We start from the raw sequence: 144,179 nt of genomic DNA on the forward strand, positions 1-144,179 counted from the left end.
TTTTATCTTTCTGTAAAGAAAAGAAAGGCTTAGCACAGCCAGTGTTCCGGATTTCTTCAATCAATTATCTTTTATGGCTTTTTCAGCACATCACATCTTTTCAGCTGATGAAGAAAACAGGATCAAAGCAGGAACCATCCATCTACCCAGTGGTTTAAAAAACTACCTGACATATTGCATGGTCCATTGTTTTTGTTCCCATGCATAAGGAAGGTGGAATTGTGTAAGCAAACTGCACATAAAATGTCAGTGGTAACATTTCTGCTCTGACCATTAGCACTTTGCCTATTTGTGTTCAGATGCAGAATCAGACTAATGTGTGTACAACAATACATATCAAACATAAAATACACATATAGTTACACATTTCTATATATATGTATTACATATATACAAATACATATCATTTACATATAATTACAACTGCTGGTGTTAAAGTAGTTGAACAAAAAAGATAGATAATGATTTTTTTTAGCATGATGCTATATCCTAGATCGGAATGGCCTTCACAGTTTTTGCCTCACTGTGCATGGATTCCTTTCTGGGGTTTTCACTATGCCTCTCCAAGAGCATCAGTGGAGAAATCTAGACTTACCCTCAATGCAACATGTTTGTGAGCTGCCACACACATTTCTATAGGTTTGCAGAGACATTAATTTTTTTCTTTTTCAGTAAATATTTATCTTTCTCCTGTTTGGTATTTTTTCTTCTTGTTGCTTAAAAAAATAAGAAGGGCAGGAAAGACCACAATAAACATGATGTTTAAACACCTCATTATTGTGCTTTTGTAGGGCTCTCGTACTTTCCTTGTAGTTCTAAAGTTGAAGCTCCTTCTTTTAGAAAACACCAATTCCCCTCTAATTTTTTTGTAATGACACCTGGATGCTTTTGAGCTACTGCACTGCTCACCATTATTAAAATATTTAAAATGGCAATGAAGTATTGATGCATTCCATGAGTCCAGCCCTTTTCATTGCCCAGAATGTTTGCCTCCAAAAGAGTAGCCCCACTGAAAAATCTGGCTGAGCATTTCACGGTGCCTTGTTTCTCCATTTCTATTTAAAATGACCCCCATGAAGCAGCAGAGAGGGAGGAGGAGTAGCCAGGACACCCATTCTGAAGAATGTAACTGGTGCTCTGAGGGCCAGCAAAGGCAGAACCGAAGCAATCCCAAGCACCTCTCTTCTGTTTGCTGTCGAGCCCAGCACACAACTTACTCCATTTACAAGAACTGCAAATCCATGCACAAACACACCAAAATGCAAAGCTGGCACCTCGTCTGTAAGGTGCTGGCCTATTGTTTTTGACATTTGCTTCCCACTCTAGAAGGCAGATGTGAATTAATCTTCACCTTGCCTACCTCTGGCATCACTCTCCATCTAAATCTGCTCCTGATCATTTTCCAGAAGGTGTCTGTGGCTGATTAAATCTCTGTACTGACAGGGCACGTTAATCAGATGAAACAAATAGCTGATGAGAGACATTTCAGAAGTTAAAATATGTAACATTTATCTGCTGTTATTCTGTGTGCTCTGTCAAAATAGGAATTTCAGCAATTATGAACATGAAGGCACATATCCTTATTTAAGACAGGCTGTTCCTAGTTCATTAAATCAATCAGGTCTCACATTCAGGGCCAAAAAGTTACAACTCTGATGTTATTCCAGAAGGATCCCAGTAAGCAACATCCAACAAATTAGCATCCATCCTCTGCTTAGGTATGTTTTCCCATTAATGCTAGTCTGTGATTAGAAGCCTTTACAAACATAAGCATTCACATCTGAATTTCCCACCTGAAAGGAAAAATTTTCATACCTGAATACAGACATTCACCATTTCCATAAAACTTTATTCCAGTGGCAAGAGGTTTTCCTTCTACCTGCATGTAATAAAAAATTTAAAAAATAATAAATGATTAAACTTTTTTTCCCCAGGATATGAAGTTGTTCATATCAGTTCAGTTCAGCTCTCAGTTCAGGGCAGAGATTCAGTAAGCTTTCATATTTGTCATTTTGAAACACTTACCCTTCATTCTTAGTCTAATTTTGGGGTGACCTCAAGACCAAACAGTTTGATATGATACATTTTTTTCTTGGTCAGTAGGAAATTACATACTCTTTAATACATCTTACTTTTCAAGTCTTCTGTCTCTGGTAAATCAAACTTACCATCTCTGCCATATTACTGTATGTTCATATTTCTGTGATGATTCCCAACTGAGCTGAGGCACTCACTACAACTTCATTTTAAAATACAAGATTATGATGTCTGACTTGCAAACATCTGAATTCAAAGCCGTATTTTCTTTGATACATAAGACATCCAAATAGGTAAAAAGTGATAGGAAATGGTTCATTGTTTTATGCAAGATATTATCAGCTACTATGGGAAAAAATAAAAGAACTACTTCTGAATGAAAAAAAATTAAAATTAAAATTAAAATTGCAGTTTAGCAGTCCCAAGTATCCACCAAGTCTATGTTACAGGGAGTGCCACTTACTAGTACACAGTAGTGTCAGTCACCACCAGGACTTCTAAAATCTTTTCTCAGTGCTATGTAAGCAATGTACACACATTACAATTTGTTACAATGTATCTTATAACACCATATTTTAAAAATATGTGTCTATTTTATCTATTTAAATTTAGAAACACTTACATGTGCTGCAAAATTTTTGTGCATTCCTATCCCTCCACAAAAGTCCTCAGCACTGAATTTGCTAGATACTCCCAGGGTCAAATATAAGTATATGGTGAATCCAGATCAATGTAAAAAAAGTGTGCAGAGAAGAAGTTAAAATATTCTCTATAAGGTAACAATTTCCTCCCAATTTTCAATGTAAACCAGCAAAGATTCTCATACTGACAATGAATAATCTATACTAATCTTGTTCCATAAAACACTGGCCTCTTGAACTGCCCCCCCTCTTACAAAATGTTCTTCTGAACAGCAATGGAAGCGTGGGGGTAAAGGGCTCCTAAATCAATCACAGATTAATTCTTCTCTCAGGTCTTCTTGAAAACATCGCTGCTGCTGTGCGGTGACAGATGACAATGAGCTCTGTTACCTTTACTTTGGATTTCTTGAAAGCAGCACATGAAGAAGTGACACCAACACAACTTGAGGGATAGTTTCAACATTTTAATTAGTGCTGTTTTACAAGTATAAAAGAAAACCCATGTGTCAGATCTTGTATACTCTTATACACACAAATAACCCTTGCTGAGCCATCCTTTGTGTGACTCAGGACTACTCAAAAGAGTAGAGTTTTCAGCAGTAGCCCTAAACCCTAAACACACAGAGGAGAACATTCATAGAGGAGAACAAAAGCACAGTGAACTTGCAGCAAGAGATCACTCATTCCTACACAGACACACTCTGTACTCACTGTCCTCTCCATGCAGCCACTGTGTGCACTGATAACAACACCCTCCAGATTGCCATTCTCTGGAGAAAAACTGCCTCTCCCAGCTTTACAGCACACTTCAGAAAAACCAGCTGCTCCCTTCAAACCCTGGTCTAAGATAGCATCGTGTCTCCGACTCCCTCCTGCACCTTTCCACCAGCAGTGGCAGCACAGCTGGATAAACCACCCCACGCCATGGTGACAGCAGGCACTGCACAGGCAACAGCCCCTCGTGCTGGTGGAGTGCTTGAACTGTATTTGGTTATTCTGCACAACTAAGGCAAAACCATAGGACAGTAATAGAATACATATAAACTATTTTTGTCCTCTCATAACAGTGATTTAAACATTCAGCTCCCTATGCATGCACTTCAGGAAACTGGTATAAAAATAAGAAGTAATATGACACACACTCTAAATATGCATATACAGTCTTCTGTGAGGTTTAATGGCACTCACTGTGTATTCATCCTGGGCTCCTGGCTCTGTAACTCTCCTACATTTGCCTTCACTGCAGCACGTACCTGGCTGAGGTTTGTGAAGCTTTCACTGTTTCCAAATGGCACAATCACAACTGCGCCACCACTTACAGTCTCCAAACTCTGCTTTAGGCTCTCTCCTTAGATATGAAGTACTACTACATATGAAGTTACTTTTTAAATTTTCTCCCAAAGACTAATGTTTCTGACCTGGGTACATCTGTAGATAGGCAGCCACTGTAATTCCCTGATTATTGATATTCATGAGTGTCCAGCTATAATGACAGATACTCAGTTTTGGCTAAGAACACCAGAAAATTTGAGCCTGTGGGCTGAACTCCACAAGGTTGGAAGAAAAGGTTACATTCTCCCTTGCTCCTTTAACTCACTACTGAAAACCAAGAAGCAATAGTCTTTTACAACTAGAAAAGCACAGAGAAATTCTATACTGTAGTTTTACATACAAAGGTACAGAGAAACACAGTCGTGTCTTCAAGGAGTCACTTCACTATTCTATTCTCCTCAGAGAAATTAGAATAGAGGTGTTTGGTGTCTTCCCCAGATATGAGGCACATTCCCATGGCAAAATCACGCCAAAAATCCCATTACCACCCACCAATAATTTAATGACATCTACATACACATACCATACATAGACACACATTAATCAAAATGAAAACATAATACCATAATAAAACTGAAATATGAAGACATTCATTTACACTGTAGTAAAGAAAAAAATAGAAACAGGTTATGTCTTTGCAGCACTGCAGGTGACATATTTCATTAAAAATGACCCCAGACCTGAGTTTGAGACACTTCTAAAGCAATTATGCTGATGTCATCCCTACTAGGAGCTTCACATCCTGCATGAGGACAGAATGGAGGCTAAGCTTCAAGCACTGGGAGACGCTTTGGTCATCAGTTATTTGTTTCCACGAGCAGCCATAATGTGAAACACTCAAAAGAAATGTTAGGAAGGTGCTAAGCAAACAAAGTGCAAAATGCTTTCACTTAATTTGTGAAAATACATATGGGTCTGTGTATTTTCACTAAATTCTTGTGTGTTCATCTGCTGAAGCTTTCTCAGAAATTTGGAAAATACAGAAACACTTTTATTTGCGGTGATGTACTGCTGAGAACAAAAAGTCAATGTCTTCAATTTTCTCTTTCAGACTTCATTACCAGGGTTGTGATACTTCTGAGGTAAAGTCAGAGGGTTTTGAATTAATGATATTAAACTAATCATAACAAATCACAGCTCAAAAATAAGGAATCAGTGTCTTTTATCCAGTCCAAAAGGTCAATGAGCTGCCTACATGGTGCACTACCAAGCCCCCGACGATCAGGGTAGTGCTCATCTCTCTAACTTCAGCCATCTAAAATCAGATAGTCAGAACTAATTGTGAAGGCATCTGGTTAACACTGGGTAACAGGTCACCAGAGAGTGATTCTTTTCACCTACATTTTGAGATGGGGTGAGTCACTCCCTGCATATGTGCACTGGAGAGCACCTACGTGGCTGGTACACATTGTCTGCCCAGCCTCTAGATATTTATATAAAGTGATCACGACCCTGACAACAAAACATCACAAAGTATTAAAGAAATAATAATGAAAGAAAAATAAGCTATTCCAGAACATCACAATTAATGTGTTCAATTTAATTCCCTTACTAACAAGCAGTAAACATGAAGGGTGAAACAGTGCAAAGCCAATAACCCCTCTGTCCCTCCTCAGTAACAGTCCCATTTCTGTTTCAGTGCTGGCTAATTGGCTGTTTCATGGCAACCCAGACTACAGTGCGTTGTGCAAGTCCAATTCTTCTACCACTGAGAGAAGTATTATCTTATTACACTGATTAGCGTGTAAAATAGTCTGCAATTTGATCAAAGCAGACCACAGCTACAATCCATACATAGTCCAGGTCTAAGCTCTGTTTCCATGCTAGGGTGACATGCCGTGGGACTTCCTATCTGAAATAAAAGTCACTGCCTTCCATCCTCAGACTTCCTGAGTAAGGTGAGCATCAGGACAGTTTCTGAATGATGTCTCCAATAATGACTTAAAATAAGTATGTGACAATAAACCTATGTGCAAAAATGCTCTGAAATAGAAATCTACAAACAACGATTGCTCTCCTTACACAAACACGAATACTCATACACTGCTGTCCACAAAAACAGGCATGTCAGCCATCATGCAGTGCTACATGTGCAAGAAAGAAATCCTACCCACAAGACACAATGTCTAAGATACACGTTGCTCCCAGCAGGTGATCTGCCACCTTCCAAAGGCACCTACTTGCTTCCAGTTGTACTAGGCATTGGAAGAAACACTTTGATGAATACTCCTGTTTTGAGAATCTATTGTCTTGCTACTGCCCCGTGCTTCATCAGTATTTTCAGGAGATTTCATCGCCACCTTGCCTGTCAGTAGAGTGGATTTGTGATGCTGACAAATAAAGTGGAGGATCTGGAAACAGGACAGCAAAGCTTCGGTAATGCTGGAGGAGAAAAGTTTTTTGCAGGGGTGACAGAACTGGTAGAACACCAACATGAAGAAGATGCCCATGCAGTAACCTATCAGGAGCTGCAGGAACAACATTGGGGCACAGACATAGAGGTAGAAGTCTGTTCTGTAAATGTACCACATCAGCAGGAGGAAGGCGTTCTCCGTCAGCCGCACGATGTAGTACACGGTCATGCGGTACCAGTTCTGGGATTTGCTAATCAAGTCAGGGTCACTGAGCTCCACCTGTGCTGCCGACCAGCAGAACATGTTAATGCCAGCATACAGGAACGTGAGCAGGCACAGGACGATGGTTGTGCCCACTCTGCTCAATTCCTTCTCTATGTTCTCAGGAAATGGTGACTTGCTAAGCCAGAAGAGAATCCAGGGGTAGAAGAAGAAACCTAAGAAGTTCAGTAGCACGACGACGAAAACCCAGATTTGAAGGACTGAACCAAAAAGCACCAGCACCGTGACCCGTGTGGCGATCTCAAAGCTCCTCCACAGGAATATGCAGAGGTAGGCAGCAGGTTTCACACGGACATTGTAATCATCATACTTTATCTTAATGGCCAGGATGTTGCAGCGTAAGGCGCCGTAAACGATCGACAGGAGAGAAAGCACCATAAAAATACCTACAAAGAGAAAAGACAAAGCAGGACCTTCAGCTTAGCAGCAGACATTGCATCAGGGGAGTGCAGGTGCAGTCATTGTCACTGCGCTCCTGGGGATTCCCAGCAGGATGTAATGCCACGGGAGCCATTCCCAGCCCATATCTGTGTGAAGGAAATGAACTCTACCCCAGTCAAACCCAGCACATTACCCTAATCCTACCTCCTATTTTGGTCCCTGTTGGATATTTATTCAGGAAGCTGGTAAGAAAAAGAAGGCACTTAGCAGTCATAAGTGTCTGTCCCTCCTCCCCGTGCCCAGGGCTGTTCATACACAGGCAGGCCTTGGTAATTTCACAGCTCAGACATTACAGTATCCAACTTGCTCCCAAACTCCTACAGTACTCCATAAGGCACAGGGTGCTACTCTCTTTCCATACAGATGAAAAACTGCAAAATAGAAGCTGAAACTTTGGAGTAACTTGGACATGCAGATAACTTGGTGCTTATGAAGTTCTGTGTCAAAGCAAATCACAAAAAAGGTATGTGATGCAGCTCAAAATTGAAAGCTGAAGGAATTTAAACCCAGCACTGTCCACATATCTCTGTGTAGAGAGATATTTACTCACCTGCCTGTACTGTGTTTCCCTATACATCAATTTTCTTTATACACCCATCTGTATCATGCATTTAAAAAAACATTCCTATTAAAAATGTCTTTAAATTCAGATCAATTTTCAGTACCTCCTATCTACCCAGAATCCCTGAAAGGAAGGTTTCACATTTAAATTCTGCAGAAAGTGAAGGCAGAGACCAGATGTTACCTGGCACTGCAGGAGGGTGTCCTGTCTTGCCGTATTAAGTAGGTACAAATGTACATGAATACTGAACACAGAGAACAAACAAAGTGCTAACTGCCCACAGGTTTTTTTTTTGTATTTGCATACACAATTATATAAATATTTATTCACAGTTTTTACTAACCTGTTGAATAGCTGATATTGCCTCAGATAAAATAATTAGAGTTCGGAATTCTTAATTATGTCAATTACACTTGCAATGCTTAGCAACCAGTGTTTTCTGCAGCCTTCAATTAGTTTGTGTGCCAATATTCTACAAATAAACATTTGTATCCTACAAATAAACTGGATTCTCTGTTTTGCTGTAGCTATATGGCCAAAATTATCAGGGTTTCAGCTTTTTTCTAATTATAAGTCACTAATTTCTAAGCAATCCTTTGGAAGAAACAAGTATATTTTAAGACCTCTAACAACTTTCTAAGAGAATTTTCTCTATCATTTCAGCTAATCTCTTTTCCATTATGACCCAAAAACACCTCTGAATTACTTTGGAAAAGAATTAAGTCTTTATATCTAATTTTCCAAGGCATTCAGTAAGATGAAAAGCATTTATCATTTTATAATGTAATTTTGTACCTGCCAGTTTGGTGGTGCATATATTCTCTGAAAATGTTTATGTTGAAATTGTTAGTAGGTAGTCAGTAGCTTTTACATCTTTCTTACAACACTGAATAATGTCTCCGAAAATGACTTAAAATAAGCATGTGACAATAAACCTATGTGCAAAAGAGCTGGGCATTTTTAATTGTTATGTCTTGGAAAAACATCAGCTGAAAGCAGAAGAGCAGATGAGTTCAGTCAAGAATGTTGCTTGATGTCCTATGGCTTTTTACAGTCTTTCCTGTAGTTTTAAGCTGTGCAAGAACATAAATTCCAGCAGCTAATGAAGCAAAAGAATGTTCTCAGAGTTAAAGGAACATAAAGATGTACCCACTGGGGACTGAGTGCTGCTGTGCTGGAACTCTGCTTGCTTTCTGCTTTGACAAGCTGAAATATTGATCTTATTCCCCATTTTCACTTTAGGGAATCTATATTAATCTCAAACCTATCTTACAAATTCAAGCCTTCAAAAGAGGCATTTTTCCATTGATAGAACACAAGTCATGCTGACTCTGATTTAATACACTAATCCAGTCCTACTCCTTTCCTAAAAGCTCATTGTCACCAAACCTTCAGTTCAAACATAATTTTTAACTCTGTGAGAAAGATGGTTTGAAACAATCACAAAGAGAAATAGCAGAGGGTGACACTGTTGCTTTTACTTATCCTGAGCAGGCAACGAAATGTAAATTTAAAAGGCAAAGTATTTTCCCCTGGAACATTTCCAAGTCCTCCAACAGTCCTTATAAAGGTGGCTCTTCTCTTCTTCCTCTTCCCAAAAGGCTTTTTCTTACAAATCAGAGGTGGACACTCACAGAATCATCCAGGGAGGCACTGATTTGTTGTGTTTTGTTATTACATCTCAAGTCCTTTCAAGACCTGGTCCTTCCCACTTCAGAAGCTGCTAAGACGGCAAATGATGCTCTAGATGAGCTACCTCACAAGTACCAATGAAATCTATTCTAGATAATATAGTGACATGTGTACAAAATAGAACTAGGACCCAGATTAGGCTAATACATGTGGGTTTCCAATGTTATATTACATCCAAAACTTCTACACTTTTCATGATAAGCAGTCACCAAAGTGTATGTTGCTCATCACTAACCTCAAGAGTTGGTCCTGCTTTTGCAGCTCTCTGGTTGTCTTGATCTTACATTCTTGGCAGACTATGAAATGACAATTTTGAAAAATGCCAGACACTGGCAAGACCCCAATAATCCAGAAGAAAGCATTCAGAGAAATTCATGAACGCCATGAAATACACAAGAAATTTGCAGCTTGGCTCTGACTGACCAAGGGCTGGGCAAGGATGCATGCTCTTTTCAGAAGTGTTCAAGCCAACACTGGAAGTAATAAGGAGTTTCAAACAGATTTGAAAGGGACATGCCATGCCCCCAGCATGATTGTAAACAGCTTCAGGTTCTCAAGTCATACTGATCTCATTACCCTGAACAAGCAGAATTTACACAGAATGACAGGGTGCATAGAATCCAGAAAAATAACAGACTGATGAGGAGACAAGACAAAACACGTGGAAATCAAAATACAAGACACTAAGAATTATAGCAGGTGCAAATGGAAGAGAGCCTGAAATTTGAAGGACCAGTGTCAAAGAACAGGGAAGCTGAAGACATCTGAAGTGTGGAATAAGAACTGGGCTGGCTGGATGAAGAGATTGCAGGAAGTTTCAGTGTATCAGCAGCTAGGATACACACAACAAGAATATGGCTAGGACTCTTATTTTTCTGATGAATGAGCTGTAGCAGACATTGACACCATTCCTAACACCTTTTTTTTCTTTGCATTTCTGTATTTTAGAATTACATCTGTATGGAGATGCTCCTGGGAAGCATGAAATAACTGCTGCATTTGAAAGTGGGTTCACCAAACTCTCCGGTGAGCCAGCTTATCTTTGGTCATTTCACTCAGGGAGTGTCAGTTATAAGTTTGTGATTACAACTTATCTCAGCAGAGACTGAAAAAGCTAGAAGCAATAGAGCCTTACAAATGATTATTAAATACGCAATTATCTGATCGTCTAGAACACAGAACTTTTCTTTGGAAATCATGACCAGTAAGGTCAAAATCAGTAATAAAAGAAAGACAAATAAAAAGGTGACCTTTCTTAAGTAAATGCCACCTACAGCAAAGTGACTGGAGATTTTTCTAATTGCACCATTCAGCAAAGGATTCAACCATGCTGTCCCCAACCCACATCACAAATGCCATGGTTATTTGAAAGACCTACCTTAGTTATGAAGAACTCAGGGACTTGAAGGAGTAATGTCTAACTCAGGAACTGGAAGGCGTAATGTGTTCCAAGAAACTACAGCTACGATGTTCTGGTTTTGGCTGGGGTAGAGTTAATTGTTTTTTTCTAGTAGCTGATACAGCACTGAGTTTGGATTCAGTATGAGAATAATGTTGATAACACACTGTTTTAGCTGTTGCTCAGCAGTGCTTTAAGTCAAGGACTCTTCAGTTCCCCATGCTCTGCCAGTGAAGAAGTACACAAGAAGCTGTGAAGAAGCACAGCCAGAACAGATGACCCAAACTATCCAGAGGGATATTGCATACCATTGGTATCATGCTCAGTGTATGAACTGGGGAGAGTTGTCTGGGAGGAGCCAATCGATGCTGCGGGGTGGTTTGTGCATCACTTGTCTTTCTTGGGCTTTATTCTTTTTCCTCTCTCTCCCTCCACCCCTCTCACCCCTCTCTCTCCCCTTCTACTACTGTTATTATTGTTATTATTATTATTATTATTATTATTATTATTATTATTATATTACTTTATTTCCATTATTAACTTGTCACCTCAGCCTCAGCCTCCCTAGCTGTGAAGCTGGTAAAGATCCTCTCAGGGCTTTAGAGATACAAGAGCTATTTAGTGTTTCAGTGTAAATGCACCTTCCACTTCCTTCAAGTTCACACAGGTGCCAAAGTCCTTTCTCACACTGAAAAGCTCTGTGTCCCGTGACCAGCTGGAGATGGTTCTCCATTCAACAGTGAGCCAGAAAACCAAGAGCATATCATGGAAGTAAGATGCAGAGTTCCACAGCAAGGCAGATGAGTCCTGGTAAGCCCATGTTGGTGAAGGCTTAACAGCTTGGGTCCAGAGATGAGATGACCACAGTTGCACAGCAGCTTACTGAGTCCTGCCTTTCGACTCCAGAATCAGAGTGTGGCACAAGTAAAGACAGTTCATGTTCTCAGCTCATATTTAAAACTGCATTCCTGAAAGTATGTCTTCCCTGAGGCAGCATGACAAAACATGCTCTGCAGTGTACCCCAAAGAATTTTCCAGAAAGTTTTGCTCAAAAACCAAAATGGAACAGAGGTAATTCTTCATGAAAACAGCTTGGTCCCTCCAGCTGCCTCCCTCTCATACCATAATGGTCACTTTATCAAATCAATGTTTTTACACCAATCCAAGTGTGCTACAGAAGGTGTCATAGTCTAAAACATGACGATATAAACTCAAAAACAACATCACCATCAAAAGCTATCAGGGAGACAAAACCCATTACAGAATGCTTGGTTCTTGTGCAGGAGACGATATAAACTCAAAAACAACATCACCATCAAAAGCTATCAGGGAGACGAAACCCATCGAAACCCATTGCAGAATTCTTGGTTCTTGTGCAGGGCAGCTACAACTGACTTCCCTCCCACCCAAAGACCAAAAAGCAACAGCTCCACCTACTTCTGGCAACCGTGATCTCCTGCTGCAGGACACAGATGTAGAGCTGGAGCGTGAGCTGGGGCGCTGAGCCGAGGAACGCCTGGATCACCGAGGCCCTGCTGAACGCAGACCTGTGTGTGCACAGCTTGCCTTCAGCCTGTCCCACTTCCTTCTCTATTTCTTCTGAGTACCCATCCTTGGGCATCTGCCTCTTCTTTGTGATGCTGACATAGGGATCTTCAACTCTGCCAGCACGGAAGTAAATATAAAGGGCTTCCACACACCTACAAGCAAACAAGTGGATAGAGTAACAGGGAAAAATGAAAGAAGGAAAGGTATCTCCACTTCCTGGTATTCTAAGCAATAACATACTAAGTCCTAAGCTATTTTTTCATAGAGCAAAGCCTGTAGGTTTTCTCCTCCTGGTGAACTTGGAATATGACAGATTTCATTATTTGAAATAGGAATTACATGTTATTAGAGGGCAGGAACCTGGCAGGGCCCTTTGGGCTGCTTGTGGTACTTAGACTTGGGAGGAGGTTTAATTATTTTCTATGAGCTGCTCTTGTTCTCTGCTGTCCCATTAAAGTCCTTAAACTGCTCATCCACTATAAGGATGTCAAACCCAGGACCCAAATTGGAAGTGTGTTTCTTCAGATTCTCATGTTTTTTTCTTTATACTGATACATCTGTGACATGCTAATGGGACGTGGCAATGAACCCACTTTTCACACCTTTGCCTTAAAACATCTGAAGGGAGAAGCTCGGGGTACAAGCAGGTGCACACACCTCCAAACTTAACCAAGCAATGGTTCAAAACACCAGTAAAATGCCAGACCAGTGAAAAGAAGCAGCTTTGAGCCTCACAACCCTTGAAGTCAACATCATTTTTCTAAAAACGCACAAGAATAGGAGCTTTAGTTCTTAAGAGGGTTTATGTTTACTGTACTGTTAAAGAAATATTAAATATAATCTGGCAAAAAAGATTCTAACAAAGAAGATGCAGTCTTTCCAGTTGCTGCAGCTCTTCATACTTTAAACACAGTGGGAGCCAAACCCTCTTGTTTATCAAGGTCTAACTTACTGCCAACTAACTCCCAAGGAACAATCTGGTACCAGCACATACGCTTCTACTCATAAATTACATATTGTTACACTATTTGCTGCATTCACCCACACGCAGAGACAAATCCATACATTCTGGAGAGAACAGAAAAGGTTGTCTCCAGAAAATGCTGCAGCAACAACAACAATCTGGCTCCTGGAGTGTATAAGAAGATAACAGCCCCAGAGAGATATCTGCAAGGAAAGAGCAGCATCTTCCGCAACCTCCTTCCAATGATTGTTTTTTAACTGGCTAAAAATTTATGAAAACTAGTTCAGAGTTTTCATGAAGTTTACTCATGAAGAGTAGTTGTCTTCTAAGAGAACTACTTGGGTATGAAGGTGTGAGGGGCAGGCTTGGGCATCACGCAGGACCCAAAACACACCGGGAAATATTCACCCTTGTCTAGGAAGTAACAACAAGGAAGGAACAGGTGAAATCACAAGATGAAGGGGAAGGAAGAAGAAAAAACAAGTTTACTTCTGTTTATTTTAATAAACTTTACTTCATTTTTTCCTCTAACTGGACCACTAGGAAGTTTCAACCACTCTAGATGAAGAGCAGTTTTGGGATTGTGTAGTACTATTCCTAATTCACTAGGCTTCAGCTCTCATTATGACTAAAGCTATTCAACATTCCTGCTGCTCTGGATGCTCCATTCACAGAGGTGACTTTCTGTCTTCCCCTCATTAATCTTTTCACTCCCTGTCAATCTTGTTCCACATGAAAGAACCCATACAGGCAGAAATACAGTGTGAAAAATTAATAAAGCACTGTGGCTTTATGAAGCCAGCACAGATTCTGAAACCAACAAATCGATTTATTCCAAAAAGAAAGATCCCAGACCATTTTTGTCTCATTTAGTATTCACAGCCATGCATTCACCCTGAGCTGAGGGCAAGTCTGAGTATATTATGGAAAACTGGATCTCACCATCAGGCTCTGAACTCTTGCCATGTGTGATTAGAAGCAGATATAGTCTAGGGACCCATCTAAAAAATATGCAGTGATCCCATTAAAGAGATCAGATTTATAAGACTACTGACAATAGCAAGCATTATAACCAACCAAACCCTGAGTTTTGGAGCAAGCATTTGATTTTTATTTATTAGCTGGGTATTAAGTAGCAGTATATTGTTTGTGATGGGGATTTTTTGTCCATACAGAAAAGCAAACATAAATGGTCTGATGAGCAAACCTTAGAGCTAAATGGGCCTTTTACCACTACAACAGAGTAATAAAAAATGCTACATGCAAGCTTTCAGATTACATTGATAATGATGCCCATTTTCTCCCAGGCCCTGCCAGGCCCATGCAAGAGTGTTTCTGGAAGTCAAGCCATCTGGGACAAATAACAAATGCACTCAGGATCCAGCTGGTGCCACTGCCCAAGCAACTGCTTCCAGCAGGAGCAGACTGGCAGCTGACAGAGAGAACAAGCATCAATCTAAAAGTTTAAGGAATAGAGTGTGGGAGGGGCACAGGCATTTGAATGACCATGCAGGTGAGAAGGGTCCAGAACTGTGATGAAGAATCAACGCAGATCATGTTGCTGGACAGAGAGAACAAGCATCAATCTAAAAGTTTAAGGAATAGTGTGGGAGGGGCACAGGCACTTGAATGACCATGCAGGTGAGAAAGGTCCAGAACTGTGATGAAGAATCAATGCAGATCATGTTGCTATGTCAGACTGTGACTTTGCCTATGAAGTACATGCTGAGGGGGTTGGGCATCTTGTCTTTAAATGAACTACCTGGCTTGCTCTTTTTTAGCATGAAACACAACTAAGAGACAATGCAGAAGAAGGGGATTGCTTCATGGCAGCTTTCCCCCACAGTTACAAGCTCCTGCAGCATGGTGAATTCCACAGAAGCCATCATTGCTGCTCTGCTCCAGAGGGACAGGAGTGAGAGATCCCAACTTCTGCACAATCCATCTCCTGCAATGATGTTTAGGGCCACTTCAAGAGCTCTTCATATGATGTCAAGAGCAGAAGGCAAGCAGCTGGCTGTGTCCTCTGCATGTAAGCACTGACCACAGCACAGGCTCTGAAGGAATTAAAATTGCTCTGAGGAAAGCCAGATCTACTTTCTACAGTGAAAGTTAAGAGGTAAGAAAAGGATGGTGCTTTCTCCTCTGCTGCCATATCCTGGCAGAAAGAAGAGCCATACTTTTCCAGAGATCCTTACAGTGCCCACAAAAAGTGATTCAGCCCCAACACATTTGTCTTCTACACAGTAAGTAGGAGGAATAATCCTACCCTTATATACTTGCTGAGAGTGAGCACCTCATTCCCTCTTTTAATCATGGATGCGTGGGATTGGAACACAGGCAAAATAATGGTGGTGTGAAGAGGGAGAAGGTAATGAAAACAGGGAACTTTCCACACTCAACCAGCCCTTCAAGAACAAATATTTGAGACCTATCCACACACACCCTCTGTAAATGTACAAGCAGATGTCTCTGATATGTAATTTTCACTAATTCCTTCTCTTCAGAGACGTATGCAAAAGACATCAGTCCTGCAGATTTACTTACCTTCATCAGGCAAAGATTGCTCCTCACTCATTGTTCTACCTTTTACCCGCACTGATTTCCTGTTCACCTCACCATGGACACCCAACACATCTACTCAAGAATAAAGGAAAGAAAATAGCCTGAAGAGAGTCTAAACATATTCTTCCATCTGGAAAAGAGGGAGGCACATCAAGAGTTGTTAATTTTAAAGCTAGGAGGATCTCCTACAGTGAGGTCTGCCAATGAAGTCCTACAAGGAAGGGAAGTTTTTAGATCTGTTCTATTTTGAACTTTTAATCAGGTCACCAGCAAAGAGAAACTACTCATAAAGGACAAGATTTCTGCACAATGTCATTGAAACAGTATTGGCACCATTAGAGCTTATTAGATTTCAAACTGCAGAATTAGATGCCCAAAACATGAATGACTGTAAAAAAATGGGGGTTTTGTTTTTTCTTTTTATTTTTACTTCCTGCAGCTCACAGAATCAAACTTTGTCCATAACAGCAGCTCCTCTGGCAGTCAGATGCAAGCTTCCTCCTGCATCTGCTGTGCTGCTGTCTACATGGTACACAGAGACATGTAATTGTTTCTCCTTATGCCCTGAGAAACAAAGCCTCATCCCATAAAAAAAAGTCTATTGTTTATATCCTTGTCCCATTATAACCTGAGGAAAACAGTCATTAGTGTTCTATAAAGGGGCCTGTTATATTTACTTGAGATTTGTTTTGCAAGAGTTCATCCTTCTGCTGACCCAGCCCTGCTCTGACTGTGTTCACCAACACAGAACAGGTTGGGCTCACACTGCACTAACAGAGCACCAAGGAACAGAGTTCCAAAGACACCTGCAGTCACTCAAACTTCCCTCTCCATGAAGTTGGTACCAGAAAGAAGCACTGCCAGGCTCACACCAGTTGGTTTTTCAGTACAGTCTTCAGTAAATCAGGTGGGAGGAGTCCCTGCATCCAGCAGACTCAGTCCCAACATCCCCAGTGTGTTAAGCCCTGACTGGCCAAGTCAGTTTGTTGGGTATCTGCACTTCAGCTCTTGACCTTTTTATTACTTGAAGAATTTAAAAGGGCAAGCAAGTTAACAGGGGGTTCTCTGGTGCCTATCATGAAGGGTAAGTACAAAAGGAGGCTCAGGGGGAACATTATTGCTCTCTACAACTCCTCAAGAGGCTGTAGTGAGGTGGGGATTGGTCTCTTCTCCCAAGATAACGAGAGACATGACAAGAAGAAATAGTGTAAAGTTGGTCCAGGGGAATTTTAGGTGGATATTAGTAAAGATTTTTTCACTGAAAGGGCAGTCAGGCATTGGAATAAGCTGCCCAGGGAAGTGGTGTAATCACCATGCCTAGGAATGTTCAAAAGGCATGTGGATATGGTGATCATGGACATGGTTGAGTGGTGAACATCATGGTGCTGGGTTATCAGTTGAACTCTGTGATCTTAGAGGTCTTTTCCAAATTAAACAATTCCCTGATTCTCTGAGGAGTTATTTGCACTTAGAAGAAATCCTGAAGTGTAGAGCAGTACACCAGAAAAACTACATCCAGTAATTATCTATTATAATTGCAGCAGTGCTTAAAATCTCAAGGTGACCATGGTGCTACAAGTGCCACCCAAATGAAGGGAAGAAAGAGACAGACCCTAGCACAGGAGCAGCCTGAGCCAAAAAGCTCATCATGATCTTCCCTGGAGAAAAAAGTAATAAGTCTCTCATTGACACTGGCTACTGTTTTAAGTAATTTCTTCTGTTATAATTTATAGTGTGGTAAAAGAATCTCCTTTTGCAAAAAAAAACAAAACAAAAAAACAACAAAAAAAAAAAACCACCAAACCAAACCTACCCAAATACATCTTTTAAGCATCCAGACAAGTGCATTCATAAGGAGTGGCATTGACCTGAAATGCTGCAGGAATCCCCATGATGCCCAGAAACCTGCAGTCACTTTGCTCCAGCCAAGTCTCTGCAGAGCCTCTGGCACGCCTGCATCCTAAGGATCACAGCCAGGCCACTAAGGGGAATAGGAATTTTGCTCTACAAATTGCTGTGAATTTATAGAGAAACTCCTAGGGAGTGGGAGAAGAAATTAAAAAAGGGTACATGAACAGTACACCAAAAGTCCTCTCTGGGAAGAGGGATGCTACCTAATTTTAGTCCTCCCAGTGGCAGCAGCAGGACAGCGAGTGCCTCCTGAACAGGTGGAGTGTGGGTGTTTGGGGAAGGTGGTGGCATGCAAGAAGGTTCTATAAGGGAAAGTACTTTTTTTCCATCACTGGATGATTCAAAATAGGCTGAATCATTTGGCTTGCAAGGCTAAATACCCTCCTTCCCTGCCAAGATATTCCAAAACCATTCCCCAAATCTAAAGGAGTTTTTTTAAGGAAAAAAGGAAGGGGAAAAAAATCTAGATTTTAAGATGATGAAGAAAAACTCACATGACACATAAGGGCTGGTGGTAAAGCAGTGCACTGATATCTGAGTATTTAAGTCTGAACAGAGAAATCCTGATTATTCTGTATCAAACCAAATGAAACAGAGATAGTTAAAAAGTTGTTGTTAAGTTTCTTTTAAAGCCTGCCAAAGGTGCCAGCTCTCTGTTGCAGCATATCATCACACACAGCCTCAAGGTTCTTAAACGTTTCATTGCCCTGCCACAAGCAGACAGAGCCTGGAGAGGCTCCACTGTCTGTCCTATTTGACCTAATTTGACCCAGCCCTCCCTAAGCAGCCCTGGGCTGTGCCAGGCAGGCACAAGAGCCCCAGCAGGGAGGATGGAGCCAGACTTCACACGGGGGAAGCAGATGACAGAGCAGCAGGATTCTCTGGAGCAAAGGAGCAGAGGTTTGCCTGAAAGGATGGAGTAAAATGCCTCCAAGGACAATGGTCTTTTTCAGCTTACAAAAAGTAAAAAGTCCCAGTGCAGTGATGATACAACCAAAATATACTTTGCCTTCCAGCTATCATCCATACTTTGTGTGTATGCCAGTCCACCCAGGGTAGAAAGCCTCCTGTACAAAGCAGGGAAAGGGAAGGTATTTTGTGTGCTGAAAACACAACAGCATTTACAGTGCAGAGCTGTATCTGACAGGAAGAAATCAGTTTCCTCTTCTGACAGATAAAGCAATCTTTAGTTGCAGAAGGCAAGGAAGGAAAAAAAAACCCAAACCCAAAACCCTTTACTGTCTGTGTCAGATCATTTTGTCTTCCCAGACATTTGTGCTGTATCCTACAAACTGACACATTTCCTTAAAAGTAAAGAGAGCTTGGTTTGTATTAAATTTTTAATTTGCAGAGACCTTCCAGCCTTTAGCAGCCAATAAGTTTTTCAGGTAGCATGAACGTACTAATCTATTTAATTAGTAATTATAATTCCAGTTATCCTGGCTTTAGAGAGAGGTCAACATACATCACTTTGTCATGCCTAAATGATGCCATGGGGACTATGGCACCATAGTCACTTGTGCTGTTGGCACAGCACAAATATGCTGCAGCACATCCAGAGCATCTCAAACCGCCGGGAAATGCTAAGTTTGTAAATCTTTGACAGAGGAAAAAGTGCAGAGTTGGCAACACACGAGAGGAGAGGAGAGGGCTTCCATATGCTCACTAGTTTTACAGCAGTGGCTGCAGCTGGGAGTTCACCAGAAAGCAGGAACTGCGTTCTGCACAAGATAACGTTTGTGTTGTAAACTGAAAACTTGATGTTGAGAAGGAAACAGAAAGTCAAGTAATGCTTGGTGGTTGAGGTAAAAATATAAATCTAGGTTTCTTTCATATAATTAAAAAGAAAATCCTTCAATTTCTTCTTGTTGCTCAAATCCTTTGTCTGCTTCCTCACCCATTCTGGCTTGACATTAGATTCTTTCCTTGTCTTTCCTCAATAAATTGATTTAGAATAACAAAAGTAATGTACTTAATTTTTGACAGTTTCTTTCTCTTTGGTTCCTCTCTTATATTCCAAAAATGTAAAAACATTTTGTTCTTAGCTTTTAGAAAATCAGAGCTCTTTCAGAACTGTTATGCCACAACTTACACATCTTTAAAATATTAACGAAGCAAGCAAAAAAAATCCATGCATAGTTATAGAAGAAGTCAATGCTTTTGAAGTGTTAGATATTTTGTAACATCCAAACTGTTTGCCTTTCCTTAGCGTGAACAAATCTTTCTTTTACACACTGTTCAAAAAGTTGGTGACACTTCTCCTAGCCTCTACTACATACACACTGCATTTAATTGCCTTTCTTTTTAAATAAAAGATTTGAGTATAAATTTAAAATTAATGCTCCCCAGAAACATATTGTCTTGGAAATGCACATTGCTGTAACTTTTAATCTTTTTTTTTTTTTTTTTCCTACGGGTACTTTCAGTGAGACATTGAACTGGAATAGAAAAAATCTCCAAAGCAAATTGGGGCGGGAAGCTCAGGTTTGGAAGGAAAGACAAACTAGAGCATCACTGATGCTCCAAGACGCACGGATGGGATGGGCACTATCGTTGTTAACTCGCAACCGAGTGAGGAATCTCCCGTTCTCTCTTGGGAGTGATCTGAGAGCAAAGCGCTGTGGATGAGGCAGCAGCGAACAGACACATCCATCTGCAAGAAGCCACAGGGATGGAACCCAGCGCAGAGCGGGACGCGGAGGGGCTGAGCTCGCGGCTCCCCGCTGCCCGGCAGTGCTGAGGGGTCACCCGCAGGTTCGTGCCCGAGGCATTCCCAAAGGACCGCTCCCCGCAGCTGCGGCAGGACGCGGCGGCGGCTCCCGGCGCTGCCGGGCGGGAGCGGCCCCGCCCGCCCCGCGCAAAGGCCGGGGGGCTCCGGGCGCCCCCGGCCCCGGCCCCGGCCCGCTGGAGGCGGCGCGGACTCACCGACCTGACGAGCGGCCCGAGCTGCAGCAGGTGCAGCAGCAGCACCAGCGGGCGGTCGCGGCTCACGTCGCGGTGGATGAAGACCAGGCTGAGCTGCACCAGCGCGCAGGGAAGGAGGGCGAAGAACAGCGTCAGCGTCTGCCACATGCGGTCCCCCGTGTCGCGGTAGCCCGCGCTCAGGCACAGCGCGGCCGCCGTCTCGGACATGAAGAGGACGAGGGAGACGAGGACGGAGCCCGGGAATTTCATCGCAGCGGCCGCCCCAGCCCGGCCCGCCCAGCCGCCGCCGCCGCCGCGCACTGGGGCCCAGTCCCCGGCAGAGGGAGCGCGCTCGCCGCCGGCCCGCGGCCTCTGCAGCCTGGGGCTGGGTCCGGGCCGGGGCTCGATCCTGACCGCGCTTGGATCCTGCCTGGCTCTGGATCCTGGCCGAGGCTGGACCCTGGATGGGCTGGAAGCGGGGGAAGGTTCCCCGGCGGTGCGCGGGGAGCTGCCCGTCATCGTGTCTCCTTCAGCCGTCAGACACAGAGCTGAACTGGGGGCTGGTGGGAAGGGGCCAGCGGGGCCCCTCAGGCCTTCGGCAGGCTGGGGAGATCGCACAGCCACGGCATCGCCCAGGCTGGAGAAGAACCACACCATGGCACTGAGTGCCACGTCCAGGCTTTCCTGAAGCACACCTCCAGGAACAGTGATTCCACCACTTCCCTGGGCAGCCCGATGTCTAATGCCCACTTCCCTGGGCAGCCTGCTCCAATGTCTAATTATCCTTTCTGTGAAGAAATTCCTCCTAATGTCCAACCTAAACCTCCCCTGGTGAAGCTTAAGATCATGTCCCCTAGTCCTATCACTGTTTGCCTGTGAGAAGAGACTGACCCCCACCTGGCTACACCCTCCTGTCAGGGACTTGTAGATTGTGACAAAATAGAGATCTCAAAGACAGAGGCAAGGGCAAAGTCTGTACCAGGAAGAAAATAACCCTGTGCAATAATAAAGGCAGAGAGATGATTTAATTAATAAACAAACAAACAAACTCCACAACAAAACCAACCAACCAAAGGCAGAAAAGGAGTTGTGAGTGTAGGAGAGGCTCCCCTCATGCACTCCAGCTCAGTGATCAGGGCAGTGTGGCAGTGTCAGAGGTGCCCTTTTTGCTCTCTGCCAGGTGGCTCTCCTCGTTTGCCAGACCCTTTCCTTCAAAGGCTGTACCAGGAAGAAAATAACCCTGTGCAATAATAAAGGCAGAGAGATGATTTAATTAATAAACAAACAAACAAACTCCACAACAAAACCAACCAACCAAAGGCAGAAAAGGAGTTGTGAGTGTAGGAGAGGCTCCCCTCATGCACTCCAGCTCAGTGATCAGGGCAGTGTGGCAGTGTCAGAGGTGCCCTTTTTGCTCTCTGCCAGGTGGTTCTCCTCTTGTTTGCCAGACCTTTTCCTTCCTTGGGCCACAGAACCCTAAGCCCTGCTGTGACACCAGCTGTTGGCCTGCAGCATTTGCCTGCTGTCCCTGGGCCTTTTCCCCTCACCAGCAGGATCCTTTCTGCCTCGCCACCAAAAGTCTGGAGTCCTTCTGGAGACACGAATTGTCACCCCAGCAGTATTGCCAGTGCCTGCATGGATGAGCAGCACAAGGTGACAGCCTGAGGAGAAGACAAGCCTTTGTAACCCCTCCATGAAATCCTGAACCCGAGCACAAACAAAACTGAGGTACCAAGCCACGTTGGCAGATGGTGCCTCTGTCCTGCCCAGGAGTCTCCAGTCATTGCTTCTCTCCTCCTCTTGGTGCAGGTACTTGGTTCATGCTCAGCTGGCTCTGGTGATAGATCTTGTTTCTGCCTGCCTGCTCCTAGGTAACTGCTGATCACCCTGTGGGGGTTAGTACAGACCTGGGACCTACAGGAGCACCAGATATGAAGTCTGCGATATTATTAATGGGATAACACTACTGGCTACTTCTGCTTACCTGCTACTGTTCTTTAATGCAAGTTAGGGTGTCACCAGATTTACACAAAAAGTGCCAATAAACACTTGGTCTGAATGATTTATCTCATTCTAAAATGATTTATTTTACTTTTGATAACCATTGAAAAGCTTTTGGAACACTGAGTCACGACTACTGTGGAAGAAAGTGTAGCCAGCACTATGAAAGGTAAGTCATAGAAATAAAATAAGCCAATACAAAATCATACTGTTCAAGGTTGGACTTTTATTTAAGGCAAAATATAATCACAGCTTTAATATTCATAATATGGATATACACAGTTTGTTCTGCCACTATGAAGCTCAGTATTATCACTGCTTTTAAAAAGCTATAAAATCTAGTTTCTATCATAATCTACAATACAAAACTAATACAATAAACACATTCTGAAAGATCACAGTGTTTAAAATATTAGAAAAGCAGGGGTCCTGCTTTCAAACAATAAGGTGCATCTCTAAAGAATCAAATCAGCCTTGATTCTACAGGCCTGTACCACATCATGGCTGTGAATGGCTGTAACACTGAGAAACCAATCTAGGGTGTGGCACGTACTCAAGGAATGAACATCACACACTGGAATATACTGAATAATCAAGTGTCACCAACACAAACTAGACATTAAATAATGCCATTTAAGTTCCCTGTAGTTTTTATTTGTATTGGTATTCACGTATATTGCAGAGATATTGAGATAAAATGTGTATAAATTGCTATCAAACAGGGCCCTGCATATGCAAACACCTGTGCTTTCCTCATACTATGCAAACAAGCCTTACTAATTCCATGGGACTCATGTGTAAAGGAAAGTTTGTAGGCCTGGGGTCTGGAACAACATAGTTTACCCCTGTTTCACACATGTGGAAGGAGCTACTTTGCATGCCTGGAATCAAGCAGAGGTTCACCACAGACATCAGCAGGTGGCCTATCAGGCTGTTAAAATGAGTGCAGGAGGCCAATTCAGTGGCAAAACCAGACCACTGTTAAAAGAAATCCTTCTCTCTTGTGTGGTCATGGTAATGAAGACAGAAGCAGAGTTGAATTTGTGGTCAGACAGCCTTCCTCTTCTATATGATGTAAAAATGTATGTTGGAGTAGAATGTGTTTTCTATTCCCTACAGGATATAATTGACTTATGAACTTTTACATAGTGATACAATGCTGTTGCTGAATGTCAGTACACTATAAATTCTCTTGTATTCAAATATCATTACACCACTGGACAAAATAAGTTTTTAATTAATTTTCTGCCATTCTAGCTGGTATTGTTGTACTTGACCTAAATGCTTCCATCTTCTCTTTCAGTCATGCCATGAACAAAGTCAAGGGACTCCCTTCTAAGCATTAAAAATAAATATGGCCTTATGCATTTTCAAGCAGATTCCTATTTATAAATATGTTTTTTGAGAGCATGACATAGAATTTCCAATATATGGGGTGTAAGACCAATGGTGACAGTACAAATTAGTCAAGTTTAGTAATTCAAAGGCAGATTGTATTTTTTTAAACTGCCTCATCATGGATAGCGCACATCACTTCTGTTCCTTTAAAAGACAGGAGTAGGCAGTAGGTTCAGCTACAGGCAACTCCTTCACAGGCAAATGTTTTTTAACATTTGATGACTTTGCTATAATGGCAATGGAGTGCTGTTCCAGGCAGCTGAAACAAGCACAGTGCTTACTGTACCACTACCTGTGCCATGAGACACTGTGCTATTCCTCTGGAAAATGCCTATTCATATCTCTAAATTGCTGTATTGTTTTGTGGGCCCTGAGCATTTTTGGCTTATGGCTTTGAAGTATGTTGTTCCCCTCAAAGTGGGATTTTTGGTCATTTTCTTATTTCTTTCCAATTTAGCTTTCAGCTGTTACTACTTAGTCTTAGACATATTTATATAAACTGAAATGTCTTCTCAGAGCAGTCCAGGCTGTGCTGCCAGCCAGCAAGTGTTAGCTCTTCAGAGCAAGATTGCTCTTTGAAAATCAATCGGGCAATTTTAGTCCTGATATGCTAATCTTTCTACAGATTAGAATATGCACTTATGTCAGTGAATATTCAAGGTTTGTAGAAGATTACTGCACCTGAGATTTACTTGGCAGACCTCAGAGATCCAAAGAACAAGGATATAGTCTCAAAATGCATGCATACACTAAAATAGGTCACTGTTGGCATAAAACATGCAATATGTTGGCAGATGCTGTAACTGTATATGCAGAAAACTATGAATACAAAAACTTGATTGCTTATCAAAGTTTCCATTTGCACATATTGCCCCTCCACGTTTCTGAATAGAGCAGATGCCTAGGGTTCATTTTTTTCCACAGTATTAAAAAACCAATCCGTATTCTTGTCATATTCTTTCCATGTCCATATATAATCAGTATTAGAACATCAAAGTGGCATTACTTAATTTGACAGAGTAGCAATAAAGGTGATCCCTTTACTTGTATTCCCTTATGTATGTTTCCCAGAACTATTTAAAAGTGAAATTTGGAATGTTTAGCCATTTCACTTGGTTTTGATTGTCCTAACAGAACCGAAACACTGAAGCATGGAGATGTGGCCACGCCCCCTAGAAAGTCTCTTTTATTTAATGACGTAAAACACCAGTGACAGTTGTTATAAAGGATAATGATTTTTCCTTAGCAGGTGGGAAATGGCACAGCCAGAGAGAAGAGACCATCTGGGAGCATAAAATAATGTAATGCAAGTTAGTAGAACACCCTGCTTAAGCAAAATCAATCAATCTTATTTTCAGGAACAGAAGACCTGGGCTGCTTCTTCAGCCTCCTCAAGTTATTCAAAGGTTGGGAAACAAAGGCAGGGAAATTGAAGGCAACAATGATGCAAACAAAGTAGATATTGAAAGCAGTGGCACAAAATAAACATCTGATTATGATGAGAAGTTGTGAGTAGCAATTAAAAATAAATATATATTTGTTAGAACTGTACTGCTGATAAAAATTACAGCATCTGGTTCTATGAATCCTGAAATCAATAAATCTGGACACTACAGATCTAGCTTCCCTCAAAATTATTCCCTGACAGTAATCTATGGATGGCAGGCTAAAAGTCATGAACAGTATATAGCTCCTTAAACTGATGTGTAATCTACAGCTTTACTCACAAATAGCACCACACAAACACAGGTACATCACAAATAAGCACCAATACCCACATAATGCATCCTCTTTGCTTTAACAGCATAATCAGAAATACTATTATATCACTTAAATTCCTATTGCTTACACTTTAGAAACTAAACACAACCAAGAAACTACTGTGCAAACATGACGTAGTTACTGTGTTTTACATCCTGCAAGAGGCTTCTCACGTTTCCCACAACAGAGTCTTTTGTACACAGCACCAGGGCAGAATCTGTTCAGGAATACATTTTCCAGTTCCTAAGGGCCCAGTTTGGGAGCAGGAGGAGACAGCATTCCATGGAGAATGTCTAGCAAAGGTTGCAAGGTTGATTTCTCAAAGCAGGAAGAAGGGTACACAGAAGACCTTCCTTTTTGTTACTCTGGAAAGTGCTGACAGCTCTACTCAGGTTGCTGTTCTGTCAATGTCTTAAAAGCAGCAAATAAAGACTGCAATGGCACATTTGTAACAGCATATCTAGTACAGAGAAAAAAATCAGATGAGACAATAAAGAGGGGAAAGATGAAAAATCCCTGCTCATTAAATTAATCGCATTTTCCAAAGAGCCCTGGGGTGTATTTGCACTGTGTTCAGAAGCTGTGACTGCAGCACATCTAGAAGCCACCTTAACCCAGCCAGGTCAGGTAAGAAAAGCCACAAATCTCTGAGAGTGAGCTCAAACTGCCATGTCTGATGAAAGAGATGAACAAATATGTTCCAAGATTTTTACCAGATGTATCCCATGAGACTGGATGTTCATGTGCTGCCCTTGCTGGAGTCAGTGCTGAACTCACATAACCTGCAGATATGTTTGGGACCTAGATTTCAAAAACTGGGTGGTTCCATGAGTTTTCTCCTTGTTGAATGGACTAACTCTTACTCAAATAACTGTTTTGTCTCTCCAAAATGTGGCTTCATATACAGAGAACGGTTGTGGGGATAGGAGATCTGTGTTGAGTGTGCTGTTGATCACAACACAGAGATCAGTCTCCTCTGAATGTGAATTGGAAGAAATTCTACAAAGAGAGACACATAGGAGAAAGCACTAGAAAAGACACTGAGCTCAGTGTTTATTCCCTGGCATTTGTGAAGGATCACATTTAGAAGAAGTGGATAGGCCAAGTTTTGCCTGCCTTTCTAGATAAAAAATCCTAATGGATTGGGGATCTTCACTACTGACAGCTGGCTCTGCTCTGATCCAACAGGAGCATTTCCACAGCGCTGGGCAGAGCACACTCACATATCCACTGACTTTTTGATTCAGCCTCATGTGTACACCCTCCCTAAGGAATTCACCCCTCTGTGTGCACACATCTCACTGCTTAGAGTAACCAAGTGACATTAGTGGCTTTCTTAAAAGACCATATAGCCTTTTAACTTATGTGTTTTAATAAACACATAACAAATGTATATTGAGATTTAACATTTCCATTCGCTAAAAGATATCTAAGTTCTTGACAAACTGATACAGAACTGCATTGCTTTATTCACCAGTGAAATATGGTTATTTCTATGATTAAGTAATTAATTAGAGCTGCAAGTGCAAGACAGAGTAACAGAAATCCTTATCTGCAGCTCATAATAATGTAAGCCATCTCATTAAAATAACAGTGGCAAGAGCAGGAAGGGATTATTACATTAAAATGTGGAAGGATTTCAAGACCTAGCTCCAACTTATAGCCTGATCAAAGCCCACTGAAATGAAATGGGAACTTTAATCCGTTAGGCATTAAAAATAAAGAAATTGTAATCTCCTCCAGCTGAGAATGCAGGAAGAGGGACTGCTTTGTTTGGCAGTGCATGTACAGCAGCTTTTTCTCCCTAACTTCAGTTTTAGACATACTGGTCTTCCTGATTTGTCTTTACAGATATTATTCCCATATAAATAAAAATAAATAAATAAATAAATAAATAAATTTTAAATACAGATATTAATTTTCTATTTTTAGTAGAAATCTATATTAGTGTTTTCTTTAGTTTTCAAGTACCATGTCATCATATCTATAATACATAGAAAACAGCATATATTTGCAAATATACGTGCTAGTGCAACTAGTATTGAGCAACCCATTTATTTCTATCTAAATTATTTTCTAGCTAAAAATCATTTGGGCATATCCATTATCTTGATAACTAAGAAAAAAAGCAATTTTGAGTTTTGTTATCAGGTTTTTTCTGAGGATCAGTATGCCACCCCAGGATTGCATTCACTTTGCAGGGTTTGTAGTGAAAAATTCATCAAGGAAAATAGGTTTTCCATCATCTGAAAAACTTAGGGCACTGTTCAGAAATGCTGCTTGCTATAAGTAATTAATTTTTAAAGGAAGCTTTTGTATCACTGAACAATACTTATCTAGCAATGCTGTACCATGAAGAAAGCATCTGCCTGCTGTATCTTTGCTACAGAACTTTTCCATCCAAGTCTTCTCCATGGCTCCACCCATCTTCCATGTGACTGGGAAAACACTGACAAGAGGTGACACAGTTACAGTACATCAGAAAGGAGACCAGCTCCTTGCCACAGACTGAGCTCTAAAAGGAAGGGTCCAACTCAGTGCTCATTCACACACACGAGACCCCACTTGCTGAAATGAACTGTGAAACTGCAGCCTGAACACACAGCTATCTACAGAAATGCCATTATATGAGGACCAAAGAGCTCAAAGATACAGATTTTCCTAATACATCTTACTAGAACTAGCAGATGTGGTTTAGGTAAAAAAACTCCCAGATTTTGCCTTTGTGCAGTGCAGTGACATGTCTACAATACTGTTCCCAATTAGTGAATTGCTCCATGAATGGTTTTTGCAGGATTCTTTTTAAAACCTATTGGGTGCATCACTATTTATTCTTTGCATGTCCCTGCAATTCTAGCTTGCCTTTTTTTCACCAAATTAAAATTTTGATAATGCCCCTTTCTCTCTCACTTGAATAATTAGATAAATATCTACAACACAAGATTCAATCAGCTCCCCCAATTTTTTTCCCCACTGACCCATTTATTTTGACCACACACTTCCCCACCCCCCAAGCCCCAGTGTGTGTTGTTTTTGATCTGACTCCCAGCTACATTAAGGCTAGCATTAGTGGCACCCCGGCTCGTTTTGTACATAGCCTGTCTTGAAAAGTAAGTGGAACTGCAGGTGCCCTCTCCCACTACCTCCAGGATGTGGCCCTGGAGAACATCAGTCTTTAGACAAAGACACTGAAGAGAGGAAACTCGGCTTGGTTGGGTTGCAGCAAGTCAGTCAGGAAACACACAGTTCCTGAAAAACCTTCATACAGACTATATACACTTTCTAGTGCCCGGGAACCAGACTTAAATTCTTCTGTAAATAAGAACTCTGCAAACCTAAGAGAGAAAAAAAAGAGTTTGTTATTACTTTATGTTCCTCTTTGTCTATATGTTTGGAAGTATCATTTTAATAGCACTCAGTAATTAAAGAAAGTAGAATGATCAGTATTTAACCTTTTCTGTAAATTCTACACTATGCAATTTCATTAGATCCAGAAGAGACAAACCTTTGCAATCTGTGTGTGCATTATGCTTGTTTAAGAGCTATAAACTTTTTCTGACTTCTGTAAGACGTATCATAAACAAATACTTGTTGATAAATTTTGGGATGCAAGCAATGTTTCACATCAATGCAACAAATTCTCTAATGCTGAAACAACTACATGAAATTAAAAAAATAAGCAAAGAGCTGAAAATCAGTCATCTTAATTACTATACCACTTCCCCTTGTTATTCTGTGCTGTAAGGAAAACAGTAACAAACATGGAATAGTATGTTTTTAAACAGGTACAGTAAACTACAGATACATAGTTAAAGATAATTGCAGCACCATGACAGAATTTTTACTGGACCACATGTGCTTGCACTTAGACAAAATAGAGTTAACCCCACCAGCTAAGCTAAAGGTGAGAATGATAAATAAAAAAAATATAAAATAACTGCACACTACATCCTGTACTTAATTTCCACTTTTAGTAATATGGAATAGTGTTACATGCTCTGAAAAAAAATCCTAACAAATCATGTTTTACTGTACTCCTGGACTTGGGTGCACAGCTTGTCCGGGTTCTGCCATCACATCAGGATGAGCCCTGGATGCACGTGACTCCTCCACATCCAGCCCAGTTCCCTCTGTAGGAACCAGGCCCCCAGGCAGGGAGGCAGCCTGGAAAGAGACTACAGAGCTCCCACCCCAGAACTCATGGCCAGAATTGATCCTGAACCTTAAACACTCAGGTTACATCCAAGGGTGGTGATCACAGCCTCTGCTTTATCAATGTTCCTGAAACTTCCTGGTATTAGCTAAATCCAGAAGACAGGAATGCTCACCTCTGTGCCCTGTATATGTATTTGGAGTTCCCAGTGAGCCTGTAGAGCAGCAGGAACACATAAGCACTACCAGCCACCCCATGGCATATGCCAGGGCCCTTCTTCAGAAGGCCTTTCTGCCAGGTGAGCTCTCCACAGCGGATACAAGTGTCCAGATATTGAGGCTTCTTGGAAACCAGGTAAGCTTTGGCAAACAGATATGCAATGCCTGGGGAAAGAGCAGTGAGATTGTCTTTTGTAATAAGCACACCAAGGGTCTCAAAGAACACGTAAGAAAATAAAGTTAATATGCTAAAAAACTGCAGGCTTGTGCTCTACACATGTCAGTATAGCCTCTAAATGCTCCATGAGGGGAGAGTATCTGCTATGCTAAAAACACACAGTGAGATATACTTATCCACCCCCTGTGACAATACCACTTTCAATCTTTTCAAGGCATTATTGAAATTCAGGGTTTTAGTCCAACATTCCCAGACTTTCATAATTTTAAAAGAGCAGTCACATTTTTGACTTTAAACACTAAACTCTTAGCACTGTCTTCTATTGGCTCCAAATCCCCATTCACCTCACCTGCTTACACTGACAGAAACACAAGCATGGGTAAGTTTATAATTTCTTCCACCCAGCATGGGTGTATTTATAATTTCTTCCACTGGCAACAGATACAAACTTTTACTAAATGAGGAAAAGAAACTCACTTTGTTTTTTTCCCAGTGAGGCATACACTGCTTCATTCTAGTTATACACAGTTATGCATACTAACTTCTGCTAAAAAAAAGTTATTTGGCTTATTTTTAGAGGGGATTTAAATAAATTAATCATAATTTTCACCAGAGCACTGCACAGCTCAGTTCACAGTAACCTTATGCACATGACACATAACCAACTCAAGTGCCTAAGGAAATGTTAAGCTGACTTGTGGTCTGAATTTAACAAACACTGGAGTAGCTGAAGTGTTCTTGTAATCTACATCTGTGTTATTACCCAAGAACAGTGATGGGACACAGGTTTTTCTGGGGAAGAACAATAGCAATTAATGAATTTCCCCATCTCAAAGTGTAACTTCTTTATGTCCTTTGGGTTTTTTTCACTTTGGTCAAATTTAACCTGTGATTATCTTCTACATGGAATCACCTAATGTGGAAAAGCAATGTGATGAGCATCTGGCTGTGCATAGCATCAATGGGAAAAGAACCTGGAGCTCCATGGCACCAGTGCACCAGCTCATTCTCCCTCTCGATGGTCTCCCCCAGCTCAGGGGGCCAGTTGCTGTTCTGCTCCTGGTCCATCAGGAAATCCACACTCTGCCACACCAGCTCCTGATCTGCTGGCTGCAGGTACTCATAATAGGACAGCAACATCTGCAGGATTGAGGAAAGCCCATGTGCTGCACCTGGAAAGAACAGAAACAACTGAATTAGAGGGTGGGTTTAGGTCCTGTCTGCACCTCACTGCAACTTTCCCTTGGGACAGATTTCCTTGTCAAGATCATGGCTCCTTCACCTTCTTCATGCATACTGAAATAGTGCTTGGAATAAAAGAATTCTAGATGCTTAACACCATATTTTACTACTTCTGTCTTCCTCTAGCTTTGCAAAAAGGCAGAAAATATGTATGAATTCCTTCTGCTCTCACTGTGATGTGACTGAAACTCACTGTATGAAGTTAAACTGAACCTGAACTGAATTCTGTTTCAAGGTGTTACTCTTCTTATCACACTGCTGAATCTGGGCCATATATTTGCATTTGCTGAATGCAAATTGAAACGGAGCCATAAATGGGTATTTCCAGTTACTGACAGACAGTACCAGTGAGCTAACACCTAAATTTCAGTGCAAGAACTGTCTGTACCCACCAGGGTCTCAGTGACTGCTCTCTCTGCTCCCCTGCCAGGGAACTGTAAACCAATCTCACACTTTCTGCAGTGATTCTGTGCCTTGAGAAGCCCTGCTCAGAGGCCTTTCACACTGCTTCAGGTGAGCTGCAACCCAGCTGCCCGTGAGGAGGAGAAGCATGGATGGTCCCAATTGGTTCAGGAGAAATCCCACACTGTAGATTTTATGTATTTTATTCCTGAAGTGCCTACTAGCTCAGCATCTCCACACAGCACCCTCTCAGAGGTGTTGGTGTGTTTTACTCACCAAGATACTCTGTTCCATAGTAGGAGTACATCAGTGGGACTGGTTTCCTCTTCTTCACTGCATACTGTTTTCCTGATTCTAGTATGGCCAGGCAAATTGATTTAATTTGTGCTGCAGTCAGCACCTAAACAGAAACATCAAACAAACATCAAGTCTATTATAATTATTTCATTTTTAAGACATTTTTCAGGAGTCTGCTTTTTTTGCCAGTGCACAGGATGCAGTACTGCCTTTAATCTTTATAAATATGCTGTAATGTACATCATTATTAGGAGTTCCTTACATAACACAGTCAATTTACATAATGTTTCTCAAAACCAGAGTTTCATCCTGTCTCAGGAAGTGAATGTCAAATCTTTAGCTGCACAGATGAGGTGAAAAGAGGCCCTGTAAGAGCCTTTGCTTCCAAGAAATCCTTCAGTCTGATGGAAGCTGACAACAAGCAGCAGGCAAGCTGCAGAACAGCAGCCTACAGACTGGGGGAAGAGGCATTAGGAGAAGACAAAGGAAAAGATGAAAGAAGTAAATGTTACAGGCTTTATTGGGACACACTGACCCAGACAGATTTTTCTACAGACAAGATTTTAAAAAAAAAGGAAGCAAGGAGGAGTTACTAAATTGTTACTAAATCACTACTACACAGGAGGGCTCAGAAAACTCTTAGTAAAAGCATCAGACTTTCTTAATACAAGAACATTTTAAGAAAAATGAAGTGCAAGACAGGCTTCTATGAAGGTAGGCTAGCTATGCTCATGGGACTTTAGCATCACAAACAGGTTAATGCAGTGACTAATGCCTTACTCTTAGAGGTGTCAGAAGTAAGACTGACAAATCACACATTTCACCAGACATGAACTTTTCCATGTTAATGATCTAAGGCATCCATTGAGAGATCAGTTTTACAGGGTTTAACTACAACTCTAATTACATGCAATTCACAGCAATCATCAGCAATGTCCTGTGTCAGCCACACCTGGACATTACTGACCAATACCTAGGCCAATTAAATAATTTAAATGAAGTATTGTTTTAGCTTTAGGGGAAAGCCCATATGGCAGAGGTACTTTGAAGAAAAATGCTTCAACTTGTGAAAAGAGAACTGAGAAAGCTAAAAGGAAAAATGACACAGAAAAAAAAAGGATGTACAAATTCTCTTGACAAGATAAACAGCAACCCTAAAATTAACTAGACTATCAGAAAATAATGTCTTTGAAATGTTTCTGAACACATTTGAGTTTGCTATAATTTGTATTATCATAGGATTGACAATTACTTCTTCAAGTTTAAAAAATAGTGATAGGTTTAATATGGAGACAACATCTGTTATAAACTATAATTTCTCATTTGGACTGTAAAAGATGCTACAGATAATTAATGTCACTTAAAACTTGACTGAAAAATAATGGCTGAAAGACCTTGTTTGTGTGTCTCACCTTGCTCCATGATAACAAGGGATTTTATTACAGCTGCTCCAAATGACTCTGGTATTTGTACAACATAGAGAACAACCTAGTTCTCATCTTGATTAGTGTTCTTTAATGTCACTGCAGTAGAATTAAACAAGCCATTAACATCTGGAGACTTCACTCATTTCCAGTAATTTTAAAATTAATTGTCTTAGCTCCAAAGAATTTAAAGAGACGGTTTGAATCTTAGCAAATGAGGAGACAGCAAAAGACATGGTGAGAAGCATTGAATTTTCTCCAGAGCTCTCATTTCACTGTCTTGAAATTTGGGACCTACTACTCCAAATTCCATACCTTGTAAAAGCATTAATAAGATCATCCCTTAAAAATAAATGAGAAGGATAAGTTCTACTAATTTTAATTCTGAAAGGCAAAGGCATGTGGGTTAGAAAAATCTTAATCAGTTCATTTTCTGTATGTAATGATTCCTTCACTTAATATTATCAATTAGCTTTCAATACAAACCATGTTTTCTAAGCTTATTTTTATGTTCAGCACATTTAATTTTTAAATTGAACTAATCACTGTTTTAGAATGCTGACTGTGTATTTTAAATGGATATAAACTTCTATCCAAATCCAGTCTTCCACAGTGCTGCATAAAGAAGTAGCAGCTAGATAAGAATGCGCTGTTCGCTGTTTTTTCATATAAAATAAGTGTAAAAAGTCAAAACACTTGAGCACTATGAATACCTAAGTCTATACAGAGTATACCCATTTGGCTGGCATAATGAAATACGCTAATAAATGTCACCTCTTTTTCAGAATGCAAAAGCAGCCCATATGCAAAGACAGATGAAAAACGGCATTTAAAAGCATGAATGAATGGCAGAAATCAACCCACCTGATCCACTTCCACATGACCAAAGAAAATGGGAAAGAAAATGCCTGTGTATCTTGAAAACAGCCTTATTTCTGGCCTCTTGGACTGATCTGTGGGTTTACACCAGGCAGAGGTGTCCTAACTAACAGCTAAATAAATACATCTTTATGTTGACTACAAATACCACTTACCAAGTCACTCAATTGACAGTCATTGTAGGGTTGCTGCCTGTTTCCCAAAACACTTAAGTATGAAGGATTTGCATTTGCTCCTCATTCTGGGAAATGGCTGACTGGAACAGAAACTCTCACTTACCATCACTATTAGTGGCCTGCCAAAGGCTGAATAATCAGCAATCACATTTAAGATCTCCATTGGTTTGACACATTTTACTTCAATCAATTTTGTATTAAAATCTCCTTAAATTTCTGTCACCTTACCAAAAAAAAAAAAAAAAATCTGTGCTTTCTCTCTGTATGCTCCCTCACAGTACCTTTAAAAAAACAGCTAAATCTTATGAGCAAAACAACAATCATAAAATACATTAATCATAACCACAGACAGTACAACTGTGGTCTCACAAACTTCATTTTCATTTCAGTGTAGTCGCAATGCTTCCTTGCCCCTGGGAATTACTGAAGTAATGTTTAATTAGGGACAGAAAAGAAAAAGACTTCGAAGGGATAAATCATATATTGATATCATGTCCTCTAGACTCATCAGATGCTTTGATGCAGAATAAAGCCAATATGAGAATATGCTACCTAGAAAAAAAATTTCATACTTGAGATAAGATACATGTTTTGAGAAAATTCTTGAATGTCACTTAATAGGAGCATGGGTAAAATCATTCTTTATCACGTCAGTACTTGAGTGGAAGACTAATGACATTCAGCCCTATTGCTAATGCTTTAAAATTTCACCTAATTTCTTTTTGTATTCTTAAAGACATCACAACCTGTTCCACCACAGAATTAGAGAATAGTTTGGGTTGGAAGGCACCTTAAAGACCATTTACTTCCAAGTCCCTCACCATGGGTAGGGACACCTTCTACTAGACCAGGTTGCCCAAAGCCCCGTCCATCCTGGCTTTGAACAACTTCTCCACAACAACCTGTTCCAGTGTCTCACCACCCTCACAGCAAGGAATTCCTTCCTAATTTTTACATGTAAGTTGCCCTCTTTCAGTCTAAAGCCATTCCCTGTTGTCCTGTTACCACATGCCCATGTAAAAAGCCCCTCTTAATCTTTCAGCTATTTATCAAACACCCAGATCATGTTCCTTTTCCTGGTGGCCTGCCCACTTTGGTCAAAAGAGGTGATTTTGAATGATAGTTAATGTTAGAAATGTTTATTTTAGTCTCCTCACTAGACTAAAGTTTGGAATACATGCATTCCACATTCTCCCTGCAATTTCTGTATCAATTGGTTGCTGGAGTTCTTTATTTTCTGTTTTACATCATTGCCAGTGATGCTGAGTGCTGCCAAATAATTGCTCCACTCACACTGGTGACAGCTTCATTCCCATATACCTGTTACTTTAAGCACAACACATAGGCAGCACTTTAATACTTTCTATTTGTACCACTCTCTGTCTAGGAGCCTGACTTGCAGTAAAGAAAACCACTGTGATTGTTCATAAAGTCTCTCCATTTTTCTCTGGTGCCACTGCAGACAATATGCTTCTTCCCATAAAGGCACTCCACAATTTTGTGAATTATTTAGGGCAGGTGGTTTTTTTTCAGTAAATCCCTGTTAAAAGGCAGCCAGGAAGTGCTCTGTCTACAGCAATCACAGAGCATCATTCCGGTTTTTGTTAGCAATCTTTCACCCTGAGATTGTTTAGTTGGAAGTCAATAATTTCACAACTCCTTTTAATCTACTGAAAGAGATTTTGCAATTATTGGTTATGACAGTGCTAAGCCTCACACACATGTTTTGAAAACTGTAGGCAGAAATCTTGACCTTGAGGATTAGGCAGAAAGCAGCAGGATGAGCTGTTCTCATTAGACTAACATTTTCAGCACTTTTTCATTCCTCTGAAAGCTTGTACAAACCCCTTGGCTCATTTTGAAAATCACTGCTACATCAAACTGCATACTGTATGGAGTGTATTTGATGACTGTAAGCTTTCAATTCTTTTAACAGGTCTGTATTTATTTCCTTAGAGCTCTTTCCTGTGACAGAAGGCATTACTGAAACCAAGTATCATGATCTTTTGATAGATGCATGAGCACTTTCAGGAGGTAACAGCTACAGTTACATTATGGTGGAAAAAAACTTCTATGCACATAAAACCATTTTATTATGCATCCAACACATCAAATCTCTCTCTGTTACACTTTTAACAAGCCACTTACATGAATTTGATCGTACACTATTTCTGATGCTGTACAAAGTGTCAAAATAAACTGAAGAAAATGGGTCAGTCTGCAAATAACATAGAGGAGCTTTGCCATTGCTCTCCTATGCTGGGAGCCCAGCAGAGGGAGCTTGTGAATTAGTTATAATAAAATGCTGCAAAAAATGATATGCATATTTGTGTTCAGCAAGACAGCAGACACTGGTAATTTCATGATACTTACTGCAGTACATGGTATTTCAGTTCATTCCTTAAGCTTGATCTTTTCCTGCCAAAGACAGGGACTGGCATTGTTCAGGAACCTTTCCATGCAATGTCACAGCCAGGTTTTTCTCTTTCAGATGATGGTAACACCTGAAGCCATGGAAGAGTAGCAGGTACAATAAGAGGATCTGTCTCCCCTTAGTGTTATTCCAGTTTGACTGATCTACCTCTCCTTTGGCACAGTGGGAAACTCAGCTCCAAGTACACCAACACAGAAGCTCATGAGTCTACTTCCCTCATGAGCACTGTCAAGTACACCCTTCTTTTAAAGATAAAAAAATTATGGTTTTAAATCTCCTGAAAACTTTGGTGAATAAATTAGATTAGTTTCAGAAGTACTGTTCCTAATGCCATCTGTTTGATGCCGTAACAGCACCATGTATTGTCTTGAGAGTGTACTTCCCCTATTTTCTCACAGTAACACAACTGACAGTGACAGGATGGTCAGACTCAGAACAACTACTGCTATGATTCTGCCAGTTCACTGGAAAATGAACTTGACTGCAATCCTGAGTAAGTCAGACTTCCCTATAGATCCCATTGGCACTGCTTGTTTTTAACATGTGAATTATGAGTCTACTTCCCTCATGAGCACTGTCAAGTACACCCTTCTTTTAAAGATAAAAAAATTATGGTTTTAAATCTCCTGAAAACTTTGGTGAATAAATTAGATTAGTTTCAGAAGTACTGTTCCTAATGCCATCTGTTTGATGCCGTAACAGCACCATGTATTGTCTTGAGAGTGTACTTCCCCTATTTTCTCACAGTAACACAACTGACAGTGACAGTGTAGTCAGATTCAGAACAACTACTGCTATGATTCTGCCACTTCATTAGAAAATGGTACTTGACTGCAATCCTAAGTCAGACTTCCCTACAGATCCCACTGGCATTGCTTAACATGTGAATGTGGGTGGGTTTGAGGCTTGTTCTTTGCCTCAGCACCATGGACCAGAAAAGCCAGTCCCGTCCTGTTTTGTGGGTCACGATTCTGATCCAATCAGAAACTGCAGGCTGCCTTTAATCCTGATGAATCAGATTACTGGTAAATAAGACAATACAGAAGTTTCGTTACATTAAGAGAGTACAAAACTTCCACAGGTACTAGCTGCTAGGACTGTGTAGCACTAAACCCATACAATTCTGCTGCTAAACCTGTCCTTCAGAAGGGGAACATGAAGTGTTGCAGAAAAGGATGGAGCACAGCTGTGACTGTAGACAGTTGGCTGGCTCAGAGCAGCTGGGGCTGCTACACAGTTGGTCAAATGCAATGAGCATCTCAATTCCTTATGTCTCCACTTAAAAACTGAGAGCTTCAACTGGCCCTTTGTGCTTGGTGACAACCACACCCACCTGGGTCTTGGTGTGCACTGTCCACACACACTTCTCTCCCTTGTGATTGTCACTGATGGGCATTTTGATTTGTACTAAATTAAGAACACCAGGTAGGAATTGGAGGAGTGCCCAGCTGGCCCAGCCTCCAGCAGCATTCTAGACCCTTTTGCAGGCTGATGTGTCCCACAGTCAGTGGCAATAATCACAGCTTTCCCCACGCCTGGAATGCATTCAGTTCCCTGGCAGGAGGGTGTAGCCAGGTGGGCACTGGCCTCTTCTCCCAGGTAACCAGTGACAGGACAAGAGGACAGAGTCTGAAGCTGTGCCAGGATAGTTTAGCTTGGACATTAGGAAGAATGTCTTCACTGAAAGGATGATTAGACATTGGAACAGACTGCCCAGGGAGTCACTGTCCCTGCAGGTGTTTAAGGAAAGGCAGGATGCAGTGCCATGGTCTGATTGACACACTGGTGTTCAGTTACAGGTTGGATCTGATGATCCCAGAGGTTTTTTCCAACCAAATTGTTTCTGGGATTCTGTGATTATGCAAGCAATCACACAGTTCCTCTTGCATGCTATTCTTTTAGGACATTTCTCCCTAGGGGCTCTCATCTTAGGACAAATCACAATGCCCAGCAGACACAATAGGAAGAAAGAGGGTGTGTGTGGAGGGGGAGGAAGCACAAGAAGATCTTAGTATCTTTTGTTGGTGCTGCACTTTTCTTCAAGCTCCCCCTACCCTGGGTCAATGAAGAGAGAGGGAAACATGAGTTTCTCTGAACTACACTCAGGCTCCCAAAACCTTTTACTCTGCTGCACCAGGGTGTGGCTGGATACGCCTATCCAGATGTAATATAGTGCCTCTCCCAGGTCTTGGGAAGGAAAAAACAGGTCTCCATCATTATCAATACTTGAAGAAAGTAGGGAAGCACCAGCCCCCTGCTCTCTGCTGCTGGAGAAATGAAGCCATGAAGGATGCCAAGGAACAGATCCCAGATCAGAGCAGCTCAGATCACCACCATGACTGAGGAGGTATCAGTCTGCCCACTGAGAGCTGAGGTCCTGCTCAGCAGCAAAAGCCAGCAAGGGACATTTTTCAGGAGGACAGGTCCAATCACAGGAGAAGTGAGCATCCCGGGATGCACTCCTGTGCTGAGGCTTTTGAAAGGCAGCCGTCTGCACCCCAGCTGCATTCCTCTGCTGCCTAGTCGAGGGTTAGAGTTACCACAGAGCACAGAGAGCCAACAATTTAATTTCAAGCATCTCTCCCTAGAATTGCACCCAAATTCAAGAGCATGAATTGAAAAGCGTGTTTAAAAACATTCAAAAGATTTGCAAATTAAGTGAGAAACAAACCCAGCACTGCTTGGAAAGGCTTTTTCTTACTTTACAGAATTACACCCCAGTGTTTTTCAACAGGCATGTAAAATCCTTTTTTTTTTTTCCTTTTTCACTGTTATTATTGACTAACCACATAATGCATGGCTGAGCAATTATGGGGCCGCAGACCCTGGGAACTGGCAAAAATGGATGTATTAGAAATCATCTTTCTGCAATCCAGATCCTTGTTTGGAGCTCCTGTGTATCAACCACTCCTTCACCAGACACAGGAGCAGCTTGTGAGAGCAGCAAATAAGGAGAAGATTACCTCTGCATGGATACTGCTTTCCTTCCCATTCTCCCCTCACAGGTAGGAAGAACATTATTCATGCATAAACTTCATCAGTGGGAAATCCTTTGACTCTGTTTAGTCTCAGTCAGCAAGTAAATCAGTGCATGAGGTCTGTAATTGGCTCATGCCAAAAACACAGCACAGAGCTGTCAGTTCCTGATGGGAGATTTATCCCTCTGCACTCCAGACAGGTGTCCCTGACAGTGCTGCATGATGATGACAAACACCTTCCAAGCTGGGCACCTTGCACTCTTGTTGGGGTAACAGCGTGCTGTAGCTGTGCTGCCCCAGGATCCCATCCCATTTATAACACCACCAAGCAAGGAACATCTGCTCTGCCTGTGTACATTGGATCAGCTCACTCTCCCTTAACAGCGGCTCTGCTGGTTCTCTGGAAGGGATTCCATGTCTTCATCTGTTCCACAGACATTTCCTGTGGTAGCAAAGCTGTCCTGGTGCTTGGACTGGAACATGAATGCAATCTATGCAGAGGCACAAGAAGTACTATCCATTCTTCCAGCTCCAGAGAAGCAGGAAACAGGATTCATGAAACAGTCCTTGCAAGAGACAAAATCTTTGTAACCAGCAATGAGAAATCCTCCCCAAACACTGCATTAACCCCTGGCTTTAGTCTGAATTTTAAAATTATGCAAGTCCAGCTCATTTGGGCACCATGATCATTTGTTACTAGGAGCTCAGGCAGGCTGCTTCTTGGGAAAAAGAATTTATTACTGTTGGTACACATCTGCAGGTCAGCATGAGATGGGCAGAACTCGATTTTGAGTCAGTCAGTAAAAGCTAACATTAGTAAAAAGGAAACTGACCTAGGCTGAGAGTTCTACAAATGAAAATGACAACTGTATCTAGAAACCAAAGAAAGCTGATGAGCCATATCTGAAGATGACTTGAAGGTCTCCAGAAAGAACTGGACACTTCCCTTTCTTCATTCTTTTACTTCATCACTAAGAGATATGAGATCCCCCAAAAAAAACCCCAAATAAAACAAAGAGATTATACTTAAAAGCAACTATGTAATACAACAAATTATAAGTACAGGATGAGGACAGAGAAAGATTGATTGCTAGTTCCTTGAGAATATCTCTAAGGAAGCTCATCATTCAATTCATCTTAAGTAACACCGTATCTTAATCACTCAAAGTAATGGAAAAGAGCCTTCTCAGCCTCATGCAGCACTTCATTTTTTCAATTTGTCAAAGTCACTTCAACTATTAGATCATTCTTATGGCTTTTAATATCAAAGTCCTCATTGACCTGAATGGGTCTTGACTGTGGAGACTGTTACTCCTGGCAAGTATCATGTAAGAAATGCTGAAAATTTTACAGTTGGTTAGGGTTTCTTCATCTTGCTAGTAGCACCATAAGGATGGCTCATGATTTGTTTGGACTGATAATTCTGTCCAAGTTAGTCCTTAAAGACTGAGACTTCAGGAACATGAATTACTTGACAGAGTAAAATGATGACCTCACTTGCAGAAGCTGAGTAGAGACAATTAACAGATACAGTTGAGCAAATATCCAACTCTTCAAACATTGATCCTACTCTCATTTCAGTCACTTTGGAATACTGACTAATGCATGCACTGTCATTCATTGCTCTAAACCAATGTGGAGTGCAGGACTTAGTGGCAATAAAAATATCTGGGCTTTTAAAATCTCTTTTTTCCAAGGCTCTGTTTATTTCATGCCTATTGAAAAAAGCTGCATTTATAAGCAGTATCTCTCCCTCAGACTCTCAAAGAACTGTCAACAAATATTCTCAAGAAGACTGTCTCCTGCCATGAGCCAGGCAACACGTCTTCTGCATCTAAATGAAAGAGACTAAAAATTTCAGCTGAGGTATGAGGCACCACTCCCCCAAAGCCAGAATTCCAAATAATGTATTTTCTGTGGAGGCAGAGCTCAAGCTCTACTCGTGCTATAGATCTTCTTTGCTACCACAAATACATGGTTTGAAGAATTAAAATAGAATTAATAAAATTAAGAAGTTTGAAAAAATAAAATGAAGGATTGAAGTTTATATAAACACCAGCAGTTTGTATTGGATCAAATTACCTCTCATCTTGCTTGATAGGCAGTTTAACAGGAATTCACTTCCTTTCAAACTAATATCCTAGGTCATGATACACAGATGCAGCTGAGACTGTCAAGACATTTACAGTTTTCCATGGAGAATTCTTTTCTGTCAGGAGTACAGGATTCGGCCTGGACTACATCTGTCAAAAACATTTTACCACTTTTCAACGAATCAAATATTACAATGTAAGCAGTTGTACATCCACTTAATTTTACATATAAAGTGCGTTTCTGGGTGCCATAGGTTCATTGTTTCTTCTTTTTCTGGCTTCCTTGGAGTTTGTTCACCATTGTTGACAGAGTTGCAACTCACAAAATATGCCAGGGACATTTCAAATTCAGAGACTTCATTCCATCCATTTTTAGGCAGCCTTATTTTTTTCCCTCTTTGTGTTAAAATTACTGCATTCCTCATCTGTCACTATCATCCAGTCCTTTCATCTTCCTCATGCAAGAATTCCCAGTCTACTTCCAGTGCCTGCAGGCTACTTTTGGGAGTGTTCAGACCTCCTCCTCCTGTACCAGTGAACGTGCGTCATTCACAGGCTTACCAAACTAAATAAGAAAACAGATACATCTCAAAGCCTCGTGGCAGAAGTGTTGGAACCAAAAAAAAAAATTGATGGAGGAGGACAGGCTGCAGAAAGCAGCATTTGGGGAACTATCCATGAAAGACTGTACAGCTTGTTGCTGTTAAAACTTGCAGAAATTAACTACTACTCGTTCCTTCATTTGTTTCAAATTAAGGCTCAGAAAGAGAACACAGTTGCTGCCAGCATCAGAGGCTCCTAACTACAACGCCTTCAATGCACTGGGGCTTTTTTCGACATTTAAAATAAATAAAAGCTTAGGCTTCCATGCTAACATGCTGCCTAGGGATGCACAGGGGCTGTATAATACAGGTACAGCTGTAACAGCTCAGCAGCTCAGAGGAGTCCATGACCTGGAGGAAATGTGACAGGGAGGAGAAGGACCTGAACTGTGTGTGACAATTCTCCCAGTGCTGTGAGCAGGTCTGCTATCTCTGCTCGGGGTATTGCAGCACTGCGGAAAGCAAACAGAAAGTGTCAGGATGCATGAGAGTAACAATGAAATGATTATTTAACAGCTGCTTTAGCACTGATTGCTTTGTTCTTTCTTCGGATAATTCTCTAGGTCTGTTCCCCCATTATCGAAATAAACAAAACAAGAAGTCAAGCAGAAACAAGTACTTTAGAGGCAATTAAGAAATTCTTCTAAGTGAAGCTAATATCTGTTTTCTGGACAGGAGATAATGTGTTAAAGGAGATAATGTGTTAAAGAACACAAAAAATTACTTTATCTTGCAATGTACTAACAAAATAATGGTTTATGAAAAGCTGTAAATTTAAAGGCAAAATATCTCTCTGCTCCCCCAAGACTCAAGTAAGCTACAGAAATTATTTCTGCAAAATTTAGCTGAGTCCACTCACACTGCAATTTTAACAAACCAACTGAACTACATTTGAATTGTTCAGAGTTCATGTTGTGTAAATAAATAATTTATCATCTTTCAACTTATCCAATATTACAATGTAAGAACATTTATTCCTGACTGTGAGAGACTGGAATGTTAATGGTTAATGACCCAAACAATTTCCCATTTGTGCTCTGCACCCCCTGAGTGAGTTCTGGGTGTGTGGTGGTGAAGCCTCTGGTCCCCCTAAGACCCAGCGTGTGAGCACCCAGCACTGAGGGCTACAAGCCAGGCCTTGAGCCAGGTAAGATCCTGCAAGGTGGGATGGTGCTTTTTATCATGCCAGTTGTCCTCCCTCAGCTGTAAAACTCCTCCTGCTACCCCAGGGAAAGGTTCTGGGGGTGTTCATCCCCTCTGATGGGGCATAACTGGCTCCAATGGGTTAATGTGAGAGGCAAGAAGGGCTCATAAACCATCAAAGACCCCCAGAGCACCTCCAGACTAATTTCTGAGGGTTACCCCCAAAGGACTGAAAGTTTTCCTACCAGGGAAGGTACCTGGACTGTCTCATCAAGCCTAAGCATGCACTAAACCATTGAACTTTGTGTTTTGGGGGCTTCCCCCACCCCGATGCATCAAAGACTGTGACCATCACTTTGACCAATGGACATCAAAATAACCATCAAAGACCCCCAGAGCACCTCCAGACTAATTTCTGAGGGTTACCCCCAAAGGACTGAAAGTTTTCCTACCAGGGAAGGTACCTGGACTGTCTCATCAAGCCTAAGCATGCACTAAACCATTGAACTTTGTGTTTTGGGGGCATCCCCCACCCCAATGCATCAAGAGTGTGATCATCACTTTGACCAATGGACATTAAAACTGCATCAAGTCTCACTGCAGGATTCATTAGTGGAATATCTTTCTACTCTTACGATTTTTCTTTTCCCTCATACATTTACTTGAGTGTTGTTTTTATGCTTTTATATTGCTATATTACTCAAGGTAACAGTAACCAAAATTATTAGTTCATGGCCACATACCTGCTCTGCTTTGCAACCAAACTGTTCCAAAATAAACCCTATGGATATATATTTACAAACACCAATCATTCAGGGTTGTTTCATTCTAATCTGTCCCAAGTGATCTATTAACAAGAACCTGGGTTACTCTTGCCTTCAGGGCTGGGTCACAACACTGCCAGATGTTGCAAGGCCAAGTCACAGAATCAACTCCCAGAACTTAAGCCAATCAATTCTGGAAGAAAACAAACCCTTGTGTTCCAGAGCATAAAGGCAGTCTTAATGAAAGCAGGTTAGGCATGTTACAGACATTTCAGAAGCACTTTCCACAGACATTTGTGTAGCTGAGTCATCTACCACTGGTACAAGACATTAAACCAGATGGAGCACGAGAAACAAATCTTGAAGGAGAAAGATTTGTTTATACACTATAGTGCTCCTCACTGCAATCAAGTGGAAGCATCCAACTGTCCATGCTGTGCTGTGTGTGAAACAGTTTGAAAACTGTTATTGAAACCTGTTGTGCAGTTACTGTGCCTCTGCCACGCTGCAAGCCACAGTTTCATCCCTTGCTGCCACTTCAGGTGACAAAGACAGCATTTGGGGCACTTCCCTCCCGGCTGTGCTCTGAAGAATGTTCGAGTATTAAACGGGAGTAATTTCCATCAGAGGTGCAATAAGATGCTCCAGCCATCAGCACACTCTGCTGAGAGGCATCAGCTTAAATCAGAAAAAGAAGGGAGGAGAATTTGAATTGCCAGGTCTGTGATGAAATCTCAAGGTTGTTGCATATAAAAAGGAAGACCCCCACTTGTACTGTAATTTGCTCAGAGCCCATTTGGTCTTAAAATCTGTAAGGGTGACAAGAGGTGAACACATTCTGCCCTTGCTACTAGGAAAAGATGTGATGCCAAATTTGCTTTTACTCTGCAGCAGGTCAGACCCTTGGGGCTCTGTGAGGAGAGCACTTCCAGCAAACTGGGAGGGATGAGCTGTGTGGGATGTGCTCCCCAGCTGCAGCTTTACAGCCTCCTCTGGAGGATGGAGAGATGAGTTATGGCAGCTGAGATGGAGTACAAACTGCCACTACCTGTGGGAAAACTGGAAGGAGTTGCATAAATACCACGGAGAAAAGACAACACTATAAATCTGTACCAGAGCTCCACAGATGGTGGGTGATGGCTGGGCTATGAATTTTGGCATGGCTTATGTGACCCTCAACACAGCACTCTCAGGATTTGCACGCCTATCAAAAGATGCCCAGAAGATTTCCAGGGCATAAACCAGGTGCTTTGGACATTTAAGGGTATCCAGCCTTATTCACCAGCCCTGGAAAACTTTGACTCCAAAACTTTTGATGTCTTGGCATCCTGGGAGAGTTTTAGGCAATGGAAAGGTCTGAGGAACCACAGAGAGTGAACACATAGTATCTCTTTTGAAAGGTACAGCTGTGTAAGGAGACCAAAATGGCACTGACCTTGTGGATGCCATGTTCTGATAACAAGAACTGGTTATGGCTTTTCATTGATGTTAGCTGTTCACTCCCATGGAAATAAATGCAAAGAAATGTAAGGAGAATTTACATTAAAGTAAATGTTGAAATCTGATTTACTCAGACCCTGTCATGTCCACCTTACTTGAATCTCACTTTCTTCCTAGCATACAGGGTAAGTATTATAGATATTTCTTTGCAGATACATGTGCTTACACTAAAAATAACAATAAACTTTGTTTTAGCTCATTTTTAATCTCTTGAGCTGTTCTCATACTCTGCTTCTGCCTGCGCATAATGTCTGGCACTTGCTTCAGTTTAAATGCCAAAGCAATTCTTATCCAGATATCTGCCTCTTCTGGATCATTAATGAATATAATAAATAAGGCTTGTTGCTACATCAGTCCCTTATTAGTACTTATGATTAGCTTTGCTTGTGGTTCTTTCAGCCAAATCCAAATCCACAATGTCCCATCCAAGCCAGCATCAATTAAGTTTTCAAAGAAGATTATCTTGGACACAGAATCAAAAGACCTATTCAAATGTAAACAAGGTATTGGCTACTTCCATCAGCCATTAATTTTATGATTCTGTTGTTTACAACAAGTGATCTTGCTTGTCTCAAAAGACTTCTTTACTCCATGTCATGCTGCTTTATATGCACAGTTCTACTGTGCAGATGTATGGGAGTATGTCCAAATATTTGCTGCTGAAGAACAATGTGGATATCTGTGAAATTAGTTAAATGAGGTAAACAACACAACAGCATCATTCAGAGGCTAACTAAGGCACAAATTAGTCACTTTAAAGTAGCACCAGCACTGCCTTCAAGCAGGAGGAATTCTAGAGAACTCCATGCTGGCATCATGCCACTTTTACTTTGTGTGATGATCTGCAATTTGTGCCATGCCAATAAGCCACTGAATAGAAATATCAACTTAAGCTACAGGAAGAATGCTGACAACACAATGCAGGAAAAACCAGATGAAGGTGATCAAGTCCTCTGAGTCATCTGAATTTTACTCTGTCCTTAGACTGTGGTAGCAGCCTGATGTAGTAAAAATCCGGATGTTCTGTGTGTGGCTCCCAAATACTCCAGGGCACATGGACAAGATGGCTCTGAAGCAAAGGACAGTAACAAAAGAGTTTCCAGGGGCATGCAGTGCCATTAGTGGTGCCTGGAAATATGCCCACAACTTCAAACACAATCCAAGTCATATTTCAAATACAGGCACAATCACTTATAATTCATCACTGCCACATTTCAAGGGCAGAGTAAGAGTCATGGGATTTATTTGAGGAAGTGTGGAATACTGTGCTCTTTAAAATGTAGCCTACTTGGTAAGTAATGGGATTACCATCTGTACTTTCCTTCTAGTTGCAAGATTGCCATTTGGTACTATAATAGAATTAGGAACATTTTATCTATCTTCCCTTTGTGCTACTTTTTCTCAGCAAACCAAGAAGACTTTGGGAAAAGGAGATTGCTGTATCAGAAGGCACAGTTTAGATTACTCTTAGAGTTCAAACATCACACAGCAAGGAGGAAGAACAAGAGCCATGAGACAAATCACACCACTGCCAACAGTAATAAAGAAATATTCACAGCACTTGGCCATTAGCTTGCATGTAATTAACTAACAGGAAATACAATTCCTCATGTTAAAGATGACACGTGGTGCCCTGGGAGCACTCAATGCCATCTTCTCTTTTGCTGGAATTGCCATTTTACATGACTGTTCTCTGCAGCCCCACAAGAGGAACTGAGCAAAGTGAGACAGGAGGGCCCCACACAGCTATTTCTGGACCTACAGATCACAAAGTGTGTTTTCCAAGGCAAGCTTGTTAAGTCAAAATACATGTATTTAAACCTCTTTACCAGATGCCTTTCATACCCTATTTTGTGTGCTTAATATTCTGATGCCCTTGGAATAAAACAGCTTCACTTCAAGGGCCTGGAAGGACACTGAAGTCCTCTATGTCTGTCATGCGGAATCTGAAAGAGATTCCACAAAAATAACAGAAAAGAACCTCCCTCATAGTCCGTCTGCTTGAGGGGTGTCCTGGCCATCTGCAGACACTGGAAAGAATGTGTCAGCATCCCCTGGCCTGTAATTCAGCTTTCAGAAAAAAGGTTTTGTCATTTTCCCCTGCTGCATCCGCGGCTGCTCACACATGACATGGGACAGGGAACGCTCCTGCACCACTGGCAAACAGCACTGAGGTGTTTGATTAACACAGTCAGGAGATTGTGTTCCTGCAGGGCAGAGGCACAGGCACTTCTAGGGTATTTTTTGTCTTCTTTCAGTGGTGGGGCATGGTCTACCTCCCACAATCATGCAGGCATTTTCACTGACAGACACTCAGAGCTGCAGAGCTGTGAGGCCCTTGAGATGCCTTCGAGCAGCAGCATGCACTAAACCAGAGAAAAAAGAAATCTTTACACCAAAACGTAACAGATCCACAACCTTCCCAACTACCTGCCATTTTGTCAAACCTTAATATTTAGCTACTAAGAGAAGATTCTGCCCTTCATTGATACAGAAAAGACTGACAAGAAGACCATGGTGCTGAGTGGGTCCTTTTGACCCTTTTGAACTTCCCTGCTGGCAACTGCAGGAGAAAAAAAAATTGGAATCCTTCACCCATTCAAGGTACTCAGAGGAGGTGGAATGGCATTGTGAGGCTGCTTTTGGGGAAAAGAGGGAAACGGAGCAGGAATGACTGTGTGCTTTCTATGTACTAACTCTGGGACAGCTCAGCCTGGGGAAGAGAAGGCTCTGTGGAGATTTCATCAATGTGTATAGCCTGATATATACCTGACAGAAAAGAGCAGAGGAGACAGAGCCAGGATCTTCCTAGCAGTGCCCACTGACAGAAAATTCTACTTAAATATAAAAAGAAAGCCTTTTTACTGTAAGGGTGGCCAGGCACAGGTTGCCTAGGAAAGGCATAGAGCAGAGCTATTCAAAACCAAGTGGGCACAACCCTGGGCAATCTGCTCTTGTGGACCCTGCTCTGAGCAGGGGGCTGGGCCAGAACATCTCCAGAGGTGCCTTCCAGCTGTGGCCATGCTTTGACTCTACAACTGAGCCAAATCCAAGTCTGAGTATGCTCATCCACTGTTCAGACAGATGGTGTAGATTTTATTCATTTAGAGACCCTTCGATTCAAGTCCAAGTTTGACTCATCTTACCTGTGTGTTGGTTTTGTTTTTTTTTTTTTTAATATTTATTTTACCAAAGTAAGCTAGCAGTGCCACAGTGCTTAGAGAATAAAATCAAAATAGCACAAGTGCATTCACACTACAACTCTGTCTATGTTTTGTGTCCTGGATATGCAGCAGTTAAATGAGCATTATTTCCAAGCATTTTTGATAGCATAATAAAAAAAACAAACATGCATGGATGAAAATGGCAGCCTGGCATAAGAAAACTCATGATTGATTCAGCTCTGCAAGACAAAAAGCAAACAAATCAATATTTATTTAAAGAGCCTGAACAAGTTTCATTTTCTGTTCTATTGCTAAGAATTTTCCCCAAGTTCATATTTGACCAGCTTAGCTCTGATCAAATTTAAACAGCTCCATGTGGAATGTGTATCTTGCAGTTCACTGCTATTATAACTGGAATTTTGACTACTTAATCACTGGCTTAGTCCCAGGAAACTAAAACAAGTATAGCATTAGCCATTTCACAGATGGCAAAAAGAAGAGACAACACTGAGTTTTATCTTTACATTAGCAACTAAAGTATCACAACAACAGACTAAATTTAACCTCTAGACACTTCAGATTTCACTTACTCCTTGATTTCTAATGCAGACAAAATAACTGACTTAATACAGCCCTCTCAAATAGGTTACTCCAAGTGCACTTCCACAAAAGAACCCTCATCACTTCCCAGATGTCCCCTGGATATGTACTGGCACACCTCAAGTTACAACACAGAATTACATACTCCCAGTTTTCTTCAGAGTACAAAGGAAAAGAGATTCTCTAGTTGAAATTAATGGCACAAAGCTCCTTCAGGTGAAGCAGCTTCTCATCCTGCATATCTCAGCACGGTGTTCAATGATTCCCTGCCTCCACATGACCCCTTCCTACTTCACCTGTTCAGAGACTTTTCCTGAAGAATACCTGTCCATGAGCTGCAGCCCATTAAAAGGCTGCTGGAAAACAGCAGGTCCTGAGCTGGAGGTGAGTCAGTGTCAGGCTGGTGTGCGATGCAAACACCTTACTCAGCTGTGTATAGGGGAAAAAGACCTGGAAGAAAGAGAGTTATCTCTCTGTTAAACTAGAAAGGCCTTTGCCAGAACCATGTCCAACTTCTGGCCCTCTTCAAGAAAGGCTGGAGGGAGACTGGCAGAGTGCAATGGGAATGACCAGAGACATGGGAAACATGACACACATGGGAAGACTGGAAGGACTAGGATTGTTTAGAGAAGAAAAAAAATAAGGGTAAAAATTGTAACAGTCTTGAAATTATAATATAAAGAACTTCTGCAGAGAGGAACAAAGTTTCTTGCTATTTCTCATTGGAAAGGACAAAGAAATCAGGCTTAAATTACAGCAAAGTCCAGATTAGTCATTAGGCTGGACTTTCTAACAAAGCAGTGTGTCAGACATCCAGGGCAGACTGCAGATCCTCACCACTGACTGTGGGTATGAAGAGCAGGTCAGGGAGGGGCTGTAAGGAATGACAGGCACAGGTACACCTTCCTGTGGGCTAGACGGCAGCCTGAATTCCCTCAAGGTCCCTGTCAGCTCTCTGATTGTGGTAGGGATATTATCTGGCTGTCAGGACCAAGCAGACAAACTGCAGAATGCCACCAGTATGGAAAAAGCAATAATTACCATCCTCCAATTCTGCACTGACCCACCAGCACAGAGCTGCTTTGTCCTGTGCTGCTTTTAGACCCAGGCCCACACACTTTTAAGAGTAGCCTTCGTTTAAAAGCAGCCTAAACATGATCAGCATATCCCAAATTTATAATCCTCAACCACGTTAACGTTGTACCAATGAAGGATTGGAAGCATCCTGTGAAGATCAGCAACACAAAATAACTAAATGCCTTGGACAGATAGAAGGTGTATTTATCTGCCACATTCTTTTTCCTCCCAGATAGTTCAGTGCTAACAGACATCCCTTCCATCTCACTCATGATCCATTGTTCTTCAACAAGAGATACCAAGCCATTAAAATGAAGAATTCAGGAAAGCTGATCTACTGCAAAAATAGATTTATGGCTCCTCTCTCAGACATCAAAATATACTGAGCTGAGAAACACCAAATGACTCAGCCACAGCTTGGACTGCTATTAAAATACTTTTTGATCATGTTTGCCTAAAATGTAGCAGCTATTTTAATTATTTTGCCTTGGTACTCCAGCTCACTAACTATCAATTGAAAATAAGCCTACAACATAGATAAGAAATAACTGGTTTTGACAGGATATTGTCCCTGAACTCTGCTGTAATGGAGTGGACAGAAGGTTACACAACATCACTCAGTGCTTAATCTCATGCTTGTCAATGGTCAAAGAACTCCCTGCCATGACAGACACAAAGACATGTTTTGACAGATCATCTCATCAAAAATAGTGACCTGATTGCATATATTGAATTCAGTTTCTTTTTTAAAAAAGGGGTAAAATAGAGAAGTTGGGTGAAAGCAGAACCATGGGACTTGCCCATTGCAATTGATCCTCTCAATAGAGCTTCAATACTGCTCAGAGCAAGGCTGAGAACCTGCTCTGCAATCTTTACACAGCCTGCCAGTGGGGCTCCAGGTTGATTTTAAGACTGTCCAGCTGAGTTAACAGAGAAAAGTAGGATCTACTGATTTAATGAAGGTGAGACAAAAAACCAGGATCTTTTTTACATCTGCACCCTGACAGTTGTGGTGCACAGCTGTGCTACATCTTTAGGTAAAAATCTAATGTTCTAACAATATGTATTAAATGGCTACAGAGGAACTTAGAGCTTACTTTTATCCCTCCATTTTAGTGTTGTGAAGTGCTGAGGATGTTACACTTTTACAGAGTAATTGTTGTCAGCCTGGTGCTCCTTTCTTTCTCCCTGGAGCAGCTCAGTCCTTCACAGTCCTGCTTCTTCAGCCTGGTACCAAAGTAAAGGTTACTAACAGCATCACTGTTCAGGTTACACACTGGTTTATGTATTATATGCACACAACAGGAATATGTCAGTGTCAGAAATACAGCAGTGTTAATGAGAAAGCCTGTATTTGCTTCCAGACATGAGTAGTTGCCTCAGTTATTCCTTAAAGAACATATGGAATATTACAGATAAGGCTATGCTCTGATTTGTAAGCAGTGAATGTGATGACAGCTATTCTGTAAATGTATGGGTGTATGCAAAGAGAATATGGGGACAGAATGGGTGACAAACAAAAAACAAGCAGACAAAAAGCATAATTTTCCTCAACAAAATGTATGTTACTCCTCTGTCTGTCCTCTTCTCCCTGTGTTTAATGTTCTGTTGAACTTTTACCTTCTTCCAAATTGAGTACATTGGCCATCAAATCTGCACCAGTCTGTCAAAGAACCTGATTTTTGTTTTAAATCTCCCCTGCTCTGGGGACTATGTAATTTCTTTCCTTTTTCCCTTCATCCTTGAGTTCTGCTACCCCCTGCACCTTTCCATTTTTCTACTTTTGCCATCAACTAATCCCTTTGCTTTTAAAATAATTTTTAAATTGTCTTTTTCTTTGCCTCTCTGTTCAGCCTCTGTCAAATGTCTTTTTTCCCCACACCTGCCTGTCTCTGCCTCCACACATTCCACCACATAAGCGTGTTTGATATGCCCACTCTTCCTTTCTGCTGTGTCATCCAGTGCTACCTGTGAGTTAACACAGTTCACTGTGGCTTTTGGTCCTGTGCAATAACCAGGAGGGGAAAACATCAATGTCAAATATTGCTACCTCTAGAAGCACAGCATGGCAATAAAATTCTTTTGGTGTACACATAAAACACAACACACAAAAATCTGAAAATCCAGATTTAAGGACCCTGTGCCACCAAAGTGACCTCAAGGAAATAAAGCTGTGAAAAAAAGCAGCTCCCAGCCAGCCCTGCACCCTCTGCCACAGAGATGCCCTGCTCCTCTGCTTCAGACACTGATGGCTCCAGGTGCTCCCAGAGGTGCAGTCCCAGACACACTGCACAGGTCCAGGGAAATGGCCAGCACCTCCCCACAAGCATGCCCTCATTGCAGCTCCTGTGTTTTGCCCTGCAGCTCCCACCCTCAGGGCAGAGGCAGCACTGCAGAGGGCAGGGACACTGCCTGGGACACCTCTGCTCCCAAAGAGCAGCAGAAACTCCAAAGGGTGACCTCTGAGCTCTCCATGGGGATCATGAGCAAGGTGACTGAACTGACAAAGTTTAAGAGTTAAATGCTGGCATATAAAATTTAAAGGAGTCAGGAGAAGGATGGAGAAGTAGAGATCAATTCTGGATACAAGAGATGCATCACATAAATATATTTCCTATTCTTTTTTTTTTTTGTTAAAATCTCTTATTATAACATCAGTATTACTTCTTGGGCTGCTTTTTCAGCAGAAAGGTGCTGTTGCATAGGCAAATGTTCTTCCAACAGCATAAAGAGGTACAGAGATCCAGCACTGCTTTTGCACAGAACTGTCTTTTTAATACCACTCTTCAGCTCTAAGCAGTTGAAATCCATATTTCTGCAGCAGAATACATAACTTATGTCACTAAACTTCTGTCAATCAAACCTCCAATTCCAGCAGGATCCAGTCTGTATTACAGTGCTTTTTTGCTGGCTGGTAAACAGTGCACTTGAAATTCAACATTTTGAACCTCGTTTTCTACTTTGACTCTACAGCTGAATATTCAGGGTCCACTGCATTGAACGGAATTCAGCCATTATCAAAATGTCCCCATCTCCCAGTCTGAAGGCTGTTAAAACAAAAAGGTTTTGCATTGCCTTGCTGAAGAGAAACAGGAAAATTCTGAATGTATACCCAAATTATTTTAGATTTCTTTAAAAAAATCCAGATTCAAATAATTCCCTTTGTTTTACTGTTTACTTTAGGAAAAGCTGGTTTTTAAATTCTGGTTTAAATTAATCCATTTAAGTAAACTAATGCAAAATTCATCCCCTGTGTGTAATTTTGAAAACCATGGCTAGGAGACTGTACATTTAAAAGAAGCAGGCGAGGATGAAAAGATTTTATCTTTACTGTTAACTCATTTTAATCCTTTGGCAAAAAAAGAGATCCTGGCTGTGTAGCGGCCTGTGTGAAATGAAATAATGAAATCAGCACAGTCCCAGCTAGCACCATGATATGTGATGTTTAAAACACCACAACGTTTCACACAAACTGGCAAATTCTTCCACAGAGAGAAAGGATTTTAATGGCCACAGAGGAGGAATGAAATCTCACCTCAAAGGCCAACCCTCCCTTTCAGGCACAGGTGAGAATTAAAGCCTGACATGGGGATTCTGCACTACAGCATTTGGAGAAACATCAGTTTTGTGGGTATTTTGCAGAACTCCCTTTGAAGATCTTTAATTTGTATGTCCTTCAGAAACCCTATGTCCAGCATTAATACACTCCACATTAAAGAGTTGCAAATGAACATGTTCTAGGCAGGTTTCAGGAAGATTCTTTCTCTCACACTTCCCATTTTTTCCTAAGAGATTGAAGAAAAAGAAAAAAGTGGAGCAAAGTAGCCTAAAGAGTCTTTAAACACTCACTGGCTGTCTGGAGGGAAGGCTCTAAGGAACCAAAAACATCACCTAGAATAGTCTGAGGAGCTGAAAGAAAATAGTTTTCATTCATTTGTATGTTCTCTCCCAGAATATCACAAAATACACACTAACTGGATCGACACATTGCACATCTATCCATTCCACTGCCTCTTAAAATACTGCCTGACATTTCCATACTCTGGCACCCAGACCCCAGACATCCCACAGCAGAGCTATTCCTGCTTTCCACACACCAGGTGACTCATTCAGCTTGGTTTGCAGTCTCCTGAGGTGCAGGACAAAAGAGGCTCTGGTGATAGATGGCAGACAGGATAGAAATGGTTTTCACCATTCACCATTTACACTCAAGGAGGTCCTGCTAGAAAAACCATGGCTCTTTTTGGGCAGTCCCTGACAGAATATCAGAATTATGCACACTCTGACAGGATAACACCCCTGGAAACACACACCAATTGTGACCTAGCACTGGCTGGAAAAGGAAACTGAGATGTCCCTCTGCCACAGAGACAGGAACCACTGTGGCACTGGAGAGCTCTACAGGCTCACAAGGCTCCCCAGTGCCTCGGCCCCTGAGGAAACAGGTTTGGCCACATTGCTGCCACCTTAAAGCCTGACATGGGGATTCTGTGTGTGCTAGTTCACCTTGTCACCCCTGCAACCACAGCAAGGGTCTCTCATGGGGTCTTGGGGTTCCTTCTGGTTGAGATGATCCCGAGGTGTGTTGTAAGTCTCTTTTCCCCAACCCAGCTGTCGAAGAACAGATCAGGAGTCTTCAGCTCGCGTTCTCAAGTTTGTTTACTATTTTTTATCTAAAACATTTTCTGTCTGGCCTGTTGAGATCTGTCCTGCAGGTCAGTCTGAGGCACACTGCCCTCCCACGGGGCTGGTGTTGTCTTTTATACTACAAACTACGTATTCGATATTTACAGTTATTTTCCAATACCTATCACCTATGTTAGACAGTGACTTTCTATTCTAAACCAATCCCAAAGTGCCACCATCACTAGCACTTTGGGACTGGTTTAGAATAGAAAGAAGATGGAGGCTAGGAAGAAGAAGGAAGAGGGACAGGACAACGCCTAAATCCCTCCATCTTGTCCCCCTAGACCTCCATAGTAAAATTCTTCAAAATTGCACCTTTCACACTGTGGCCACTACTGTTATGCTACTTAAACTTTTGTGACTTGTAATTCTTCATATAAAGCTGGTAATTTGCTCCATGGGTTGAGATCGAATTCCTAGGTGTCTTTGGCTTCCTGCCAGGGTCTTGAGCCATCCAGGGCATCCAGAGACATATCCTGGGTTCTGACAACGGGGTCCCCAAAGCCTTTTGTAAGCAGGGTCTGCAATGAAACCACAGCCCCAGGCTGTGCCAAATGCTGCCCAGGGCACCACTGCTGTCTGTGCTGCTGCTGCAACCCTGAGCCAGTGGAAGTCAGTGGAGCCCATCCACAGATCAGTTATTAAAAGATAACCCAAGCTGTGCTAAAAGGCAGCAACATCTTTAGCAGATGGTAATACAAGGAGCCACTTGAACTTCTGTACCTTTCCCATCATCTGACAGTTACATTGCCAGAAGGGAGTGCATCGACCCAGGCACACCATGCTCCATCAACCACGAAATGGGACTGAAGCGTCACGGAGAAAAATTGAGGAGAGGATAAGATATCATCCAAACAGAGGGATGGGACCACCATTTTAATGGGGTCTTACTGCTGTTTGCCCGAGCAAACAGAGAGGGAGTGAAGGTAATTAAAAGCAGGACTGACAGATTTCCCCAAAGACACACAATGAACCAACACTACAAGCATTAGGAAAAGATGTACTTAAGAGAGAATAAAACAATTTTCCTCCCTGAATGGTGAAAACACAGCAGTTAAGGACAGCTAAAATACATGCACCTTATACAAACAACACACTGTTTTTGCCAAAACAATATTTTAACTATCTCTGTCTGGGAAGCACTGACTGCAATATAATGGAAATTAAAGAAGGGATGAAAATAAACATCTTTCCTAATGCACAGTGCATCATGAAAGTCAAATCCTGTTAAGCCTTGACTGCTGAAGTAATCCTTACTCATGCAAAAAATCCCAATTAATTAATCAGGGAAAAATGCTGTATTAGCCTAAAAATCTGAAAACTAGCTGAATGCAAATGACTTCTGCACATGAGGTCAGTGTTATCCAACAGACGGGATCCTTCAGGACAGTCCATTAACTTCATGAAGAACATGTGGAGCTTAAAGACACCAGGACTCTTTAGCAAAACACTAAAGTATTGGGGCACAGCAGCTGAGCTAAATGTGTGTCTGCTGAAATAAACCTGTCACCTTCCTTCCCTGCTCGGATTAAACAAAAAACAAATACAAGACATAAACTATAAAATTCCCTCAAAAGGCTTTTTTCAAGGACAAGTGATTTCTTGTATGTAGGTCATCATTTGACTCCTTCAGAGGAAAAAACCATGCGAGCAGCAGTGGCTGTGTTTCAACATAAGGAATGTATTTCACTTTGTGCTGGAAATATTTGCACAGTGTCCTCAAAAAAAAGGAAAAAAGAAAAAAAAAGAACGTGGGTAACAAGCAAACATGCTGCAATGAGCCATGTGAGGCTGTGCACAATCAAATTACAGGAGGTAGCATTTTCCAGCGGTTCGAATCACAAGATATTGCTTCTATTCTGGGATGTACCTGGCTTACAGTTTGACCTTGGGTAGTAAATGACATGCACTCTCTCTGGGCATCCCTTTCTTCATTTGTAAAAAGATGCAAGGTTTGGTCTGGCAATGTACTAATTAAAATAATTCTGTACTAGGCTGGGAATATTTATCGAAGGAAATTTTGCTCAAGCTTGATTACATACAGACTAGGAATCATAATTCTCACAAAGAAGCAAAATATTTCAGTTGCAAGTTTTTAAAATATTTGTTAACATTTTACAAAATAATTTGATTTTATTAATGATTAGTGGTGTGCTTTGTTTCTTGCACTATGCATTAAAAATTACAATATATTTGACAGAAGAAATAATACTATAGAAGGACATTAGCTCATCAATGAAAACATCAGCAAGGGGGTCACAGGATATGTTTTACTGGCAAAACAACAATTAACCCACCTGCTAAATCGTTTCCACAGTAAGTGCACACCTGTGCTTATCTGTGGGGATGTGTCACTCTTTACAGCTGCCTTCAGTACAATTTTTCACCAAGCAAGCAAACAGAGGAGAGCTCTCCCACTGCTCACGCTGCCTGTGAGAGGTGCCTGCACCCACTCTCCCAACTGTTCAGCAATTGCTCTCAGGGATGTAAGGCAAATGGAAATTGCATTAAATAAAGCAGTGGAGTGCAGGGTGCCACCTCCTTCTGCTGGAATGTCACAACACCATCATAAGCACTGACATGGGTGCAGGACACACTCCCCCAGTGCAAACTGAACCAAGAGGGATGGCTTCTTTCTCCATGACAAACCATCCCTTCAGGCAGGCACTGCTGCACAAGGGATTGTGACGTGTCTACAAAACTTTCCTGTCATGGAAAAGACTACCAAATGAAAAATTTGGTTATGTTATGGTTACAAATAGCATAACCATGTTTACGGTTATGATTGTCAGACAATCGTGTCAAAGAAACAGCAGGCTTGGTATGCTACTTGAAATGCTTAGTGTGGTTAGGAATTCTAGTTCAAGGCAATCACAGTATTTAACATTCTTCCTGGCTTCTCTGGATACCCTGGAGCCTCCTGAGACCTCCATTAAGTGAATCTCCTCAGACTCCAATTGCAGTGACTGGTATTGGATGGGGCAGAGCCACTAGTTTTACATCATTTATTTACTTATAAATAAATCTTGCTTCCTCTCCTGGGAGGGAAGAAAGCCAGAAGCATATGAACTTGCAAATCAGTGATTAACACGGGAAACACAGATTGGACCCGACAAGAGGACAGGGGAAAAAAAACCCACCAACTGCCTGCTCAGATACCACACTGACACTTAGTAACAATCACCACAGCAAACACAATCAGTTGCAATAATTATTATGCCATAATCAGTGGAAGCTCTTAAACGTCAGTTGAATTGTACTGACAATGACAACGTCCTGGGGTAAAGTCCCGACTACTGAAACCAACACTATGTTTAACCATAACCACATCTCACTCTCCCAAGCAAAAACTCCCTGCTCTCATTCATGAAAAGCACCAAAATACACGGCCAGATCTCCGAAAGTCTGTATGCTGGATTTGTGAGACCATATGGCTTTGAAGATGTGGCTCCTTGCTTCTTGCTCACAAATTACACCACAGAACCGCTTAGTCTACAGGGTTCCTCGCTCTGTTGTACTCAACGCTATTTCTTTTCTCACCCACTTCATTTTACGGAAACACTCTTGAAAAGCCCGGGGTGGCTTCTGCTAACTAATTCACCATCCTGTACCAACAGCCGATGCTCTCGGCGTGCCGCGGGACGCAGCGCTCCGCTCCACAGCCGGGACCCCATCCCGCTCCCTCCGGCCAAAGCCGCGTCTTTTCCCTTCGGGGAGCAGCGCTGAAGAGAACAGCTCCCAGAGAATAGCTCCCCGGGGGCTCTGAAGCTGTACCCCGAAAGCGCAAGCCGCAGCCAGCCGCGGCACCGCCGCATTCCCCTCTAGCACCGAGGGCACCGTCCCGGCCCGGCACGGCGCGGACAGCCGCCCTTACCTCCATGCCCAGCCGCTGCTTCAGCACCAGCGCGGCGCACAGGTACCCGGCGCGGCCCACGAACAGCTCGTCCGAGCCGCACTCGAGGAAGGAGAGCGGGGCGCAGACCTCGCTCAGCTCCCTGAACTTGCCCAGCGGCCGCGCGTACTCGGGCAGCCCCAGGGCGCGGTAGACCAGTGCAGCCACCGCGTACACCCCGGCGCCGCCCAGCAGGAAGGCGGCGCGGGTGTCGGCGTCGGCCTCGCCGCATCCCTCCTGGTAGCGCAGGCAGGCGTCCACGACGCGGCGGGCGGCCCGCAGGTACGAGTCCCGCGACGGCGCGAACAGCGGGCACTGCGCGACGTGGTACAGCATGTAGGCCACGCCGGCCACGCCGCCGTACAGCCCGCCCGGGCAGCCGCGGGGGCCGCCCAGGGGCGGCAGCTCCCGCAGGATGCGCTCGATGGTGGCCGTCACCAGCGGCACCGCCGCCTCCCTGTCCGGCGCCGCCGCGGGGCTGCCCGGGTAGTCATCGAAGCGGTTGGCGAAGCAGCGCTGGCTCTCCATCCCCCGCCGGCGCGGCCGCTCTGCGCAGCGGGGAGCGGCGGGCGGGAGCTGCCGGCGCCCCCCGCCCGCCGCCGCCCCACCTGCGCTCGGCAGCGCTGCTCGGCGGCCGCCCGGGGCGGCTGTGGCCGGCCCGGGTCTCCGGAGCTCCGGGATGAGACACGCGGGGTTTGACCCGGGTCTGGTGTCCTGCTTGTCCTGCCGTGGGGCTTTTCCTTCACGCAGGGAAGCTGGTGCATCACCTCTGCCCGACCCGGCTGTGCATCCCCGAGGAAAAGGGGTTAATTGGTGTGCTGGAGAGATCCAGGGGCTGGGAGGGTGGCCGGAGAGCTGCTGAGTTATTCCTGGCTGTGGAACAGGGTGGGGGGATGCTGCAGCCAAAGCTGAAGGATGGTGCCCAACCCAAACGAGGGCAGCCCGAGGCCAATTTACATGGGAAGCTAAGCAAGTCGCCAGCAGACCAGTGGTGGCACAAGGCCATCTTTGGCCCCTTTCCTTCATGCATGAGCCAAGCAGAGCTTAGGAGGAACAGAAAATTTAGGTCAGTGAATAGATTCCAGTTGAAAGAAAGAAAAGAAAAAAAAAAAAAGGAAAATCTTGAAGTAGAGATTAAGAGCAACTCTTTCATTATTAAAGTACACAGTTGTCACTTCTACCCTGGATGATTTGAACTTCTGCACCATAAGTGAATTTATCATCAAAGACCTGTGACATGGGCACCTGGTAATTTCTGGTACTTTCTCTGGACATGCAGCCGCAGTAATTGAGGACTTTCCCAAAGAGAGGTGGAAGGTGCAGCATGCTGGAGGCTCCAGGCAGTAACCAGCAGCTGGCACAGCAGTAACAAGCATCAGAGCTCTGTCCTTTTGATGTTGAAAGACTTTCTGTGAAGTTGTGGCTGGCTTCTCTCAGCTTTGTGCTGGTTACTTGTTTCAGCCAAATTCCTTTAACCCTGTGCAGCTCCTCACTTGCACTTTCACACATTGTTTTTGATTCAACTGATTTGTCCTTTCTCTTTCCTTCTTGTTTATGTGGTTTATGATCTGCTCAGAGCTATTTGCTTTCACCCCCTGATTTTGGTTTCTTCACTTCAGTGCCATGTTTCTGTTCCAGATACCCCACATACGTTCCAGATCCCTCACATTGCAAATGCCCTGCAAATGCCATTTGCAGGCCATTTGCACATTTTCAATTTCAGCATTGAAAATGTGGAAATGCTCTGCAAATGGCTAGGACATCTCATTTGTTTGTTATTTTCTGTCATAAACTGGCTTCTGTTGATGCCCATTGATAGGGTTGACACTGTAGCTAAAGATTTTGCAGCAGAATTTCTGTTGGTTCTAGACAAGTGTATTCCCTAAATGCTTTTTTAAGTTAAAATTTGGGAGTTTTATTTTTAATTCTGACATAATTTATTTGACATTTTGGGGATGCTTGCTTCATCTATTCAGTCTTCTTTTCAAATTAAAAAGGCCCTCTCATTTTGAGAACCTCAGCAAAGGGAACTGGATCTCTGCCAGTTTCAGCAGCAAAGGATTTAAGAATAATACAGATTTTGTAAGAAAATTAGCTGAATTAGAAACATTTTTCTACATAAGAGTCAAAAAGGAATCAGTAATGACATACCAAGAAGGAACACCTTCTGTGCTCTGGGAGGCTTCTGTTGAAATAAAGAGAGCGTAGCAAAGGCCACAGAGCACTCGAGCAAGAAATGAGGATGACACTTTCTGCTGTACTTCTTTTGCATGAGTATTAAACTACCAAAGCCAAAGGGAGAGATGCATTGAAAAAAACACATCCTTCTTGTAGCTGCAAACCCCCCAAATCTTAAACTGCTGGTGTACCAAAGTTTCATGCTTTCAGGTTGTGCTCTGTATCTTTTTCTCTCAAAAAAGCACAAGTGCAGTCCTAATACAACTGGAGGAGAAGCTGGGCTGATTCTCAGGTGTAGTGCATCTGTTTCTCACCAGATAATTTGAGATTTTCCTTCCTCTTCAGAGCAAAACTGGTGTGAGCTTGACAAAAAATGTGAATTCCTCTTTCACTCCTCTGCATTTCTGCATCTCCTTGGTTTGTTTGCTTTGGGCATGCTGTGCCTCCTCTTTGCTCTATAAATCTAATGCCACAAGCCAAAGACCAGGAAAAAAAGTGTGGATTGTACAAGGAGGAGGGAGCTGAAGCCTTGAAGCTGTTTGTTCTGTATTAGTAAATCCACCATTCTAGAACACATATTCTGGAGATTTTCTTGCTGTACGTATTGATAAAATTTCTAATCATAGAATAAATAGGCTTGGGAGGAACTTTAGATCTAGTTCAACCCTTGCTCAAAGTGGCACCTATTGGTGTACTCGTTCATGTATGCTGGTTCATTTCTACTTCTTTATTTACAGATTCCCTTGAGGAATCCAGGTGCCTGGTATTTCCAAGAGAACAGTCTGTATTCATTTGTTGTGTAGGGACTGGAGGCATCTCCAAACAAGTGTTTAATGGATTGATCTGTCATTTGTCTTTTATACTTTTTACTGATGTACCAGTTTGGTATGCCTTCAGGACTTTGGGATATCCATATGGCTGCAGTTTTGTTCTCACCCAGTATTCCACACCCCTCCTGAGCTGAAGGTGAACACTGGGCTCCATGCACAACACTTGAGCTTCAGCAACAGGGTTGTATTAAATAGTGTGAACACATCAGCAGGGTTGTGCTACAGGCTTTTCAAGGCTGGTTTGAGCAAACCTGTTATTAAATCCAAACTCAGTTCCTAGCCTACCTATCAGTATCAGCCCTTGGTTCTTTACTGCCCAGTGCTGCTCTTCCCTCTCTTGAGAGTTTTGCTGCTACAGGTCAGCTTTGCAGTTAGCTCCTTTCCTGCCTGGATGGCTTTGTCCCTGGAATCTACACTCCTATCCAAGAGACTCTGGGTTTACAGCCCAGCCCTGCAGTCAGTTCACTTTTAATGGGTAGCTGGCTCTGGGGCATTTGGCAGAAAGGAATGAATTAGGCTGAGCTGTTTCATGCCCACATCAGAAAAAAAGTATTTATATTTCCAGTATTCTCTGCTGAGGGTTCTTTGTGGGGGAAAGAAGGGTGGGGGCTGGATGGAATTATCACTGCACTGCACAGACCATGCTAGTAGTCAATATTTGGAATAGTCTGACCAGTAGTCATGCAGTGGAGGCAGCCCCAAGGGCTTCATAGCATTGTTATTTGGGAGCCAAAATGTCCCAGCAGTTTCTGGTTGTTTCAATATATTCTGGTTTCCTACCATAAGTTGTTTTTTTTTTATTTCTCAGGTTGAGCTGCCCTGTTCTGTATGGACTCCACTTACAAAGCTACACCAAAAGGTTTTGTGGTTCTTGTCCCATAATGATCATTTGGCAGTGATATGAACACCTGTTTTGAAAATGAAATGTTCTTGGCATTGCACAACAGAATCTCTTTTCCTGAGTCACCCTTTTCTCCTGTAACTTGTTGATAATACAAATACAATTTCTGCATAACCTAGGTTTTGGTGCATGCATTGCCATTTCATCACAGTGATAATTACACATCAGAAGAATACAGGGCTGCACTGAATTACCTTTTGCTTCAGGAGCCCACTGAATTTTTGTCCACTACTCAGATTGATAAAATTTGGGAATTTAGCAGGAGTTTAATTTCTTTGAGATTCTCTGTCTTAATTACCAAATATGGTAGAAATTGGCCAACATGAGAAATTATATGATAGAGGGAAATACTGAATAGGTACCTGGACAGTCATACATGTGTCTTCCTTAAGAGAGAAGATTAGAGGGTTTTGGGGTTTGTTTGTTGTTTTGTGGCAACTTAGAGATTTTTGTAACAAAATACTAAAAGCATGGGTAGATGTACCCATTGCTTACAGAATTGGTTTTTATTACAAAATGTCAAATTTTCCATTTGGTGAGGTAGGATGATTTTGGTAAGGATTTCAGCTTAGGTAGAAACATACCAGCTGTTGCAGAATCTCTGAAGAGAATATTGTATTTTTCAGTATCTTTATGTAGAACTACCTGTGATGAGTGAATCACTCTTCAGCTGTTCACAAATGCCAGGGCTTTCTGCAGAGCAGGAAGTTTGAAATTCAGAGTTTTGGATTAGCTGGTAAAACTCTAACTTTAAAAGAGCAGTATCTTGACCCTATCCGGAACTTTTTTCCATAGACTTTGTTATCCCTGGTTTTCCTTCCCTTGCCTTGAGCGTGTTCAGATAAACAGGATGGTAGAACTTTTCTCAGACATGTCACAATTAACAGTTTCTTTGTCCAGCAGATTATCCCATTTTTTTATGTTCAAAGTGATTTCTACTGAACACAAGTACTCTTGTCAGCTTGGAGAGCAGTCATTCATCTGCAGTTCTCTGCATGGCTCTGGCATTGTCTGATAGAGTAAGGAAGCAAAGAATCCCACTGGGCACTCTACTGTTGATATTTAAACCAAATACTTCTTTTTGTCTCATTAATTAGTCTGTCAGTACAAAATATATTGTAAATTCTAAATTTCCTTAAGTGCATCTTTTCTACAATAGGTGTCAGTGTGATAGCCAAGATTTTAATTGTAACACTTTTGTCACAACCGGAATTTGGAAACATTTCAAAGTACAGGAACAAAAATCAATATCAGAAGTCGACTAGTACATTTTGCTATTGCCTTGGTGTTAGCTGATCTCAATAATTGCTGTGATGGAAATAATGGACTTGTATTAACAAACCATGCTTCTAGTTGCCAGGGCAGGGACCTCACCAGGAGGAGTCCCTGCCTGGTGATGAAGGGAGCTGGGAACAGTGACTGGGCCTTGGGCACAGCCACAGGCACTGGGGAATGATGCAAATTGCTGGGATTTCAGGGTGTAACACTGAGTGTGATAAGACAATGTCATGGAGGCTTATGTACAACTAATGATGGTAATGATAATAATGGTTTTATGTCCTTGAGGAAAGCTAGCTCCTGCAGAAGGAAGTTATCCTTTAACAATATGCTAAGGAAGTTAGATACATGATAATGAAAATGGAAGATTTCAACTTCTGAATCATCAAAACTAGTGCAGCATTTGACCTTCTTTAAAATTTCCATCTTGGCCATGCTTTGACCAAGTCTGGGTCTCTCAGTCTGACATATTTTATAGTGCCTTGTGATAATGGTGTGTGTTACAAGATGTGTACGCACACACACAGACACACACAAATACAACATTGTCCATAAGCAAAACCTCTCCCAAGTGTTTTGATGTTTGCTTGATTGTTTGTTTTGGTGGGGTGGGGTTTTTTTTGTTTGATTAGGGGTTTCAAAACTGAAAAATGAAAATTTAGTATGAGACTTTTCCTGAGAACCTTCTAGCCCAGCTCTTTCCAGTTTTCCCTAAGAGGTAAGCAGCCTAGGTTAGGGAACACAGAGTCATGCAAATTCACACAGGTCCAGCTTTGTGCACCTGAGAGCAGCCTGGCTTGGATGCTTTTAGAAATCTGCAGAATACTGACTGCTCTCCATGGGGTGCTGATGCATTATCACATAGAGCTGTAAACCTAGGAAAGCATAAAATAACCTGACCTTGGGTGTATAGTTCTTGTCCACTCAAAGAATGAAACAGTTGGCTTAACTAACATTGAAAATGAATGAGGTTGATACTCAAGATACTGCAGTCTCCTTGAGAATTTTTTTAAATTGACACATTTTAAAGCTCAATTCACTATACAGGATGACAGAATGGCTGAGGTTGGAAGTGGTCCAGCCTCACTCTGGTCCAAGTCCCCTCCCTTCTCCAGCAGGTCACTTTGGGTGAGTTGCCCAGAACTGTGTCTGGGTGGCTTTGGAATATCTGAGCACAGAGACTCCACGACATCCCTGGACAACCTGTGACAGTCCTCAAATACCCTCACAGGAAAAAAGTGTTTCCTGATGTTCAGACAGAGCTGTTTCATTTTGTGCCTTTTGCATTTTGTGCTGTCACTGGGCACTAAGAAAATCCTGGCTCTGCTTCCTGTTTGCACTTTCCCTCCAGGTGTTCCTCTGCACTGATGAGGTCCCTCCCTGAGTCTTCTCTTCTCCAGGCCTAGCAGTCACTGATCTCTCAGCTTTTCCCTTTGGGAGAGGTGTTTCAGGCCCTTAAAAATCACAGTGACCCTTTGCTGGACTCTCTCCAGTAGCTCCATCTCTGTCCTGTCCTGGGGAGCCCAGAACTAGACACGGTGCTCAAGTACAATTCTTGTTCTATTTAAGTTTGACAATCCATATGAGTTTGCTTGGTTTTTATGTAAATGTTGCAGCTGCACTGAAAATAGGTCTCAGAAAAGGAAATAATTAAGGAGGTCAGAGTTTATTCTTAATAATCCTGAAACAATGCATGGAATGCTTCTCTTTAAATACAGTGATAATATTTTCTTGGGAAAGTGCCAAGAACATTTCAAAATCAATTTCTGTTCACATTCATTTACAGCTCTTGCACTTATTGCACCGTCTGTCTTCATTTCACTGCTCTGCACTACTCTGATGGGATGCATAGAGCTCTGCTAAACTGTGCTAAAGATCCATCTGTAGAAGTTTATGCTATTTTGCTTGTTAAGCATCCAAGAGGGAGGTAACAGAAGTATTAAAGGTACTGTACTCTGATTTGGGGTTTTTAGTAGGAGCAGGTTTTATGGGTATTTTCAAGTTATAAATTAATATAATGTGAAGTGTTATTATTGGACTTTGAACAAAAAATATTTTGCTTTGTTTTTGCACCCTCAAGTGTGTAAGCTACGATATAGGAAATATTTGCATCTAGGATTTATCTTGCAAGTGTGAATAGTCCCTCGCTGCTCTCAGTACTGTTCACAACATCATGATCTAAGTTTGTTTCAGAACACTGTTACGCATTTTTGTTTTTCTATTGTTTGGTTTTCAAACAGCTTTCCTAAAAAAATAGAGGCAGAGGATATATAAAAAATAATTCACAGCTTCATGAATAGTACAGGACAACATTCTAGTTGGTAAGGCAAAATGTTAAGGTACTAAGATATATATTTGGATGGGATATTACAAAATTATGCTCTGATTCAGTAAACCATATGGGTCAGAATTATTGCTGACAGACTTGATATAAAAAGCTCATGCTTGAGTGGATCAGACCAATACTGCTCTGGAACAAGACTCCCCCCTTCCAGCTTTCTGTAAGTTGAGATTTCTCTGAAGTAAGCAGAATTAAGACTGTTTAAAGGGCATTTTAAGCCATTTAAGGCTTCACAAAATGATACTAGTGAGTGGCTGGAAAAACCCACTGTATTTCCTTTACAAGCACGGTTATTAAAACTTCTCTGTGTAAGGCAGATTATTCAAAATCTTTAATGATGAAAAAGGCAATGTAGATAAAGGAAATTATATGTACGTGATATTTATATACAAACTTACATTTTTATATATATATATATGTACAAATGATGAAAAAGGCAATGTAGATAAAGGAAATCATATGTATATGATATTTATATACAAACTTACATTTTTTTTATATATATATATATATGTACGTATGTATAAGCTCAAATTTGAAAACAAAACTTGTGATAAGTCTGAAAATAATTTTAAAATTGAGCCCTTCCATTCTTTAATTATTACTTTAATTATTGCATCTCATTAAAAACATATGAATCCAGTTATGCATACTTATTTAGTGCTTGGTTTTCTTGCAGGTTTCCACCATGCTGTTTGTAAAGCCAGCCCTTCAAGTGCCACAGCATTGTTTTCATCATTTCTGCAAAGAAGAGGCTCAACAGTACTTTTTAGAATCACAACTAGTTCAGAAGGGTTTACCTGCATTTGCTGCCTTCTCTTGCTGCTCTGTTCCCTTGTGTCAGAGCCAAATTATGAAGCAAAGCCATCAGCTCTCCAAGCCAGGCTCTGATACCCAGTTGGATGAGAAGCCTCTCCTCCGAAAGGGGTGCTGGGCTCAGTCAATAGTCACTGCAGTAGAAGCTTTGTGCTTGGAGTGCAGCTGCTGATGCTGGCAGGGCTGGACTGGTGCCTCTCTGGATGCCCCACATTTGGGTGTTTGTTATTCACTGCACAGTGACTTTCACAGATGTCAGTGTTTGTTACCTGCTGGGGAGAAATTAAACCTCTGCATGTTGGCCTGTATACAGACTGTTCCCTCTCTTTAATGTCACTTCCCTTCCAGCTCACGCTGGCTCTGAGACTCCAAGGCCCTGTGGGGTGCTCAATGACATGTTCCTATACCCACCTTTGGGTTTAGGCATTGTTGTGCTCAGGAGATGGAGTCAGTTTTCAAATATTTCTCCTGATTAGAACAACCCCATCTCAGCAGGCGATCAGCCGGATGTTTTCAGTGACTCCCATTTGCATTAAGGTCCTGAACTGCTGTTTACATCAAGGTCCTGTTCTTGCATAATGTTTCCTGGAGCTGTGTCTGGATCAGCCTTGACTGTCAGTCCAGTTGCTTTTCACTGCTTGGGTAGTTAAAAAAGATGGGAAAACTAGTATATCTGACCTTATTATGCACAGGAATTTTCCGCTGGCATTCTCCCCACTCTCACTGGAGAAAGGGAGAGAGAGGACGTTCTTCAAGTCCTTTATGGCCCCATGATGACCTCTTCCTAAAACAGAACCTAAATAACCTCTGGAACAAGGTAATGAACCTCCTACTCTTGCAGCCCCACATCCCTGGCACACACATCCTGGAGAGCATGGACACTCCTCGGTGGCAGGCTGGAAGTGGGCTGGGAAAGGAGCTCTGTGGAACTCGAGCAACATTTTGGTGCTGACATTGTATGTCCTTGGATCCCTGTTCTTCATCCTATGGCCCACAGAGGTGACTGTTAAACACGTGAGGTTGGGACAGATTATTACCTGTGTTTATAATATTATTAGTTATTTCTTTGTAGGTCCTGCTTTAATTCTTGGCTGAAAATGAAAGTTTCTGAAAATCCATCTCTGGATTAAAGGTGACTTGCCAGGTGCAATTTTTTCCATCGCTAGAACCTCTCCCTGCCTTGCTTTTTTAGACATTTATCCTCTTAGGTGCTTGCCTTGCAGGCCCAGAAAGCTCAGGTTTTTCTTCTCCCAAAGAGTTCCAAGCAGAGGATGAGCAGGCACTCTGATCACAGGGCAGAAGGGGTGGGACAGGGGCCAGGAAAATGTCCTGTGAGTGCCACTGCCTCAATTAGTTTATTTTCTTATCCCTTGTTGTGTAGGGTGGAAGAATAAGGGATGGCAGCTGGAGCAGCTGGCAGTTTCTGGGAGTAGGTTGCATCTAGAAAGAAGGAAGACATGGTAAAGCATGGCAGACAAAAGACATGTAGCCACGGGCAGGGGCAATGTGACATGAGCCAAGTGTATCTGTGGCACACTCAGTGTGTGACATTTGACAGGTCTTTCACATCAGAGGCACAAGGATCGTGTGTAGTTTTGGAGCCTATCCCTTAGGGCAGCATAAGCAGGATAAAGACTTAAAATTGAGCCCGGTTTAAAAAAAAAAAAATTCAGAAGATGCTTCCTTCTTCCAGCACTTTTTCTTCTGTGTAAGTTGGGGTTTTATGATTTTAGGAATTAGTAATATCCCTTTCAGCACGTGACATAACTGAGATAAGAATTCATAAACGCATTTGGAACAAACAAGTCCATGTTACTGAAAATAAGATCAGTTATGCGATTAAAATGAACGCAATCAAATTTGAAACTTGAGGCGCTGCAGCTAAACAAACATATCTCTAATCAGCAAATTATGTCCTTCCAAGGAACACCATAATTTCAAAATGGAGAGACTACATTAAAGCTGTCTTCTTTAGCGAGGGAATGACGATGCAGCAATATTTACATCGCCGGTTAAAGGGGATCCGCGGGGATTTTCCCGATCCAGCGGCGCCCGGCGCGCCTCGCCTCCGGTACAAGGGCGACCCCTCGCGGTCAGACCCCGCCATGGCCGTGCGCTTCCTCCAGGAACCTGGAAAATCCTCGGGGAAAAGCCGGGGACAGCCCGGCTGCTCCCTCGGGAATTGGAAGATTTCTACTATTGGCCTCAGGGACTTAGAGAACTGGGGAAGGGAAGAGATAAGGCAACAGGGAAAGAAAAAGCAACAAAAAGGGGTGAACAAGATGATTTACATATCATATTTTATGCTTCTCTTTGACATTTGCACACACAAGCAGTTTCTTACCGATTTTACAAGTTCACAGAATCAAAGAATCGTTAGGGTTAGAAGGGACCTCTGGAAATCACCCAGTCCAATCCTCCTGCCCAAAGCTGTGTGACACAGGAACATATCCAGGTGGGTTTTGAATGTCTCCTGAGAGGGACACTCCATAACCATCCTGGGCAGCCTGTTTCAGCTTTGACATAAACTTCTTCCTCATGTTGAGGTAGAACCCCTTATGTTTTAGTTTATGACCATTGCTCCTATTTCTGTCACTGGGCCACTATAAAGAGTCTGGCACATCCTCTTGGCACTGCCTTTGTGGTATTTATATGCATTGATGAGATCCCCTTTCAGTCTTCTCCTCTGCAGATGGAACATGCCCAGCTCCCGCAGCCTCTCCTCACAAGAGAGGTGCTCCAGGCCCCTCCTCATCACTGTGGTCTCTGCTGGGCAATCTCCAATAGCTCCTTGTCTCTCCTGTACCAGGGAGCCCAGAGCTGCCCACAGCACTCCAGGTGTGGCCTCTGCAGGGCTGAGCAGAGGGAAAGGATCCCCTCCCTATCCTGCTGCCCACACTCTTCCCAGTGCACCCCAGGATCCCATTGGCTCTCCTGGCTGCAGGCACACACTGGCTGCTCATGGTCAATTTGTCACCCACCAAGACTTGCTGGTCCTTCTCTGCAGAGCTGCACTCCAGCAGGTTATTCCCAACCTGTGCTGGTACTTAGGGCTGTTCCTCCCCAGGTGCAGGACCCTACACTTGTCCTTGTTGAACCTCATTAAGTTTCTCTCTGCTCCACTCTCCAGCCTATCAGGGTCTCACAGAATGTCTGCACAGCCTTCAGGTGGATTGGCTAACTCCCTCCACTTCTGAATTGTCAGTAAACTTGCTTAGGGGGGCATTCAATCTCTTCACCCAGTGTTCTCTGTTATTCTTTCCTTTGAAGCATCTTAATTAAAATACCAATGATGTTATAGGGTAGTGACACTCTCCCAGAATTAAAAATGCATATTGTACTTTGTTGACAGACTGACATGTGGAATGCTGTCATATAAACCCTGGATATCTTGAAATTTTCTGTGTTTAATGGGGATAGGAGTGAAAATGCTTTTCATTTTATTGTGCAGCTTACATGTACAGTAGTGCACAGGGAACTGGAATGCCTTCTTTCAGGACTGACATCCATTAAAATAACCACGTGACCATACTCAGGTCCCTTGAACCCTGAAATATAAAAGTTTAAAACTAATAAATACATGAGAAGCTATTAATACTTGATTGCCATGTTAGTTTAGTCCTAAAAGCATTTATTTGGAAATGACTTTTTTACTACTGATTCCTCCTCCTCCTTTCCCTCCTCCTCCTCATTGTCCCTCACAGTTCTTTCCTCCCTCCTCAGTCCTCCTTGCAGCATTTTCTCTCTTCTCAGTCTTTCCCTGCAGCCCCACCTCTGCCGGGCTTGGACACCTGGGCCAAAGCCACAGCTCTGCCTGTGCCAAGAGGGACTTCTCAGCAGCCTGGGAGACACAGGCAGTGCTCCCACTTTGGAAGGGGAGTGCAGGGGGAAAAGCAGGAGCTCTGTGTGCACAAGGCTGTGTCCCAGCACCCATCAAACTGTGTCCAGAGGTGGCTGAGGCTTCAGCTGTGGGTCAAGATCTGATGATCAGAAATGGCCTCTGCAGACCTTTGGGTGTTCCACTTTATGGAACAACCATCCTATAAAGAACAGCTTGAGGAAAAGACCCTATAAGGGAACTGCTGATTTCAGTAGAATCTTTTGAAGCAATTTCAGAGGTATTCCAAGGCATGGGAAAGGATGCTGGGAGGAGGAGACAGCAAGAACCCCAGGACGAGAGAAGACAGGGAGGTGCCAAGTGTCTAAGCACAAGTGTGACCACTGCAAACATCCGTGGGAGCACAAACTTCATCCCTGTGTTACAAAGGGGAGGTGGGAGCCATCCCCCAACACAGTCTTGCCTAGACCCTCACAGACATAGGATTTCTCAAAGCAAATCAACAATTTTATTAACAGATGGACAAGGGAAATCACTTCTGCATCTCCTGACAGGGGGAGCATCACAACTGGGACCATTTGCAGAGGCTGTGAAGGAAGCAGGGATTTGGACTCTGCCTCCTCAGGTGGGAGAGGAGGAAGCACGGCACATTCTGTGGCTGCTGCTCTCCATGGCTGCAGTGGTATCAGCAGATCTTGCCCAGTGCCCAGCTCTGGTGGAAAAAGTGCACAGTAGTTGGTCTCAGGGTGGTCAGTGATATTGTCCTTGCAGGTGCTCAGGACTTTGTAGGCGCTGCCAGCTCCCATGGCTGGATGCAGCTGTCAGAACGTTGTTTGTGGGAAGGCAAACAGTGGAGGTCTCTACCTTATCCAAGGGCTTGTCCTCCTCCATCTGCTCCTGGGCACTGCCAGTACCTGCTCTCTTCTGACTGGGCAGCCAGTAGATCCCAAAGAGCGTGAGGATCATTTCAACACAGTTCCAGAACCACCACTGCTGGCAGATTGAGTGGAGCACGCTTTCCTGAGTGGGTCTGCTCTGCTGCTGTATCATCCGCTCCATCTCCTGCAGCTTGGCCATCTCCTGGCTGCGCTGCTCCTCGTGCTGCCTCAGGAGCTCTTCCGTCACCTTCACTGCTGGGAGATCCACGTTCAGTGCGTATTGGAAGAGGCTGGCCACCATCAGGGCTTTGGTGATGCTTCCAGCCATGGCCTGGAGGAGGAGGGAGACAAGGGGCTCAACGGGGCTGGGTGATGGAGAGGTGGTGGCTGGGGCACTAGGGGTAGGAGATGGAGGACCCAGGGATGGGTGGGAAAGGGGGTGCAGGAGCCTGGAGGCAGCCAGGAGAAGGTTGGGGAACTCCTTGGGGGTGGGGGCATATCCCCACAGGCACTGGCTGTAGCTGGCAGCCCTGTGCCCCTCTGCGCCTGCCCTTCCCAAAACTATCTCCACAGCCCCTGCACCCCTTCCCCAGCTTTGAAAGTTCCCCTAGGTGCTGGTGCTTCTTGTCTGTGCCTCAACCCAGCCTTCCCCCAGCCTGCCCCACTCACTGCTGCCTCAAGCAGTGACATTGCCACATGGGGTATCTAGGGACGTGTCCCCCTCCGCTCAGGTCAGAGACACCAGAGCCCCACAGCAATACCCTGCCCAGCCAGCTGAAGTTTTGGATGGAACTGACATGGAGCCAGAGACTTTATTACCTTTGGAAGAAGGGGCAGCCACTCACGAACACTGCACAGCTGTGGTGGGGTTGTGCAGGGAGAAAATCAGAAGGGCCAAAGCCCAAACAGAACTTAATCTGGTTAGATATTAACTGCTATGTAAGAGAATAAAAATGTTTCTATAAATTCATTAGCAACAAAGAGCCTTAGACACCATTTCACACAACATTCTCCTGGAGGTGGCTCATGGCTTGGATGGGTGTGCTCCTTGCTGGGTGAAACACTGGCTGTGGGGCCAGGCCCAGAGAGAGATGGGGAATGGAGCCACATCCAGCTGGGGACAGACACCAGGGGTGTTCCCAAGGGCTCAGCCTTAGGGCCAGTCCTGTTTTATGAGAATTCACAGAATTCACAGAATCACCAGGTTGGAAGAGACATTCAACATCGAGTCCACCCTGTGCCCTAACATCTCAACTGAACCGTGGCACCAAGTGACATATCCAATCTTTTTAAAAACACATCCAGGGATGATGACTCCACCACCTTCCCAGGCAGGCCATTCCAGAGCAGTGACTGATGGAGCTGGGGATGTCTAACCTGGAGAAACAGGGACTTGGGGCAGTCCTTGTCACTCCCTGCAATTAGCTACAAGGAGGTTTTAGGCAGGTGGGATGTGGTATCTTCTCCAAAGTAACAGCAACTGGACAAAATGAAATGGCCTCAAGTTGTGCTAGGGGAGTTTAGATCAGATATCAGGAAAATTATCTTCACCAAAAGTGTTGTCAAGCATTAGAACAGGAAGAGCCCATGGAAAAGGCTGAGTCACCATCCCTGAAGGTAAATAAAATACATGCAGATATTTTGCTTAGGGACATAGTTTAGAGCTCGGCTTGGCAGTCCTGGGTTAACAGTTGGATCTTAAGTGTTTTTTCAACCTAAACAATTCTTTGAGTCTGTGATTTTATTGTAGCAGTCTAATGTGATAACTAGGCTCAATGCAAATCCTCACTTTATTTTCATTTGACAACTCCAGTCATTTTCCATAGATCTTCCTAAGTCAAAAAATCCCCAAACCATTGTGTGTCTTCTCTGTGGCTGCTGATAACTTTCAAAGTTGTTATTTCATCAACCAAAATTTGTCCAAACAAACTTTAAGTCCGTCAAATTAATCTTAAAGCTGTAGTATTGTCAGGATACGTGACAAATGAAAGAAAAATGCCCTCAGAAACAAATATGCTGCTGTGCACTGCTCTTCCATCTTCAATTTCACCCTGCTATACTTTATTTTTGGCTTGTGTTGTCAGAGTGCCTAAAACAATAGGTTTCAGTCCTCTGCTTGTAGCTTCCTAGATTGTACTGCAGTGCACATAATAAAGATTGTACATTTGCTCCTGGAATAAAAGTTACCTAATCAGGTGGCTGGGACACAGATTCACGAATCAGAGAATCTCATCTCAGTTCTTGCCTTAGCCACTGGTCTGCTGTGTGCCTTCAGTGTCTGTGCAACTTCTCAGTTAGGGTAGGGAGAGTAGGATATGGTTTTCATCCTAAGGAGGAGATCTGCTGTGAGAGGCTGAAATCCTGAAAGAGTTAATGTAAACCTGAAAGAGTTCATGTCTCAAACACTGGGCAGAGGAGAAAAGGAATGTTACTATGCCAACAAGGTAAGGTGATGTTAGGACAGAGGATCTTGGAGGCAGGATACTGCTTTTTGGAGACCACCCTCCTTATCTTGGGTAACTATCTCTAAAACCAGATTTGTAGAGCATTGCAGTTGTGTTTCTGACAGGGGAATTGAAACTATGAGAAAACCCAGCTCTGTTCTGAAAAGTTTGAGAATAAGAAAATGTTTCTGCACAAGGACTGCTCTGTAAATAGCACAACTGAGGGGGCTGTGTGTGCACCCACCATCCACAGGAACTGCACCAGAGATGGTGCTGGAACCCTGGGTGGTGGCACGGATCCTTTACCTCTAATTTTCAGATCTTTCCTTCTTCATTTCTTCATTTCCTTAAAACTTTAATGTGCTGCTGCTACCGGCTGTTCAATGGAGTTTGGCTCAATGATGCTGCAGGCTGTTCAGAAATTTTAAGTTGTTGCTGACATGGACTGTTCAACCCACCACGAGGTTTAAAAGCTTAAATTGCTGCTTCCATAGCTAAAGCTTTCTAATTGCTCGTTTGGCATTGTTTTGCCTTAGTTGAGTCCAAGGGTATCCTCAACATCAGCTGTCCCAGAGGAGGAAATCCAGGCCTGCCCTCTCCAGATTCAACATTTTGTTATCCCAGAGCAGGAGGCCTGGGATTTCCCTGACAGGACCTGACAGCTGCTCAGGTGAAAAATATTCTGAAATCTTGCTGTGATTTTATTATATTTTAATTTCCCATGATAAAGAGCAATAATATCTCTAAATTAAAAGTAAAATACTATTGAGACATATGAAAGCAATATTTTATTTTTTGCAAGTCAAACTAGGGCTTGTTTGAATTCCTCTGACTTGGCATTGAGCTTTTTCAAATAAGATATAAATCTATCACTTTCAGTTGCATATTTAACTTTTTTAACATCACTGAGTAATGGCTGAAGCAACCAAAGAATGAGATGTCACACTTATATTTTGTGTATTTATTGCAAGGAATGCAAAGATTGAAAATTAGAACTATAAATTAACTTTAAAATTTTATTTATAAATTTATAATGTAAATTTTATATTTTATATACATTTTATTTATCATGTTTGTCAAACACATACACCCATATGCAAACTGGCTGTTTAAAATTTCTGTGGTACTGAATAAATGCAGCAACCCGTTTGAAAAATGAGACAAAGGTAAACAAAAGAACCAAGATCAAATAATAATTTTCACATCTTTTACAATTATTTAATTGCTACAGGATAATTCCTTTAGACATTGTTCTCTTCACCTCTTAGAGAGTGCAGCACATTTTTTTCTGCTCACAGGCATAAGCTGAACCATTGCTGTTCTTTTTATTCTGTATAAGGGAGATGAATTAATATTTCTTCTTCAAGAAGAGTTCTGCATCCTATGGAGAAAGTCATCAGAATGATCAAATTCAACAGCAGAAGAAAAAAACAATATATATATATGAAATAACTCACCTGAAAAATATAACAGAAAATTTTTTGCCATATTCCTGTTCTCTATTAATTGAAAGCTAGCTGAAAGTTTCTAATCACTCATGTTTTTCAAATGATTGATTTCTCACTGAAGTGGCCAAACAATGAAAATACTGCAAATCAATTTTAGACCACTGAAAAATGGAAATACAGTTTGCTTTTCATTACTTGATTAATAGAGCTGATTCAGATTTGGGCCAGTGCTTGTTGTCTCTTAAAAGGACTGTTTACTCCCCACCCTTGCACAAGTTATGAAGCAATGGCAAGCATCATCATTGCTGCTTGTTCATGGTAAAATAAATAAATTCTTTGGCTGGAATTAGGGCCTTAGCACACCTACAGCTGACCTACTGGCAGAAAACATGAGTTTGAGTCATTATGTCAATTAGTTTTAAGGTATTTTATATAAACTTGGCAGCCTCAGTGAGAATTTTCAAGGCAGGTTCTGCAGCAGCATTCGTGGAAGAACACACCTACTGCCTTCGATTCCTTTCTCACTCACTGCAAACCTTGCAGCTCAAATTGAGGCCAGCTCCCAATCATCTGCCATGGGAACTGTGCCAAGTGAACCCAAACTACCTTTTCAGTTCATAAAATATTCATACAGTCCCAGCTGGCACTGTAAAATATGAATGCTTGGTTATGATGTTGGTAGCATACCCTTTGCATTCTCTTACATATGTATAAGGGAAATAGCTATACACCACTCACAAGTACAGCTATATGATAAATTAGTGCTCTAAAAAACCCCAAACTTCTCCATCTCACTCTGCTGGAAGCCCATTTGACACTACAATCCTCTGTCTAATCCAAATGGTGGCCATTACAAAAATGTTTCAAATTTTACCCTGCCATAAATTTCTACCTTCTCCCTTCATATCCATCTGCCCTGTGGGAAATTTAAGTTCCTCCATATTACCTTTTTCCTGGTAGTCAATATTCCATGTTGGACAAGTATTTATTAATGCAATGCAATTCATAGATAAAATGCTAATGAGCAAAGAGCTTTGTAGTCTCACAGATTGTATATCCACTAGTTTGGAGAACTGGAGAGTGCTCAGATATACAGCTTTAATCACAGAGGAGCCTAGTGCATAGAAGAATATTTTAGGACATATTTGAGAAATTTTACTTGTCTTGATCTTGAATTTTCTTTCTCCTTTGTTTTACAGAGAAGGATTAATACAAATCTTTACACTTAGCAGGATTAAAATATTCACCTCCCAAAGCACTGTTCACATATTCTAAAAAATATTTAAAATACAATCATTCATTAGGAAATAATATACATACCTATCTGTACCAGATGTGTTTCTCTAAGTGCAAATTTGTGTCATGACATAGTGCTTAGGGCTATTTTCAAGAATTAGGATGAATGTCTTGTCTTTAGAGTCTAAGCAACTGAACAAAAATGCTCAGAATGCCTCGTGCTAAGAAGCCCTAAATGAAAAGAGCTGAGATGAGTTTGCTTTGTGGGCCACTGCTGTGACATGAACAAAAATGACTCAATGACAGACTTTTTGCAGATTTGAGTTTGAACTATAGCCATCACCTTTTAAAGAGAAAGAACTACAGTACTTTGTGAGCTGATTAAACTTTACTATTTGGTCTTTACTGCCATCTGACTTACACAGCTCAGCATATAAGGATTAGTGGAGACTGATGCCTCCTTCCCAGTCCTGGGGTTATGGATGGTAGAAATCCTGCTGTGTTCATCCTCTGTTTGTTCCCTGTAAGCCAATACTGAAGTTTCAGATATTTTACTTCCCAGGAACATACTTTTCTGGGAGGCAATGTGGTGGTGTATGGAATATCTACCAGAAAGAGAAATATCTTTCTTGTAGTCTGAACTTTGTGTTTCTGAGTGATGAGCCAGCAGAAAAGGGGGAACGATCAATCGTTAAGTGAAAGCAAATAAGGAGAAAACAAGTCAAAAAAAGTAGGGTCATTGGGAGGGCAGGAAAAGGAAAATTAAAAGAAAAAAAGAAAAAAGAAGCTTCATTTGGCTGGCAGACAGGCAGCGATGAGTGCTCATCTCATAATTATGCAGCTAAGCAGGAGGTACAACAGTATGGATGTTGTTAGGGCTAAAAATCCTGTCTTGCATGTTCAGCTGTATGCACACCACAGTTTGCAGGATCATATGGACAAGCACTTGAAGGGAAACACAATCTGCTATAATGCCTATCTGCTACACAAAATGTGCATGATTAGTTCCATATGGCTTTTCTCTCTGAAACAGCAGAGTTCCAAAGTGAGGAAAGATTTCAGAGGTGATGATGTATTTCAAAATTGCAGTTCAATAATAAGCTTAAGGGGGAATAATGGCCTTCAGTGGGATTTAAATGCACATTACTGTGCTTTGCTGAATAGAGATGTCCTTAAACATTTCCTTAAAGACATATACATAGTAAGGTGTGCACATAGTTAGACATAGGAAGAAGTGGGCTTTTGTGATCTTTGAATCAACTTCCAAGTGATTTGCTGCTTGAAGCTTCTGAAGAAGATACCTGCAGTCTTGCAGGTAAAATCTTACTGATAAAATCAGTTTTCTAATGTAACATTTCCCCTTCCCGCTGAGGTGCATTATCAGGTAGAAAAGTGCTAATGCTATTCCTCTTCACATGGTCCCATTTTGGAGACTGATACAATGCTTAGTGAAAGGAGCTGCCTAGTCTTCTATGTGCCTATTTCTCCCATTGCAGAGGAGAGAGACCTTTAGAGGACAAATCAGAAAATCCTGATGTTCCACTGCATTTTAGTGTAACTCCACACTGACTTTTAAACAGCCCCTGACTTCTAGTTCCAGCTTTGAAAAGTTTCTGGGTGAGTTTTTCTTTCTCCACACACCAGACAAAGGAAATGAAGTAGGACAGTCTCACAGCTTAGATGTCTAAACTAGCTGCCTAATTTTAAGTGCTGATAGTAAGCCACATGAATAACCTTTGTCAGACAGAATATTTTTAGGGGAGATGGTTTCTATAGTCACTATTTGTCCCAAATGCAAGAAAGAAAACAAAGCTCTCTGTCCACTGTGGCTGTTTGATTTCAGCAGCTGAGATCACTTCAGCAGGCACCCAGCAATGGTGCTAGGAGCCCAGAGGAGCAGCTGTGGCACAGCTGTTGTCAGCACCTGCCCTGCCGTGCCATCTGCAGGGCTGACTTGCTGGGGTGACAGTCACTCTGCACTGAAGACAGGAAAATCAGGCTTCCAGGTGGGAATGTCCAAAAGCCAAACTGCTGAGCACAGGAGAGGTTTAAACATGGAGAGACACCAAGGGAACTAAACACTGGTCTTTGATGTTTCCCTGGAGAAAGAGGGATTCAGTGTCTGCAGTGTCTTGCCTGCTGTCTTCCATAACCAGGAGACTGATTCCCAAACCAGCATCACCCTTCCTGTTATTTGAACAAATGGCTCTGCATTACAGGAAAAGCTGCCAGTTCACAGGGGACATTCTGCACAGAGGTGATTGTCACCCTTACTGAACTCAGACTGCTCTGCAGTCAGAAGTGTGAATTTGTGAGAGCAGAAGGCAAGGGTCCCTGCAGGGGACTGGATCAGTAGCCTTGGCAGTAGGCACTTAGCCTGGGGAGGGGCACAGTGTGGTTCCTTAGGCTACTGAGAAACTTGAATCACAGCACTTATAAAGCAGAGAAAAATGCCCTAGAGTGGGAGCCATAGCTGTGCCCCCAGAAAACACAGAGCCCACTGAGCCCTGGGTCATGGCTGCTCTCTGCTGCTGCAGTCCTGCCTTTCTCACTGGCCAAAGAGTAATGAGAACCATTCCCCCCCCCAAACATGCAGCACCTGATGTTCAGGGCAGTTTTCTAATTTCAGGGAGGTCGAGGCTCAACTTTTCATGGGATTAGAAGAGCCTAGGATGCAGGTTTGGTGTTTCCCACAGCAGTGCCCTCTGTCATCAGTCAGAAGTAGGGCTTCGTGGTTTGTGATAAAGTCTTCTTAAGTGAGCTCCAGGATAGTTCAGACTTGTGAAATGAATCCTGAATTTGGTCATGCCCCAAACAGCCTCACAAATTCAGCATAAGCCCAGCTGCTCAGCTCAGCTCAGCCAGAGCCTGTGCTGTGCCTGTTGGTGCTGCAGCAGGATCTCAGGGGAGATTTTCCCTGGGGATTTAGGTGCATAAAACAAGAGAGGCAGCATTTCCCTCAGCTCCTTACAGTAGGGTAGGACAAGATCTTACCTTGATTTCCTCCCTGCTGGGAGTGTTTTAAGATGTTCCTCCTCCTCCATCCCAAGGTGTTTACAAGTAGCACAGCCTGCTTGTGAAGTCCTACTTGAATGCAGTTTTTAGAATTTTTTTTTTTCGTAATACAGAAATAAATGGCTCATAACAAGGAATTGAACTGCTGTCACTTTTCCTCTCCCTCAGGAAGAGAAGGGAACTCCCTGACAGCTTCCTTGCATGCCACCAGGCACCTCCAGTCCTTGAGCAGGGCTTTTCACAATGTACATTTTGGATATAGACTCTTAAATTCTTCCTAAGCACCACTTTGCATACATAAATCTCTTTTTTGGAACTGAGGATTAATCCCTGTGCTCACTTTGTCATCTGCAAAATGGAGAATTTTCTTACCTGACAAGAAAAGTGAGAGGATAAATATTTCAGAGACTATGAAGTACTCAGACAACTCAGTGCGGGTGACAAAAGTGCTTTGGCTAGACAGGAAAACGCTTCTTTAAAATTCCCAGAAGAGCAGGACAGAATAGAGATGAGATCCAGCATTGTGGGAGGCAATTGCAGCACTCTGTGTGATAGATGGCATCATTCCCAGCACACTAAAATGGATCTGTGCGTCGACTTTCATCCCTGGAATGCTCCCTCCCTGGCCTTCATCCTCACTGTGTGCCACCAAATGGTGCTGTTCATCCTTCTGCTCTTTAATTCCTGTTTGGGACATCAAGTCCTGCAGAAAGAGATTTGGGATAGGAGTGGGACTGTATTTATGCTGCTTATTGTTGTGATGTTACGGGACAATCTTTGCAATTCCTGCAGGGACATAGCCTTGGAGCTGTGTCCTGCAGAAATACAGGAACAGAGGATTTAGGGGGAAATGAAGTATTTTATTTTCTAATGAAAAATTGTATTTTAAATATTTTTTAGAATATATGAACAGTATTTTGGGAGGTGAATATTTTAATCCCGCCAAGTGTAAAGCGAGGCAGATTAAACATTTACTTATTCTAGTAAATATTGACCAAGTGCAGATCTCTGAGCACTCTCCCCCGAGTGCTGTCAGCTCGGGCCGCTGGAGCCCGGGAGTGACGCCGGGTGGCAGCTCCGGAGCGTTCAGCTGCTCTTCGCAGACATGGATTCTTACATCGTCCCACGAGAGGGCAATGCAGCAACATCCATCCCTCTGCCTCCCTCACAGGGAGGGACCGCGCTCTGCACCCGGGAATTCCGTGCTGAAACATAGCTGTGGTATTTATAGAAAGAGCGTTTACTCTTCTAAAGGGTTGCTTATAGCAGTAAAATGTAATCAGTCTGCATTAAATTTCATCTAGCAGAAGCTAATATGGGGCTCTGCTGATAGGCAATCTACGACGCCTCAACATCCAGAGAAAACCCATTTTTTCCCATATCTTGGACACTCTATCAGACAATTAAACTGGAGGCTCAGTGCTACAACTCATCCTCAGGGGTTAGCCTATTTATCAGCTGTTTTAATAGGACTGACAGTTTGAGTACAATACTATAGGTTTTTGTGTTACTTTCACTGACCTTTATGCAATTAAATACCTTATTTTGTACCTCACCCTGGGTCTGCAATCTCTTTTGTTTGGCTGACAAATGTCTGTGTCACCTCCTAACCTGGTTGATCCAAATGAGCTTTTTGAAAGTGCCACTGACAGCAAATCACTGTGGCCTATAAAAGGTTTATCTTCCACTTGACTGGAAATTGCTTACCATGTGCTAAACACTGTTGATAATGCCAACCAAAAAAGCTTTTTTTCCCCCACAGATTTCATATTCTGTCTTATATTCCAAAAAGACTGTGCATATATTGCAGCTGTTTTATCAGATGCAGCTGACATATTTTTTTCTGAGTGATTCAGTTATACACAAGTGATTTCTCTTTGCTTTGCATTACACACAAGTTACGGCCAGCTGCAGGCTCTGGTAGTGATTTGCAGTGTCACCAGCCACTAGAAAGGAGCATGCAGAGTTGTTAAGCACATCTTGACAGGTAAATGAGAGAAGAACCACATCAGCAGTGCTGTGAGGAGCGCTGTGGGAAGGAGGAAAAACATTCTTACAAGCAACTGCTTAAAAGGAGTGTATAAGTAAGGTGAGATAAAGGACCTCACCTGCGTGACTGCGCTGTTTGCAGGAGAAGGAGCAGATGATGAGGACAGGAAGGCAGGGATGCAGGGAGGCCTGGCAGCACAGGCTGCTCCAGTGCCAGCCTGCAGCCAACTGTGCCAGCCCGAGCAGCCACTGGGCTGCAACAGCAGAAACAGGCACATAAAAGACTAGGCAGCTCCTTCCACTAAGGATTGTATCAGTCTCCAAAACGGGACCATGTGAAGAGGAACAGCATTAGCACTTTCCTACTTAACAATGCAGGTTCTGCCAGGCCTCAAAAGGGTCAACATTTTTTGCATGGCATAGACATTACTGTGTGTGCTTCTCCCACATCTCTTGCTATTTAATTGCTATAAACAGTTGGGCAGCTCTGTGGAATGGAGGAATTGAGCAGCTTGGTTAGTCACTGTTTGTGCAATTGTGGCTGCTGCACGTGTCCCTGCATAACCCACGTTAGGCAGGCACACCAAGCTGTCATTACCTGTGGAGATGAGCTGCCACCCTCCCAGGTCAGGAGTGAGGATGCTGGAAAGCAGAGTCATTTATGTCTCAGGGATTGCAGCAGTGCTGGGGTGGAAAAGGGAGCGAGCCTTAAAAGACTGGAAAAAACTGTACTCAGAAAATTGCCTGGATAAAGAACTTCTGTATCGATGAGGACAGAACAGTCCCTAATGATTCTGTGCCCTGCTGTGAGAAATGGCTGTGCTGCCATCATGAAAAATTAAAAATTCATTTACTCTCTGTTTTGTTTTGCCTTCCTTTGGACACCACAGGTGTTCAGGGAGCACAGTTGCCTCCCAAAACTTTTCTGCTGGCTGGAGAGATGCCATACTCTCATGAAGGAGACTGATGTGGTATCTTTGACCACAAGGTGTATTTGAAAGGGCTTTTTAATAAATCTGTAGTTTCCAAAGTGGCTTTGGGAAAGACACCAGGAAGCTGTGCCCAGAAAAACGTGAGGTGGGAGCAGTGCAGCCCAGGCTGGGCACAGCCCAGTGTGGAGGACACTGAGCAGCTGCTGCTGGCTGCACACATGGAACACACTCAGTGCTGCCAGGAGAGAGAACATATTTCTGATGAGAACGCAAGGCAGATTAAAGCAGGAGTGGAAACAGTCACACATCAGGCATGCCAAAGGGGCAAAGGGCACACTGGGGCCAGGCTGGCAGGCTGCCATCCTCCTGTCTGCTCCATCGTGCCCTGTAGAGCTGGCAGAAGGCAACAGGCAGCACCAAAAAGAGGATCCTGCTGGTCATGGGCACCAAAGCATTGCCCAGCCCAGGGCCAGGGTGCCTGGGGCTGCAGGCTGCAGTGGGAAAAGCCAGTGAGGAAGAGCACTGGGCGCTTCTGTCCTGGTCTGGGGATCCTGCTGTTCCAGCCCCACCTGCTGGGCCCCTGGCTCAGGCACAGAGCTGCCCATAGCCACAGCCATGGCTGGCCAGCCTTGGCTCTGTGGTGCTCCCTGGTCATGTTTCCCATCCTGGCTCTGCCCTGGGGCTGCTGGAGTGACAGGACAGCCTGGGGACCAGTATGACCATTTATAAGTTCATTTTCTTTTCATGAAAACAGTGGCCTTCTCCAGACTAATTTGCACCAACTTTTCAGTGTACTTGAGCACTAACAAACCAGTGGATGGAAAATTTCCTTTACATCAACAAGATTTGCCTAATGGAAATTACATTAGCATTGAGAAAAGAAGTTTTTGCAGTCCTCAGAACCAAATGCCAAACAGCAACAAAAAAGAGAAGGGAGGGAAAAAATTACGGAAATGATAAAAAGTTCAGTGACATTTTAAATGTGATTCTTTACTTGTGTTAAATATTTAACAGCAAATTGCAATAGACTTTTAAGCAAAATAAATTTGAGTGGACTTACAGGAAATGTTACCTGCAAGACACATATGTAAATAGGGCTACACAGTTTTTATTAAGGCATCATAAAGAATAAAGTACAGATTTTATGTGACATGCAGTTTGTAAATAATTCACAAATCTCCAGTTAAATTTAAACACTGTGATGGATGTGCACATGCAGAGGCTGGATTTTGGATAATTGCCACTGTTTAACTGGTGAAAAGAAGATGAGAGGCAAAGCTCAGCCACTTGCAAAGTGACCTCCCACCCACACACAGTCCCATTCTCACAGCACGAGCTGCTGCGCAAAGCCACTGAAACATGCTGGTCACAGAGTACAAACAAACAGGATCAGTTTCTGATTTAAGAAGTAGATAAGACTAAACCAAAGCCAAGGTGAAACTTTAGCCCAAATGAAGAACTTTATAGGAGAGGGCTGGTTTTGTCTTGCAGCAGGGGACAGAAGCAGGCTGCTCCAGCCTCTTCCAGGGCTCTGCTCACTGCAGCAACCTGTGTGGATGGTGCTATCCAAAGTTTGCTGCAGTTAAATACACTTCTCTAAATCACCCAACATTCAGCATGCCTCTTCCCACTCTCTGGTTAAGTAAATATATATTCTCAGTAGCTTAACATAAGCAAAGAGATTCATAGGTTCGTATCTTTGTCTTTTATTTGATTACCTTTGCTTCAAGATCTGCAGTGAGTATTCCACAGCACCCAGGTGAATGACATGTTACAGAACTAGGGCATCAGCCAGTACTGACTAATGACAGTTTAATTCATTATAGTTTACATAATGTAACTGGCTGAATCAGCTTATCATTAAGGGAATTTGCAAACCATTTAGAGCTTTCACAGTCTAGTTCATGACAATTTCTTTTTCCCATAACCAAAGCTGTTTCCCCAAGTACCTTCCTGCTTGGGACGTTTATCTGTTTCTTGGGGAAGGTCAGTAATTTCAGCTGAGACAGATTGGCAGAGTTAAGCTCAGTGGGAGCCTGACCCCAGGTTCTGTAACCAATAGATTATATAATAGAGGTTTATTGCTTTTCAGAAGAAATGACAAAACTAAACATTAACAGACAGATTGACTTTCCTGTGGGGTCACTGTTCATTAAATTTCCCACTGCTTTTATAATCTGAGCTGCTACAGTCATTTAGCTTTTAGCTCAAATCATTAAAGCAAGAAGATTGCTTCTTTATTACCTTGTGACCATTCGTCATTTTAATGACATTTTTCAAGCTCGCATCCTAAAACTGGCAAACACTATTAAAAAAACTAAACAAAACTGTGCCTTCTTTGGCTTAAACACAAGCAAACCCAGTTGCTTCCATCCTTCTCATTTAATACCTGACAAGCACTGATTTGTGTCAGACAGGTAACCAGGCGCCTACTGGAGAGAGCTGGGTGAGGATGCAAACCTCCTTCACAGGAGAGCTGGGTGAGGATGCAAACCTCCTTCACAGGAGAGCTGGTGAGGATGCAAACCTCCTTCACAGGAGAGCTGGGTGAGGATGCAAACCTCCTTCACAGAAGCTGGTGGCAGACTCAGGGCAATCAGCTCTGAAAGTGTTGCCCTGTGAAGCTGCATTTTGTGGTGGGGGCTGTAGGAAAGTGCCAAGTTTTGGCAGGTAAGGAACCAGGGACACTGCAGATTAAGTGGTTGAACAGAGCAGGACATGCCAGTGAGGGGTTTTGACACTGGGAGTGTGCACAGATGCCCTGAGGCACCACAGTGCTGTAGCTGGACCAGAAGGTAGTGGCTTCAACACTCCTGACATCTTTTGTCTTCTCCTTCCCTCTTCCATAAGAGACTATGCAGACTTTGGACAGATACCATCACAAAAGGCCATCCAGGTACATCAGAGAGGACTGGGAAAGAGGGCATAGAAAACAATAAGAAACTGTAGAGAAGCTCCCTGCAAGAGATCCCATTCCTCAAAGAATCATAGAATAAAATCACAGAATGGCTTTGGTTGGGACTTCAATGACAATCCAATTCCAAGCCCCTGCCATGGGCAGTGACATCTTTCACCAGACCAGGCTGCTCACAGCTCCATCCAGCCTGCCCTTGAGCACTTCCACAGCTTCTCTGGACAATATGTGCCAGGGCCTCACCACCCTCACAGTACAGAACTTCTTCCTAATACCTAACCTGAACCTATTCTCTTTCAGTTTGAACGTGAAGAAATACATTGTTTAATTTATTATTGGGTAGATAAACTGTAACACTTAAAACTTTTCAGCAAATATAATTAATAACAAGATTCATTACTGATCTTAATCACATTCAGTATCTAAATATTTCAACAGCTACAGGGACATTACTTTTTCAACCATTCTTGTCCAGAGTCTTGACCAGGTCACAATTTACTTAAAAACACAAGGACCACAATATCAAATATTTGATGATAGAACCAAATAAGAGAACCCTCTTACCTTACATCCCACATTTCCCAAGGAAAAAAACCTTTTCTACACATTCTACATTTATTACAATAACTTAATTCCTTATTTTTCTGACAACACAGGGCTCATGTCTTTGATTTTACATTGTTTTGATGAAAGATTAACTTTTTCAACCATTCTTGTCCAGAGTCTTGACCAGGTCACAATTTACTTAAAAACACAAGGACTACAATATCAAATATTTGATGATAGAACCAAATAAGAGAACCCTCTTACCTTACACCCCACATTTCCCAAGGAAAAAACCTTTTCTACACATTCGACATTTATTACAATAATTTAATTCCTTATTTTTCTGATAACACAGGGCTCATGTCTTCGATTTTACATTGTTTTGATGAAGGATTGAACAAAACTTTTTCATATTTGCCTCTTCCTTATAGATTGTGACCTTTTAACTCTGTTTCTTATGACTGATTGATGGTGGAGCAATGCAACCTGACTGCTTTCATGTCTGCCTACTCCAAAAATGGAAAGCTGATAAAAGCAATAGATGAGATAGGAGGAGACAAACATCTGTTGAATCAGTGTTTTATGACTTAAGAGATGTTTTTTTGAGCCATTAACCCAGCAGAGTATAACAGCTAAGGATGCCAAAACCAAGAAACACCTGGGGGAACTTTGCAGCTGAGCAACAGTGGGGGAAGGAGGCTGTACAACATCTTGGGCTGTTCCTAAGATTACAAGCTCCAATTATTTTTCTTTTCTAAATCCAGATTTATTCTTTGAGGCCATCACTAAAATGTTCTTTGTTTTTCCACTACGAAACAGATGGCATAAATGTGCCCTGTGATTTTATTGCTATGTTACAATTTCACTGTGTCATGCTCAAACCAATGGGTTCATTCAGTCCACAATAAAACCTCCATTCTGCTGAATTCACTGAATAAAATGGCAGCTGAAAAAGTTTCAAGTTGGCAAATCAATATTTCATTATATGTCTCATACAGGTTTATTAGCAATAGAAACAAAGCTCAACAACAGATAAAAGCTTGAAATGGTTACTTGGAAAAATATAATGAGAATGGACTTGTGCACAGCCACTGCATTTTTAATCTTTTTGGTTTTTAGTATGTCTTTTTCAATATGACGAGATTAGAAAAAATTGCTCAATTCTTTTCTCTGTAAGGTTGGTCAAACTACTGGCTGAAAGAATCTTTCTCAAGGTTGTACACAAGTGAAAGAAAACTTACAAATTTAGCTTGGCATGGCTGTGAATAAAAGAGAGTCTAATCTGTGAAAAGGTGTTCTGAAGAGTGTTCACGTCAAGAGGAACACAACTAAAGGAAAAAAAAACCCTGAAATACAGCAGGATTTAACTCCTTATAGTCCTTCATCAGTGCTTTTCAAGCACAGCAAGTCACCTGTTCAAGACATGTAATGGTTTACAGCCAGAGGCAGCTACAGGAACTTGGTACTCTCCTCTCAGAGGGATTCTCATAGCCAGGGAGGGTGGAGTTGAGAGATGAATACAGAAACAGTCATAGAAATCCACTCCCATGATTTCTTAAGGTGAACACAGCAGGTCAAACTCAATTGTTACTGACAGAGGCTTAAAAGGGAAATGACAAGAAAAATATTGCAAATCTCTGGGCTCTAGGGGACACTTTATCTGCATGCCCTGTAGAGATAACCTTATTCACACCACCAAGGCAGCAGAGAGGTGACTTAAAAAGATAAGGAACGAAAATATCTATCAGGTGAGACAATCACTGCAATGTTGCTGGGATAACCTCAGCATTCCTGCATGACTCCCTCCACACCAGGCAGCCTCTGATTAACCCTCTCTGGAAGTTGACTCTTTCACACAGATTCCACCAGTGCCTGCACTGGCTGATCCAGTTTAGCAGACCCATATCTCTGGTTGCTCTGCAGGGTGGCTGGTTCTGTGGGACTGCTTCAATATCCCCATTTTCATCTCCCTGCTGTGGATTTCCTGTGTATCTTGATACCAACCACAGCACCAAGGCAGGCCAAGACAAAACAGAGATGCACGTGTTAATTTGACCCAAACGTACACAATAAATATAAAGCTATCAGAGACGTGTACACAAGCAAAACCAAGGGTTTTGGAGGACTTTTAAACAACTACTGCAAAAGTAATTACTTCAGTTGAACTGGCCTCTTCCTTTTCTTTTTCTTTCTTTTTTTTTAAGGAAAAATACTAGACTATTATTTAATTGCACCACTTTCTTCAGATCTGGCCTTAAAAGAGACCTTTTAACATTTCTGAGTGCCCTTCAAATAATTAGATTTGCAAAACTCACCCTGAAGCATTCTATTAAAATTAACTAATTCACCTGCCTGCAGTTTAAATAACAATTTTTATCAGGCACTGGACAGCGATGGCAGGAACATTCCCAAGGTACCTTCACAGGATTTGTTTAAACTGCCTTCAAAGCCCCCTCTAGCTTTTAGAACCTACCCTAAAGAAATTAAAAGGGTAGCCCCTTGCAGAATCTCACCTGTGACATCTCGTGGAAGAGGAACATTCTGTTCACTGCCAACAACAGCAATCTCTTTAAAAGAAAGGATTATCAAAATGAGGATGACTATGAGCAAGTTACTCATTTGTCATCGTCACCAGCACACAGGAGGTGCCAGATGAAAAGTCCACAGGCTGCACCTGGCTTTGAAATCCTGTGTCAGACAACAAAGTGAACTCCACAGGCCTCCAACCTTTGCAAGCCCTGGCACACCAGAGCTCTGGGAAAGGGCAGGCCAAGGGAAGTGAATGCTTTGGGGATGTGGGGCAGCACTACTCAGCTGCCTGGGGGATTTTGCACACCCTTAAAACGGGACTCTGGGAAAGGCCTTACACCTTTGGTGTGACTTTGGAGAACCCTTTTCAACACAAAATGGGCACAAAATGTGGTGCAGGGAGTACTGGTGAAGTGAGATGACTTAGTCAGCCTCATCAAGGTAAACACAGCAATCTGGAAATCTCTGGACAAATGAGCAATGTGGGATGATCATTTCACAGTCATGTTGCTAGGAGACATCATTGCAGTCAATCATAAAACCATCAACTGCTGCTACTCAGGAATTTTTTTAATAAACACTTCTATACTGAAGAGTAATTCAGTGAAGCTAAAATTGCTTATGGGATCATGCCAATTTTGACAAAAACAAGCAACAAAATCTACACTGGTGAAAATTTCTCAGGTTCCAGACGAATTTTGTGATCCACAGAGTGTAATATCAAGATTGGTGTCACCAGCATACAAAAAAAAATCAAGAGAACAGCTCAAACACACGCCCTATGATATCCCATAACAGAAATATCGTGGTGTGCTTTCCAACAACCCATAAGAAGTTAGTAAGTAAATTAAGTCTATGTTAAGTAGTTTAAATTCACTCTACCCAGGGATCTGCATATAGCATAGAGAATTTCAAAGGATTTTGAAGCTTGAGAAAGATAAAGACTGCAAGCTTAGGCTAATATTCAGAGCAGTCTAATGCCCTTCTATGGAGGCAACACAAGTTCAAATCCTTGCTCGGGGGCTGTGGTGAAGGTCAGGGTGAGAGCCAGCCTTCCTCAGGGGCTGGGGCTTTGCTGACAGCTTGGCACTGGGATCAGGATTTTTTGTACAATTTTCAGGAAGTCAGAGCTGGGTTAAGCAGTAAATGCTGAAATCTGAAAGGAATGTGCAGAGCAGAACCCCCCTTTTTAAAACATTCCTGCCAATGGAGGAGATGGCAGTGTTTTCATGGAGCCAAGCTGCCCATGTGTAAAGGCTGGAAGGTAATGAGGGTGGAAGCACAATTAGGCAAAAAAGGGGAAACTAAGCTACAAGTAACACTTCATAAGACTGAAAAAAATTATTCAAGAGAAAATAACATTAGAAATAATTTTCAAAGCTACATTTCTTTTTGAGAATCTGCACAATAAAAACATCAACTGTTACTTTCCTAAAGGAGCAGATAAAAGATTTAGGTGGAACAGAAAAACGAGGTATTATTCACACTTTTGTTAAACAAAATGCAAAAACCAGCAAGCTAAGAGGAAAAAAATCCAACTCAACCAGAAACAGAAAAATGAAAAAAAAAAAAAAAAGAGAAACCTATAGCTTTTCATGATTACATGTATATTTTACCTTCACCCACCTTTAAGGAAAAACCTATGGTTAGAATACAACCACAAACAGAAAAGCAGACACAACAAAAGCATAAGGAAAGGAATAAAAATAGAAATTCTAATACTAAATGGCAATAAATTACTTGTGCAAAGAGACTTTAGGGGTACTAGCTGGGGAAAATGTTTGAGCTGGTCCCATTGCCCTTGCTTTCTTTGACAGGACCATTTTACACAGAAAGTTCTGGCAGGAAATGCTGCCTGCAGTGGTTTTAATCTTGGAAACAACCCACATGAGGTGGCTGCATTCAGACTGGTAGGAAAAAGGCCACAGGTGATAACAGACTGTGCCCCACTGTGTGTCACAGCAGGGTGACTCCTGCCTCTGGTCCCACACGCTGTTCACCCCCTCAGCTCCTTGTCCAGCACTGATATGCTGCCTGGTCTGGGTGTGAGCAGACCCAGGGGGAAAGCAGGCTCTGGGTCCCAGAGCCACCTATGTACAGCTGTGTGTCACCAAACAAACAACTCAGAGTCCCTGTGCACAGCCAAGGGCGGTGCTGGGCCACTGCCAGCGGCAAGAGCTGAGTGAGAAGAAGAAAAATCAAACTGGGAGCCTCTGACCCGTGGAACTGATCCAGGGTCTGCTGTGTGGGAAAACATCCCACACCACAGGAAAGGCCAGGGAGACAATCTGGTACAGATTATTCCTTATGCAGAGATTTCATTGCTGGCAGTATCAAAATGAATTTTTTAAATACTTGTTTCCTTCTTGCTTTAAGGTCCTCAGCTAACTCTGGAGCCACACAGTTATGTACAATGCTTCCAAGTGGAGAAGGAAACAGCAGAGCACACTGAAAATTATAATTTTGATACCTAGGCTTTGTTTCTAAAGGGGAAAACAGCACAGCAGTCAGTGTGTCTTTACTGCAGGATACACAGAGAGAGGATAGGCAAAGAGGACACAGATCTGATATTACAGCAAACATTTGCACAGATCTAAATGGTAAGCAAGTCCTGTATAATATCCTGTATATGTACTGGAGATATCTGTATTATCTATAGACAGATAGATATGGTCAAGATAGCATAAGCAAGACCTTTCCTGCACTGACTTGTTACTTAGCACTCAATAACTCACTGCCAAATGAAAAATACAATTACTGAGATACCCCTGCAGAAGCAAAGTGTACTTCAACTTTCTAGCAAAATTCAAAGTTCAATTACCCTGCAGCAAATCAATCAAATGTGTGTGCAGCACGCAATGAAAAAGTACAGATGTCACCTCAGTGCTTTCAGCTGAACATGGTTTTCCTTCTTTTTAAAAATCAGCAAGTGGCACTAGGAGACATTTACAAAGCTCACATTATGCAGAAAATAAAAAGAAATCTATCAGTGTGATTTAGAGCAGCAGAGCACAGTGCTCTGGGCATGAGAAACAATAAATAACGACCATTCAGCACTGGTAACCTGCACAATGATGTGATTTTTATAGACACTGAGATTCATGACTCCAGTTCAGCACTGTACCCCGTGTTCCCACAGCTGGAAGCCAGGCCTGCAGGGGCCTGAGCATGGGCACACAGTGCTGATGGATGTGTGGCAGCACACAGATGTGTGTGTGCACAGCAAGCCCCACCTAACCCAGGCAGGTCATAGCTGGAAGGTGCTGGCCTGGGATGCACAAATGAAAGTTTCCCAAGGGGAGCATAGGGCCACACTGTGCACTGACAGCCTGGGGAGTCACTGCCCTTTGCTTCAAGAACCTTTCTTTGCCCTTTCCTTAAGAGCTGCACAAAACTGCACTTGAGTTCACAGCTCTGAGACACAAACCTCTTCTCCAGCCTCTCCCACAGACCCTGCCCTGCTGGACAATCCCAGGGACACTTTATCCTGATTACCAGAGTGGGAAGGGATGACACCACTTTGTGTTGCCTGGAATGGAGACCTTCAGCTTCCAGCAGGGATCATTACACAAGGTCGGGTTTGGTTTTGTTCTCTCTTAATTCATCATTCTTAGAGCTCACATGAAATTTTGTAACCACTTTCCAGTGGCTGAAGAGAATTTTGAAATTATGTCCTCCAACTTCAACATTTTTTGCTAGCTTCCCTTTCCTCAGCCTGTGACTTATTTAGCTATGGCTACAACAAATCACAGAATGTTCTGAGTTGGAAGGGATCAAGAAGGATCATCAAGTCCAGTTCTTAAGTGAACAGCCAGTACAGGGATTGAACCACAACCTTGGTGTTATTAACACCAGACTCTAAGCAAATGAGCTCATCTCAGTGTTAAATGCTTTTTTTTTTAAATAGGAAATAATACAAATTCACAGCTCTGATAAAAATGGAGCCTGAATTTTAAAACAATAGAATTGCCTACCCACAAACAAAATTATGACTGTATTTTATATCATCAAAACAATTGATTCATGAAACTGATTAAGTCCATAGAACAATGGAAATTAAAAGACCACTTAAAATACACAAAGTTAATACTCACTGTGGTTGTGTAAAATTGATATTTTGAAACATTAGAGGCATCTTAAAAAGTTTTATTTAGCATATTGAAAAACAAATGTTACAAAAAATTTTCTATAAACATAGGCAAAAATGTTTAAATAGGATAATTTAATGTAAACCAAACCCCTTTAAAATATACAATACTGTAATCAGAGGTTATTTACATCCAGTGAAGAGAGAACAACCTTCACTAATGTTAATATCATCTAAGCAAATAATTAATTTCCATCATTTCTTAAAACAGTGCCACCTCTATGTTAGTTTTAGTAGCTAAATCATTTCAGTCCCAATACAAGATGAAATTCAATGTTACATTCAGAAGTGGGAAAGGCAGTATCCTGACTATTCATGTCATCAGTCAAGACAGCACTGCATTCAGAGCTGCAAAACCTTAGAGAGGTACAACTATAAATTTATATTTATTGCATGACAATGCAATTACAGGATAGGTAAAACAAAAAGAAAAAAAAACTGTAAAAAACCCCAGTACAAATAAAATTTTATTTTTCAATCAGGTTAGAAAAGCCAACCACAAAACTAAGCTATTTTCCCACATTTCACAAAACAGAACAAACAGTTTGTAAGTTGACACTATTCCAACATGGAGAAAACTGTTCATGTTTTAGAGGAAATGCATTTGCACAACTGTCCCAAACAAGTTTTGTTTAAAAATTCAATTTATTCACCAAGACATAAATTTATAGCCCACAATGGCTTTCATACTCATGTACTCATGGAAAAGGCATTGTCTAATTCATTCAACTCATAGATCACTAAGTTTTTGGTTGTGACTTTTTTTGGAATGGCAAGCATCAATTTTGGATTGCACATGAAAGTACCTACAGGACACAGTAACAGGATAAAGTAACACACTCAACTTAGGAGCCACAAACAAACCCTTCAAAAGTGGCAGTGGAGTACAGAGTAAAGAAAACACAGAAAGAAGGGAAAAGCCAGAAAAATTACTAAAAACTAAAGCAGACTGCCCATGTCCAGGGATGATGACAGCTGCTAAACAAGCTAATGTAACATGGGTGATCTCCATGCATTTCCTACAGGAAAGTCCTATATCCTGACAAGGAAGTTACTGCTAAAACTCCTATCTGTGCTGGCAGGCACAGGAGGTGCCAATATGGCACAGACAATGAAGTACCAGCTCTTCCTGAGGTGGTTCCTGCATGCTGGGATGAGGCACTTTGTTCTGCAGAATCTGCATAAAGCAGTTTATTTACTAACTCTTGCTCGGTTTGAAAGGAGCTTTAGCTTCCACAAGTGGCAATTCAGGAGGAGTACAGAGTAAAGAAAACACAGAAAGAAGGGAAAAGCCAGCTCATCTCTAAATTACTAAAGCAGACTGCCCATGTCCAGGGATGATGACAGCTGCTAAACAAGCTAATGTAACATGGGTGATCTCCATGCATTTCCTACAGGAAAGTCCTATATCCTGACAAGGAAGTTACTGCTAAAACTCCTATCTGTGCTGGCAGGCACAGGAGGTGCCAATATGGCACAGACAATGAAGTACCAGCTCTTCCTGAGGTGGTTCCTGCATGCTGGGATGAGGCACTTTGTTCTGCAGAATCTGCATAAAGCAGTTTATTTACTAACTCTTGCTCGGTTTGAAAGGAGCTTTAGCTTCCACAAGTGGCAATTCAGGATTCACAAGGGCTAAAACCACTTCAAAAGAAAAAGTCTGACAGTCCACAAACAAAACCCAGGAAATTTTTACTACAAGTGTCCAAAATATACTGTACTTATCTACTTATCTTAATACACCTATTATATGTAATGAATATAAATACAAATTATAGTTTTGACAATGGAGGCAGGAGTTTGGCCAGGAGTTCATCTCTAATACAACTTGCCTTAGCAGCTGAAGATCCCCAGCAGGCAACAAAGGCAACTTACTCTTTGTCAAAAATGAGAACTCCTGACTGCACTTGTCAATAGGTTAGATCATATTCTTATCAAAGTGAACATTTACACACCATCTATAACCATCCACTTCCTTCCACAAAAATCCTTTGGGAACAGTTGGGCCAAGCCCCCATGAGAGGGACATTAAGAGGAATTTCAAACAGATAGCACTGGCATTTTATCTGGGGTGTTTGAAACAAGACAGTTTGGGTTTCTGTTGCAAGAAAGCCAACATAACATAATTTAGTCCTTCAGGGCTCAACATCTTTCAATTGGTGTTAATTGATTAGTAGAACACAGAAGAGTACTAAACTAATGCCACGATACTTGGTGTGGGAAGAAAGAAAACTGAAACCTAATACTCAGAAATTAAACAGAGCAATTAACTTTTAAATCAACCTGTAAAAGAATCACCACACTAGAATTTTTATCACCTAAACCAAGTGGATGAAATTCTGTACAAGCCTGTATGTAACTTGCATCCTTCTCTTCAGCCTCAAAAAGTCACTCCACACTAATGCTTGGGGTTATGCCTGCATGTTCTTAGAATTCCTTGTTGGAATGGATAGGCAATAAATTTATTTTTTGTTGAAAAAAGATATTTATATTCTCTGCAAAGAATTTCCACAGGCACCAGTACAAGGTGCATACAAGGTACATGTGAGTAGGTAAGGGAGTATCAGAACTTTAGGAAAGGGTTTATGTTTATAGCTGGCAAAACCTTATGGAAGGTTTTCATATTTGGGACAAAAGGAAGTCACAGACACTGATTTTCTTTCCTTTTTCTCCCTTTAAAAAGGAAAGTAATGCCTTTGGGTGTATGTGCTTATAGATTACATTCTGGTCCCAGTGAAAATCACAGTAGGAAGTCCATAATCAGGATTTTATCCACTCTTGAGTACTTCACTATTACTGTTGCATGAACTTTCAAGTTCTGAAGTTAACATATGCACACTTCCCACCTCTAAAATACAAAAGTAAAACCAGTAAAACCAGATAGGGAAACAGGAAAACAGAACACAGACAAAAACTTTCACCATTAAATTCACCAATTAGTGTCTTGATTTGTCAGCTTCTACACATTTACAGAATTTTGAGCTGTAATATCAAAGCTTTAGAACACACTTCTCCTGCTAGGACTCTGGAATTATTGCTGTTACACCAGCATTCTCTACACGAGATCCTGGTTTGAACACAAAGGCTCCCAAGCCTCCCGAGTGCCAGGAGAGGGTGCAGCATGTAACAAAAATCGAGGTGAGAAAAAGGAACAAACCAGACAAGAGGCAATACTGCAAAATCAGTCCCCTCTAGTGTAAATAACTACTAAAATGTTACTTAAGGATTCCCTATTGCAGGGAATTCTGACAGTCTGCAGTAAGAAAGGGGAGGGGTATCCCACAAATCTTGTGGGGAATGTGGACAGTGTTTGGAATAAAACAAGTGACATCCTTCAAAACAGAGGTACTTTTGAGAAGTATGACAGAGCACCACATCTGTATCTGCACTACACTCTCAATACAGATTCCTTATCTTTTAAGACATTTGATAGGGAAAAAAAAATCCCAAACCCAAAGAACGAGTGAACCTAGAAAAGGTGAAATTCATCGTATACAAGTCCGTTAAATTACAGAAATGCATAATAAGCCAAGATAAAGTGCTACAAAATGATTAATGATTTTTAAAAGGTCCATGGCATTCTTCTTGTTTTACTTAGTACTGGTGACAATGGGGGTTAGTGCTATGGCAGTGGCTGAACTGGAATTCACAATGTCTTCGTACTGCGGGGGTGGATCTAAATGCTGCTCAGTTTCGCTTCTTCTCACACTGATTTCCCCAGTGGCTTCCTCATAGGAAGGAGGAGGATCACAGTTTGAGAGCCTTGTGGATATTGAGTCTGACCGTGCATCCGAATAGCTCAGACCTCCTGGAGAGAGCCCACTGACCTCATACATTTCCTCCTGCGGGGAATGAACAATGCTGAGAGGCGGCGGGAGGGGCCCTCTGCCAGCAGCACCATCGCCCAGCGCGCCGTGGGCTCCCCTGTGCACGTACACCGACTGCCTGCGCATCTTCTTTTTAAACAGGCATCTCCAGATGACAAAAGCGACAATGAGGATAACAAAAAGGCCAATGATTAATGGAAATGTAAGGTAAAATGAATACCAGTTATGTCCTGTGTTACTTTCTCCCTGCAGTCCGTTTTTGTAGACTTTCCAGAACTCCTTCTAGAAGAGCAAGACACAACATGTCAGAAACTATAACACAGTTAATAAAAAACAAGCAATGTAAGCAAGTTGTTTTAAAGAATGAGGAGGAAAAAAAAGGCATTTCAAATATTGATGGTTAAATAAGAACTGGCATGGATAAGCACACACAAACTTTCAATTCTTCTTCTCATGTGATTAGTGATACAAAAGGGATTTGGTTTTGTAAACAAACTCCTCACCACTTTTAACATTCTTATATCTGCACTCAATGTTTATAAACATGCAGCAGAGACAGGACTAAGCGATAATACAATCAGAAAAGAAAAAACCCAATCCCAAAACAAACCAGGAAAAATATATCTCAAAAGCCCCTGCCTAATCAGCATGCACATCAGCCATCCGGTGGATCAGAATCTGTCAGCACCACTCAAGGCACAAGTTTAGGGTTTGTTTGTTTTAGAATTGAAATAATGCACTAGTACAATCTGACACAGAAACACTAGCTCACAGTGACAGACCATTTTGGCTAAGCACAACTATGCTGCACTGTCTTATCATAATTTAGAATGCCCCACCCTCTGGCTCATACAGCAATCACTGTCAGCTTAGTTTGAGTTGATCCAGATCCTCTGTTTACAGTTAAAAATAGCCCCATAACTGTGAGACTATTACACAGGTTATTATATTCTAGAAACCTTGACCACAAAGCTACAGATAAATGGAACATAAAGTGAAAATATGAATAAGCAAAAACAAAGATGAAGGAGGACACCAATATTTGAAAGTCCTTTTTGCTATATTAATATGAGCAAATGGGAGCACAAATATCATGTTGCCATGAAATTTCTTCTGCAGTGAATGCTGTGAAGAAACAGCAAAAAAGAAAAGCATACCCTGCCTCAAAAGGCCATCCTCACCTGTAATGTCTCTCCTACATGACACACTTCCATTGAGTTTTATAGTCATAACTGAGAACATTTTAGTATATTGTAGTATAATTAAAAACCCAAACCCCAAAACCCTGTAATTAATGACATCCCCCCAGTCCATGCCACAATCTCTGAACTCTAGCTTTCTTTAAAATTGCACAGACTTGACCCCCTCATCCTCCTGCCAGCATCACATTAATTTTAAATGACAGCACACATTTCATGCAACTATTTATAAAATAGTCACCAGGTAGAACTGAAATTGTAATTGCTCAGTTGCTAGTAAATGATGTATTTAGGCTGCAGACTGACTTTGTGCACAGACAAATCAGATTCATTGTTTTAGCTCAGGTCTAATGCCACATGATGAACATTAAACAGAAAATGCCACCAAACTGACCCCAGAGGCAGCTTGAGTCCAGAAGCAGCACAATCCCTCTAGCATGGAGGTCAAGCTTTCCCTGGGCAAAGGCAGGACCAGGACACCAAGGGGGAAAAAACACACTATCAACACTTCTGGATCAGGATTTACTCAGGTTAAGAGAAATGCCATGTACATGAAACAACTGACTCTCCTGTAAATTTCTTTCCAAAGATAAATTCAGTTGTTTTTACGTCTATGTGCAAACTCAAAAACCAAAACAGTTTCAACTCCTACACCAATTCAGGATCAGGCATTTTTCCTATATTTTAAGGCTTGACACCACAAGCAGATTGTCACAATGCCCCTCTTTGATGTAAACCCAGGTCCAAACCATTTAAGCTGTGTCAGGTGGCATTGGCTTCAAACAAAGCAAGAAAGACTGGAAAGATGGACTCTAAATTCTTCTCTACAAGGGCCCTCCTTGACCTGTGTTCCACACTGAACCCCAAACCAACAATTGTGAGTTTAGGAAAATATATTTTGGGGGGAACACTGAAAAATGCCATCAGCTGCACAACTGAAGGCTTTTGGGATCTCTGCATGACAAAACCTGGCAGAACCAAACACCTCACCCTCACCCCAACAGACCACCAGGCAATTAAGAATACCTATTACTTTTGCATCTGGTAAGAATACAGCTAACTAGATTACTTAGTGGAATAAATAATATATTGTTAACTAAAAAAAAGCAGAAAAGGATTAATTAGGATTATGAAATCTTGCTGTATGTACTGGGAACAATCCTCCCACATCACTGTTCTTTGGCCTCAATGGCAGCAAAGAAATATAATTGTAAAATTTAGTTTTGAAGACCCAAGATTTACTGGAAGTCATTACATATACAGTGCAAGGATATGTCATTTTAAGGACTCTCTGGACGAGAAAGGTAGTTTTGATGAAAAAGAAGAAATCATACTTCTCTCCTAACAATCTATTATGTGTTGCATGCAGAGAAAATGCACTTTCTGCAATAGAAGGGTAGTAAGTAGTGACCGATCTTTGAATATTGTTTTCACATTACTTCTAGGTCAGATCTATCTGCTGTAGAAAATGTCTCTGTATCTTCAGAAAGCTGAAACAGCATCACTCCTTGGCACTCTGCTACTCAGCAAAGCAGCACAAAATCTGTTCTGCTGTCCCAGAGTGGCAGGCACTTAGAGCAGAACAGGGTGTGCTGCTTTGGGGATGTTTGACTTGGTGATGTGACCAGACAAATGCATAAAGAGCTAGAAGGGTGTAAACTGCCTTAAGGATGAAAGTAGTTTAATGTCCTTTTTCATTTACATGCAAGGCAAAGAAAACTCAAGACAGTTTAGACACTCCCCACTCCCTGGTCAGAAATTATTTCAGGTCTAACACTATCTTACACAGACACAGGAATACAGTTCTGCACACAGATGAAAAACACTAAGAAAGAAACACTAGCTTAGTCATTAAAAAAAAATTAAATCTTTAAATGTTCTTCATGGGAAAATTAAAAAAAAAAACAACTCCACAAAAGCCCACAGAAAATAACCTTGTTAGCATACTAGATCCTGGGTCCCAGCTTGCATTTTTGCAAGTCAGCTCTCCAAGAGAAGCACAAAGACTTTTAGCTCCAGACTGCCACAACTGACAGGAAGTGCAGGAAATGCATCCTTCAGGTCTGAATTGCACAGCTGCCAAGCTCTGCCTCTGCTCTGCCCCACCACAGCTACACTGCAGAGTAAAGAGATGGTGCAGGGGGAGGACAAGACATCAGGTTAGAGTCAAATGCTGCCTAACAAAGCCACAGACAACTTAGATGAGTTTACACAGTGTGAGGATATGTACAAACTGCTGTTTGTAAAATAACTACTGTTTGAAAAAAAACAAGAGGGGGAAGACTGAAAATTACAAAGTATCTGTAAAATTCATACAGAAAGTTAAAGAGTAATTTATAAGCTGGAAAACTCCCAGCACAAACATCCCTCCCACAACTGCTGGTCTCTTTAAATAACAACAGAAAGGACTTTCTGCTTGACAAAATTACTAACTTGTGATTAATGAAAAGGGCACTTCAGTAATCCTTTACCCCTGAGTGCTGTACAATTGGGAATACCAGGTGTAAAAGCCTTATAAGGCTGAAAAACTTCAGCAGGCCACAGAATCAGATAACTGCCATGGAAAATACTTAGAAAACATCTAACATATATTCCTGCCAAGAACTATTTTTCTGAATGTACCTTAGTGCTTTGGCAAATCCAGTAAGAAATAATGAAAAGGAATTCTCAAAGGCATCCCAAAGACAGTTACAGCGAATCCCAGAATTCTGTTTTCCTTTCATTTGCAATACTTCTCAGAACTGAGTCCGTATCAGTTAGCTGGATCTGAATGCTGGATCAAATAAGGGATCCACAAGGAATTCAAGACTCACACTCTCCTGAGAATTTCAGGGAAGGAGAAAGGCCTTCAGGGAAGGCCTTTACTACATTTGGCATCATTGTCATCCTCAAATGATTCTTTGTCAATTGCCTGACTTGTTGTAAAGGTGGACTCATAATAAGCCAGTCAGAAGACTGCTTGGTATTCACCAGGCAGAGGGTGAGAACAGAGCAATAAGGGGAAGTGAGTGCACCTGCTACACTCATCCCTTCTGGTCTGCCCCCAATTTCAAGTAGCAGCAAAAGATTCACATCTTCTGAGAATTTATCCAGCACCCATAATTACACACAGAGTGACGCTGGAAGTCTTACTTGATCATATAATTTTAGATCTGGTGTTGACAAGTTTAGAGTTGCTTACTAAGATTTTTAGCAGTAGTTTGTTTGTTTTGCTTGAATAAAGCAACAAAGAGAACTTGGCAATTTTTACAATATTTAAAATTCACTGGAAATTTGTCACAGGAACGAAAACCTGCGACTTCCAGCTTTTAAAATCTTCATGCAGTTTAATTAAAAAATGAGTTAATGGAAATAAAATTAATATCAGTGCTACAATCACACTCAGATACTTAGCACAGTAACCTTTGAACTAATCTTTGAGCCTCCCAATAACCTCTTGACACCTGACCAGTGCCCACATGCAGCACTGCCTGCAGGCTACAAGCAGCACCAATAAACAGCTTTACAAGGTCACACCTAGGGCTCACTTTATCTGTTAGTTCTCTGACAGTAATCATTAGAGACTGCTGAAAATGTTCAAACACAAGCAGGCTACTGTGCTGCTTCTGGGAGATACTCTCCCAGATTTCACATATTTGTACCTTAAGAACATCCATTAGCCAAAGTTGCTTCCTTTTAATTAACGGTTCCAGACTGATTTAACTTCCCTTCATTTACATCACTTTTCTCTGAACCTACTTTTAGGATCTGAGACATCCTGTGGCAGGCAGTCCACAGCTCCATTAGCTGTGGTGAGGAGAGACACTTATTTGCTTTGAACTGGCACCTTTCCAGTTTCCTTTGAGGCCCTCTTAGCTCTGCTATCAGAAGGATGGCAAGTGACTGACCTCAGCTCAGCCTTCATCTTACAGACATCATCACATATTCCCTGATTCAATTATTTTATGATCTATTGTTGTTATACAAGTCTTTCCATATCTTTGATCAATTGTCACACTTCTCTGGTCCTTCCTCACCTACTAATTTACTTTTAAAGAGATAGGGAGATGAGAGTTGTACATACTCAAGATGTGGGTAAGCTCTTTATTTTGATCCCTTGTTCCTTTATTTTAGATTCTTAGAACTCAGGATTCTTTGTTTTGGCTTTATTTAAGTGGTCAGCATTAAAGTGAAGTCTTCATAGACTGAAATCCAGATCTCGTTCCTGAATTCTGTTTAAAGCAAATCATATATTATAATGAATGTCCCCAGGTCCTCCACATGCATTACATATGTCAACAAGTAATTTAATATTCTATTTCACCTAAAAAGTCCTGCAAATTCTTCCCTGTTGGCTCTAGCCAAACATAATCTTTATAACTGACTTAATAGTTTCAAATAGTAATTCAGAATCTGTCAATATCCCCAAGCCTGTCTTGAAAATACTGAATAGCATGTATGCACACTTGACATACACAATGGTAATTAAAAACTCATGTACCAAAAATAACTTGAGGGAATTGCTCGATATTCTTTCAATATTACAAATCTGCATGTTGCAGACCTGCCCAGAAGACTGCAGAAAAACAAAGAAGCAAGCAGAGATTAAAAAACCAGAGATTAGTCAAAAAGTTATCATGAGATAAATAAGTTACACCCCTATTTGAATTCCAGTCTATCTATACTATGAAAGCTTTGATCCTGTGTTTCTCTGCATACACTATATCATGTTCCCAGTCTACTGCATCCATTCCCTTCCCCTGGGACATAGATGTTAAGTTTTACTAAGTGGCTGTGTGGATGGATACTGCTGGGGGACAATGCACTAAATAAAGCCCAAGTACATGAGGCTGCTCAGGCACCACTGCACATTAGCACAGCCTGACCCATTAGCAACTCCCCACAGCAAAACAGAGCAGCCAGGGAAAAAGGATACAGTAGTGGAAATTGATAAAAGGTCAGGACCTTATTGAAAGCTCCTTCAACACTTGTGGCAGAAAAAGAAATGTAATTATTTCTATTTAACTACTTCCCAAATACCTCTGCAAGGGAAATGCTAATTACCATAGCATAAAATGTTCCTAAATGGGAGAGAGAAGCTGAGAGACAAGATGTTTAGGTTATGTTTTCTCTAGGGACTGGAAGAAAAAGCAGAAGTGATATTTTGTCAGAATTTTATATAAGTTTTCTCATTGTACACATTAATTACACATGGAGCTATTATTAGGAACGGTCATGCCAAGTCAAGTTTGGGAGGTAAAAACATGTCTGTGCAGGCACTTCATAGCTTCAGAAAGAAGCAGCTTTGAAGGGAAACCACATGTCCTATAACTTCATTTTAATAAACCACAAAATTCTCATGCCAGCCTTACCCATTTCCCCAGCTATGTGTGAGATAACACACCAGCACCAACCAAAAGATGCCAAGAACTTAAAATGTCCAGTATGCCTTAATACACTGTTATTTTTTGATGTAGAGCTCAGCCCTTGAAGAGTGGAATGTGTCACCTGTGTAAATTTAAGAAGAAATCTGCAAGGCTTCCTGTACCACTCTGGCCACTAAATCACTGGCCTTGCCAGTACAATTTCCCTATGCAAAAATCAAATCTAATGCAACGCTGGAAAACACACAAGCACTCAGCACACCCAGAAGTTTAGTGGAAGTACACCCCCCCCAACTTTACATACACAGCAAAACATACCGTTTTTTCCTCATTTTCAAATGCTTCTCTCGCCTCTTCATAGCTACAGATTTCTTCTCTGCATTCATGTTCTATGTCACCTTGCTTTATTTCTTCCAGAAATGTGTTGGCTCTTGGGTATCTTTTCAACACAGAGTTGGCTTTGTCCTCTGTTAAGAACACTGAATAAGAAGAGGAGAGTCAATAAAGGTCACTTCTAAAATAGACACCCAAAACCTCATGCTAGAATTGCTCCAAGAAAACATGCCTTTGAGAAAAAGTTTTTCAAAGCCTTCCCCGTTATTTGATATGATAAAAGGCCTTTCCTGGTTTCGCTCACTGCGGTAAGTAGTTGGGCCTACAATTTCAGTAGTTATTGCTAAAATGGCCTAAATGCACAGACCTCAATTCAGCATCATAGTCATGGGTGGTGACCCAAGACTGAAGCTGGTGCCCAGGAAGAGACCTTGGAAGAGACAGGGACATGCTCAGCTCAAGCTGACACAGAACAAACAAATCCTGCTTGTCAACATCCAAAATGATATTTGCAATTGCCTGAGGGCATCACAGCCAGAATGCTCTGAAGTTTTTGATATAAATATCTATGACTATTACCCAGAGTCACAAACACCAGACAGCTGCATTTATCAATGTTTAAGTCTCTAAATTTTCTTAAGCAACTCTGAAGTACATTTGCTCCCTTCACTCCAGAACTCTCAACCATTAAATGGGAGCTCTTTTGAGGATGTGGGAGGAAGTAGCCTCTTTCTATCTTTTTGAACCATACAGAAAACCTCACCTTATTTGATTAATCAAATGAAACAATCCTAAAAGGCAACCAATGTTCTGACACAGGTATTCTTTATTTGCTGCCTTTAGTTTGCTGTCCAAGGAGAAAAGCTGGAAGCAATCTCTTTTCTTCTGATGTTCCAGCTTTCCATCAAACTCTCTGACCCAATGATTTTTACATATGCAGTAACTGGGAACACTTTGGAATCTGTCAGCCTGAATTACCCAGGAGGTACATCTGCAGTGCATGATGCAGGAATTCTCCAGGTATTTCAGGTCAGGAAGCAGGAACATCAGGTCAGTGCTACACTGTTCTTGGGCTCTGAGTGCCAGCAAGAGGGGATAATGATTCAATGCACTGCCACACTAATGCATTTGTAGAACTTTCTTGGCTTACACAATCATTTGTGCTTTGCTTCATTTGCAGTTAGTCTGAAGGGGTGTTTTTTTCCCTTAATCATCTGATTTTTAATGTATAAAAGGAGGCCAGCTAGAAAACTGTGTTTGTGCTTTAGAAACATGTGGTGGTATTTGCCAGCACTGACTAGCATAATTAGGCATAACTAATCTCAACTTGTTTAATGTTTGTGGTATACTACTGTAATGATTTCCATGGCCAGGCTACAGGGGTGGCTTCTGGGAGAAGCTGCTGGAAAATTACCCTGTGCCAGTGGAGAAGAAAGGGGAGGAGGTGCCCAGGTGCCAGAGCTGAGATTCCCCTGGAGCCCATGGTGCAGAACATGGTGGAGTGGAGCAACACAGCAGCTTGGGGGCACCTGGCATCCAGCCAGGGTCAGTCAGTCACAACTTGGTTCTGAGTCATTAGACACTGATCTTCCTCTCGCAAAGGATTACATGAAGATGTGAAGACTGAATTCCAAAACAGCACTGACACCTATGCTTCCAGCTGAATACATTACTACATGCATGCATCACACAAATGACCCGGCTCAAGAGGATGCTAGGGCTTCAGTGCATCCAGCTCTGCAACTGTACCTACTGCAAATTTGGTTTTCTTCAGCACCACAGATGAGCACATGGACATCTCCTATTGTCTAAGTTCATCAGCTATGTAACATGGAAACTAATATTCAGAAATCCCTTCAAAAAGGAAAGAACAAGAGATGGCTTTTTTCCACTTTGCACACAATTCCCCTCACTTCACCCTAGGCCTGAATAATTTGGTTTCTTTCAGCCTCATGCCTCAGTGATCACCTCAAGGTGATGAGCTGAACGATTCATGCATATCAGGAATGCAGCACACAGCCATGCCTGGGGATGAACTGCAAGTGCTTTTCCTACTTCTCCCAACTCCTCGTGGTATTCCTGAAGGGAACAAGTGTCAGGCCAGACTCTCCTAAGAGTGGCCATATGTAGAAGCACTGAAGAGTAGATAATGCACTATAAATTAAGTTTCCCTTCCTCCAGCAGATAAAACTTAGGGAATTTCATTTCATGGCTGGAATCCTTCCCCAAAAAGAGCAATGAGAGAAATGATGACAGCTTTGTATCAGATGCAAAAGGAAAATAAACACAGGAAGATGCAGATAGCTGAAAATACCCTGATTTACAGATTCTGGCTCTCAGAAGTGAGATACAAATACTTGTTTCTGCATGCACTTTCCAATTTCCAAAGAGAATAAAGGTTTAAAAACTGGTATGTTAAGAAATATTGCATTTGATACATACTGGTATAAGTTTTTAGGTAATACTTTAGTTTTCCAAAAGGAAATAATCATACATTTCTGAAATACATTGATGAAGAACAGCAAAATGTTAATTCAGTTCAAAGTGGACAATATATGACTATCTAAACCCCCAAAGTTTTTATTTAACAATTCATATTCAGAAGGTCTGTCTTCCCTCACAATACAGTATACAAAATGCACATACTACTGAGACAAAAATAGCCTGCTGAAGAAAATAAACTGCATCCCATCTTAATTATGAATGTATCTGATAAATAACAATCTCTGGCTAGTCTAGACCAGGCATGCCTTTTGACCCTGCAAGGTTGGAAATAAAAATGAAGCATATTAACATGTTTGTTTGGATGTGAAATTTTTAATGCTTTGCATAATCCTAGTGACTTCAAATCCTATTGAGAAGTCAATACAAATGTATCAAGGAAATAAAAACCTGCAACTGAAATACAGGGATTTAATGAGAATCAGGCACTGCCTGATGAATCTTATAAAAAAAGATAATGGAATCATATTGCAGGACACACTCTGACTTCTTAGTATTCCAGGGCCATAATCATGTAGACACTCAGCTACAGTAGAATAGGAGTGTGCAAAAAGCCCACTTGGACAGGATGCCCACCTAGCTAAGCCACAGCATGGCTGAATTCACTGCAGCTGTTACTGTGGAGCTCAGCATAACCAGGGAAGACTTGCATGTGTAAGAATAAAGAAATGAAGCAAGATAAGTCACTTTTTCACTTTGTAAAGGAGATTAACTAGCAAATAAAAGATAAAAGAGAAGTCATTATTTTGGCATTATATATATATAAGACACAAATCATCCAAAGTCTCTTCTACTTCCTCAATTTTTGTAGGATATAGGTGAAGTTATACAACTACCAAATTTAATGCATTTGAATACATCATTTCTTCAGACATGCTTGTGCTCTGTATATAACTATAATAATTGGCTTTTACCAAGTTTTTATGTATCAGAAAGCTTCCAAAGACTTAGTTTCACTTATCATTATTGAAGAGAACAATACAGCCAGATCAATTTATTACACACCCTCTGGAAAGCCTGCCTGCTCTCTTAGTAGTGAATAGATACTCTACCAAGGTGAAGTTCAATCAAAACTGGAGCCAGGCACAGACACAAGAGGATAAATATTTTGCAGCCTGTCAGCTGAAGATACCACAGGGAAAGAAAAAAGGCTTTAGGTCTGTAGTGACAGAGGGAACAGGGAGGAGCAGTGTGGGAAAAGTATTCTGAGACACTGAAGTGCTGCTGAAGAAAAGCCTGGGGCAGCCTGGACACCAAAACCAGCTCTATTGAGATCAGTATTGAGCTTCTTTTTTGACTCCTTACCAACATCTAAGCAGACTAAAATCACCACTAAATAGTAAAACGAAACATTTTAGCTCTAAATTTGAAGCTGCTGTTGCTATTACATCTTTCTGTAGGCTATTTTAACAAATCCATTTGGTTTGAATTTGTGCTTTTACTTACAAAGTTTAAAAAGTGACTTCTGCTCTGAGTATCAGGAGTTACAGAGACAAGCTTAAAACCAGTTAAAACTAAAGTACTCAATGCTGGAAATTCAGCTCTGTGGTCTTCATTCTGCAACCAGCTTTCAAAGGGCAACAATAAGTCTGTGATGATTTTTATGGTCTGCAAATAATATCTCTGTCAGAACAGTTGCACGACTCCAGTTTAGCTCAGTGTGGGCAAAGTTCTGCATCATCTGTAACATCAAAGCCAGTTCAATGCCAGAGGGCATCTTTTGTGCAAAGAGACTGGGACTATGAGCAGAACACAGTTTTGGGGTGTGTTACTGTCTACTTAACAGGAAATAATAGAGAATGTACACTCATCAGTAGGTTAAACTTACCACTATCCATGGTGATTGCTGTCAAGGCTGCGAACTTGCAAATATCAAGCCTGTAAACAAAAGAGCAAATATCCTGATGAGTTTGCAAATTATAATCAACTTGGACAAGTTTCTCTTGATTCCCAAATACTGGTATGAATAGATCAGTATGGGAAATTCCATGATAAAAATGAACCCCTCTTTTGAGTTGTTACCAGTACTGCATGCAGGCTGATTTCAGTAGTATAGGAACACTATCCAAGAGAAATATAACCTTTGAAATGGTGAATGCTTTAACATTTTTCAAGGCTTTTCAAATTCAGAATATCAAAAATGTTAATATGAAATAAGAAGGTGTCATTTCAAACAAAATGCAACCTGTTTTGCCTAACTGAACTTTAAAGGTATTAAATTCTCCACTGTAATTACTTATACCTTAACTAAGACTTAAATTCACCCTGCAGAGATCATCAAGTCAACTCATTATCTTTAGTCTATAGATCAGATTTTTGAAATCAGAGTGAACATATGGAAATTCATTCGGAGTCAGGTACTGATAAAAACAGGATGCCTGCATAAAGTTCAAGGGCAGAACAAGACCTGCCATTTGGCAAAGGAACTTGCACTACCTGAGAGGATCCCAACCTGCCCTACAAGAACTCACATGTACTTTGTACCTCATCTTGGAAAGAGAACAGACAGGAGATGCTCTCAGTGGAGAAAGTGCCTGAGGCTCATTGCACCCAACAGGCAGAGAGCCAAAGAACTGCATTTGGAGGAAGCAAGAGTAGTGCAGCTCCTTGGAGTCTTTTTTGGTATGGGAAAAGTCACAGAAATAAAAGCTTTCAGCAAAGTAAGAGAAAGAAAGGGGCAAATGCCTAACCAAGTTAGTAGAACACCAGGGAAAAGTCACAGAAATAAAAGCTTTCAGCAAAGTAAGAGAAAGGTGCAACTGCCTAACCAAGTTAGTAGAACACCACGAGGTTAAAGGGTTTTTTATTAATAAATTACCCACTCCTAAGGGTTAGCACCAGCCTTCAGAGGCCAGGTTACACATCAACGTATCACAGCACACAGATGTCCTCACTTTCCATAAATCCAAACCCTCATAAGCAAACCTTCCTGTAAAAAAGCTTGGCCATGGCTGCTGTAATAAACAAAGAGGGAAAGTTAATGTTCCCAGCCTGGCCTGCCCAACACTGTAACTTGTCTTGCAAGAGCAGACTGCAGTACTTGCAGTGCTGAGGTGAATGGTGCTCCATGAGGACATCCCAGCCTACTAACAAAACTGTAGGAGTGGCACTACACGATGAGGGATGAAGGAGCAAATTGATTTTAAAGGAATTTCATCAAACCTCCGTAAAGGCAAATAAATGTGAATAAAGAGCAGACATTAAGGCACTCTGAAATCTCACCACCATAGTTTCTAGCTTGCTGTTACTAAGTATTGTAGGTTGACAGAAGCAGAGGGCCTAATTATTTTTTTCAGAATGTACATAAAACATCTTTCAATAGCCAGAATTTTTCTTAGCAGACTACTCTATGCCAAAATAAATTACCTTTGCTCTTTGCTTCTTGAATAAAAACAAAATTAGTGTCATTTAATGATTAGTCATTGTCACAACCCATAATCTGTGATGAAGAAACCGCTAAACTTATTAAAATAAACAGGTCATGAAAGATTTGGCTAGTGGTCTAACTATTTTCTTCACCTGCGATGTTATTATTTTCTTTTGCCATTTATTACCCACCAGTTTCAGTCAGCTGGTTTAGCATCAGCCCCCCAGATAAACACATATCAGCAGAAGAGGCAGCAGCCAGGAGCGCTCCCTTGCTCTGACAAGCAGGGGAAGCTTTCCTATGCTTCCCCTCTTGATGCTCCCCCACCATTTTTTTATGCAATACATTTCAGTTAGTCTTTAATGTTTCACCCTTTTAAAAAAACTTGAGTGTGGATTTCTACAACATTCAAAATTAAAGGAAAAAAAACCAACAAAAACAAGACAGAACACCAGCATCCACACCCATGAGTCACAACCCCTCTGATGGCTCTGCCTACTTGGAACTGTGCTGGGAAAAAGGGGACTTTGTGCCTCCCCCCTGCTACAGGATGTTTTCCACCAGGAGCAGAGCAAGTCACTGCCTCTGCCTTGGCATCTGGCACTTGGTACTTAGCATATCATGTTCTCTGGGAATGAACACCAGAACACTGACTCACAGGTTGGGAAAATGGGGAAAACGCAGGGAGAAGAAAAAAGAAAAGAGAAGGTAGAATATCTTTTAATTTCTTCAAAGGAAATTTTACTAGGGGCTACTGACAAAATAAAGAGTTGCTGAAGTGACTGCAGAACACAAATTATGTTTCACTTTACCTCCTTCATTACAGAAGGAAACAGTATGCCCTTCTTCAGGAAATATCAAATACATCTTTTCAGTCAGTGGCTGTAGTGCAGAATCCAATCCTTCATCAATCCACATTAGATTTTTACAGCAATTACAAGTATTCAGAGCTCCCTAGCACTAATTCTGTCCATTTTCTGAAAAACGTGTTTTCTGTCTTCTGACTTGCCTCTCAGACTTCATTTCCAAGCTCCCACAAATCACAACTTCACCCTCTATTAACAGTGCCTTCCCCTAAAGGGAAGGAGTTTAATTACACTTTAGTCCTCTACTCTGACACTCTTGGTTCAAACTGACTAAATAGCTCAAAGGTGGCTTGGAAGAAGGGATTGAACAAAGACAAGTACAAAAACCTTTTTTACCGTCATAAGCCAGCTAATAAAGCAGAAGAGGGCTGGTCACACCACTGGAGCATCATGACTTACTACTGACTCATTTATTCCTCTGTCCAACTCTTTACTTAGTTTCCTGCTTTTAAGTCTTCACAAACCTTACTGAAACACCAAAATTTGTTGTTTCATGAATCCCTCTTCTACCCATCTTCTTTAAGGTTATGTGTCACCTTAGATATGTGACAACACAGTGGACAGCTCTGTAGCCCTACACCCACGCTGAGTGTCCAATTCTGAATTAATGGCAGCTGATCCAACCAACACGTGACCTTTCCAGACTGCCTGCTTGTAGAATGCTTAAAAAACAAAACAAAAAACAATGAACCACACACTTCTAGTAGGAATTACAATGACTCAGTGGGAAACACTGAATTCTAAAGCCTGTGAGAGCCCAGGCTATTTACCAGCAGCACCCTGCTCACCACCAACACGCTGCAGCCTCTTACCAAGGAGAAACATCCTGCATGAAAGAGGAATTCATACTGAAATAATAAACCAAGCTATACATTTTTTCCACAACTAACCTACTCTTTTTTTCAATTCTGCAAGCACCCAAATCTTGCATACACTATTTATAAGCATAAAGCATAGAATATTTGTACACATAATTCCCAAGGTGGCAATCATATTCTAGCAGCGACAAGCTCTCAAATTTGGAAGGTAACTAACTTGAGCATTAAAAACTGCTGTCTTAAGACAGTGTTTCTGCAGGATTTTGTTGCATTTATTAGGATAACCATCTCTGGCTGGCAGGCACACACCTCTTCTGAGTACATTTCCTGACTTCAAGCTTAATGGCAGCTCGTGTGCAGCACGTACCATTAAAGGACAGAGGATGTGACTGAGGGCACACAGACTGCCTGCACTGCTCTGCCTCACTGTCATGTGCTCCAGGGATACAGAACATCGAGAACAAAGCGAGTCCTTAAGGGAAGGGAGGAGAAAGGGAAGGGAAAGTAAGGCTAATGTAAAGCAGCTGCAGTATTTTCCCTCACCTAGTTTCTCACCTGCTGTGTTAAAAACAACTTAAAATACTGCAAGGCCCCTGCTCCTCTCCCAGCTGGGGAGGGATGAGCATGACAGCATCCAGGTAGGAAAGGGGGAAATGGTTTTTTTTCCATTCTGCAACAGAACTCTGACGAGTGGTACAGCTGTTAACTTTAGTTTTGTAATCTGTACAATTCATGAAGCCCAAGAGCTACATAGTTTCTTAAAGTTATCAATATTTAGGTTGTTCTGGTGCTTTTTATGAAAGTAGGTCCATTCCAGGGACACTGTTAACTAAAAGATCAGTAGACATTCAGTCTAAAAAGAAACTCTTGTTCTAGCTCCTCAGTCCCAAACCAGCTGCAATGCAACACCTGGAACACTCCTGGGGGATGTTTGTTTAGAAGAAATATTAAAACATTATCAATCTGACTTCCTGTGTAGCTATTTAATTATCTGACAGCCATTTATACAGAATGTATCATGTGCCTACCTAAAAATCCCACTGGTACCACGTCTTTTACAAGCTTGGAAAGAGTACAATTTCATTTACAGTTATCTACTTCCAAAGAGCATTCTCCCCAGGAAAAGTGTACCAAAGAATTTACATTGATTCAAATACTGGAAAAATAGATTGATTTTTCTCTGAACAGGAATTCCACAGGATATGGGAGAACCTTTATTTAAGTTGTTTGCTTGCAAAAGCATGGCTTTCCTGGGAATTTGGTGGGAATAGAGAGGGAGGAAACACTTTGGAAACTACTCTGTCAGAAGAGGATGCAAAAGATTTATCCCATCTCAGACTACATGGGACAAGAGTAAAACAGAGCTCTGAAAAACCTTCTGCTTTGCATACGCAATTTGATCACAGCATTATAAAACATCATCATTAATTTAAGCACCCAAAACCACAGACCAGATCACAGAGAGCAACCTGTACTTAGCAGAGTGCCACTGGACCCCAGTGAAACATCAGTGCTCACAGAACGAGCATGCACAGGGCACAACAGCACCCTGTGAGCAGGGAGAAGGAAGCTCCTCAGGACTGCAGCTGGACAGGACTGAGTCCAAGCTTCTGCCTCAACTTCATTACCCCTTCTTCTCTCAGTGCCTTTTGTTCTGTTTAAGCTGTGGCAATAGTCTGGCTGGCTATTTTCTGGATACTTCCAGAGGTTCAAAGGGAGAATTGCTATAAGCTAAGCTATCTCTTCCTTCCCCTCCCTTTAAAAACTAAAGAACATTGTCCTGATACATCTTGGCAAGCAGGTCATTTGGCAGGAGAAGTAACAAAACTCTTTAGAGAGAGAGATAATTTTAGTGGATTGCATTGTTTTAAAACTCCTGGGGACCATGTGGGGCAGTTCCTGGGAGGCATAACTGAACACTTATCTGTGTGGAAACCAGAATTCCACAAATCCTCAAGAGACCATGCCTTTCCGAGCAGCCTGGAGAGCAGAATTTCAGACCCCTCACTCTTCTGTAAGCTACTGTCAGAAGACATTGCTTTAGGTTATACAATCTGCTATGCCGTAGGAATTCAAATTTAGAGCATTTAACTTGATAATCCACTGAAATGCTGATATAACAATAACCAATTCCTCTCATTTTTCAAGTGAGAATGATGAACAATTAAACAAAGCTTTCACAGTAGGATGTGTTTTTATCCTGAATTTGTTTGGACACAAAACTGATGCTATGTCACTTATCTACTCCACATTCTGTTCCTCTGCCAGTACCTTTTAACTAAATCTGACACTGAGATTTCTTCTGTGCTCCCACACATTTTCCACGAAAATCAATGACCAAGAAGAACAGAGAAAACCCATTAATGCTTTCAGTGAAGTGAAGATGGGTTTACCAATTGCAGCAGTTATCTCAGCAGTCACGAAGCAAACACCCATGTCCAGGACCAGGCACAGCCCCACAGCCCTTTGCAAGGGGACAACTCAAGTAGGTTAAAGAGATGAGAACAGGGAAAGAGCACTGCCAGCACCTGTGAGATGTCAGAATATTTGATTTGGGGTAGCAGCTGGATAACAAGGATAAGCACGTTAGGGAATGGAGGGGAAGTCAGATTAATAGTGGGAAAGGTGAAAAGGTAACAGAGACAGGAACACAGCTTGACTCTAGATCTAGTGCTCCCTGCCCTAATTAGTGTTTGGGTGCCAGCTGACAAATCTAACTTGTCAGCCACTTGGATATCATCTATTCTAATTTAGGCTTGAATAGCTGGACTATCTGAAGCAATTTCAGTGGCCATGAATAATAACCTCTAAGTGTATAATAATGATCTCAATCCTACCTACACTCCCATTAGCTAGGAATGCAGAGCACTAGGAGTGCACCTGAAGAGCTAAACAGCTGGTGCTGAGGACACAACACAAGTCAAGAATTCTACTTTGGGGCAGCTCTAATTTGCTTTCATGAGCTGAGCACTGTCTGGCAGTGGGACTGCAGCTCTTGGAGTTTATCTTCTGGTTTACCTTCATTCAAAAATATCTCAGTCTAAGTGTTTTGAAATGTTTCTGCAGTGCAAACCAAAGCACAGTAAGTAGTGACAATTGGAAGAATCCTAATCTGAACCAAAATGCCACTGCAGATACACCACACGTGCACTGTATGACCACACTCACAGCAGTAAGTAGTGGAGGAGGAAACCTCTATAAAAATGATTTCTCAGAAAAGAGCCAAAGGTTGTTATGTGGTGATAGTGAATGTTTAGGAAAAGCTTTCTGTGAGGCTACAAAATTACTCGGATAAATAAGTTGACAAAAACAAAGGTAATGTGAGGCTCTCTGTCAAACTAAAAAACAAATAAAACAATAAAACCTCTCAAAAATAAAAAAAATCTCACACACAGTCAAAAAGATTTCTGAAGCAGTCTATGTGCATGTTTTTGTCTTCAAAAATTACATTACTGAAGCAGAAATTATATCCTGCTAATACACAGGACACCACAGGGCCCAGTCTAAGGCTAAAAACCTGAAATACTGGAGTAGTTTCTCAGAAACAACAGAAAGAGAGACACACATAGACAGCTAATCCAGGAACTGTGAGACAACCTAGCCAGCCCCCACCCCCCCAAATACAAAAACCCCACATTCTTCCCACACCCCCCTAAGGAGTGGAAACTCGCAATTACAGATTACAAAATTAACTACCAGTTTATGATCACCATTACCGATACTTTCAAAAACTTCCTCTCCAAAATGTTATGAGCTTACTCTAAAATAATAAAGTAATACACAAAGTCAATACATAATAAGCCAGACAAAGTACATGATCCCTTTGGTACACATTTACAGGTGGTTGAAGTGTTACACAATACATTGATAAAATCCTGTGTTGTACTAGTAAAGTGACAGCTACTTATTGAATATCTATCATGTATTTTTTTTAATTTACAGTAAAATAAAATAATCAATGGACCTGCCTAGAACTTTTTAAGAAAAAACCCCACATGAACTATATCAGAATACTGCAGAATGTTTTCACTCACAGCCTCCCTAAATTAGGAGCTTTGAATGTGCACTTATCTTGTTTTCCTCCCCTATTCTGTCCCTGTTTTCATACAAATGAAACATTTGCATCTGTTCTCTAGATTATAAACAAGCCAGCTTTGATTTTGCAGTTCAGACCATCTCCTGATGTTTTACAGACAACAAACTGAGGAATAGTCAGCAGCTCCCAACTTCAATGAAAACTGCATTGTATATGGATGAAAAATTACATGTTGCTATTGATTTGGAAAGAAAGAAAATCTCCCTTGCGTTTAAATCATCACTGTGTAACAAACCTCTCAGTTCAGAGAAGGCAGACCTTCAGCTGATCTACCTGTAACACATGCAACACATTGCAGCCAACCATTACTCCTCACAAGGTGAGAAACTGGAGGGTACCCACTGACCTCAGCTGACACAAATGTAAATCAGCCAAAGGATCTGAAATTTCACATAGTGTATAATTCATGGAACTTGCTGCCATAGGATGCTGTTCAGGACAAAAGTGGAAATAGATTAAACAACTAAAAAGGAAATCAATAAATGAGGGTGATATTTGGTGATTGCTGTAACACAATTCTCCAGATGTAGCTTATATTGGTAACTACCTGGCTGTGAGAGGAGAGGAGCCCAGTATGAAATGGGTCACTACATCCAGTTCCTCTCCAAAGTGATTTAAAAGTGGATTAGGACCAGAGGAGTAAACATCAGGACATAACACCATGACACAACCAGAAATCGAGTTGATAGGTGGCATGTGGTCTCTTCAGAGGTCCTACTGACCACCTACAATCTCTCTTTTTCATTGCCTCTGGTCTCCCAGATGAACACATCAAAGCATTCCTAATGAGTAGGAAGTAGAGTACAACAGTGCTTTCTGCCTTTTAAAAGCATATACGGGTTAGGTAGGGAAGGGAAAAAAAAAGTAAAGAGTACTACCTTTGTTTTAGATTCTACCTCTCTAGACACGAGAGAGAAGGGCCAAGGTACAGTCTCTGGGCACAGTCCATTCACAAAAAATGTCATTTCATTACAGGTACAGCGTTTGTCTGCTCAGAAAAGGTCACAAGATCAAAGCTAACAATGTACCATTTATCCTGCTCTGAAACTCTTACAGATACTTTCTTCCCCACACAGCTTAGAAAGCAAATCCATGACCCGAGTGTCACAAATAATACCTTTACAGATTTTCCAATAACACAAACTGGCTGTACATGATTCAGCCTCCAACTCTATTAATCTGTATCCAAAATTCAAGCCTGCCCTTTCCACAGAAAAAGAGATACCTCACAATTCCATACATTTGAAAAAATTTTCCTCAACTCACTTAAGTTTTTCTTGGAATTATTACAATATTGTGAAAGGCAAGCAGCAACAGCTACTTTTAAAAATCAGATTACCCCTAAACTATCAGTATTTTTCAAGTAGCTTTAAGAAACCCCAGAAATAGTCTAGATCTCAGAATGTGCATTTTTGCAGTAAAAAAGAACCTGAGTAGTTTCAGACTGGCACCTTTATTTTTGTGTGCAATAATTTTATAGCAAACATAAGATTACTACTTAATGAAGTTTATTTTGTTTTTCTGTGATGAGGAAACACTCTGCCCTGTACAGAAACTGCATTTAGCACTTGTTTGGTAGGCCAATGTCTAACACCCCATTTAATTTAGAAAAATTAACCCCAAACCAATAAAAAGAAATTCCTTTGTGAAGTGCTAAACTAAGCCAGAGAAATGTGCAAACAAAGCCTTCTCTTCCAAGCATTTACACACTGTCAGCATGCTCTAATATAAATTTCCACCCTGCCTGTCCTCCCCTGAAGCAATGCATATATGACAACACTTCAGAACATGTTTTAATGGGATTTTCCAGTCAACCAAAAATCAAATTGGAGAGAAGTTATGAAAGAGTCATAAACACATATTCCATCTTATTGAATTATATGGTAACTAGGCAAAAGATAATGAGGCACAACTCCTTTAGAGATTTTTATTAAGTTTTCTGTCACACTGGGGAATTGCATAAAGAGAGCATACAGAAAGTTGTACACCACCAGAATTCACAGAGCAGCTGCAGTAAAACAGAAGCATAAAGAGCCCTACAAACCAGGGGAAACAAAAGGTATTTTTTAAATACTAAATACTCTATTTCCCTCCCTCAAGACCCACGGCCATTCTTTCTCACCTAACTTTACCTGAATTTCAAAACACATGAAGATGCACACATTATTTTACTGCATTGCACTTAATTTTTTTTTTCTGAGTAGGATCTGAACAAACCTACCCACAAAGCTTATTTATGTATTTAGGGTATAGCAAAACATGTTTTGACTTCAGCCTTGAAGAGGAGTCAAGGAATTTCTCCTCCTTTCCTGCCACTGCCACCCACCCTTCAGTGGGCATCAGCCCCCTGATGCAGCTCTGTGCTCTGCACTTCAGTCCCTCTCCCACTGACCTGACCTCCCTCTCCTCTCTGCCCCTCTGCTCCCCAGGACAGCCACAGAAAGGAAATGTGAACTTTCCAATGTTTCTGCCACCAAAGTCAACCTCCCAGGGAGCTAGTTTTGCATCCCTTGTGACCTCTAGTCCAGCAATTTTACTCACGGTCCCTTCCAATCAACTACCATGGAGCAGTAGAAAACCTTAAATTCATGGCAGCTTCCCTAGAGGAAGCACACTGATCTAGAGGATGGAGGCATTCTGAACATCACAACTGGAGAAAACACTGGAAGGTGAACGAATATCTAATTCAAACTGTCATTTATGAGGAAATAAGGATCACAGTGAGGAGCTAAGTCACAGCTGATCAATCACACAGCATAAATCCATACCTGCCAATATCAGGTCATACTTATAAACAATTTTTTGCACTTTCCAGCACTGTAAAAACACAAGAGCAGCTCCCAAAACTAAAACAGTAATTCTATTGTTGCTCTTCTACTCCTTATGGAGTCAGTACAACACTCATTCTGCCTGAGTAGGAAGAACAAAAATGCATGTTAACAAAAACAACTCAAGAGGATGTTGATATTGAAGTTCCTAAAACTCACATGCCAAACTGATATGTCAAATCTGTGCGTGCAATTAACTGTGTTTCAAGATGTAATTTATCTTAGTTGTGTCAAAAGCATACACAGAATAAAATAAAGTTAGCTCTGGAAAACTTCATTCATAACTGACAGATCCTCTACAGAATCTAACATGTCTAACATTTTGTTCTTGGAAGATTTAAAAAGGTGTTCCCCTACTCCCCCACAAAGCTGAACACCTACTCCAGGACACAGAAAATGTGGAGTCTTCTAATGCAAAAAATACCACTGATGTTTTTTAGGTCTGGTAACTCATTCACATATATAATATACTGCAGCAGTCACTGCAGAGACCCGACATGTGCTGGCCATCAGCAAGTGCATCTCTACCCTGTGTATTTCTGGTGTAAATTGCTTTACCCATACAAACAGTTTCACAGAACCATACAGCAGCTAAGCACTGTCAAAAGACTGTCTGGTCCAACCTTTTGTGTAGAAGGCAGCCCTGATGAGGTTATCTAGCACCCAATTGCAAAACCAACTCTCTAGCTATGGGGATCCCCACATGTTCTTTGGGATGTTGTTCCAGCAAATGATTGATCTCACTGTAAAAAATTTATTTCTTACACTGAGATGAAAACATTGATCAAATATTTTTTCCAAGAGCTCCTAACAAACAGCCACAGTGAAAGTACTTTGATACTTCTATTTTTGAGAACTGCAGCTCTGATGAGCTTGTGGTTAGGCACTTTACAGTTCACCCTAAGTGGCCTTTCCATAAAAGACAAGTTTGTTCACCTTCTCACCTTCTCGCTTGTTTTAAAATAAAGCAGATCAGGTCCCTGCTGCAGCTGACTGCAGAACACCAGGGAAGCAGTCAAAATGCAAAACCCAGCAAGGATGGAGTGCAAAAGGAAGAACTCCTTTTTTTTTTCAGGCAGAGGGAGAAGCTTAGATGAGTTAAGCTGCTTACGCAGCCGCACGCTCAATAGGCCATGCCTTCATTTCACTGCTGCCCACAGCTCTGACAACCAACAGCAGCAAACAGCAAACACAACAGCGAGTCCATTCCATTCCTGATACTCAGAAGTGCTCAGCAGTATTGAAATAAAATGTCACAGACTGTGCTCGCCTCAGCTGCCACGGGAGAAATCTATAGGAAAACCAGCAGGAGATTTAACTAATACTGACCCTGAAACCTCATTTAACCCTTCCCAATTCTCCATAGCCATGAGAATGGAGACTAGGGACAGAAAGACAAACAGAAAGTTGTTTCTCCTCCCAGGTTTATTTAGTAAATAATTTGAAGAGTTACAGTCTGCAAATAAAAGCTGAAGAATACACACAAGGTCAGCAAACAGCTCACTGATAAACCCAGAGAAACAGCCAGGTGCAGAAGTTCACAGGTCTGTTGAAGCCACTATTTATGAATTTTCCTGCTAGGATTCCATAAACTGCCTTCACACCAGTGAGCTAACAAATTCACACCTTCCCAGTCATTCTTCAATGCCAAGTAGGAAACATTTACAAATACAGCTGATGATAATAAGTATTACAGTTTAGACAGTTATGTTAAATGGTTAATTTAGTGATAGGGATTTTAATGAAGAATTGCTGTAAAGTAAATCTTGAAACTGGTCCATCCATTGTTATACTACAGGAAAACAAAGAGCTCAGCAAAACAGGAATATCCAGAATCACCACAATTGTTGGTGTAAACAAACAAACAAAAAAATTTCACCCACCCTGAAGTTCTGGCAAATACAGATTTTCTGCAGTTTCAGGTGACAAAATGAATACTTCACTGGGATTAAGTTTTATGTATGACAAATTACTCCCATCCTACACTTCACATGGTACCTCTGGATTTTAGCATCACTTCTACCACTCTTGGAGTAATCATATTGGTACAGACTGACCACTAAGATAAAAAAAATGAAAGTATGTTGAGTGTGTGATCTTCAAATCTGAGGTGCCAGCTTTCAAAAGTAATTTCATCAATGTGGGAAGGCTGATCCAAACACTTTAACTGAGACACTCCACTGAGCGGGTAAGAAATGTGTAAAATGCAAGGGATCTCAAAGATCTTTCAAGATGCAACTGCAGGATAGTCTGTCTCTCGCTCATGCAAAGATATCTGTGGTCAAAAAAAGTAATCTATTTGCACAAAGCAGCATTCCTGGTTTGAAAATGGGCAACACTTCTTGTGCTACTACAGTGTGGTGCATGTCTCAGCCCTGGATGCTACCTGGGCTGTGCAAATGTATTTCTTGTCTGATTTTAAAAATGTAGCTCTGAACAGATGCCTAACTTTTATTCAAAGTTGAAGTTATTTTACATAGTGATTATGTATTATTAAAAATAAGCAATAGCCTGAAATAGGCACAAAAGAGCTCTCAACAGATATGTTTTCTTAGCAAGCCAAACTCCATAGTGTGATTTTAGGTGGTTAGCATGGAATTTCTTTAACTGTCAGTATGGAGACAGGCTTTGCTTTTGAAATGTAGCTATTCTACTCATAGTATTCAGCAACCTTGATTAAAACACCGATTATTTGATAATCAGTGCCATCAAAAGTGGCAGCAAGAAAAGAATGGGTTAAGTCTATTTTAAACCACACAAATGTGTATCAAATTTTACTTAACAAGAATCAGTAAGACAAGCAAAGGTAAACAAGGAAAGGTCTGGGTATGGCCAGATTAGATTTTAAGAAGTCAAATAGTTCCCAACATCTGAACTCAGCTGGCAGGAGAACAGAGGAGCCATTAGGTCATTCAGGCCACTCCTTTGCCAGCTCTGTAGGGTTCTCCACTGCACACTGCAAATGCTTTTGTTTATAATGTGGAAGAGGAGAGAAGAGGAAGCAATGGTGGGGGCAAGAAAGTAGATTGTCTGTGGAGGCTGAAGCAAAACAACCATTAAAGAAACATCAGCCAGACCAGAGAGCATCCTGGAAACACAGCTGATGGAAATTCCTGAAAGAGCCAGATGAAAACCAGCAACAAAATTCAGGGTTGAGCTGACAAACTGAAAGCAAAAGCTCTTGACAGGATGGTTCAAAAAAAAAATTCTTGCCTACAGGAATCTTGTGTAATTTGTTGAGTAAATGGGAAGAAATGGCACGTATAAGATTTACTGGAATAATGGAAGAGGGAGGCAGAGGGGCAAAACGGGTTAGTTTTTCCCCAGTACTCTTACATGTGCTACCAACCACATCTCTTGTCCCTTGCTTGTCCAGCTGTTTCTATAAGTCAGGTAAGAGCCAAAAACAAGTCAGAGAAGTCTTTGTTTTCAGCCTGATTGGTCCTGTGATCTGCCTCACCAGTGGAATATGGACATTTCACTGTCACAGGTGAGGGAGGTCACAGAGGCAGGCAGCACAAAATGATGGCCAAGAGGATCACAGGAAAAGGGAGCTGTTTAAAATGGCAGAGCAACAAAAATGGTTCACACTGCTGTAGTCTAAAATTAGCACAGTCCTGAAGTATATTTTATCCTGATTTTGCCACAGAATTTATTCATGACTCCAGATAAATTACCTAAAAATGCTGTTCCAATGTGGACACCAACTAGATATATTTTATTTTAGGGACACATCCCTCAAAATCTGACTGCTTGATTTCCAAAAGTAGAACAGGTTTAGAACAAACATTCAATTTATTTGCACCTGTGCAACTTAACATAAATGAGGACAACTGAACTCAATACCCTGAAAAAATATCAGATCCTACCTGGACCAGATTTGGTCTCCACAGTTTTATCTTTCACTCTTCATGTGGAATGGGAGGACGATTTCCTTGTTTTAGGAGAGTTTTCTCAATTAAGGGAGGAATTAGTTGAGTACTGAGATCTAAGGTGATAAGCACAACAGAAGATACAAGGAAATTTGTAATTCCATGGTCAAAGCAGAATTTGATGCAGATTTGAGTCACATCAAGAAAATGTCTTGACATCACACAACCAAAGTAAGGAGGATGAGACCAAAATACTTAATCTCTTTAATGCCCTGATTACAACAGGATTTTTTTATGCAAGAAACAATGTTATTAATTAATAGAAAACTGTAGCTCATTCTAGATGTATTAAAAGACTGGATTAAAGCCTAACTTCAAAGCTTCAGTTCTCCATTTGTGTTTCTGGAAATGACACTATGAGTACAGTTACTCTGTGTCTAACTATTCACTTCTCTCAAAAAAACCTGAAAATCAAGTTATAATCTCAACACTTGCATGCATTACAACCAGATGCAATGCTTTGCTCTTTTGAGTACACTAGTAGGACACAAATTTTTGGATGAACTTGGATAATCCAAGTTTCATCCATGGATTTCCTGATATTTGCTAGTTCCAAGAATACAGAGTTACTCAGGATGCCAGGTTCCAGCTTCATCTGTTTCAGAAAATAAAGTTTTCTATTTTAAGAGGTTGAAGTGAGATGGCTGAAACTGAAGAGATAAGTAAAAATCTCACTCCTGTTTCCATGCAGTACTCTGACAGACAAGTTCCCTGTCCTGTCTTCTCTGGATTCTAATCTCACTGCCCTAGTTCAGCAAGAGCTACTCTTGCAAACTCAGTCACCTTTACTAGGTAAGTCTCCTCAGACTGCTCATCACCTCTTGCACTTGTAACCCTCCTCCACAGGGCTTTATCGCTGGCACGCCCTCTGTTCAACACAAGGGCCAGAATGTTCAACCTCCCAGTTGCACAATCCCCTCGCACAGGTGTGTGTGTCTGTGTGCGTAACACACACGTGTACATTAAAAAATAAGACTTCTACACACATACCTAACCATTTATGTACAACTAAAAAACTCTTTTCCTCCCAACCACATTTCCTTGAGCCAGTGTAAGCATCCCTATGGCAGTGCAGGGAAACAGACATGATTGCTAACTAGGATAATCAGAAAAACTGTTTAAAAGGTCAGTTTGAGTCTGCAGGTAATACTCCATGCCACTCTCCGCCCCTGCTGCATCAACAATGGTGCCAGCAAGGGGAGAAGATGGTAAAGGAGGGGGTAATGAGCAGAAAAAGTACAAACTAGGGTTTTTTTCAGTGACAGTCAATAGTAACAATAAATTGAAGGTCTTGATGTTAATCTAGAACACAAAAATCTGCAAAACTGTCCTTCTTCCCTTCACAAACTTTTCTATGAGAACTTTAAATTCTTTCAAGTGTCTTCCTGTGCTTATAGTCTTCTTCCTTTTACTCACTGGCTCCATTCCTCTCTGTTTTGTTCCCAACAATCCCAATCACCGCCAGCTCTCTCACTCCTCAACCAATGCAACGCTGAATCCCAGCTTCAACTGCGGTAGCAGTGAGCCTCCCTCTGCCCCTCCTGTTTCCTGTGGATGTGGATGAATTGTTCCCTTGCCAGCACCAGGCCTGGGAAAAGTCCCCCCGAGCCCGGGAGGGTCGGGCTCCTTCCCAAGCACACCTTCCCAGCCCAGCAGGCACGGCCCGAGCCGCTCCGCCTGGCCCGGCCACCGCAGCTCCGGCACGGACGGGGCCGCTGGGAGAGCCCGCCGACCGCGGAAAAAGTTCTGACAGGAACACGAGAGCCCCGCACGGCTGCGGGTTTGTACAGGGGGATGGTGTTTTTTAAAACTTCGGGAGAAAAACGTATCAGCTGCCTGTTTTGGAGAGAGAGTCGCTAAGCTCTTCCAAAAGATTAATCCCGCAGGATTCTTCCTTTGTTCAATACACGCCACACATTTTCTCACGCGGCTTAACTGGGAATGGCACAAACGCTTGGAGAGGACTTTACCGGGAGCCTGCCGGCCGCCGCAGGGCGGCGAGGGCAGCGGGGCGCGTTCCGCCCTCACTCCCCTCAGGGGTGCCCGTGCGGGACCCCCGCCCCGGGCGCTCCCTGCGGGCACCGCTCCCGCCGTCCCCGCGCCGGGCAGCCCCTTCCCGCCGGCGGCCCCCGCCCGCACCCCGCGCTCTCCGCCCCAGCCCGCTCCTCACCCGCGCTGCCCGCACTCTCTGCCCCAGCCCGCACTCACCGCCGCCCGGGAGCGGAGCAGGGCCAGCGCTGCCGCCCCGCGCTGCCCCAACGCCCGCTGCGCGCTCGGCGGAGCAGGCGGTGCCTCCGCGCATGCGCCCGGCAGCCCGAGGGCGGCTGTGAGGCGGGGAGAGACTGGGGGCGACCCGGCGCGCCCGCCCGTGCCCCGCTGCTCATTGCCCCGCTGTCCCTGTCCGGAGCTGGCCCGGATCAGGGGCCTCGCAGGGTGGCCATCGGCCATCCTGTCAGTCGCCCCCCGGTCCAGAGCTCCCCGCGGTAGCAGCCCTGGGCTCAGCACTCCCCGGGGATCAGGACCGCGGGTGCGGCCTCACCGAGCCTCTCCGCCTAGGTGTTTCCAGTCTTAAAGTTTGTATCCCGGAATTACAGAATCAATTGGGTCGGAAAAGACCTCAGAGATCATCGAGTCCAAGCTGTGACTGAACACGACCGTGTCAACCAGACTGTGGCCACGTCCAGTCTTTAACACCTCCAGGGATGGTGACTTCGCCATCTCCCTGGGCAGCGTGTTCCAATATTTAATCACCATTTCTGTGGCGAAATTCCTCACAGTATCCAACCTGTATAGATAAACACAGTCTTTTACAGAAAACACAGACAGACTGACACACACTCACACTGGTGATTTTGGTCTTTGATGGAGAACCAAAAATGATGCCACAAGTAATGATTTTCCCCTTGTATGCCCCTCAAGGGTGGCTGCACGGAGCTGTGGGTTTCATTGCCCAGAGTTCTGAGATTTTGAGTGCTCTTAGACCTCACCCCCTAGAAAATGCATTTTAGGAACCCTAAAATGTCATGTTCCACATTAAAAAGTAAAGACTGGTTGGCTTTTTACACTGTCCAGAATTAATCTGAAACCAGAGAGTTTGATAGCTTAGTTTTGTTTGTGGCTGGTACCTTAATTTTCACCTCTATGACTTTTAATGGATGTGTATGGAAAGAAGATGAAACTCCTCAGAAAATTCACAGCAAATTAATAATCCCTACCTGACTTCAAAGGTGCTGTTGTCAGTGGTGCTGTGGCCTGATTATAAATGACTTAGGAACAATCCACAAAAAAATAACAGCTTGGCTTGCCAGAAGAGAGATTGAGGTCTAAATGGTGTGGAGCATAAAATACCATTTATTCTGTGAAAATGGAATTGAAGTTCCCTATAAATATGCAGTGGGCTTTTTTTTTTTTTTAATTTACATTGCTGCTGTCTTCAGATCCAATGAATATTAAGAATATGAATATGAATTTTTGTGGCTCAATTTTTTGGTGGGTTTCTATGCTGTATACCAGATCTTTTAAACTTTATGTTATATTAAGAGACAACTGACAATGAGCAGAAAACGAAAGAGGTAGCACTACAGTCACAGAGAAGTTGAGGGAATGGAAAAATGAGACACAGTTTGCAATAGTTCAGGCCATGTCTCAGCTTCCTTAATGAATCTTGACCTATAATAAAAGTTAATGATTCCATATATGTCAGCTGAGAACTGATGCTGAGACCATCAGGTTTTAAACAAAAGAAATTACATTAATGTGTCTGACAGTTGTTTGACAGAATTATCTAGAAACTTCAATGCCTTGAATCAATGGGAGATAAAATACTTCTGCTCTTTGAAAGTCTGTTGAGGCCCTGACAACAAATGGTCATGGAGAGAGGCACACACCAGCAGGGGCTGAGTTTCCAAGAGAATTGAATTAAGATCTGCTTCTCTTTGGAAGGCAGGGAGTTTTCCTGTAATAATTTACGAATACTTGCTACAGGTTGTTTGCATATGCAGTATTCAACCATATCTGTTTAACTTAATGGCAGGTGGTTGGGAAATAACCAGGAAAAGCCGTAGATGAAAAATTTCTTTATAAGGGTCAGGAGACAATATTTAACTTAATAATTATGCAGCACTTTCTTCCTAGATTCCAGGTGCATTGCACAGTTTGTTTGTGAAGGCTTAGGGCCAAAAGCTCAAAAGGGCAATGAAAATGTTAGAAAACACTGGGAACAGAGGACAAGAAATGCCACAGCTATATTGGAAGAGAGAAAACTGGCATTGAGCCCGCTGAAAGGAGTGGAGGCATAAAAACAGACCAATACTTGAATAGAACTCATTGGGGAACCTTACTGTTGCCAGTTTTTAAAGATATAGTTTAATAAAATTTAAACTATTTGTCCAAGGTGGAATTTCTGAACAGAGAGAAGCCCATTAGTATGGATAATAGTTTTTCTGTGTTAGTATTTCCCTTGGATTTTTGAAAATGAGTTTAAATCCCAACTCTTCTACTTTGCATATATGGGAGGAACGTTTGAGTCCCACTTCTTGGAGATGTTACTCCACATAAAGACTTCAACATCCATGAGAACAGCAGTAGCAAACCCACTGGAAGGCTCTAACCTCCTGTTGCTGAGGGTACACTCCAAGGCTTTGTCTATAACATTAATGAAGATGTCAAATAACACTGGCCCCAAAACTGACCCTGAGGAACACCACTGATGTCATTGGGACTCTGAGCCACTGATCACTGTTCTCTGGGTGTGACCATCCAACCACTTCCTTATCCACCAGTCCACTCTTCAAATCCATCTCGCTCCAATTTAGAGAGTTTGAATGACTCTCAGTTTTCACATCTTAAACCTCATTTATCCTCCAGATTCTGTCATGGTGCAGAAATAATTTTAATACAATTAATATTAAAATGTAATTTTTAGGTCAAATCTGCTTTCATCTCTAGGAGTAAACAGTCATTTGATTTTGAAAAGATTGTCATAGACAGTTACACATTTGCTTCTAACTCCTGGGTACTTTCAGGGGGTCCACTCCTAAAACATGAAGAAATAAATACAAAAGTGAGGATTCAGCCAGACTTTTCTGGGGTGAAAAAATTATCTTTATAATGCAGCCCAGGAGAAGGAGTGGGAGAAACAAGGTTTTTGGCTGAAGAGAGATGAAAGTTCAAAAGCTATTGCAGTAAAATAACTGACAAGACTTAAAAAATGGAAGGAAGCAGAATTGTGTCCCAGCACAATAGCTGGGATACTCTACTGTTTTCTAGAAAAATATATTGTTATAAATACCCTAAATTTAGGCACAGAGTACCCGTATAAAGGAAGTGTGCCTTACAAAGTCTCCTTATTTTATGTGTGAGCAATATAAGAGTAAAGATACTTACAGAACTTGCTTGAAATGGGCAAACAGGGAAATTAATATAAATTGTGATTTACTGCCAAGGATTATTATGAGTGCTGCTTTTCAAACTCACATATGAGTTTTCCTGTTTATGCAGTGTATTATGTTTGCACAGCTAATATGTACCATGCACTAGACCATTTCTCAGGATATCACACTTTTCACAAGAATGTAACTGGTTTATTGTTTCTTTTCCATCAAACAAAGCAAACAAATACTAAGCCAAGAGGCTTCTAAAGTGCCATGTCACGGGCAGATACAATGTCCTCACTACTTGGTGTTTCCTGCTCTGGGACTTTTTCTCTTCTGACAAATAAAAAACTTCAGCACTGAAGGGGTTAGTCTGATGACGAGAAAAGAACACAGATTTTCTGTCCTCCTTTTATCCCTTCATTCTGCCATCCAGTTTTGAAACTTCTGGTGTTTCAATGCAAGAATGCAGGACACAAAGAATCAATGACCACTGTGGGGAACTGCACAATATTTTCCAGTCTATTCACTCCCCGCCTCCAGTCCCTCTGCCCTGGGATCTGGACTGGAGCAGTATCCTCTCAGCCACATAGGGCTAAACCAGCTGGGTTTTAGAGCTCATTAAAGGTCCCTTTTAGCCAGGGGGGAGTGGGTCCCTGTGAGTGATGTTCTCTATGTCCCATTATGACCCCGATGGGGCAGTTGGTCCCTGGTGAGTGATGTTCTCTGTGTCTCATCATGACCCCGATGCTGCTGCTGCACCCAGCAGCTCCTGCTGCACTCTGGGAACTTAACACCACACACACAAACTCTACACTCTTGGGCTGTTTTCAAGTGCATTTAAGTATCACTGTGTAATACATTAACTCTATTCAAATATTTTGGATTTTTTAATAATCCTTCATTATTCCAGCAAAGCAACATAGGAATGTTTAGTTTTCTGAATGACTGCTCACATCTAAATGGCTTTGTTCTTTCAAAAGTTAATTTATGATTCACTGCACTTCCTCCCCAAACATTGACAGGATTTGATGTGTGTTCCAGTTGTTTTGTGAATTGCTCAGAAGGCACCATTTTGCATCTGTGAAGGTGTTCACATGAATCACTGTAGATCACACAAGTGTGCAATTGATCTGAGCCAAATATTATAAAGTAATTGCAAACTTATTTCTGTTCTGTAACATTGATATGAAGAACAGGCTGCATATAAGTCCTATACCATTGTTTTTATAATGCATATTTTAGTTTGATTGCTAACCTCCATATGGCACCTGGGAAACTGCCATGATTCTTTTTCTGATCCTGATTAATCCTGTATCTCATAATTTCTTCTGTGTTGGAAAAAAAAACAGGAAAAAGAAAAGCAAATAAATAGAAATATTTAAGAACAAGCTAGGTCTTTCAGCTGTACAGTTCTTCCCTACAGATTAGCAACCACAAACCCCCAGTATGACATGAACCTGCAAGTTATTTAATACAGTTGTAGACCTTAGAACTGAAGATTCTGTACCCAGATCCTGGCTGGGGCAACAAAATAAGCAACTTCCTAATCAGGACTTGCAAGTAGCTTTCTTTCTCACTGAATAAAAATGTTAAAATATTCAGAATATTCTTAACATGTAGAAGAAAAACAAATAGCTGATGAAATAATACCAGCCTTAAAAGATAATCTGAAAAGTATTAGTCAAATCCCAGTTCCCATGATATTTGTGGAAATAAGTGATTTGTATTCACTGCTGAACTCTGCCCTGTGACTTTGAAATGTATTTCCATACTTTAAGAGAAGAAGAGTAGGAAATAGGTGAGTGACTTTTTATTTTATAACACTGTGCAAAGCTTTTGAAAGCCCATTTGGTATAAAAAATAAATAAGCAACTACATTTAATAGGGCTGTTCTAGCAATCTCCACATCCCTGTAACATCACAAGCAACTCAGATTTCCTTTCTGTGGTTTGTAGTGTCTTTCCAGAACATCTCAACAAAATAGAACCCTTATTACATTTTTTTTTCTTAAAGTCTGTTCTACTGTTGACAATATAAAGCTGATACACACATTTAGTGACAAGGCACGCATATACAAAAAGAACAAGTATCCCAAATATAAAAGGCAATAAAATGTGACTGGAAATTTATTTATTTGGTTTATTACTGCATGCTGTGAGAATTGAACAAATGATCTTATAAGAGCACAAATGATCTTATAAGATGCAGACCTTTGTGCTTTCTGATTGTAAATAAAATTCTAAAGAGAAGGACATTAATTCTGTATGGTCCTTAAGTACAAATCTTGAATTTCCTCACAACACAATGGAGACAAACCCCTCTGTTGTGCTATAATTCTGTTAACTGAGAGATGTGATTAAAAGGCCCTAATTCTTTTCTAGTCAGAATAGGTATCTTGGGTGAGTGACGGACCAGACGGGTGTCCTGCACCTCAGAGGGACCTTGGCAGGCTGGAGGGAAGGGTCAGCAGAAGTTCCATGGAGCTGAACAATGGGAAGTTACAATTCCTGCCCCTGGGGAGGAATCACCCTGTACAACTGACCTCCTGGAAAGCATCTTGGCAGGAAAGCAGCTGGGAGTCCTGGTGAATACCAGGCTGACCATGCCGTGTGCCCTCGTGGTAAAACATCCTGGTCTGTGTCAGGCAGTATCCACAGCAGCTGGTGGAGGGTGATCCTTCCCTCTGCTGAGCCCTGGTGAGACACAGCTGAAGAAGGGCCATGGAGACAACTGAGGGCCTGGAGAGGCTGGGAGTGCTGGGACCACTCAGCCTGGAGAAGAGAACGCTCAGGAGGATCTTATCCATGGGTATAAATATCTGATGGGGTGTTTTTCCTCTAGAGGACAAAGCCAGACTTATGTCAAATGTGCCTGGGAATAGGACAAAAGGCAAAGGTGCAAACTGAAATACAGGATATTTCATTTATTTATTTTTTTAATGAGGGTCAAACAGTGGAACAGGCTGCTCAGAGAAACTCTGGAGGCTGAATCCTTGAGATATTAAAAATCTATTGATTTTTGACCAGCCTGCTCTGAGCAGAGTTTTGGATTGGAAGATCTCCAGCATCACCTCCCTGCATCAGCTGGTTTGTGCCTCTTTCTCCAGACCACCTCCATGCAAATGTGAGTTTTGCAAGGGTTAGCACAATAGCAGTGGCTGGGCCAGGTCCTGTGTTTTGAACCAAGTTGGATGACACGAGTTAGAAACATGTTAGGGAGTGAGAGGCTTCCCATGGACTGCACCCAGGCCTGCATGGAATCACAAGGATTGAGTTTCTGTGCCAGCATCAGTGATGTAAACATTCACCTTTGGCTTATCCTACTTAGCATTGCAAAGAGTAAGTGACTTTCATGTGTTCTTTCTCTGCTTTGAAATGTCTTAACTATTGTTTCTGGATAGCCAGGGGGATTTATAGGCTGACCCTGGGGGATTATTGCAGTTTCAGTATAGCTTGTTTCTACATAGCCAACAGCATATTAGCAAATAACTGATGCGTGGTCAGGAGCAGGATGAAAGGTAGTTTAACCTTCTAGCTAAAGATGCACCCTTCTCACCCTCTTTTAACTTTGCAATATCCAGCAACCCTGAGAAAGGTCATTTTTTTCATGACCACACTAGGATCAAATGGTCAGTGCTACAAGTTGTTCTGATAAGCATTCCACAGCTTGCATCTCCACAATTAATTTGGAAAACTGGTCAGAAGCCACCTTAACAAAATCATGAGATCTTAAAGAAAAGAAAAAATAGTACAGAAATAGGAAACTCTGTCAGATGAGTGAAGATGAGTAAGAAAAAATGGCGTGTGTGAGGGATCTAACCATAAGTTATAGAGCAGCAACATGCAGAGTGCAAACAACAAAAAATGTAACCATGTTAATGATTAGAGGAAGATCTGGGAGTGGTTTCTCTAGTATTTAGGAACAAATGAAAAGTAGTATATTGGGCAATTTACATACATATATTTTATATGTGAACTCAAACTACTTTCCAGGGATAGATAGCATTCAGAAGCCCTGAATTACACAGACTGTTTGGATATTTTTTCAATCAATAATGCCTATTGTGCACCACAATATAAGAAAGATAGAAAGATATTAGAAATCATCTAAAGGAAGGCAATAAGGATGGTGAAGGACCTTGCAGACAAGTTGTACAAGGAGTGGCTGAGGGCCCTTGGTCTGTTCAGCCTGGAGAAGAGGAGACTGAGGGGAGACTTCCCCATGAAGGGCAGAGGAGGGGCAGGCACTGATCTCTGCTCTGTGGTGACAGTGACAGGACCCGAGGGAATGGTCTGAAGTTGTGTCAGGGGAGGTTTAGGTTGGGTATCAGGAAAGGTTCTTTACCCAGAGGGTGGCTGGGCACCAGAACGAGCTCTTCAGAGTGGTCACAGCACCCTGACAGAGCCCAAGGGCTGTTTGGACACACTCTCAGACACATGGTGTGACTCTTGGGGCTGTTCTGTGCAGGGCCAGGAGTTGGACTTGATTGTACTTGTGGGTTCCTTCCAACTCAGGATATTTTATGATTCTGTGAGGTATCCCTGATAGGACTGCTTACCTGTTAGAAGAAAGGGCTCCCCAGAGTGATCGGAGACAACCCCAGCACTCTCTTTAATGCCACTGCATTGTGTAATGAGATGTTCAGAGCAGGATGGGGAAAAACCAGATCTGTTATAAAGCCATGTAATTTTTTGTCTTTAGCTGTTGTTTTGTGCAGTCCCAATGAATTAGATACTCAATAAACTTTATGGACAGCTTCTGCTTCTGTTTTCTCTTTGGAGGCTCTGAGATTTCCTGTACAGCTTCCTGCCAAGAAACGGACTTAGTGGACCTGGAGCAATTCCTCTGGTGGCATTCAAAAGGAGCAGCTGCATTTTCCCAACCCTTTGCTGTTACAGATCCTTCCCCCAGTGCAGCTTTGTTGGTTTACTGTAGCACTTTTCTTGTCTGTTGTGGTGCCAAGGGAAACAAGTTTTTATAAACATTCAGTGGCAATTTTGTCCAAACACATTTTATTTTGCTTTCCAGCCCTCCAGCAGTATGTGTGTTGTCAACTGTTACATTTCAGCTGAGGTGGCCCTTGCCAGCTCAGGGCTAGTAAAATACTAAAATTTTTTCATAAAAAGAGAAGTGTTATCATGGTATTCATAGTTAGTGACAGTATTTTATCAAACATATTTGATAAGTTACAACATTTCTTGTTTCTCTGAGGAAAGTTGTTACAAAACTTTTGCTTTCCAGCCCTCCAGCAGTATGTGTGTTGTCAACTGTTACATTTCAGCTGAGGTGGCCCTTGCCAGCTCAGGGCTAGTAAAATACTAAAATTTTTTCATAAAAAGAGAAGTGTTATCATGGTATTCATAGTTAGTGACAGTATTTTATCAAACATATTTGATAACTGACAACATTTATTGTTTCTCCGAGGAAAATTGTCACAAAACTTTGTGCCTTTATACATTCAGTTACTTAATAGTTAATAACTAAGAATTCACTACATCAAAAAGAAGATCATATTGTATCCTAATTTTTGCTAACAGAACGCTCAGAATATGTCCTTGAAATCTGATTTGAAATAGTGAGTGAACAATAAAGTGTATATTGTGCCTTTATACATTCAGTTACTTAATAGTTAATAACTAAGAAGATTTTACCGAATTCACTACATCAAAAAGATCATATTTTATCCTAATTTTTCCTAATAGAACACTCAAAATATGTCCTTGAAATCTGATTTGAAATACTGAGTGAACAATAAAGTGTATAGCAGCTTTCATATTTAGAATTTGTTTTGAAAGTCTGAAGGCAGGCCAAGTAAGCAGGCATCTGAATATTTCCATATTTGCCTTTATATCACAGTATGGCCAATTTGTCAGCAATAATGCGATGCAGGGGCACAAATTCATATTTGGCTTGGAAAGAAATGGATTTGCATTGTTGTCTGAAATGGTGTATTTTGTATGTCCATTAAGCCAGCCACAATTGTAAAAAAAAAATTCAATTTCTTGCTTTCATATTCAATTTTCATGTTAAAAATGGTTTGCATTACTATTGTGTTGTGTTGCTTTCCAGCATATGCTGATTATTAAATGAAATATTAAAAATATGCAAATAGGAAGTAATTTATTTGGCTGTTGAATACTAATTCAAAGTCAATGAATTTTTCCTTAGCTTTGGCTCTTTTGAAATTCATAAGAATGTTTGTATTACCTGGTTTAGATTATATAAAACAACTTTGATTTCTTCTGGGAGCTCTTTATGAATTTATATTGTAGCTGCATTTGACTAATGATTTCAGTTCAAGTCATGCAAATCGTGAGTGCTGAAAACTTATCAGATTAAAATTCATATTATTCAAGAAAAAGATTTATTTGTTTCAGACAGCTTCTGAAGTTATTGCAATGGAAGATGTTAACTATATATCTTTCCATTATTTATCCCTATGTTCACTTTGTGCCACACAATATGAATGTGAATATCTACAAAATAATCTGTTTCTTTTCAACTGTCTTTGGGTTTTACACACATACAGACAAATTTTGTGCCACACAATATGAATGTGAATATCTACAAAATAATCTGTTTCTTTTCAACACACATACAGACAAAAATTTGTTGGTTTTAATTAATTTTTGATGTGTACCACCTCAGGATCTCACCCATCCTGGCAAGAGTGAATTTTTAGTGACTCACCTTGTAAAAATTAACTCTGTGCATTGGCATCAACAGACTTAGGAGACATAGAAGTGACAAAGGTTTTGGGAGTATTTTGTCTCCAATAACACAGGAATTACTTAAACTTAGAGGTTAGCTGTGCTACTGACAGAAGGCCCTGAGTTCTTCAAGCACAGAATTGTGGTTTTCTGCACATCACAGCAAACAGAAAATCCTTCTGCATCCCTGGTTTGTCACTTAGAGTTACACCATGGAAACTTCAAAGAAATAAATAATGCTAATCTCTGTCCAGCACTGACTAATGAAATTCATTTCAGCATAAAGATTTCTACACTCCATCAGCCTTCATGGATAGTCTTCTGTGAAACAAAGACAGTGCATTCAGTACAGGATTTAATAAATGGGGAAGAGCTGTTACAAGGGTTTGTTCTCCCTGTTATAATGTCCCTGGCAAATGAAGTCAGGACAAATTTGATTGCAACAAGAAACTCCTAATGAGTTTGCCAAGATGCTATCCCCAGCATGTCTCATTAATGAGGCTGAGAGGCTGTGATTGAGGGTGGTATTATATTTATTCTGCACACATAGAAACATTAAAAACCCTTCAGAAAGATGAAGTTCCTTCCTAGCAGTACTAATGAATGCAAAATGAGGTTTTTTCTTCCCAAAGAAAACAAATTAAGAAACAAACACATGAATGTTTGGTTTAAATCAGCACCATAATTTTTTCCATCCATTTGGCATAGTTTTAATCTTTTATTATTTAAAACCTATTTTTTGTTTCTGTTGAACTGGTGGTCTGATAAAACACCTTATTCAAATCAACAAAATTTTCCAGTGGAGACCAATGAGATTGTGGCATCACTGGAGTAGGGACTGGCACCTTGGGATTGGGCTGGAATGGGACTTCTGAGCCATGGGTGGGGTTGAGGAGGGCCCTGAGGGTGCTGGGCAGGGCCAGTAAGGCTTTTGAATGTGCTCAGGGCTTTTATTAATAGGTTTGGGGTTTCCTTTGATGGTCAGTAGGCATCTTTTCACAGTTGTGTTAGCTGGGTGGAACACAGTCCAAGGTTTCATCATGCTTTTTACATGAGAATAAGTGACTTTTTTCCTTACTTGCTTTACACTTTCAGGAAATCAATGGTATGGCAAAACATCTACAGCTTGTAGTGTAGTTGTTTGCAGATAAAGTGTTAGTTGCTCTTTTCTGTATTGCATTAAATATAAAATGGAAGTTAAGCAAAATCTGTGAAGTCACAAAGTTGCTATGAGTGAAGTCTGTCATAAAGTAAGCACATTACAGACCATGCAAGAGGGAGGAAATAACAATAGGTGATGAACTGAGAATTTGGTTTTTCGAGACTCTAATGGATCAGCATTAACAGATGCTGGAAAAGGGATTTTTTTGGACATAGCAGAGCTCCATGAGCTGAGGTAATGCATCACCCAATTCCATTGCAGTTGTAACTAAACAAAGATTAAAAAGGACATGATTAAGACAAAAAAATTACTTTAATGTATTTATAATCTTAAACATTGTGACTGATCACACACAGAAGTCATTAGCAGGTAAATGTCCTCAGCAGTGACAACTACATTACCTACACAAGAGCAGCCAGGGGAACACAACTGAGATCAGTGCCAAGGGCCCAGAAGTCAGGGAAGCAGAAGTGAGTTGGACCCTTTTCCTTGTGTTATAATGTCATAAGATATTTAGTTCCATCATCATCCCATGCAATTAAAAGAATAAGCAAGACTTATTGAAAATGTGTTTCTTGCTTTTTCATAGCTGTTTAGAAGTTAGGCATCTAGTCTAACTGTGGTTTGTAGGTTAACTTTCTAGTCATTGGATGAAAGTAGTTATCCCCAAAGGGTATTAGGAAAGTTAAAATTTCCAGCAGTGTCTTCATACACTGAACTTGCCGTGGTTTTTTTGTTTGGTTGGTTTTTCGTTGTTTTTGTTCTTTGGTTTGGTGGTTTTTTGGGTTTTTTTTGGTAGCCTAGTACTCTTAAGATTTAAATCACTAAAATTAGATGAGGTCAATGCCCTCTGAAGTGCCGAGGAGAGTTTCCTTCACTATGTTGCAGTTCCTGGCTGCACACCAAATCCAGAGGAACAGAAGGTACAAAGTCTTTCTGAAATACAACCTCCCATAGATAGCATAGATGTGTGATTGGGTCAGTCTGAGGAGCTCTACAGCAATTAAGAAATGTTAGGTTCTTTATGGGCTGTAATTAGTTTTTTGATGAGGCTTTACAATTATGTGAAATCTGAGATATCTTTTTGCCCTTACTGGACAGTTGAACAGATTTTCATGAGGTTGCAAAAGACTTCTCTCTGAAAAAAATATTAGCCCACAAATAAAAGTCAAGCTCCTGCTCTAAAATCTCAAGAAAACACAACATCCAATGAAAAGGGTGACAGGACTGTTTTATAACTCAGGCACATCAATGAGAATCCCTCGCTGTATTTTCACATATGTGTGACTAATCAGTGCTGAATTTTTTGCAAATAAATAGCATTATGAAAGCACCAGATATGGGGAAATTTCCTCACGAGCAACTGAATTTTTCGTACTCTTAAGATAAAAACCCCAAAAGTTTTAAGAGGATATATAGCCCAGTCTGTAACAAAATATATTCCAGCTGCATGTAATCTAGTGAATCCCTAAATATGCAAAGCATTATCCCAGTAATAATGGCAGACCTAATTTTCATTATGTCCTAAATATTCAAAGTGTATTGAGAAAGTTTCAGTTTTCCTGTTCTCCAGAGTTTTAAACACCCTTCAGTCTTTTACAGGCAGATGCAAACCCATTTTCATCACACTCCAAGTCAACTGGGAGCTCTGCTGCTGCTTCAGCACGCTGTAGAGCCCAAGCTGATATACCCTCGCAGGGTTTATTAGCTTTGCGGAGCTGCTGCTGGGACATGGCTTGTCTCCACTCTCCCCTGACCATGTCTGCCTGCAGGATCTGTGTAGATGCACCCTTGGGAAAGAAGTTTAAGAAGTGCTGCCTGTCTTGTACTCAGGGGAGGCTGCTGAGATGGTGCTTGTAATGTGAACAGTAAACTTGCTTACAGCTGTGAGATTTCTCTTTGGCAGCTCTGGGGGAGCTGGCTGCAATCAGAAGTGCACACTGTGTGAATTCTGCTGTATTAACTCATTCTAATGGTTTCTATTTTTTTACTGCCAGGCACAGTTATGCACAGTGCACAGAAACCAGTTTATCAGGAAGAGTGAAAACCCATCATGGGACAGCTGTGTCCCTTTAAATCCGGCAAACCAAATAACTTAAAATGGCTTTCAGAGCATGTATTATTTATTATCAGTCATATAGTCTCCCTCAGCTGTTATTCAGATTTGACCTGCACTGCAGAGTTTTGCCAGCAGTTATTTCAGCTGCAAGTGTGAAAATAATGGTGCTCCCTTGCTGATAGAACTATGCTGCAGGAGAGACCATTTGTTGGCTTGATTAATGTTGCAGGCCAAAATAAAACAACGCCTAAGTTGACAGAAACTCCCTTTTGAACGAATTCACACTGCACCTTCACCAGGCTGCTGTGCCAGAGTGGCTGTGCTCAGACTGGGTGTCCACAGGGTTTCTGTATGGGAGTTGAGCTGTCAGAGATAAACTCTTAAAAAAACAGTCAAAATGGAAACTAATGTCAAAGAAGGAATAATGATTTTTGCTCATTAGGCATCATAGAGAGACATACATTCTGTGAAACTCTGGCTGTGCTGAATTCAGTAGCAAAGGCCTTGTTCTTGTAGGCATAGAATTAAATGCAGAATTCAGGCTGAAATTTATTCTTTGGCTCAGGCAGGCCCAACAGAACTAACCTATTTATCTCTTCCCATTACATCCTTCTTGTTTTCTAAAAGAATCCCAGCATTTAGTTCTTTAATATATCGAACTGTGATAATTATTCATTTCTGTTTATTGTAATGCCAATGCTCTCTCTTTTCCTTTTGTTGCTTTATTAATTCATTGTTTTATCAAGACAACGGAAATCATTAGCACAATATCCATGGAGAACTGGGAGCTTGTAGGCATTTATCATCTTCCTTATCCTTTGAGAGTTTACTTTTAATTCAGGGAAATCTCTTAAGATTAATGGACTGAGGGAATGGGCTGAGAGTTAGATGAAGGCAGAAGAGTAAAATAAACATTCCAAGAAGAACATTGCTGTGCGGAGTGAACACAAAGAACAGAGCAGAAGTGTGGAATATGCTTTGCAGAGAACTTCCCCTGAGTCTTGTCTGCAGCTCATTGCAGTGCACTGCAATCTTCATTAAAGCTGATTTCCTGAGCTCTAAAAGTGTGCTTGTCTCCCTCCTGGTACAACATGCACAGGTTCCCTTTCTCAGTGGTTTCTGTGCATGTGTCAAGTCAGTGTTTAATGCCTTCACATCATCCCAGGGTACTCCTCGTGTTGCTTGAGGGCCTCAGAGCCAAACCTTTAAAGTGATTAAAAAATCAAGACCAAACTCTATTAAAGGCTGAATTTCAGTCAATTAGCTCCTATGCCAGCTGATCTCTCAGGGTGATGCAGCTCACAAATCAGAAGATAAAGCTCAGAGAGCTGGGAGATTGAACCCCTTCAGGGCCACACAAAGGTTTTCTTTCTGTCTGAGAAAGCTTTTTCACATGCCTATCTCCTGCCTACCCCAGTCCTCAATATTGTAGTCTAAATAATAGTGATGAAAATTCACTATTCAAAGGGTAGATACATATACTGAAACCTGAAGGAGATTGGGTATTTCAAAACACCCATTAAGGTGTTAATTGCTGGAAGTCTGGATTCCAGGTAGAAGCTGTTTAGCTGGGACAGTGAGGTAGGGTTGTATTTTAATCCCCAAATAACTCCACATTAGTTTGGAATAATGATAATAATATTTTTCCACTTTTACTGTGTTAATATGAAATAGGAGTAGTACAGTGATTATAGCTTATGTTTTTGTCTGTTAGATTCATAATGGTATCATGCAGGTAAATACATGTAGCTGACTGGGTGAATGATATATTTTTTATTTCAGAGTGGTAGAGGATGGGTAAGATTGAATATAGAAGAAGTCTCAATCTTGAACACTGGTCTTTCATGAGGAACCATCAGAGGTCATTTATCTACCTCACTATACTTTATCTGTCATCTGTCATTTGAATACTAACCATTTGAATTGTATCCTTTAAATTTTTACGTACCTATTGCCAAGGACCACTGACTAGGAAAAAAAATGAACTTCTTATGTGTACAAAAGTTCATTAGAGAAAATTATTCAAAATTCAATTAATTACACCAATTTATTCCTAGAGATGTTAAAAGCCTGTTCTTTTAAGAGTGAGATACTACTATTTGGATATGAACTGAGATGTGAGAAAAACAGGCAAATGCAATTTATATACTTACACATTAGTCAAATGCAAAGGTAGTTGGATGTAATATACTAATTCTGTACTCAAAATCAAATAATAAAAAAACCTCCAAAACTAAAACTGCTTTCTGTTCAACAAAATTTTCCTAGAAATTACAGAAGCATAATTAAGCTAACCTAGCTGTACTAATCTGTCTATATAAATGCATATTCCAGCATGAGAGTGGCTTTCTCTGCTCCAGCTGAATCAGTTCTTAAGGAATAATGCCAAAACTGGGGAAAAAAGCCTCTCATAATTAGATGAAAGTGTCCACAGATGAATTTGTATTAATGCCTTGTAGCACTTTAGAATCACAGCTTACCTTTTATTACCATAATTTTCCATGTGAACAATCTGTAATCTTCTGTCAAATGCCAGTAGCATCAACACATTCTGAGTTCAGTCTTGCATGAGGGTTCTATTCTAAAATAAACTCAGCTGTGTGTCAAGCTGTTCTCTGCATTTCCATTCTTTTTTTTCTGATTCTGGGAAACTATGCTGAAAGCTGACTAGTCACATTTTTTGACTCACACTGCTGACAAGTAAGTTCTTTTAGAATTTATGGTATTTTTTACTCTCTACTACAGAGTTTCATTCTTGCCCAAGTGAAAATGTGTATTTACACAGCTTGTCTGAAACGGTCTTGTCAATTGAGTAAATACTGCTCTGTATATAGAAGAATCTTAAGCTGCTTAAACAAATATAAAAGGGTATGAGTTGATCGAGGAAAAAAGCATTTGTGATTCTAGTGTCATGGTGGTTCCTCTGTGTTGATGAGGACACATACTGGTTCAAGTATGTGGATCTGAATGTGCATTTTAGCAGTGATATGACTCCATAATAATCCTGGTTTCTTTCTGGGAAGACCCAAAGCATGGGTGTTTCAGGTATGATTGTGGAGTAAATGTCAACCCATACTTGCAAGAGACACTGACATAGCTGTTCATGCAGAGTTTGTGTTCTCCACATCCCCAGGACATCAAGCAGGAGGCAGCAGTGGTGCCTCCCAAGGGACACAGCACTCAATTCCACAATTCCAATTGTATTTCTGGATGTGATTCTTCATCAGCTGTGTACTGGTAACATGAGGACCATCACAGAAGAGATCTCTGCATCTTTTCTATCCCAGTGCATGTGGATCACAGTAATGACCTCTTTGCTCTCGGGATGCAAGAAGGAAGAATTTCACAGCTGCCTTGTTGAGTTCCAAGTCCCTCAAGGGAACCCTTTCAGACTCTGGACTCTGTCATCTTAAAATAGATAGAAGATGTCTTTTCCTTCATTTTCCTGTCAGTTGCTTTTCCAGATGTCTGGCAGCCTTGAAGGCTGATGAGGACCATCAGCTGTTGCACTGATGCTGTACAGCTGCTCTGCAAAGGTGTGCACAGGAGCCTGCACTGACTCAGGCATATGACAGCAGCATACACACACCAGCAGTGAAACCACAGCAGCCCCAGTCAGCATTGCTCAGGGCCTCACAATTCCCTCTGCCAGCCTCCAGCAGGATCTCCCTCCTCTAATCAAAGGCAAATTGCCTTTGGACCGGTAGTTCCAGGTGCCATTCTGTGCACTTCAGGGACTTGTGTACTCGTCCAAGCAGTTCTGCTGTGGCTGAGGGATGTGATGCACAGCCTCAGGAGGGATGTGGGCAGAGTGTGGCTGGGGCAGGCATTGCTGACACCACTCACGGGCTCCCTCAGCCTGCCTGAGGTTGCCACCCTGTTGCACAGCAGGCAGATGTGGGAGCTCTTTTGTTCCCAGCAGCCTGGTGCTGTGGCTCAAGCCCATCTTTGTTGATGGCTTAAGGATTTGCTCTGGAGGAGTTGAAGTATGTGCACATACTGTAGTCTGCCAACTCTTCTCTGAGGAAAATAGCCTCTGGCAGAAAAAAGGAGAGTTTTGAGACACATTATTGTCAAGTGCGTTGGCAGGACTGCCTGCAGCTCTTCTGTAAAGCCCTCTGTGGTACTGATGTGGAGGAGTCCTGCAGACTTTTGTAGGAAGGAGAATAAAGTCCCATTTTATGTACAATGACAATATATCTTTCTGATGTAGAACCCACAATCTAGGTGTTCTGGGAAAACAGTCATTGTGATTTCCAGGTTTTCAGTGATGGAAGTTACTGCTCACTTATTATTTCTTTATTTATTATTCTGTGAATTATAAAAGCCATATTTAGGACTCTAGAAATAACCTTCCATATTTACAAGGATCTTATTATTTATTTAAAGAATGTTTCTGTATAATGCCTCAGAGAAATAAGCATACCTTTGGTCCTTTCATAGATTCAAATAATTTATTTTTTCTTAATTATGTAATTTGCTATAACTTATAATGAAGTGGTACAGCTAATTTTGTTTTTTACTGACTGAGTGGATGAGGCAAATGTAATTTCCAGTTACTGCAGTAAAGCACCAGGATCTATTTAGAGAAATAAATTGATTTAGATGCCATAAAAAGTGGCAGCACAAAGTCAAAACATTACTCATACTGCTAAATAATTTAGCTAGTGACTTCTGTCTCATTTGAGTATATCTGACTTGGTACACTTTGAGATTTATATGTGTAGGCCTTTGATCTCTCTGAGATGCCTTTTACATCCTCCCCACAAAACTCAAAGGAACACCTTTGGAATGAAGGTTATGCTCAAAACACTTGTTTCTTTTTCCTGTTCACTTCAGACCCAAAGGCACAAGGCCAGTCAGGGGTGTGAAGCACTTTTTCACTGACCATGGTACAATCCTGGGCAGCTTTTCCTTGTCCTGCTCCTCTGGGTGAGATTTCCTTCACTGTGGTGGATGTCTCACAGCAATTGTGGTGTCCTGCAGTCAGTTTGTCTGAGAAGGCTTCACCTGGCTGTGGTGGAAGGGAGCTGATCCCCTCCTACCTGCTGCCTACAAGCAGTAGCTAATTTTAGCTATGATCTAAGTGAAATCCAGTATCTGATCCAATATCCTCAGGGTGAGTTACCTAATTTCTTAATCATAGCTCTATTTTGAACTTGTGTGGCACTTAAAAGTCAATGAAAATCTCTGGGCTTTAAGCTGATGGTTACCTTGGGACCAGCAGTGTTATACTCATCATAGGTAATTCCATTCTGCATTATATATTCAGTGTATATATTTATATAGGCTTCAAATAGCAAATTAATTTTCGTAGTAGAGACACTCTCTGAAACAAACTAGGTTAAGACAAAAATTAACCCTGAAATGTGTGAAATAAACCCATTACCAGATTGATGTCACAGTCAAATAAGATGTTAAGTAAGTGTTGTTTGGTAGTTAATTTTTGTTCAGGAGTTAATGAAGGAAGAAATTAAAAGAAAATTTGAGAAAGAAATTAAAGGAAGGAAAAAACCTAAACTGCCAATGTAAGTGAGTATGAATTACAAACAATAATAATGAAAAAAAAGGAATGTCAATAAGGAGAGATAAAGATAGAACAAAAGAGACTGGAAGTTCTGAAGACAAAAATAACACATTTTCAAGGGTATTAAGGAGAATATAAAATGTAACTGGTATCTGTTGCCACAAGGAGATGGAAATTTTTGAAGAGCAACAGGAAAAACTGTTCATTCAATAAGTGGTTTTGTCTTTCATTTGCAAAGAAACAGAGAAATCCAGTCATAGC

General features: G+C 41.5%; 3 protein-coding genes and 1 long non-coding RNA gene across 4 annotated transcripts; 1 reads left to right on the plus strand and 3 right to left on the minus strand.

Annotated features, from left to right (window-relative positions):
• Window positions 1-3,129: 3,129 nt before the first annotated feature.
• XK (X-linked Kx blood group) lies at window positions 3,130-21,662 on the minus strand. Its single transcript, XM_039729451.1, has 3 exons — window positions 20,658-21,662; window positions 12,178-12,440; window positions 3,130-7,032 (listed from the first exon to the last, which is right to left on the minus strand). The coding sequence occupies exons 1-3, from the start codon at window positions 21,287-21,289 to the stop codon at window positions 6,206-6,208; spliced, it is 1,722 nt and encodes a 573-aa protein (XP_039585385.1). The 5' UTR covers window positions 21,290-21,662; the 3' UTR covers window positions 3,130-6,205.
• A 1,177-nt stretch (window positions 21,663-22,839) lies between these two features.
• LANCL3 (LanC like 3) lies at window positions 22,840-60,268 on the minus strand. The gene is made up of 5 exons (XM_039729489.1): window positions 59,677-60,268; window positions 32,262-32,385; window positions 31,316-31,513; window positions 30,121-30,328; window positions 22,840-29,127 (listed from the first exon to the last, which is right to left on the minus strand). The coding sequence occupies exons 1-5, from the start codon at window positions 60,220-60,222 to the stop codon at window positions 28,968-28,970; spliced, it is 1,236 nt and encodes a 411-aa protein (XP_039585423.1). The 5' UTR covers window positions 60,223-60,268; the 3' UTR covers window positions 22,840-28,967.
• On the plus strand, window positions 59,870-68,322 carry LOC120511884. Its single transcript, XR_005629852.1, has 3 exons — window positions 59,870-59,976; window positions 63,511-63,561; window positions 67,902-68,322. It is a non-coding gene; the product is annotated as an uncharacterized LOC120511884 (long non-coding RNA).
• Window positions 68,323-95,218: 26,896 nt separating this feature from the next.
• Window positions 95,219-125,391, minus strand: PRRG1 (proline rich and Gla domain 1). Its single transcript, XM_039729449.1, has 5 exons — window positions 125,294-125,391; window positions 123,023-123,141; window positions 109,007-109,056; window positions 104,662-104,822; window positions 95,219-98,063 (listed from the first exon to the last, which is right to left on the minus strand). Exons 3-5 carry the CDS (start codon window positions 109,014-109,016, stop codon window positions 97,545-97,547), a joined length of 690 nt encoding a protein of 229 aa, XP_039585383.1. The 5' UTR covers window positions 109,017-109,056; window positions 123,023-123,141; window positions 125,294-125,391; the 3' UTR covers window positions 95,219-97,544.
• Between the last annotated feature and the right edge of the window lie 18,788 nt (window positions 125,392-144,179).

This window comes from Passer montanus, unplaced genomic scaffold, assembly GCF_014805655.1.
Source record: "Passer montanus isolate IOZ18808 unplaced genomic scaffold, ASM1480565v1 scaffold69, whole genome shotgun sequence".
In the NCBI taxonomy this organism is placed as follows: Eukaryota; Metazoa; Chordata; class Aves; order Passeriformes; family Passeridae; genus Passer; species Passer montanus.

What these genes read in the sequence shown, in the direction of transcription:
- XK (XM_039729451.1), bottom strand. Translation starts at nt 21,289, where the DNA reads ATGGTGTGGTTCTTCTCCAGCCTGGGCGATGCCGTGGCTGTGCGATCT. An exon ending in CAGCTCGGGCCGCTCGTCAG is followed by an intron (nt 12,441 to 20,657) that starts GTCGGTGAGTCC and finishes GTTTGCTTGTAG; the next exon opens with GTGTGTGGAAGCCCTTTATA. An exon ending in GGAGATCACGGTTGCCAGAA is followed by an intron (nt 7,033 to 12,177) that starts GTAGGTGGAGCT and finishes TTCTCTTTGTAG; the next exon opens with GTATTTTTATGGTGCTTTCT.
- LANCL3 (XM_039729489.1), bottom strand. Translation starts at nt 60,222, where the DNA reads ATGGAGAGCCAGCGCTGCTTCGCCAACCGCTTCGATGACTACCCGGGC. An exon ending in CTATGGAACAGAGTATCTTG is followed by an intron (nt 31,514 to 32,261) that starts GTGAGTAAAACA and finishes TGTTCTTTCCAG; the next exon opens with GTGCAGCACATGGGCTTTCC. An exon ending in TACATATACAGGGCACAGAG is followed by an intron (nt 29,128 to 30,120) that starts GTGAGCATTCCT and finishes TTTCTCTCTTAG; the next exon opens with GTTTGCAGAGTTCTTATTTA.
- PRRG1 (XM_039729449.1), bottom strand. An exon ending in TTGAAAATGAGGAAAAAACG is followed by an intron (nt 98,064 to 104,661) that starts GTATGTTTTGCT and finishes TTGCTCTTCTAG; the next exon opens with AAGGAGTTCTGGAAAGTCTA.